This window comes from Coturnix japonica, chromosome Z (genome assembly GCF_054131305.1).
Source record: "Coturnix japonica strain WE chromosome Z, WE-NBRP24, whole genome shotgun sequence".
Lineage (NCBI taxonomy): Eukaryota > Metazoa > Chordata > Aves > Galliformes > Phasianidae > Coturnix > Coturnix japonica.
Window position 1 is genome coordinate 44,364,494 of NC_140702.1, and position 144,179 is coordinate 44,508,672.

Consider the following 144,179-nt stretch of genomic DNA (forward strand, 5'->3'; position numbering starts at 1 on the left):
TGTGAATAATTGTTTATTTCATAAAGGAATTCCTTCTTAAGGCTTTGAAGTTCTTCGTTTGAGACAAGAAAATGAAATACTACCTATATAACAGAAGAGATACCATATGATTTTCCAGTGACTCTTCCCAAAATTTTCAGTGAACATATTTAAAAATTTGATTACATGATTCTGTTAGATTATACCTGGGTTGATTCCAACAAGTTACACACTCCAAGAAAGGTGAAAATCTCCCCAAACTATGGCGAAATTAATGCTGCCAAAACTGAATTGGATACTCTCCAGAAGTATTTCCAAATAAAACTCCTCCATTAGTCAGCTGGGTGCCAATAAACAGGTCAGCTTTAAATCCTGGAACATTAAATACAGTGAAAGCCAAGAGCTCATTTGCCACACTTTAGCAACAAGCAGATATTTTCTCTTTCTTTCTTTCTTTCTTTCTTTCTTTCTTTCTTTCTTTCTTTCTTTCTTTCTTTCTTTCTTTCTTTCTTTCTTATTTATTTTAATTTGAGTTATAAGAGGACACTTTCTATATTAAAAGGAAACAATTTGCCTCTTGTTGCTCTACTTAGGTAAATATTAAACAAAAGTACAGAAAGAAAAGTTCCAAGATGAAATTCATTCCCAATAAAATTGCTGAAATCACCAGGTCATCATTTTTGTATGCAATTGTAACTGGGCAGCTGGTATAGTTTTGGGTTTCTTTTTGGAAATCAGCTGTGTGTTCCTGGCAATCTACCTGTCCTCTTAAATGTATACACATAAGAAAGTTGATCTAATTATAAATTTTTAGTTAACTAACTCATGATTCTGCCTGCAGCCAACCCATCTGCCAGGTAGTGCATGTGTTACAAATACGTAACTGAAGGATCCTACTCAGTAAATGTAGAAACAAAATACAATAGCATAAATACACATTAGATTATTGCAAAAAAGTATCCAGCTATGCATGTGATTATTGTTAGACTTTCAACATTCATTTAACTTTATAAATTGTTTTGTTTTTTTTATGGGTCTTTGATCTCTAACAGAACGTTAAGAATCAAATTTAGCTTTTTTTGTTACTGTAGGGAGTGCCGTATAGATACATCATGAGTGTATGTGGTCCCCTCCATTGTTCTACCTTGTACTTTCCTTTCAAAGATCTTCTAAGATATGTCTTCTATGAGTCATACTAAAAACTGGATTTTGACCAGATATCATATATAGCTTGCTTGGGCTTCCACAGAAATCTACATAACAGAGCACTCCCCCAGGATGAATGATGAGAGCTGCACAGTGTGTAACTATGTCACAGAGTCTTTCTACTGCAATATGATGTTAAAAATCTCAGAGGAAAATCAAGGAAAATTTCTTGCTGCATGGTACCTACTGAAGAAAGGGAATACTGTCCATGTAACCTTTCAGGGATGTGGATACCTGAATTTAGTTTCCCTTCACTATTGTAAATATTTTGGAAGTGAGAAGAGTGATTGACTTCATACAAGCATGTGTATTTGGCAGTCAGATTTTTAGGAATTCAACGCTATGGCACATTATAAAATGGCACATTAATGACGACGTGGTACCTATGGGTGTTTATGGTGTCTGTTGAAAACCAATGCAACCTTACAGGCAGTTCTGCATAGAGGGACTGTTACTTCGAAGACACAACAGAAGATGTCAGAAGAGACAGAACTGATTTTCTTTCAAAAAAAAATAAGGGAACAGAAATGGCAAAAAGCCTTTCACAGAAAAGCAAAAGACAACCCACCCCCCACCCCCACCCCAAATAAATAAATAAATAAATAAATAAATAAATAAATAAAATACAACAAAAAAACACTGTTCTGCTCTCAAAACACTTCTGAGAAAATACTGATGAAAGTCTGAGAAGAAAAATGATTCACTACTATCTGGGAGGAAAAAAATGAACTAGAATCAGACAACAAATATTTGGAACAGAAAAGTAAAATGAAGGAGAATACTGTTAATAAAATTAACTGTAAATACAAATTGGATAAGAATTTCAAATAGCTGAAGATATGAAAATAAATTGAAAGAATTAGCTTATTATGGCATACATATTTGGTCTGCTATTGATTTACAAAATGACCAGAGAGAGAAAGCTCCACTCTTTGTAATCCATAAGCACAACCAACCTGCTGGAGAGATCCAAGAATTGTATCTCATCTAAGATATTAAATACAGCAAGATTTTATACATTTTTGCTTCTACCTATTATTTCATTATCATACCTTCAGACAAAGTGGACTTGTAGAAAATTTCAGTGCAAAGGAGGAGAAAGTCCTTTGCTTTCTTGACTCTTACCTGCAGAAAGCGCTGGTATGGAACTTTGAAGGTCACTGATGATACCATGTGAAAGTGTGTACTGATTCTACAATGCCACAAAAGAGAGCTCTCTTTCTGGAGAAGGAGGAAGAAAAGAAAGTGGGAATGAATGCACTTCCTGCAGTGCTGTGCAAGAGAAGCTTTGAGGGTCCTAAGCAGTGTCAGCAGAAGCTATCCCCAACAATGTCAGCCCCCCATGCAGTCGCCCATACAAACTGCTGCTGTCTTACCTCTACACCCATGTTTGGCTGGACATGCCACCACTCTCCTTTTGGTTTCCCAGGCTTGACCAGTAAACCCCTGACAATAGAAAAGGATCAGTCCTCTCAGTGCTAACACATACTACTAGTCCTCCCTGCAGCATGTGGGAATCTGCCCCATGCAGCTCAAATAGGTGATACCAAATGGACAGCAAACTCCCAACCTGCTGTAAAAATTCTGATGCCAGCAATGCTATTAAACACTCATGAATGCATCTGGAATATTAAGGAGTATGGTTGTATGAAAATAAGGTAGGAGTCTGTGTAAATGTGGGGCAGGCAATGTGGTCAGCCATAAGAGGTGGGCCAGACACAGGAACGTTATATGCCAAGTGTACCTTGCCTCACTAAGTGTACTGCCTTCATTTGCCAGATAAGTTTTTATGTATGTTTCTTGCAACAGTCTTCTCCCACATTTACATGTACATTTTTTATTACGATGAGTTAAACATACACCAGCATGGTAAGGGCCCTCTTGCCACCCAGTCTCTGATTATAGCTGATTAAGATTCGCTAGCATTTGAAATAAATTTTATTTAATATCTTAAAAGTCCTCTCCAAATAACTGATGTGTTTACTTCAAAAGAGTAACTTGCTATTCATGTAAATACAGTTCTGACTTTCCTTCCATTGTTTGGGTATATCTAAACTTCCTGCATAAAAAGTGTTGTATATAACTCATGCCTATGGAATACCGTGGAATATGGAAGTAAGTTTCTCAGCTCTCTATCTTCTTCATTGCCTCCAGAATTTTTCTTCATGGCCCCAGCCCAAAAAAGAGGAAAAAATATATTTGTTCACTGCACTGTTCATGGAAAAAATTCTGAAGTAAAGCAATTAATTTGAAACAAAATTATTTTTATTGCAACTGCTCTCATAGACAAGTTATAACTATAGCACAGCTTTAATGGACATATTATTCAGCTACAACCCAAATTTTCACAAACAGGCAAGCACTATAAATGGAAAGCCAAGTTTATAACTAATTACATAAATAAACAGAGTTATCCTTGCAACCCCTTTGTGTTGGTCTAGCATCTGTCCTTGGTATATCAGCCAGCAGAGACCTCTAGAGGCTGCTCGTGGCTTCAACCTCCTGCACATTGGCATCCATCATACCCTAGATGCATCTAATACTCCACCATCTGTGGGACAGCCATTTGTTCCCATGGTGTGTACATGAAAGCCCCACAGCTTTCCCATTTCTGGACCATATGCCGCTCTCATTTATATCCCATGGATTTGGAACTGAAGCATAATGTAAATGGGAAAGCCTAGTTATCAGGATCTGCTGTTTAATTTATGCAAAACTGGGGCACTGTCATTCTGCAGATCATATGCTGCACATTTTAGGAATTCATCATTTACATAAAGATGGGGGTGTCCTAAATATGATTGGGAACATATGGAGGCACACATCTCAATCACAGAATTCATACTCAGTTTTTTATTACTACCTCATCTAACGACTGTGATATTCTGATTCTAGCATTTAGGTCAGATCTTTGCAAATACAAACATGAAATCTGCATTCCCTCCCTCCCTCCCTCCCTCCCTTCCTCCCTTCCCTCCCTTCCCTTCCCTTATCTCCCTCTCTTCCCCCCTCTCTTCCTTCCTTCCTTCCTTCCTTCCTTCCTTCCTTCCTTCCTTCCTTCCTTCCTTCCTTCCTTCCTTCCTTCCTTCCTTCCTTCCTTCCTTCCTTCCTTCCTTCCTTCCTTCCTTCCTTCCTTCCTTCCTTCCTTCCTTCCTTCCTTCCTTCCTTCCTCCCTCCCTCCCTCCCTCCCTCCCTCCCACCCTTCTTCCCTTCTTCCCTCCCTCCCTTCCTCCCTCCCCCCCTTCCTCTCTTCCCTCCCTTCCCTCCCCCCCTTCCTCTCTTCCCTCCCTTCCCTCCCCCCCTTCCTCTCTTCCCTCCCTTCCCTTCCCTTCTCTCCCTCTCTTCCCCCCTCTCTTCCTTCCTTCCTTCCTTCCTTCCTTCCTTCCTTCCTTCCTTCCTTCCTTCCTTCCTTCCTTCCTTCCTTCCTTCCTTCCTTCCTTCCTTCCTTCCTTCCTTCCTTCCTTCCTTCCTTCCTTCCTTCCTTCCTTCCTTCCTTCCTTCCTTCCTTCCTTCCTTCCTTCCTTCCTTCCTTCCTTCCTTCCTTCCTTCCTTCCTTCCTTCCTCCCTTCCTTCCTCCCTCCCTCCCTCCCTCCCTCCCTCCCTTCCTCCCTTCCCTCCCTTCCCTTCCCTTCCCTCCCTCTCTTCCCCCCTCTCTTCCTTCCTTCCTTCCTTCCTTCCTTCCTTCCTTCCTTCCTTCCTTCCTTCCTTCCTTCCTTCCTTCCTTCCTTCCTTCCTTCCTTCCTTCCTTCCTTCCTTCCTTCCTTCCTTCCTTCCTTCCTTCCTTCCTTCCTTCCTTCCTTCCTTCCTTCCTTCCTTCCTTCCTTCCTTCCTTCCTTCCTTCCTTCCTCCCTCCCTCCCTCCCTCCCTCCCTCCCTTCTTCCCTCCCTCCCTTCCTCCCTCCCTCCCTTCCTCTCTTCCCTCCCTCCCTCCCTTCCTCCCTCCCTCCTTCTCTTCTCTTCTCTTCTCTTCTCTTCTCTTCTCTTCTCTTCTCTTCTCTTCTCTTCTCTTCTCTTCTCTTCTCTTCTCTTCTCTTCTCTTCTCTTCTCTTCTCTTCTCTTCTCTTCTCTTCTCTTTCTTTTCCTTTCTTTTCCTTTCTCGTCTCTTCTTTTTTCTTTCTTCCTTTCTTTTAAGGGTCCATTAAGCATCTGCAGATAAACTCATTAAACTGATTTCTTCAATATAGAGTCAAAATTTCCTGGTGCATATTAAGTTATGTTTGATACCAAATGTTACAAATTTGAGCCTTTTCTTGATGCCAAGCTGTTGGGGCCACAGAAAACAGTGCTGTGAACATCATCAAGCAGTGCTCCAGCAAACTACACTTTGACTCCCACAGTTGTGGAAGCTAATCTTGATTAGCCTGGCACCTGGTGCTGTCTAGGAAAAGGAGTGGAGGAGGCTCCAGCAGGCAGACTTCTCACTGTGTTTTTTACTCTTTTGTTTCTCTTGGATGTTATTTTACAGTTAACCTGTCTGAAGGATGGGTATAATTATCCAGTGATTTGCTGGATTGGAGTTAAGCACTTAAATGCTTTGTGGATTTGTTCTTCGGTGCTTTCCTCTTGGCACCATGAAGCTATTACCTCTGCTGCAAGCCACTATACCACTAAGACAAATCAGTGAACAACTGCTGATGCCATAGGTGGACTTGTGTCTGTTACTGTGAAGAGCTTTACTAAGACAGGCTGCTTTTTATATTCCATTTGTGAGTACTACCCTTCAATTAGGACTAGCACACTTCGAAGGGAATCAAACCAAACCAAACCAAAGAGTGAAGAGCTGGTGCCTTCACTATACTACTCTGTTAATCTTTTCTATACTTTTTATTTGCTTAAGGAAACACATGGTTGCTCAGTCCAACTTGAGCTTAGCAATGCTGCGTATCTCATAAAGCTCCATTTTTTGCTTCACTGTAGAAACTTGGAGACCAACAGCATGTTGCAGTCTAATGACAGTGCAGAATTTAGTGTTTTGGGGCACAACTGGTGCTTGCTGAGTTTCTGGAAAGTAAGCAGAATGAAGGATGGCCTAGGCAAGTTTCATTTGTTGTTAAGTGATGCCACCATCTGGTGAGCTATCATTTTTCACAGCAGATTGTCATAAGATCTTCCAATAGCTAAGCAGCTATTTCAGTGACTCTGTCTGCAGCACGGCTCACCCATGCCCCTCTAGAATTCGGACAGATGTTGCAGGGTCTGCAGAGGTGTGTGAAGTAAAGTAGTTACTTCAGTGGCAAGCAGAGGAGCTGCATGGCAGCTAGGCTCTGTCTAGGAGTATTCTATGTTTCTTTTGGGTTTTATCTTATCCCTGATGGGGTCAATCTTTTGATTAGCAGAAAAGTTGAACCACTTAGGAGTTAATAATGTCCTGAAAGTTCTTGCACAGTATGAAGATCTTACTTATATGGAAAAGGGAGCACAAAGGGAATACTCAGCCAAATATTAGTCTGAATGATTATACAACCTGGCAATTCAAGATGCTCTTTCTAAAATACAAATAAAATTCAATGGCACTTAATGAAATACAACTCCCTATCCAGGGAAGCCTGTACTTGGTATGTTACATTGCATGAAATGAATCTTCTGTACTGTGGTTATATATCTTTATCTCTCCCTCTAACAAAAGTTTGGGACAAAGTTTTCCCTTGTATTTTGTTAAAATACCAACGACAAATTTTTAAACAATTTGATCTTCAGAGAGGAACAAACAGAAAGATTCTCCTTTTTTTTTTCTTTTTTTTTTTTTCTTTTTAAAAAAAAAAATAGACAAGACCAGTCTCCTGTAGTACCTATTGCTGTATGACAGTTCAAAGAACTAGAGAAATGGTACAAAGCATTTCCAGTGATAAATATCATAGCCAACTTGCTTCTTGGGTTCTGTTGATTTTAAGAGGTGAGCTCTTCCTTTAGTTCCAAGTATCTGTCCTTCTCCATTTTTTATCCTAATCACATTTCCCAGGCCGTTTGTTATGCAAGGTCTCCTAACTGTCTGATTTCTACACTCTTCTTTGTTCACTTTGTCAGAGAACTTAATGTCACTGGGCATACTCATTCCAAGCTCTGTAATCATCCACCTGTACTGTGTGTTATGAAATTTGTATGCCTAAATGCCAGCTGTCAGGTAATGATCAACAATGTGGGACTGATCATTGACTTTCATGAGAATTGTGAAGACTGTAAATGATAAAGTCTGCTAAATTTTATGGAGAATGTTAGTCGAGAAATGACTTGAATCTGATAACAGTTGCCTTTTTGGAATAGAATGAAATGTTTAGAGTAAAATGAAGCTCATTCATTAAACATTACATGAGTACACAAAAAAGATACAGATAGCAGGAATAAATAGAAGGAGGCAAGACCTTATGCCTCGGTGAAACTCTTTAGTATCCATGTGTTCCTATTCATATTCCACCTTGAGAATTCTCGTATGAGTTTCTAAATCCCAAGAAAGTAATTTGCCAATAATGGCTTTCCTTTGATAGCAATATATTTGAGTTTCTTAAAATGATGTTGCTTAATAGTCATCTTTTCTTCTATTTGCTTTTGTTTTGATGGCTTCGGTTGCTGACTTTAATTGCTTTCATAAAGTCATAGAATTACAGGGCTGGAAAAGACCTACAAGATCATCTACTCCAACTGTCCTCCCATGACAATTGCTACCACAGGTCACCAAACCATATCCCATAGCTTCTCATCCAGATGCCTCAGACAGCAACTCCACCAGCTCCCTGGGCAGCCATTCCAGTTCCTGACCACTCTCTGAGAGAAAAAGGTTTTCCTCATGTCTGATCTTAACCTCCTCTGGCACAACTTGTGGCTGTTTCCTCAGGTCCTGTTTGTAGCCTGGGAGAAGACAAATGAATATTGAGTGATTGTGGACTTTATTTCTTGGAGTGAGTTTTGTGGTTCTCTGTCAATAGTTAGTAACATCACTAACACCTAAATCATCATAAATAACCTAACCTTGCTCTCTGCTTTAGACATTAGGACTAACAGCAGCTATTGTAGGAAATAGTAAAGAATTACAGTCTTGGCATCTGAAAATGTAAAATTAGGAAGAACAGTATCATCAGCTATTTAACTCTTTAATGTGCTTATACTTGCTAATGTGATTATATACTATTTAACTGTTCAACGTATCAGCTTCTGGCAACGTAACTGACTATATACAGTTTTTCTTGTTGTTTCTGATGTTGTTTTGTTTTTAAGTGTTGTGTGTGTGCGTGTGTGTGTATGCGTATGTGAAAAAAAAATGAGTGAGAGAGGCGCATAGAAGTATAACAGGAATGTGAAGAATGTAGGGGGTCAAACTAAAGCAAATTCTTTCTGCTTAGCTTGGACCTCGTCATTAACATGAATTCCTCCCTGAGAGAAAAAAAAGGGCTCAGACAGGCCTCCTGCAGCATTTGTTGTTTTTAACTCCAGTTTGTAAAATGCTGGTATTCACATGTGACAAAGTATCATGAGAGTAGATAGCTGTCAGAAACAGTTCAGGTCCAGAGACAGAAGCCAGGTATTTGTGTTTTCAATGTCACACCTCGAGGATTCATTTCACACCTGTGTGAGGAGGGCTGAAAAGTCAAAGTGTATTTGCAGAACTTGGTGGAATACAGTGAGAAACCAGTCTCTGCCATACTTTAAGTCTAAGTGCTCTTTTCAACAGCTGTTTCAAAATGTCACAAGGCAAGCTGACATCTTAATGATGAAGAAGTCCTGAAGCAGGGCAGTTAAAAGCACATAAATCAAAAAAGGCAGACCAGCATGAGAAGTCTGTTATAATGATGCTTTCTTGGTTTTCTTGCCTCATTCTAGCCAGTGGGCTGAGGCCTGACTCTGGGCTGGGTGCTGCATGGGAATGAACAGACACACACCATGCTCTCCTGTATCCTCCCTACCTCTCTGCTCCATGCCTTCCATGGAAAAAAAGCACAGACAGCAGCTGGAAGCCAGCTTAACCACAGCTTCCATTTTTTTGAAATTACTTGTGTGTCTCTGTGGAATGTGGTGAGGATAAGTGTGTCAACTGTGATAGGCCAATGCAATGGACATGAATGTAAGCTGCAATGTGATACTGCATAAAGTAAGATCTGGCTGTTTCAGATCAGTAATTGATTTGTCTAGGTATCTCTTGAAGGTTCCAACAAACATACAGAAGAACTTCTTTATGGTAAGGCTGATGGAGTACTGGAACAGGCTGACAGAGAGTTTGTGGAGACTCCTTCTGTGGAGATATTCAAGACCAGTCTGGATGCCTACTGATGTGTCCTCTTGTAGGGAACCTGCCTTGTCAGATGTGTTGGACTCAGCGATGTCCAGAGGTCCCTTCCAACCTCTGCAATTCTGTGATTTCGTGATTAGCAAAGGTTTCATGTCACGGGCCAAGACACTAAAATGGGAATGAAGGGAGATTAAATAATAGAAGAATATGCTGGGAAAATAATCTTCCCAGACCAAAGATGACTACCTCAGGTATGTTTATTCAAACATTCCCATTCCCTTGAAGACAAAAGGAAAATATTGCAATACAGGCTTACTGAAACAGGAGTTATTGTCCTCTCAAGTCTGGCCTTGTGCTGCAAAAATTAATATTTGATAAGGTGTAGCCAAGCCTCTGACTGCACTTCTAGTACCAAGTTTTGGTTAGAAAATGTCTAGGCCCAATACTTATTAGTTTTATGAATTTGTATGGTTTTGGAATGAAAATGTGAAATTACAGTTGCCACTGATCAAGTAAATAAGACGGCTGCAAAATGCCATTGAAATTCTCTACCAGTCATTGAAAATCTCTTCAAACCCTTGTTATTATGAATCAATCTACTTTAAAAACACAGATTTTGGACATTTCAAGAATGTTTCATGACATGCTAACTATCATCGGTATTCCTTCATTTCGCTGCAGCAGTGAATGTGAAGAACATTCTCTACTATCTGTGTAGAGTTTAGTGATTGTACTGACATCTACTGGTATGACAGTATTTGTGACTAATATCTGTCATACATGTGGTAGGAAATGACAAACCTGTTAGTTGACGTATAAATACATTCAGTCTCTGCAAGTCTTTGTTCACCCCCTCCCCTCCGCACTCCCCCTTTTTTCCCCCAACTTTTTTTCATTACAGTAAACAACTGTGCTAATGTACTGACTTCCTGCTTACAGTGAGGTGTGTTTTCTGGAGCTCTTTATTTGTTGTGATGAATTATACTATCATCAAGTTGCATTTGGGTATTTTCATTGTTATTTGGGTTGGTTGAAGAGACAGGATTTTGCAGGATAACTCATTATTTAACAGAAGTGACTGCAATGGCACAAAAAGGATAGACTACAAAATTAAAGATAGACAAAAGTTTTCTGAGTCAGGATTTAAATAACCCTATTATTATATCAGAACTCCTGTGTTATCACTCTGACAGCACAGGCATCCTGAAATCCAACATTTGGACAAGCATAGAAAGACACTCATCTGTCATGTGTAGTCACCTCTGACTAAAGCTATTTTGACATTTCTTGGAGGAACTTTTCATTTATAATGGGCCAAGTACATCATGAAATAAAGTGGAATTCTATTAGAAATGAACATTCTGATGGGCAGGGACTAGTACAAGTGAATTACTGTTCTTTACAAAACATGTCTTTAAAAAAGGAAAAAAAGAAAAAAAAAAGAACAAACAAGACAGAACTTTTAAATGTAATAAAATTTCAAATTAAACATATTCTCAGCAATTTAATACCGGATGGAGACTACATCAGTCTTTTTTGAAACTTTGGGGTGAAAGTTTATCATAGAAGTCTTTTATGTTTTTCCTAAAAACAGGAGGAAGAAAAGATAGGCCAAAGTACCACTTTTAAAGAGCATTTCATCTTTTCAAAGTACTTTGTTGCTAGTTTTCAAGTCACGTTTCACCAAAGATCCTGTGCTGAAAATGTTCTCTTCAAATTTGACTAAGAGGGCACTGATTGCAAAGTAATATTTTTAATATTGACCAAAGAAAAGAAATACAATGGGCATTATGCCAGGACTGGTGAAAACAAAACAAAACAAACAAACAAACAAACAAAAAACAGACTAAGAAATAAGGTCCTCTAAGGTTCAGTATGAAATTTGTGTATTTTCTCCTTCAAGGTGCATTTGAAATGGTTTGTAGCCCATTTAAAAATTGTATTGCAAGGTATGCACAGCAGCTGTTCCTTGATTTTGGGCTACGATCATCATTAAATCTACTTCATTAGTATGTTTTGCAACACTACACATTGTGCTAAGATTGAACTGTGTAAACCTTGAAAATGATTCATTTTTGATTACCTGTAGTCAGACAGGAAACACAGTGTTATGTACTTCTTAAATATGATTGTATTTTTAATCTCAGACTTGGGACTTTTCAAAACTAAAAAAAATTGTGAAGTTTGTGGTGAAGGAGAATCATTCATAATAAGTGATTAGTAATTTAACTTGGCAGGCAATAATACGGATATGTATCTTGATTAGCAGTAGCTTTGGACACAAAGATATCCTTGCAGATCTCTGACTTTTGTAAATTAAACATAAAAATTACATTATATTAACCTTCTATCTGGAAGCCATTATACAGAACTCACCATAGTTTGCTAAGAAAATATACTGAATCTTATTTATGTTAAATGCCTGTGCTTTACTGTTGTGAAATCAGCTTTCTAAAAATACAAAATATCAGAAGCATTTTGGCTCAATCTACCTTGACGTGATATGTCCTCAGTGTAACCTTGCAGCAATGTATTAGAAATATAAACTCATTTTAAATAAATGGTTTTTATTGAAAAATAATAAAAAAGGATAATAAAAATAGTTTGTAAGGGCTATTTCAGTTACTATCCATATTTAGTATGGATAGTAACTCTGAAAAGTAGATATTAGTTGAAGCCCTCCAACCACATACTCCCCATATACTAGTTATAAAATATAGCTACTTTGCTGTATTAATATTTGAGAAATAAATTATAATTGCAACATAAAATAATTTTTGCGTTTCATCCAATAAACACTAAGGTTGTGGTAATGAAAAATCTAAACTGACATTCAGGATTGCAAATAATGACTTTGTTTGAAATAGTAAGGAAATGCAGCTGTAACTAGAAAACCTAAATATCTGAAACAAGTACTTAAAAATAACAGGCTTAAATCTTACCTTTTATTTTCAAACTGTCAGGATACTACAAGAGAGTTTTATATTTGTAAAATGAGACAAAGGTGACGATACTGAAAGTTGTTACAAATGCTCTCAAGAACTTCACATATAATGTGACATTATACTTAAATAACTATGTGTCTGAATTTTCCAGCTTTTCCCTTAGACAGTATAAAATTTTGCCACCTATGATATCTGGTTAAATTTGCTACATACTTCCTGTCAATAAACTTGGCATCTACCTTAGAAAGACTGCCCCTAAACAAATCAAATATTTCAGAATGAACTTGTCGATTCACTAATGTTCTGATCATGAAGAAAAATTTAGGCAAGCCTGCTTGCTTCCTTTGCAATGTGGGGCATCAGGTTTTGCTTGCTCTTATCTTTTGCTAAGCTCACAGATATTGTAATGTTAGTCCACCTTGTAGTTAGATAGTTAAATGCTACACTTCTTCCAGGAAGGCATCCAAATGCTGACTATTCCTAATGAAGATTGTGAGAAAATTATGATTTTTTTTTTTTTTAATGTAATGAATACTTACTTTCTGTCTTACCATTTCTCATGTTTTCCTATTTAAGTCTTGAATAATTTTTTTTCCATACATTTTTACTAATCATCTTTACATGATCCCAAGGAAATTTTTGAACAGATTTTCTTCCATACATTTTTACTAGTATGATCATTTTTACACGATCCCATGCAAACTTCTTTTCTGTAGCAAAGATTTCCACATGTTCTGAAAGATTTATCCCCTTCTGTTCTGATTAGTACATGCCAGTTTAATCTGGGGTCTCTTAGTATTTATGCTAGGAGAAGCAATGAACTATTTTTTTCCACTTGCCTTCCTCTTTACATTTTCTGGTTTATGGTGTCCCACGATCAATGCTGACTTCCTGCAAGCAAACACTGGAGCAGGTATTACTTCATCTGTTGAAAGATAACATTTGATGCTGCACAAGTGAACTAATTTCTGTCTTCTTGTGTAAAACCGTTGAGTTCACTTTGCCATACTGTAAGATAGTGGTGTCATGTTAGCTGTCTGCGTGGACTATATATTGGTTATTCCCTCTAATGTACTTTCAAAGTAATGTCTCCTATTATATTATGTTGATCCATGACATCACAGGTGGGTGTTGATGGCATGGCAGTAGAGGTTGAATCTTCCTGCCATTACTCTGCCATATGTTGTTGCTGTTTGGCAGATGGCAACAGAGAAGCAGTCTAACAAAATGGCATCTGACATGACAGTGTGTATGTAGCAAAGGGATGTCACTGAATTCCTCAGTGTAAGAAAAATTGCCCTAACTGACATTCATCAATGCCTCTTGAACATTTCTGGAGATGAAAGAGTGGATGTGGGTGGTTCATTTCAGCAGTGGCAACAAATACAGCCATCACCTACGCTGGTGCAGATTCTTAAGAGTACAACATGCAGATTCCTGCTCACTGCTGGCAAAAATGCACAACTAGTAGAGGCGACTATGTTGAAAAATAGCATTTTCCAGCTGAGAGTTTGCTCCTTCAGGCAGCATTATTATGCTCTCTGTATCCATTGTAGTTTGCATGGAATAAATTGGAGGCATTTGGAGTGACCTATAATAATTCTGTGTGTCCACATGATGCAGTCACATGGGTTTCAAAAGCAGTATGGTCACACTAACATAGTCCACCTCAGCTAATATGCTCTGCTCCCCTTATAAAAAATCTGGGTCATGCTATTTCATCAGTGTGGACTCTGTTTTTATAGTGTCCAAAACATTTCTGATCTTCTGTGAGGTATGTTGTCAGTCTCTGCACAGCAGTGTATAATGCCTCAGAGGCATATCTGAGGTAGTAACAACATAACTGACAGGAAGTCAAGACTGGATCCACAAGCAGCTGAAGCCACACTGGGGACCAGTTCTGTTGAGAAACTACAAAATACTGGCTGCCTTTCTTGATTTAAGAGCTTATAATAGGTTCAGCAAGTAGCAGTGACGACGTACTGAGTCACACTGTATGCCTCTCCTCATCTAACACCTGGTAAAAATAGTCCTTCAATTTCTTACTTTCTCTAGGGTCTTCACCTGATTTATCTATAATGTTGAAGAGAAATTAGGAAATTCTTTTTGAGCTATATACTAAATTAATTGGAGGTATAAATCTCCTTAGATGATTATCTCCAAGCTTCTACATCAAGTGTCTATCACATTTAGCAGTTCAGTCTTTGGAGAAATACTTCTGGAGTTTTAGCAGATGTTCTAATTCCTTAATTTCTAGTTTGCAATTCTTTTTTGTCTTAATGTCTCCTGTACCTCTGGGTTACAATACATGCATATTCTCATAAAATATTTGATTTCTTAAATCTCACATCAAGGGTGAAGAGTCATTTATCCCCTTCCACACCTGTAGCAAAAATACCCTTGCAAGAAATGTGTGACTGTTACTGCTGTATCTGGTACATGCTTCCTCTCTCTGACTTTTGGTCTATTGGAAATGCGAGGCAGCTGAAAGTTTGAAGGTGAAATTGATGTGTAAATAGATACTTATATATTACTTTTTTCCCTCAAAATCTATTCATAACTGGGTATAAACCTACTGCCGCTCAACCAGATTGCGGAAGCAAAGTAAGTCTTATTACACCATTCTGAAGAGGAATATGCCTACTTTATGTATTTCAAGATTTCCCTTATAATTCATACAAAAAGATTAAAATTAAGATGTTCCCATATTCTAATATGCTAGGTTAACAGGATATCTGTTTGCATCTTTTCTTGTGATAAAAAACATAAGATAATTATTCTACATCTCAGTCCAAAAACTGTGTGATTAGTCCAGCTTGGTATGGGCATGCAAATACATTTTCATGCCCTGTCCCCTTCATCGCTTTCAGGGCCTTGGTGGAAGCACTGAGATATGAGCAGAATGTATTTGGTGTATAACATAAGGATGCCAGGCCAACAGCTACCTTAGCTATGAAGAATATAGACATGAGTATTTAAATTGTTTATCTTCTGGGACTGAGGTACTTTCTATCTTGTAAGATTTACACATCATGAAATATTCTGGTTAGCTGATACCTGAAATAAAAGCTTGCTCAGTTTCACAGAATCCCAGAATCACAGAATTGTAGGGGTTGGAAGGGACCTACAGAGATCATTGAGTCCAACCCCCCTGCCAAAGTAGGTTCCCTACACCAGGTTGCACAGGTAGACATCCAGGCGGACATGTAGCAGGGATGTCATTTATGCATGGGATAATTCAGTGGGCAGACATTTTAACTGTTATATTACAGGCTTTATTCCAGTTTTTATTCCTCCTTGAATCTGGACTGAGCACTTTGTAGAAGAGAAGACCCAGGAAGACCTTATTGTGGCCTGTCAGTACTCAAAGGGAGCATATAAACAGGAGTGGAAACAGTGTTTATATGGGTGGATACAGATAGGACAAGGGGGAATGGTATTAAACTAAGGCCAGGGAGGTTTAGGTTAGATATTAGGAGGGAGTTTTTCACACAGATGGTGGTGACACACTGGAAACATTGCCCAAGGAGGTTGTGGATGCCCCATTCCTGGATGCATTCAAGGCCAGGCTGGATGTGGCTCTGGGCAACCAGGTCTTGTTGGTTGGTTGGCTGGTGACCTTGCCTGCGGCAGGAGGTTTGAAACTAGATGATCATCATGGTTCTTTTCAACCCAGGCCATTCTATGTTTCTATGATGATTCACTTTCTTAATCAAAGTCATTAGTGTGACATTACTGGAGTGAGATATGTTAAAGACTGCTGTCTGGAAATTTAAATAGTACTGTGTATGCAGACTGAAAATCGGAGCAGTTTTAGCATCAAAAGTAGGAACTGTGCCTAACTCAGAATACTAGTAGTTAGTACAGTCTAGGTTACTTCTCTTTTGCATGAAATGTGAGTTTAAATGCTTTCCAAGAGGGTTTTGATCTTGATTGTCTCGACTAACTGCCGGATTCTCATTTTAAAACAGCAAAGGAGAAGCAAGATATCCTTCTGATATACTTCTGATATACTGATTGAAAGTTCCAGATACAGTCCTCAAAGTTGGATAAAAGTATGTTTGGTCTATGAATCCTAGCATGCTTTCCTAAGAATGTACTAGAAAACAGAGCCATCTCTGTAAATGTGATGTCAAAACATAATGGTGATGGATCTCAATGTGTGAAGACTCGGGAAGCAGACTTTGGAGAGATTGTGTTGGGTGTTAAATACAAGTACACTTCTTCACGTATCTGCATATTTCTAGAGAACACTTTTATCTCTCCAACTCCAGTACTTTCTTTAGGTACTGATTCTCTCTAGCTTTTCCTAGGATAGTTTCAACATCTAGTTCATGACAAAGGAATGAACACTGACATTATCAGAAAAAGCATCAACATAAGATTTCTGCAATGAAGGTTGACTTTGTAAGTGAAGCTGTCTGAAGGCACCAACAAGTCTACACCAGTTTCAGGTCCCAGAGAGGAAGAAAAATGTAGTGATTTGGAGGAGGGAAGGGGAAAGGCTTCTTGGAGCCATCTAAACTGGATGAAATGCTCTATGTTGTTTGTTGGGAGGGCTATATGACAGCTAGTGGTCTAAGGAGACCCAGCCGGTTTATGCAGAATGATGCTAAAAACTACATGGGCTATGTTCCTACTGGTTTCCCTCAAGCTTTTCCTGTTGAAAAACATTCAGGGGGAAGAGGGAGATGTAGAAATGTCTTTCTTTTATCTGCAGTTGCTTCTTTCTGCTGTTTGAGTAGGTTTTTATAAGGTAGGTAGATTGGACCTTCAAGAATGTCTGTGTATGTTTAAGTAATATAGGGTTATGAGATATAGCAGATTCAGTACTTCCGCTCCATTTGCCTCTCCATGTTACTGGTGACTTGGAGGTGTTACTCCTGGGCATCTATATTTGAAGCCTGATTTCTCAAATGATATGGGTATGAAAAGAAGGCCGAAGGGAAAGGGTGATTTTTGTTTGGTTGTATTTTGTTTATTTTGTGAAATGATATTGTTATTCTTCATTCTTTCTGCATGCAAATTAGATTCAGAGTTCAAATGTTAGCAACAGCAGCTTTAAAATTCATCACTTTACAGTTGTTAAATCCATTTCCTCTTGGTTTGTCCCCTTGGCAACAAAAATTAAAAGGCAAGCATGTGATGGGGAAAAAAAAAAGGGGGGGGGAGGCAGGGGGGGTAGCCTGTCTTTGCATAATACAGTGTTAGATTCTGACTGATTGTGGGCTTGGTGTTGGCTCAAGCCAGAAAACTGGAGGGTGGGAAGTTTATGAGTGCTTTGAGATCTTGCCCTGTGCTATGCATACTGTATTAATTCTTAAAATCTGGGAATTATAGCTAATGGCAGTGGCAACACCATCTAGTTAGAAAATAAACAATATTCTGTATAGAAAATTGAGAGTTCTGAATTGCATTTTACTGCTGGAAGTGAAGGTTTCAGCTTGCTACAGTTGTGTATTTCCACACTGATCATTCATTCTTACTGTTAATTATGGTGTAAGTTCCTGACACTTACTGAACAGCTAAGGGCATAATTTCACATGCTATGCATCAAAGTTTCTGAGATCTTGTCATAGCCATACCACTGTTGAAAGGAACCCTTATGTATGAGAAGCAGATGACCAAACCACAGAGGTGTACTTTGACAGAAAAAAGGGACCTATGGAGTCAGCTTCACACAGTAACACAGCTTTTTTTTTTATTGCTGGTGAGAGCACAGTTGGGCTAAATTCATATCCGCTTCATTTGCTAAAATGATTTTCTCTTAATACTAAATTCCTATTTAAGAATGATGTAAAATTTACCTTCCAGTTCTCAGATACTTGTACAGATGGGCCTATTCCAGAAACACCAACCTTTTAAAGTCTTTTAGTCTGTTAAAGTATCTTTCTATCTGGTGCTCTTTTTCAGTTTTTCTTAGTATTTTGGCAGTGTGCAGGAACCATAAACTGCTCTGCATTATTGCAGTTTACAGGGAAAGGCAAGTCTGGAAAAAATCAAAGAAAACTACACCAACAAACCTTTCTCAGATCTTGAAAACTCACCCAATATGCTCATTTATATCTGGGCCAAGTCTGCAACAAGTTTCTTTTTCTCATCCCACTCACTGCCTATGAGTCTCCTCTCAACAAGGGAAAGTTTCCCCACCCTGACCGTCTTACAGGTGCTGATCTTGTTAGACAAATCACCACAGGTATGTGATGACAGGGTTAACTGCTTCTGAACCCTTTTTCTGGGGCATATTCTTCAGCAGACTATAACGATTTCCTTTGGAAATGTCAGCTGTCATCCTTAAACAACTGGGTGATGTGAATGAGCAATATGCAGTTTTAAATTTCCAGGCAAGAGGATGTGAACTTAAAGTGTCTGAATTTTAAACTCTCCTAATCTCCATGTCAACACCAACACTGCATTGGTAGTTCCTGGTCTGTACTAGGCAGATAGTCTACCCAACTAGTATTAATAGTATTAGCTGCAGTTATTAACACTAATAAAGATATTTTTGGGCTAAAACCAAAGCACAGCTTCATTGAAAACAAAATGAAAGGACATCAGTGTATCTTTTGGCTTTTTCTCTGCAACTTAAAATGGAGAGATTATGCAGAGATTATGCAGAACCATGTGGAAAAATCCCTCTTAGAAATGCACCCTATGGAAGGTCATGGAAGACAGTTGTTTGCCAAGTTCCTCCAACATGGCAAGTTGCAGAACTACTTGACAAGTCTATACACAAGTTCTATGGTCATTCATTGCCCATCTCATGCAAAGACTACAATTCTGATGCTGGCTCTTGTCTCAGACTGGAAGATCCCTTTTTGACATTCCAGTAGATAGAGAGCTCATTATCCAAAACGAGTCATCATTGTTTCTAAGAACACAAGGTTCATGACTGAGAACGTAGACTTTCCCTGTGCCTTCAATTCTGAAAACCACTGAATTAAATCCAAACAGGAACACCTCCCATGTTCACAGTTTGGGTCAGAAGCAAAGAACTGTAGAAAAGTGCCAGGGCAGAATCTCAGACACTGATTATCTCAGTAAGCCCGTTTACAGGAGGATAAAAGCTGCTTTTACAATCCCTCTGCATGATAACCTGCAAGACCGCATGACAAATCGATCTATAGCAATTGGTCAACTTACATTAGATACATCATTTCACCTTCAAGAGGATTTATTCAAAAAATAAATTAACCACCAAAAGAAGTATTTCTTTTCCTTCCTGTAAAAATTATTCCATCCCAACTAATATGCTGCAGTTTAGCTATCTGCAAAACAGGTTAATTTTGAAGCTTTCTATTTTTTAAAGAAATATATATTGGTGTTCTGATACCCCAGCACTTAGTGAAGATAAGCTACACACTTAGAAAATTATGTTAACATGATTAACTGAATACAAACTTCTAACTAGTTAGATCAGTTTTTCCCATTCTGATTTTAAAGCTCAACATACTCTCATTTAGCACATATCAATTTTTTTCAGACACATTTTTTTCAAACATGTATCATCTTTTGCTTTCAAATACTGCATCAACTGTTGCATCAGTGAGTACTGCTAATGACAAGGTGCCCTGAAATTACACGAATCACAGAATTGTAGGGGCTGGAAGGGACCTCTGGAGATAACTAAGTCCAATCCCCCTGCCAAAGCAAGCTCCATGGACCAGGTTGCACAAGTGGGTGTCCAGGTGGGTCCTGAACGTCTCCAGAGAAGGAGACTCCTCAACCTCTTTGGGCAGCCTGTTCCAGTGCTCCATCGCTCTTTCTTCAAAGAAGTTCTTATGCACATTTGTGTGGAACTTTCTATGCTCTGTGGCCATTTCCCCTTGTCCAATCACCATGCACCACTGAAAAGAGTCTGGTCTCATCCTTTTGCTTCCCACACCTTAGATATTTATAATATTTGACCAGATCCCCTCTCAGTCTTCAGTTCCCAAGGCTGAACAGACCCAGGTTGCTCAGCCTTTCCTCATAAGGGAGGTGCTCAAGGCTCTTTATAATCTTTGTGGCACTCCACTGGATGCTTTCCAGAAGATTCCTGAAGTCTCACCGGGGCAGAGTAGAGGAGGAGAATCACCTCCCTTGACCTGCTGGCTATACTCTTTTTAATGCACTCCAAGATCCCACTGGCCTCCCTGGCCACACTGCTGGCCCATGGCCAACCTGCTGTCCATCAGGACCCCCAGGCCCCTCTCCACAGAACTCCTTTCCAGCAGGTAATCACCCAACCTGCACTGGTGCATACAGTTATTCCTGCTTATGTGTAAGACTCTACACGTGCTCTTGTTAAAACTCATCTGATTCCTCTCTGTGCAACTCTTCAATCTGTCCAGGTCTCACTGAATGGCAGTACAGCCTTCTGGTGTGTCAGCCATTCCTCCCAGCTTCATATCATGAGCACACTTGCAGAGGGTGGACATTATCCTTTCATCAAGGTCACTGACGAAGATGTTGAACCAGACCAGGCCCAGCACCGACCCTTGAGGAACCATCATTAAATACAGGCCTCCAATTGGACTCTGTGTGGCCTACCACAACCCTCTGAGCTCTGCCAGTCAGCCAGTTCTCAACCTACCTCACCATCCACTCAACTATTCCACAATTCTTCAGCATAGTTACAAGAATGTTGTGGCAGACAGTGCTACATGCCTTTCTGAAATCAAGGTGGACTACATTCACTGCTCAAACTGTTCCCTGAAGCATTTCTGAAAAAATAAACTTCTAAGAAGTTCCATTTTCTGCAAATGGGACCTGCCAAATGTGCAGTTGCCACCAGCTGAACACATTTAAAAAAAAAAAAAAAAAAAAAAAAAAAAGCAACAACAACAAAAAAACAGGCAAACAAACAAACAAACAAAAAACCCTAACCAAAAAACTTAATCTGAATAAACCAGACTCTCCTTATAGGTATCAAATGTCTGAAAAATCTATGATAAGGTTAATATGCTTTGTCACTTACTTGGCTTAACGTCTCTGCTACAGGCAAGACCTGTGGTTTTAAACAATCCTGTTTGTGTGTAAATAAATGCTCTTTTAATTTGCCATAATTTCAAGCATTTTGTTTTGTAGTTATAAATAATTAGCATACCTTTTATGATTTTTTTTTTACCCATTTCTACCTTAAGGGGAATACTTTCTCTTCTACGCACATGTGTAACCTCCAATAGCAATAACAGTTATGAAGTATGGCCCTAAGGAAGACAATTTCCCTAAAAACTTTTAAAATGTAAATCTATGCACCATTCTTGCCAGCATGCATGCTCCAGTAAGTGAAACTAATATTCTGTACTTGCCAGCATAATAATCCAAAAATTGAATAAATTCCAAGCACTAAACTTATGAGAAAGTTCCTAATTTTAACTTTGCATAACAGCACTCTCAGTGTTACCTCCAACTGCTACTCATTTCTTGCTGTCTGGCTTTTGGAGCGGAAGTTTTATGTTGAGATGATGGAGGAGAAAAGTGTTATTTTTAGTTTGATTGCGCACTTCAGTTGGTATAATTTCTGGAAAGTGTATTGTATTCAAGTCTGTTCCATGAAAAGTAAGATTTATTTGGACAGATAAAGTTAGAATGCATAACCACACACTTAATATGTTTAGACCAGAAATTATAGCAATTGGGATCACAATTACCTTTGATCTCAGGTTGGTTTTCTACAGTTTAATTCTGCTTAATGCTACGGACTAATCTCGGTGAACATATTTGGGAATAAGATTTGATCTATAATATTCATTAACATTTTCTAACAATAATCATTATGAGTGCTGTTTAACCTAAATTTTGTGTAAGTACTCTGCTCACAAATGTAATATCACGTCTCTGAATGAATAAGTACATGTGCATAACCATTAACAAAATTTTGCTGTTAAGTACTGGAGAGTAAGCATATAAAAACAGTGATGCATTCAACTGTTAATTAGGTTACTGCTTATGAGGAAGATTTGTCAGACTCTTGTTTATGTTTTATGTTCAGAGTTGGGATTTCTCAAGCATAAGCATTATATAAATAAATATAAGAGTTCCCTCTCTCAGGAGAGACGTATAGGTCCCTAAAATATGTATTCTATGAATACTGTATATGAATTCTGTAGTAGGACATCCAATCGAAAATTCTGTACAAAAATGATGTACAGTAAAAAAAATACCCACATGGTATTGATACACAATTCTGTGTGATAAAGCCATACAATTGCTTTTGTGTATACATCTTGTGTGTGTGTGTGTGTGTGCGCGCGCAAGGAAATGGTGCCAAAAGTGTTGTCAAAGAGGTTTTGTAGGAAATATCATTTTCGCAGTCAAGTCAATGTTTACGACTGAGGTAGAACAGGATCAGGATCTTACTCTCATTTCTTTTCTTAAATCCCGTCTCCATTACTCTTTTCAGACTAGATTCCCAATGGTTGCCTAATGAATGGTTTAATGGACACACAAAATGTCTTGGTTTTCTCTAAGGACTTGTCTTCTGAGTTTACTTCTCCTCCATGTCTTCTAACAAACCTAAGCAGAGCCTTATTAATATTAACCGCTGTTGTTTTACCAGAAAGATGTGCTAAGAGAAGTCAGGAGGGTAGACATCTCATACACTATTTGTACTTCTACCATGAGTGTGTTTTAGATTATCCTGAGAAATGAAGCACAGAATTGTAGGGGTTGCAAGGCTCTAGAGATCATCATGTCCAACCTCCTCCCTGATAAAGCTGTTTCCCCACAGCAGGTCACACAGGACAGTGTCCAGAAAGGTTCTGAGTATCTCCAAAGAAGGACACCCCACAACCTCCGTGTTCTAGAACTTCATTCTCTTAAAAAAGAAGTTAATATTACTGGAGATTAATAAGAAAGAAAAGCAAGCACTTGGTGTTGTTGTTGCAGTTTTTAAGGTCCCCTACATCATCTTTTTAGAACGTCTTTTTGAAAGCTGGGCTCGGGTGAACCTAATGAGGTTCAGCACAGCAAAGTGCAAGGTTTTGCACTTGGGCCGGAAGAACCCCAGGCACCTGTACAGGCTGGGAGGAGTTGTCCTTGAGAGCAGCTCGGCTGAGAAAGACCTAGGGGTCCTGGTAGATGAGAAACTTAACATGAGCCAGCAGTGCGCTCTGGCAGCCCGGAAAGCAAATGGGATCCTGGGCTCCATCAGGAGAGGGGTGGTCAGCAGGGATAGGGAGGTGATCGTCCCTCTCTACTCTGCTCTTGTGAGGCCCCATCTGGAGTACTGTGTCCAGGTGTGGAGCCCTCAGTACAAGAAAGACATGGAGATTTTGGAAAGGGTCCAGAGGAGGGCCACGAAGATGATCAGGGGGCTGGAGCACCTCCCCTATGAGGCTGAGGGAGTTGGGTTTGTTCAGCCTAGAGAAGAGAAGGTTGCGGGGTGACCTCATTGCAGCCTTTCAATACCTGAAGGGAACTTACTCCCAGGAGGGAAGTAAACTCTTTGAAAGGGACAACAATAGCAGGACACGGGGAAATGGTTTTAAGTTAAAAGAGGGGAGATTTAGGTTGGATGTTAGGGGGAAGTTCTTCACTAGGAGAGTGGTTAGGCCCTGGAACAGGCTGCCCAGGGAGGTTGTGGATGCCCCGTCCTTGAAGGTGCTCAAGACCAGGTTGGACGGGGCCCTGGGACACCTGATCTAGTAAAGGTGTATGTTTGGTGGCACTGCCAGGCAGGGGGGTTGGAACTACATGATCCTTGAGGTCCCTTCCAACCCGGGTCATTCTGTGATTCTGTGAGTCTGTCTTTCTAACGGATACAACATAATGGATTTTGTTGTAGTAATGGTCTCTTGAGGAAAGCTTGTGTTTTAAAAAGTTATTTGCAGTTTTACTTTTAAGTCACGTGACAAATGTATGTAGATATATGTATGTATGTGTGTATGTATGCATTCATTCATTAGCTCATGAACTCATTTAAGCTTAAATTACAAGAGAGATTCTCTTCCTCCAGGTTTTGAGGACAGAATCCTGCAAAACTGCGAACATTAATGGCTGTTCTACTTATCCTAACACAGCCACAACACAGTTTCAATGTTGTATATTAGGTGCATGACATCAAGCACACATTAGAGAACTGTTAATAGCATAAGACCTCCTCCTTCTGGAAAGGTTCCAGAGAGATAATACAGTTTCCTTATTGTAAAACCAGTAAAATTTACTTCTGGTAAAAACAAGAAACAATTAAGTAATTATCGTTGCAGTCTTTCTAACCCTGTTATCACATATAAGCCCCAGAACAGTAGTGTACTCCAACCCCAAACAGTTTTCTTTGCTGTTTGCTAGATCTGTTACTGCACAACTTGACTTCAATCATTGGTTGTTGTAAGTGGAAACTCATTATTTTGCTGTGATATGTATTAAAGTATAGATGTGTTGTATGCTTACTGAGAAGTCCACCTTTGCAAGTCAAGTATGTGAGTACAACTAAGCCCATGCAAATATTTTCAGTACAGCCTATGGTAATGATCTGGAAGGTATATCCCATACAAACACAGGTTGTTGTAGGACTGTTACTCAGGGGATACTGGGTGTTATGTGTAAAACATACTACACCCAATTTTGACTTTTCAAACTCCAAATAAACTTCCTGACATCACCACATTTTATTTCAGTGAACAACAGTTTAGAAAATGATTATATGATTATATTGTTACGTAAATAACAATTGTTAATATATACATATATAAATAAAAAAGAATAGCTGTCTGATTTTGCATTTAGTGAATTCACTGTAGAATAGTGACACATGCTGATTTTCTACTGAAGACTTTATTCTAGAGCCACTGAAGTCTGATGTAACATGGAATGTGAATGAGAGAGTTCATACAGCGTTCACAGTTCCAGATACATCAAACAGAACCTCAGTATTTGATCTGACGGGCAAGTGCTCATCAGAAGACACTGGATGGAATAGTGCAAACTCTGAGTTAAATACTGAAATTTATTATTATTTTTTAAATTCACAAAGTGGAAGAATGATTTTTAAACACTAAATTACGCACAGGTTTTAAAATGCAGCACAGTAAAAGAATAATTTGGAGTTCTGCTGGCTATGAGGAACACTGCCTGGAGAGCCCCCAAGCCCACCTATCAGACAGTAGTAACAACAAAAACACTAGATGTACAAAGAGGGGTGGTCCTTTAAATTTGCATGAAAAATATTCTGCTTGTGAACGTGCAAGTACCCGGAACATTTTCACCACTTTGCCTCCAGCAGACACAGAATGGGATGAAAGGGACCTCCAACACTCTCCCTCCCACCGCTTTGGGCAGGGCTCTCGCCCCCCCAGTTGCTGCCAGGGCCCCATCCAACGTGGACCTGAGCGCCCGCAGGACAGGGGCACCTACAGCTTCTCTGGGCAGCAGCACCCTCAGTGAAGACTCTCCTCCTCACATCAAATCTAAGTCTCCTCTTCCTCACTTTAAAACCGCTCCCCCTTGTCCTATCGCTGACTCTTCAAACTGTGTTGTTGCTTTTGTCTGAGGAACAGCTCTTACCGAAGGCAGCCGCACAACAGACGAGCAAAGCAGCACGGCTCAGCCCGCCGACCCTTGGGGCGACGCGTTGCCGGGTCAGCCGGCGGGCGGCTCCACTGCCCGGGTACCGCGGAGGGCAGCTCAGCCCACCCCGCCCCCGCCCCCCGGGATGCGCCGGGTGGTGCCGCAGGGCCGGCCCGGGGGGGCTGCGGGCAGGATTAGGTTTCAGGCCGGCGGGGCGTGCCTGAGCGCGCTTCCCCGCGGCGCGGCGCCGTTACTCGGGGGCGGGAAGGGCGAAGGCGGAGAGCGGGGTTCGCGGAGCAGCCGGGTAAGCGGGGCGAGGGGGCTGCGGGGAGAGGGGCTTGGCGCTACTTGGGAAGCGGTGAGCCGGCCGGGCTGAGTTGCGAGTCAGCCCTTTAAGTGTGTTTATTTGCGAAGTTTTGTCGTCATGTTGCTGGCTCGGCGGGCGGGGCGGGCTGGAGGAGGAGAAAGGCCGCGGGGGGCCGAGCCTGTTGCTCCTCGCTCCTGAGGCTGCGGCTCGGCCTGCGGCGAGCGGGCAGCTGCGGGCCTGGCGGGGGCAGCCGTCCGCGCGGCACCGGCGGCCGCGGGAGGGAAGGTCCCTGAGCGCCTCGTTCTCTCGCTGTTCTTCCCCACCTTCCGGTGGGCAGTTCCCATCCCTCGGGGACGTCTCTTCCCCGCGTCCGCTCGCAGCCGCAGGCCCCGAGCAAAGCCTCTGGGTTTCTTTTGGGTGGGTGCTTTCGAGGGGCGCGGTAGGCGCTGATGGGCTCCTTGAGGTCCTGCGCTTCCATTGCGGATACCGCTATCCGCGGGTGCCGGGCGCTTCCTGCAGCGCTGGACCCCTCTGTTGTTGGTCCCCGAGTGTGCATTCGACACAGTCCCTTCAGCAAAGAGGGTGTGAGGCCTTAGTTTTGCCTTCTGATAGGTGGAGCTGTGTGTAGAAAAGCGTTTGTTGTATTCGATGCTTTCTGTCTAGGGTGCTTTTCCCTTCTGCTTTCAGTACATTCCTGTGTTATTGGGAAGAATAATAGGCAGGAAAAGCTCTCGCGGAGCTGACCCTATGAGCTCTGCGTACCACATCTCATAGGATTGATTTGCAGCCTGGCTGAGCAGTGCTGCATTTTTTTCCCTTTTCTTTCAGCTTCTGAAAACAGAGCCTCATCCCTTTTGCTTCTTAGTGCACACAGGAGACTTAGAATAACTTGCTGAAAAGAAAACGTTATTCCTAGCCATGGTACTGGAGGGGATAGGCGGAGTCCTTTGCCCAGCAGAGCAGTACTGGGCAAAAGCAAAAGGGCTTGGTTTCACTTGTTGTGGCAGCCTGTTGTGTAATGCCTTGTGGTTTCCATATCAGCAAGGCATTTTCCAAGATAACAACTTGTTGGGAGGGAAGAGTCTAAACAAATAAAGGGGAAAGTAGTAAAACGTCTCTGAGAAATTCCATTTCTTTGCAAAAGTGGAAAGTAACATAGCATTAAGGGGGCAAGAATGCTGAACAAAAATGCCAAAGGGTGTTCACTAGCAGAGAAGGACGTGGTAGTACTCAACATTGTTACCCATTATTGGGATACAATTATTTAATATTTCCATTTTGAATTAACAGAGCACATGTGTAACGTTTATTGACTACAGCCAGTGTTTCTGCTGGCTTTTTTTGTGCTACCAAGAAGCTTATCTTGGGAACTGGATACATTCTCCCTTTCTTCGTGTAACAGTGCACTGGGAAAGCTAGATTGATTGCAGCACTGGGGAAAAAAAAGAGCTGCACTACTTACATACTAATTGATGTTCTTTATTTACAGTATGGCCCTGTGTGAATTTTGCAGTGCATCCAGTGCACTGGAAACCAAAAATATTTGAAATTATATGGTCTATATTTCATGCAAGAAAATTTTGAATTCTGTAGGTGATATACATTACTCTCTCTAATTGGCTTTCCACTGAAACATCCTACTGAAGCAGTTTCCGCAAATACAATACCAAGCTGATAATTTAGTCTGTCATCATTGGTAAGGACAGCTTTGCTTTGCCATAGGCATTCTCAACAAGTCAGCACATAAGTATGTCATTTTGTTTTCAGTGCCCTCTTTTCACACAGAAATCGGTTTGGAGTACGGTTGGTTGTTGCTTGTGGAATAATTGGCCTATATGGTTGTGGAGTATTTCTTTAACAGGCTTTTCAGACTCAGTTCTTGTATCCAAGCCAGTTTGTATTATATTCTGTTATGTGCTGTAATGACTTCCTGCATAATTATTCCTTTATTTTCACAGTATATGATAGAAAGTTTACAGCATTTTTGGTTTGTAAGGACAGTGTTGACTCTTCATTGGCTTTTACAGAAAAGCTTATTCTTTTTTTTTTTTTTTTTAATATACCATTTATGTATCCTATTTTTACCTCTGTGAAGAAACCTGTATGTGCTAAAAGATGTGACTGCTGTAGAAACTGTTTAATTAAGTTGATTACCAAATTCATTAAATTTAAATCAACTCTTTATACTGGAAAAGTGAATAGGCAGTATGAGCCATGCCCAGGCTTCTTAGAATGGCTTGTGATGTGTAGTGTCACGTATATTTTGTGTATGCTTAGCCCTCACTAATATATCTCATTGGTATTGAACCAGTTCTCTTTTGTACAGAAGTGTGCAGTCTCCCTGCTAATGAAACTGGTGGTTGATGTTAATTCCACCTATTAGTGTCTTGTTGTGGAAGCAGTAGGCTAGCCCTTTTTTGTTGTCTTTATACTTTTCCACTGCTTGTTTCTTTTTCCTCTTATTTTTCCTTTCTTTTTTCCTCACTCCTCTGTGCTCAAGTATGTTTGTCACTGTCACTGTGAATAGTGAAGGCTGTGCTGGTCAGATTACAGTTGTTGAGCCTTCTGGGAGTCCTTGAAAGTGCTGTATGAACAGCTGAATTTCCTTCGTGGAAATAGAAAAATAGGAAGCATGAGATCTTTCAGTTGAGCTTGAATGGTTTCAAATGCCTTTCTATTGACAAGATGTGTTTTCCAGGAGTCCAAGGATCACTGTAATTTTCTTCGCAGGGATGTTAGCCAGGGTGAGAGAGGTAGCTGGGTGAAACAGAAATGCTTGGTTAAATTGCAAGCAATACTGAAGGTTTCCTGGTGATCGCTGTCTACTGTGTCCCATGTGGTTTGGTTTTCATTCTTATGCCAACCAGAGCTAACACAGTATGCCTATTTGAGTGACAGCCAGAAAATGGGGAATGGAAAGACATAGAATAAAAATAAAGGAAGAAAGGATACCCCTTGACCAGCCAAATTCAGACCGGGCGCTAAAATTTTATTAGAATCTTAGAAATACTCTTCTTAGCATCTACAGCTTTGATTACCATGTTGCTTCAGTGAGTCAGATTTGGTTTTAATCTTGTGCAGCTCCTAGCCAAAGTTTGGACATGGAGTTTGCTGTTAAGATAGGCATTTCCTTTGTATCCTGAGGGCATATAAAGTAATGCAAGAGCTACAAGGCAAAGCCTATTACTCTGTTTTCTATCTTTGGCATCACATGTTTGCTAATCCAGTGCTGTAAGCATGAGTTTCCGAGGTATTATCTGAAATGGATTTGTGAAATAGTAGATGGAGCATATGTAAATACAGTAGAGGAAGTTTCCTTGTAGGTATAACATGATCAGGTGTGAAAGTGCAATAATTAGAAGGAGCTCATCTTTTCCTTTTTCTCAAGTCTTCTGGGTGTTCAGCTTAGTAAGGTTCGCACGATTGCAGTCAAAATGAGGTAATGAGCATGCATTTTTGTCTACTTTTAAAATTCTTAAACCTATGGATCTGAGTGCTTTAGGAGTGGGCACTAGGAATCCAGGGCTGCAGCATTTTTCTGGCAGCTATTCTATGGGTAAAGCAGCTGCATTAGTGGAGAGATGCATATGTAACACATTTTTGTTATGTTACTGTGAGAAGAGTCAAATTTTAGAAGTGCAAGTATATTAATGATTATATGGTGTAGGGGATTATCTTTAGCTTGTGCAAGCTTAGCGGAAGATTAAGTTTCTTGTCGTGTACTTAGCTAAAACTACTTGTGCATTTATTTTACTTTTTTACTGTAAAAAAAAAGAGTAAAGGGATAAGGTGCCTGTTTTTAAAAGTCACACCAGTGTCTTTGGAAACACTGAATTAATTTTCTGTTCATTTAATAGTACTCCTTCCAGTAGCTAATAAAAAGCTCTAAGTCGGTCAGTGTTACTATTGTGAAGAGATTAGTCAACTTTAGCACTGGAACAAATAAACAGTTAAATCTACTTTGAGATGAGCTAGTAAGCTCTTTGAATCGTGATTGGTGTTTGTGTCATATATAGAAGGGCAGGTTTTGGCTTTGGACTCTGTCGACACAGACAGCCAAGAATCTGGAAAACAAGGTGATCAAAAACAGATTCTCATTCATTCTTGCTCTAGAATTTGTGATGGTATTATAATAATATTCACTGTAGCAAATGAAAGATTTGCTTATTTCAACAAACAGTTGTCTGTGTCTCCATGCTTCTCACTGGACAAGGTTTGCTTAGTGCATTGTTACTGAAATACCTAGAAGTGTGCTGTATTAAAGGCCAGGAGTTGTTGCTGTGGTGGGTGGGAGTGGTGACTATGGAGATGTCTCTGTAGTGCATCTTGGTCAGATGCATGCTTGCTTCCCTTGTACTTTGGCTAGGCTGATGTGCCACTAAGCTGGTGCTGACAGATCCCAACTGTTAGTATGGATGTGGCACAGCGGGAGCAGAGTTGGGTGGCTTTTCACCATGTCAGAATGTGCACAGAGCAAAGGGTGTCATCTTGAACTGTGATGTATGAATACTGGTGTGCCTTAAGGCATTGCTTCTGCTTCAGTGGAAGTGTCCTGAAGGAAAACATTCTGACAGCAGTTCCTGTCTTGATCCTTCTTTGCGCTGTGGCTGACAAAAGCATTAGGTGGGTCAGCTGAGGAGTCAATCCCTGCCAGTACAGAAACAAAATAAGGAAAATTGAGTAGAAATAAAATAAAATGAGAGTTAAAAACTGATTTGCTAGGACTAAGATGGCTCTGGGGCAGTTTTCCTACCTCTAATGCATGAGGTAAGTGAAAAGTGTATCCTGAGAGTCTTAGCAGTGCTCAGCAGTTTTTTCATTGCAGATTAAATAGGATCATCTCGGTCTCTAGAAGTATACTTAGTGACTTCTGTTAATAAGTATCTGTGTTGAGAAAGCTTCAATTTCAGATCATCAGTGATGATTATTTTAGGGTTGCACCAACACAGTGGTGACCTTATCTATTTTATTGCTTGTAAACTTGCCTTTCACAGCACATTAGAAATAGGCAAGTTGAATCATAATGTATTGCAATATCCACCGGCTCTAAAATATATCCCCTCTTCTTGAGATTCTTACAGATCTGAAGCAGAAGGCCTAATCTACAAGTAATCTATTTTTCTGATTAGTTTTTCAAAATTTGAAAGTTGAAGTTATAATGGCTGTGTGCATGTACATGTGCAGGACTGCGGGACTGAAATGACTGATTAATAGTCTCCATATTTGTTTCATGCAGTTTTCTGACTGGATCTAAAACACAGCTGCATAAACAGATAGAAAAAGGGTGAAACAGGAAAGAACTTATTTAATTAGCATTGCCACTGAGGGAGAGACTTGTGAACACTGCCTGTGAGCAAACGGGGCCTCTGAACTGCCTGTGTAATAATAGTTTTTTTAAATCTGAAAGTAAAAGCTATTGGTATTTAAGGTTAGGGGAAAACCAGATTCTTTTTTTTTTTTTTTTTTAATAACCTCATCCAACCCTTCCTGTTAAATAGATGGTCTTCATTTTGAAGGGTGAACAGGTGAAAATGAAAAATATTATTTGGTTTTGTTTTCAGATCTGGTAGTTGTGTGCTGGGACTTACAGAATCACAGAATGACCTGGGTTGGAATGGACCTTAAGGATCACGTAGTTCCAACCCCCCTGCCTGGCAGGGCCACCAAACTTTACGTTTATTAGATCAGGTTGCTCAGGGCCCCATCCAACCTGGCCTTGAACACCTCCAGGGATCCTGGCCATCCACAACCTCCCTGGGCAGCCTGTTCCAGGGACTCGCCACTCTCCTAGTAAAGAACTTCCCCCTAACATCCAACCTAAATCTTCCCTCTTTCAACTTAAAACAGTTTCCCCTTGTCCTGCTATTATTGTCCCTTTCAAAGAGTTTACTCTCCTCCTGATTATAGGTTCCCTTCAGGTACTGAAAGGCTGCAAGGAGGTCACCTCTCAGCCTTCTTTTCTCCAGGCTGAACAAGCCCAACTCCCTCAGCCTGTCTTCATAGGGGAAGTGATCCAACCCCCTGATCATCTTTGTGGCCTTCCTCTGGACCCTTTCCAACAGCTCTCTGTCTTTCTTGTACTGAGGGCTCTGTACTTGGACACAGTACTCCAGATGGGGTCTCACAAGAGCAGAGAGGGACAATCACCTCCCTATCCCTGCTGGCCACCCCTCTCCTGATGGAGCCCAGGATACAGTTTGCTTTCTGAGCTGCAAGAGCGCACTGCTGGCTCATGTTAAGTTTCTCATCCATCAGGACCCCCAGGTTCTTCTCTTCTGACCTGCTCTCAAGGACTTCTCCTCCCACTCTGTACAGGTGCCTGGAGTTCTTCTGGCCCAAGTGTAAAACCTTGCACTTTGCCGTGTTGAACCTCATTAGGTTTACCCAGGCCCACCTGATTAATAACCTGATTAAGACCCACCTTGTTAAGTAGAAAAACAAATTCTTAAACTCTTATTTTATTTATTATTGATATGCCTGTTTGTGTCACGTGTATCATGGAAAGGGTTAGTTAAATGCATTTAAAGGATTTGAATTTAATGCCTGTTTCTGAGTGATATATTGTCCTAAAACTAAAGATTGGTGTTTCTGTAGCAATGTATTGATAAATCCATATACCATAATATAATTTGGTATTAAGCTTAAGGCGAACTGAAACTAGGGAGGTCTGGCAGTAGAACTTGAAGCCACTTAAAAACCACTTGATTTGGTTTTTCTTTTCAGGCTGCAAATGATACATGGTTGTCAAAATATTTATTCTGGCTTGTGGTCCTTCTAAGTAAATTTATGTTGACAGCTTTTTTTCTCACTTTTATTGCGGGGATTGATTTATGTTTATCCTGCTCAGCTTCTACAGCTAATGGCCCTTTTCAATTTCAGTTACTCTCTTACATGCAGATATCTGTCAACGCTGTCCTTTCTGTATTATCTTTTTAAAGGAAAAAAGTCACTTTTCCTGTGTTCTTAACTCTTCCTGAGTGCTGTTTTCTCTGTTGTACTTTTCTTAGAAGATTCAAGTTGGCATACTATTGTAAGCTGCTTTCCTGTTACCAAGAAAACAAAGGTACTGCTGCAAAAGATAAATAAATAAAAAGCAATATTTGGTTCATGCACCTGCAATGATACTTGGATTTCTCACTTCATTTCCCTACATCAGTCTTCATCATGATTGTGGATGGGCGGACTCTCCCACTCATGCAAAATTACAAATTTCAGAGCAACATTAAAAAAATAAATAAATAAATAAATAAAATAGAAAAACAAAAAAACCACCACCAACAAAAAATACCAAACAAGCAAAAAACTACTCAAACTTCCCAAACTCTCAAAATAGTATTTAGTTTCAGAGTTCTTTGTATGGTAGAGTTTCCTGCCTGTAAATTTGTGTTGGCAAAAATCATTTATCAGCCATGTCTGACACTTAATATTGATATATGTAAGTAGCAGAGGTTGTACTATGGGTTCTGGAGGTTGTAGTGTGACTGTTCTGCTAGTCCGCATAGCAGTAATGCTTTGTGACTCATGAATTTCTTAGGTTCATGCACCTGATATTGTCAACACAGAGCTTAAAAACTGAACCTACAGGGAATGTTTTTGTGAATCACTGGAAAGAAAAACAATGAAATGCTGTGGAGTCTCCGTGACAGCTATGATTCATAGCTCCTGATTAAAGCAATGCAGGGCATGTTGTGCAACAGTATACAGACAGGACCTTTGATATGGTAATACAGGAATAAATTATCCAAGGAGATATAGTTTTAGCGGGCTGTTGTTTGGGGGGCTTGGCAGTTGATTTCAGAAGTGTGTTTTTTTTTTCTTTTTTCTCCTTTCTGAGCTCACTACTTTGTATTCTACATCTGACAGTTTCCCTATGTTTCTTTTTTCAGGAAAAGCAAGGACAGTACTTGTATGTGCTGCCTGTTTCTATATTGGAATAGGAGCTGAGAAGCAGAGGACATGTTGGAAACAATTGGTAATCTCCTTTTTTTTCTTTTCTTTTATTTTCTTAATTATAATTTGCATCACTGTATTTGTCAAATGTATTGTGCATAACAGATATACAGTATTGGTGTATACAAATGAGATGGGTTTTATGACAAGTACTTGGCAGTTTTTTGTTTGCTCTTAGTATTACGAAACACAAGGGTGTACCATCATTTATTTAATGTATCTATTTTTTTTCCTAGTTGTCTTTTTTTTCTAGTCTTTTTAAAAGATCTGTGTGGAAAAGACGTCTTATTCTTTTGAGGGGTATTTATGGTTGTTTTTATTTGCAGTTGCCTCTAGCCACAATTCCTGTACTGAATTGTAATAAAAAGTGTTCACTTTATTCATTTATTTATTTTCAACCCAGTTATTAATGGGGAAAAAACAACAAAACAAAAAAAGCAAAAAAAAACCCCAAACCATCATATTATTTGCCTTCAGCTTTGTACTCTTCCTCTGACTTCATAAATCATTAAGACATGTGTGGTTCAGTTCTGAATAAAAACCCTTCCAAACCTCTGTAGTTTGAAAACAAGAGGTATTTAATAAAATTTGTTACGTACTTTCAGTATGTCTGTTTCTAAACTGCCACTGACTTGAGTGAATGTTGCTGCAGATACACATCGGGCCCTCCAGGCTGTGGAGCGCTTACAGGCAAAGCTTCGGGATCGAGGTGACATCGCAAATGAGGAAAAACTGAACTTATTAAAATCAGTGCTGCAGAGTCCTCTGTTTAATCAAATTCTCAACCTTCAAACTTCCGTTCAACAGCTGAGAGATCAGGTAGGAAAATTAGCCTCCCAGATGCAAGAGAAAAGTTGAAGGTGCAAAACTGTGTGTGTCCTTTTATATGTTGAGTATTGAAATTAAGTAACCTAAATTAAAGATCTGATTCAAAGCTCTGGAGAATGGAGGAGGACACACCTAGTGACATTTTGGGCTTTATGATTGTCCCACCATACGCAGAGTACACAAAGTATGCATACTTTTTTTTTTTTTTTTTTTTTTCCATGTATGTGCTTGGAAGTTGCTGTGTGCACTGGATCGATTTCTGTCACTGTTTCTGAAAAGGAAGTAATGTGTTCTGTCCTTTAATTCTTTCCTGTGGAATGCTGGCTTCGGAAGAACATTAATTTATATTTTTTCTTTTTATAAGAGATCAAAAGGAAACAAGGTGACCTATCTCCTTTCTTCTTGCTCATGAATTTAAGTATCACTTTTCTGCCTTTTTTCAGTGTGGGTGAGAAAAGGGACATCTTATTTTTATTGGCATAATTGTGTATTATTATTACTTAGTTTCTTCACCAACAGAATAATAATTAAAGTATAAAACATAATTCAGTAGCTGAATTAGCTAGCTAGCGTCTGAGCTGTACATCTTGCTGTGCAAATAATTTTTCTGTTGATTGCTGTAACTGGGCAACTACAGAATCGTGGAGACAGTGAGGTTGGAAAGGACCTCTGGGATCATCAAGTCCAACCATCAGCTGATTATTATTTGTTATTGTTATAACCCTATAGCTTGCTAACCTGCTTTTCATGTACAGCCAACACCCACAGAACTCTTACTTGTTTTTTTTAAATGTAGTCCAGCCATGTGACAACTTAGTAAATTTGAAGTGATTAAAAAAGTTGGTGAAAAGCTCTTCTGAGAGGTTCTTTGAGGCTCTGTTATTTGGAAACTGACATCTAAAACCATACAGTTAATTCTGTAATGACTGTGGGTATGTACTGTAAGAAACAAGATGTGCCTGAAACACAAACATGTGTTTGCTGAAAAGACAGATTATCACTTATTGACATTGTTCTTGTAGTTAAAAAATCTTATTTTTCTAAATTCAGCCACCTAAAGTAGTCACAGCCAGTATTCCATAGTTAATTTCAGGTGTGTATATAAAATAAAACAAAAATTATCATTTCACCTATAGCCTTAACCGCTTAGGTTTATTATCTGTGCAGAAAATTCAGTGGCCTGCACACATACCCCATCTAACTGATAGAACTAGTTGTATGTGAATTTCTTGATTTATACTTGTATAAATAGCTGAACATGCACTTACAAGTTTTTGTTCTCAAATTTTAGTCATCTCTTTAGAAAGCATCCTTTTTCTTTCTGGTTCTTTTTCTTTCTTCCACTGTAACGTGAGATTGTCTGTTTCTTCTTTGTTTTATTTAAATGCTTACAAGTAATGTTGAAACAAGACAAAGAATAAAATAATGGTCATTTCAGCAAACTAACTCTGTTGGTGTTTTCAAAGCTGCAGTTTTGTTCAGGGCCACTTTTTGGTTTTCTATTTTGTAGCAGTGTGGAAAGGCATTGTGCTCTTGGAACTCTTAAATTAGTGAAAACAGCAGGGCTTGTGAAATGGTGTTAAGTAGTGCAATGAGTCGTTGTTGCAGTATATACCTGCTGCAGACTGAGATTGCTAAAGTGCTCAGGTGTGCAAACAGCTATCCTAAAAGTTGAACCAGGGTCTGTCTGTTAATGTAAGTTGTAAGTGACAGTTTGTTAAATTGTTAATGTGCTTTTAATTAATGTATGAGTTTTTAAAGACCTCCAAGACTACTGCAAAATTCTCAGGAGAAGACTCTCTGCCAGGAAAGTATAGGTGTGAAAGAGAAGATGGGAGCAGAGAAGACATGATGGCAATTAATTTTCTTAATTGAACTGATTCATTGTGACTGTCCCAGCAGAGATTTGACTACACTGGTAGTCAAGTGAGGCTATACTGCCCACTTTAGTAGTGGCTCATAGTCTCGTAAAATTGGATGTATTTCTGTCTTGAGGCACAACATCTGGAATCAGAATCATGGTTAGAAAAGACTACTAAGATGATCTAGTCCGACCGTCAACTCATCACCACTTTGGCCACAAACCCTAGATGCCACATATAAACTTTTCCTCTAAGAAGAAATTTTTCCTACCATCCAGCCTGGAAGGTGTAAAGATAACTGTGAGTCCACCTTCTGTTTGTGTAGCTCTGGAAAATGACCTGGCAATTTTGTAAACATCTGCCATGTTTTCCTATAGATGTAAGTACAGAGTTCTAGCATTCATATACAATTCTATCCCCCATGTCCCCCCCCTTTTTTTTTTCTATATAAGCGATCATTTAAACATCTAGAGAAGATCTGAGAAATTAGCGTCTCTGTGAAGATATTTCATCAGATTTGCTCTCTCATTTACCCTTAAAGCTTCTGTGTATTAATTGGGAACTGATTCCCTTGTCCCCAAAGTGGTGTTGATTGCCACACAGCAACATCCACCTCTTGTCTCCTAGATGAGTCAGGGTCTTATTGCAAGAAATGCCTCAGAAAGCAAACTTTTAATGAAAAACAAAGAAGGGTTCAGACAGATGGTCAAACTGTTGTCCCCCAGAACCTGCATACCCTTTTCCACAGAGCTCCTCTCCAGCAGGTTGTCCTCTAACTTGTTCTGATGCATGTGGTCTTTCCTGGTTATTCTTCCCCAGCTGCATGACTCTACACTTGTTCTTGCTAAACCTTACCCAGTTCCTTCTTATCCAACTCTCCAGTCTATCCAGGGTCTGAATGACAGCATAGCCTTTTTGGTGTGTCAGCCACTATTCCCAGCTTTGTGTCATCAGCAGACTTGCTGAGGATGCATTCTGTTCTTTCATCCAAGAAAAAGCTTGTTCAGAGTTGTTTACCACTAACGCAGTATTAGTGTACTTCAGCCTGGTGTTTTCATCTTCTTTCATGCTCTAGGTAATAACTTACAACCTGTCATCATCTACAATTTAAAATAATATATATTTATTTTTAAATAATATTTCTAAAGTCAGAAATTGGGATTCATCATATTTTTAAATGCTATTAACTAGCCATGATGTTTCATGATAAGTTGGAAGAACTCTGGTGCATCCATAAATGTGTTGTTACCAATCTTTTTCAGGTAAATATTACTCCTTCTGTGCATTCCACTGCTGAATTCCCCCATCTTCTCCACCATGGTGCGAATGTAGGGTCCTTACCATATAATGAGTCATATTTGTTGGCTCAGCAGAATGGCAACCCAGCAAATGTACTGGAAGCATCAATGAGATCCATTACTCCACAGATTAATGGGAAATCTTCTAGTGATGACTTTGAGCAACTGATCAGAAGTATGTCCCAGGTAACCATGTTTTCTGCTAATACTGAAATGTGGCAAATGATAACATACTTCCTATGAAAAAAAAACCAACTAAAATAAGCTTTTAAGGTGAGAAGGAATTGGTACATGAGAAAGCAGTATTGGATAAGTAGCCTTGACATTGTTTCTGCTGATCCTGTCCTTAGCTAGGCAGTATGACACTGATAGACCTGAATGCTGTTATCTTTCTATGGTCATTGTAGGACCGATGCACATATGCAGGATACACTTTGATAAAGCATGCTTTTGTGTACATAGCTTACTACAGCTAAGTATTCTGTGTCATTGGAAATGAGACAAAAAATTCCTCTTTGTGGTGTTCTATAATCTTACTATGATTCTGTGGTAGTATGTTAATTACCTCAGTGATTGTGGCTGAGAATGGCCATGCATCTGTTTTGGATTTTTTCTAATTAACTTTTGAAAGAGCTGGATATGGGAAGTCTTCTGCTGTTTTCCTAGAAAGCCTTTTACACAGTTCTACTTTTTCTTTGAATTCCATCCTTTTACTTCTTGACCTGCATCAAAATTGTCTTGTACCCTCTGAAATTGTACAGTTCTGAATTTGCTAGTTCTGTCACTCTTGAATCAGAGCTCTATAATGAACTCATTCTTCCTGATTTTTCCTCTTCTGTCTCTCAAATCTTTTATAATAGTTACCACTCTAATATGATAGATAGATTTCAGAATTGAAGAACTGTGTTTCTGTTACTAGCTTTATGAAACCTTGTCCAACTGTAGCAGTCAAATTGAAAATTCATTTAACAAGTTGTTTACCACATTCATTAATTCTGCTTTTTGATGTTTTTAATCTCAGTACCCTTTTATTTCTTCTGCTGGTCAGGGTCGTCCTGTTGAGACAATTGAGCTTATTAAGCCTCTGAGTGGTGGCCTGGGCTTCAGTGTTGTGGGACTCAAGAGTGAGAACAGAGGAGAACTAGGAATATTTGTGCAAGAAATCCAGGAGGGAAGTGTGGCACATAGGTAAGATTATAACTGAAATATTTTATTGTGCAAAGTGTTACTGCCACAATACAATTGAGTTTGTGTATTTGTGGTTCCAAGCATGTGTTTCACTTGGCACTCTGAGCCATGCAGCCTAGCGTTGCTCACTACTGCAGCTCTTATAATACTGATCAGAAAGGTCCTGGTAACAATAAATATTCCAGAGCACTCTGACAAATGGTTCAAGTTTCCAAGTAAAATATTATGTATTAAAGCTGAAAAGCATGCTTTTTTTTTTTGCTTTTTTTTTTTCTTTCTTTTTTTTTTTTTTTTTTTTTTGGTTTGTTTGTTTGTTTTGTGAATGTTTTTGGGTATTTGTAGTATAGAAGCTGGTGTAATATGGATTCTTTTCCTCAATACTGCCCTTTGTTTTGTAAAGCACTACCACTTTAGGACACTGAAGACGTGGCCAGTGTCCCTGCTGATGTGTTGTGAAACAAATAGAAGCAGTGAAAGAGGCAGAGGACAACTTGTCTGTGTAGGCTTTATGCAGTTCATTTGAAGTGGGTCTGGGGAAGGGCTTGGCATGTAGTTTTACAGTAGTGCATCCTTTGTCAGAAAGTGAAGAATTATTCTACAATTTATTCAAGTCTCTTTTTTCTCATTTAAAAGGGATCTATTTCAATATATTTTTTCAGCTTTTCCCTGTGCACCTTCCCCCCCACACTTTTTTTTTTGTTTGTTTGTACAAAACAAAACTAGTTTCCATAACATCTTGATGGAAGCATGTTCCAGTTTATGGTTTGAATATTCAGAATGGATGCACTGAACAGAGTAGAGTGGTTGGTCTGTTAAGCAAAAGGCTCAAATTTGAGAATAAACATAAATTCCCAGGCTATGGTTGGGAGTGACTTGAGATGTAATATGCTTAGTCTCGGATGGAGGTGCAGGGAGAAGAAAGCTAGCTAGGGGGTAGCAGCCAGGGGAGAGTGGCAGAAGGATTAGCTTCAAAGGAAGCAATCACCAGGGTGCTGCATCAGCTCCTTTTAGCAGAACTGCAGGGAAAGATTAAAAAGTAGTTGAAGTAGAGAAAAGGATATTAAAAGTACTGGAAAACTGACAAAATATTATAATTACTGTGGCAACATTTTTTGATTTTTCTTGTTTGGTTGGTTTGTCACCCCCCTTCCCTGTTAATGCATACATGACAGAGATGGAAAGCTGAAGGAAGCAGATCAAATCCTTGCTATTAATGGACAAGCCCTTGATCAGACAATTACACATCAACAGGCTATCAGCATCCTACAGAAAGCAAAAGATAATGTCCAGCTAGTCGTGGCCAGAGGCAGTTTTCCTCAGCTCATCAGTCCTGTAGTTTCCCGGTCTCCATCTGCTGCTAGCACAGTTTCAGCCCATTCCAACCCGGTGAGTATACCCCAGATGTCTGTGTATTCAGTTCTGGGTGTGTATGTACTTAGATAATCTAATATTTTGGGATTTTTTATTGTAGCCTGTATATTTTTTCATCTGCAAGTTTTTCTTCCAAGTATCTTCGTTGCACTTTGTTCTGTGCTAAGAGGTGAAAATACTTAGCCTTACTGTGGGGATCACAATGTTGGCCGTATTCCTTTTTTCCATCTGCCAAACTGTATCTCCATCATTACAAATAGAGCATGTTTACATTCCTGTATAAAGTTCTGTTTTAAGATAACAGTAAACAAGATCTCTCTCTCTTCCCTGCTGTGTGGGCAAAAGAAAATTTCTGTGGAACTGCATTCTGATCTGCACAGTCAGCTCAGTGGATACTTCTCTGCTCCTTTGTTCTGTTATAGCAAAGGAAGCTATCAAAATGCCATAGGTGGGAGCACACTTCAGGGATGCACTGAAATCAGATCTGCTGCTTTTGAAAGCTTTTACACATCTGGACGAAGAGAAGATAGGTCAGAAACATAGTAATGCTGTGCCTCTCCCTCGTATCTTCTTCATGTAATACTGTTACATTTTTGCTTCCCCCAAGAGTTATACCTTTGAATCTCACTGTTCACTTATCTGTGAGTCCTCTTTAGGGCAGTCTGTAATGAGAGGTGTATGGTGTATGTATAACTCTTTCCTGTCAACACACAGGGTAGGCCTGCTTTCTTGCAGTATTTGTATTGCATACTTCTTTCTTTTTGTGATTACCTCAGTGTTTCCCAAACATCTAATGCCTCGTGAAAAAATGCTCCTTTTAAACCTGCCACAGCTTTTTTTTTTTTTTTTTTTTTTTTTTTTTTTTTTTTTTTCTTGAAGCCTTCTTTTTTGTTTGGGATTTGTTTTGTTTTGGTTTATCTGAAGAATGGATACAAAAGAAGTATCATGTGGCTTCATATTTGCAGTATCATGATTAATTCAAAAATAACACTTTATTTTTGAGGTCCTTCCTGATGGAACACCAGATGTGGTTTTAAATTTTAGATGAGTTACTTATGTGATTTTTTTCTTAAACTAAACAATACCATAAACGTTCCAGTCATCTTTTCAGTACTGTACTGTGTGAACTACCACCTCATTTCAGAGCAGTCATACTTCTGCCACAAAATTATGCCTACAGTCAGAGTTAGTTCATTGCAGTGCTGCTGACATCAGACAACTCTGAAATGTTTGTTCACTACACAGGGAGAAATTCTGTTAATACATAACTTGCAATACCTACTGCTGCATTTATTCTTTGTCTTTGAATGGGGTTTATACTTTCTGATGTGTTTTGACTGCCAGTTTGAACGTGCACATATTTGAAGGTTTTATTTTCCAGTTCTTTGGGATTTCCTAAAAGCAGCAGTATTATTTATCTCAGTGACAAGGAGGTGGACAATCATAGATAGATTGTCCATAATTGTTGCATAAATTCTTTCAGCAATCTTGTTCATGAGTAGCTAGACCTTCTTAACTGATGACAACCCACTTAACCAATGACAGGATGTGTGGCCAAGGCACAAAACTGTGCTGTGGGAGGTTCACACTGGACATTACAAAAAATTTGCCATCATGGGAGTGGTCAAACACTGGGACAAATGTCTTAGCAAGATGCTTCATTCCCAGTAATTGTTACTGTTTATGACAGATTTAGATAATGCCCATGTTAATATGTTATAACTTTTACTTATTTCTGAATAGTTCAGGCAGTTGGACTAGATGATCTTTGTAGGTCCCTTCCAACTGAACTCAACCATTCTATTGCCGACCCCTCTTCCTACCTTTCCTTATTTGACGACATACCTGAGGAATAAGAGAAGATATTCGTGTTAATACATAAGTCCTTATTTTTATCATTTGCGAATTTTATGTGCTTTTTTTCTTTGAGGTTCACTGGCAGCATGTGGAGACCATAGAGTTGGTGAACGATGGCTCAGGTTTAGGATTCGGGATAGTTGGTGGAAAGTCAACAGGAGTGATTGTTAAAACCATCCTCCCAGGAGGGGTAGCTGATCAGGTAAATTCAACCAACCTTTGTATTTATCATTCAGTACTGTGTGAAGTTTCTCATTATTTTTATGCTCATACTAAATAATGCTAGCTTTTTACTCTGAAGTGTAGGAAGGAGAGAGTACATGGTGAAACTTATCTTTAGTAAAGGTTTATTTGGTGTAGGGAATCTGTGTGTTTGAATGTAAAAGTTGGATTAGGCTCCAGATCACTTTCTCACACTTCTTGTAGGTTTGGTGCTGATGCACCTAGACCTCTAATTCTTTCTTAGGTGACTGTCTGCGTAAATAAAGAACGTCCTAGATATTTTTGAGAAATTTCTAGTAAAATTAGTATGGCATTAGGTAATACATTTGTCTTCTACCATGCTATGAGGATGTTGACTTGGTATTCAAGTGGTCTCTAGTTCATATGTATTAAAAGTTACTAAAGCTGTATAGTCATTCCCTAATCTTATTATTTATGTGAGAAATTGCAGGGTGGTTACTTCATTATTTATTTTTCTCATCTAGCATGGGAGATTGTGTAGTGGAGACCACATCTTGAAAATTGGTGATACTGACTTGACTGGAATGAGCAGTGAACAGGTGGCACAAGTTCTGAGGCAATGCGGAAATCGAGTGAAACTGGTAATTGCAAGAAGTCCTGTTGAGGAACCACCTCCACCAGCAGTCCCACCAGGTACTCCAGTACCCATCACGACACCAGAGAAACAAGTAAGCAACTATAAATATACTTGTGGAAAACCTATACTTCAAACATAGTTTTATTTTAACTTCTGTTTGAGTGTCTTTCATTCTTATGTTCTCAAAACTCAGCATTTTTATTCTCAGTAGCAGTGTTTTTTATGTTACTGTCTGGGAGGTTTTAAATGTTATCAGTCCATGTTGCAAGGAACTGCATGCTTGAATCTTTCTAGGATGCAGGGTTGGAAAAGATATGACCTGAATAACTTCTGGATTGATTAACCTGTGGACTTGCTTGTGATTTTGCAGTAATACTTTGGAAAGTGTGGAAATTTTTTTTTCTTCAGAACATGCTGGTTCTGTAGCATTTCACTATCAACTAGTTTTTTGTCTCTTCAGAATCATTTTCATTTCCATGTCATCAGTGGACAGGCTGGAGAAGTGGGCCTCTGAGAACCTAATGAGGTTCGATAAGGCCAAGTACAAGGTGCTGCACTTGGGTTGGGACAGTCCCAGGTATTTATATAAACTGGGAGAAGAACTCCTTTGAGAACAGCTGTGTGGAGAAGGACTTGAGGGTTCTGGTGGATAAGGAGCTGAACATGAACCAGCAGTGTGTGCTTGCAGCCTAGAATGTGAACTGTGTTCTGGGCTGCATTAAAGGAGGAGTGGCCAGCAGGAAGAGTGAGGTGATTGTCCTCCTCTGTTCTGCTCTTGTGAGGCCCCATCTGGAGTTCTGTGTCCGGGCCTGGGGCCCCCAGTACAGGAAGGATGCAGAGCTCTTGGAACAGGTCCAGAGGAGGGCCACTAAGATGGTTAGAGAGCTGGAGCACCTCTCCTGTGAGAAAATGTGGAGGGAACTGGGCTTATTTAATCTGGAGAAGAGAAGGTTCTGGAGTGACCTCATTATAGCTTTCTAATATTTGAAAGAAGCATATAAACAGGAGGGAGAATGACTGTTAATGAGTCTGGGTAGTGATAGGACAAGGGGGAATGATGTTAAACTATGCCAGGGGAGGATTAGTTTAGATATTAGGTGGAAGTTTTTCATTCAGGGATTGGTGATGCACTGGAATAGGTTGCCCAAGGAGGTATTGGATGCTTGTGCCACTCCTCATACGTCTTCCCCTCTAGACCTTTCACCAGTTTTGTAGCCCTCCTTTGGAATCTCTCTGATAGTTTTATGTGGTTTTTGTATGGTGGTGCCCATAACTATGTACAGTGCAGTGTAGAGTTGAACAGTCAATTCCCTTGACTGGCTAGGAGTCACATGCTTGGTGCACCTCAGGGTACAGTTGACCTCCCTGGATGCCTGAGTACACTGTTGACTCATATTCATCTTGCTGTCAACCAGGAACCCTGAACCTCTTTTGGCAGGGCTTCTTTTCAGTGTCTCAGTCCCCAGTTTTCATGTGTAGCTAGGGTTGCCCTTTCCCAGGTGTAGAATCTGGCCCGTGCTTTTGTCAAACTAAAGCAGCTGGTGATTGCTCAGATGTCTGATTTGTCTAGATGTCTCTGCAAGGCCCCTTCACCCTCAGTGGAGTCAACAGTTCCTCTCAGTTTAGTATCATTAGCAAATAATAAAAAAACATTCTAGTCCTACCTCAGAGTCATTTATGAAGATGTTGAAGAGAAGTGGCCCTAAGATGGAGCCCTGCTAGTGACTGCCAGCCTGATGTCACTCTGTTTACTATAATCCATTGGGCCCAGCCTCTCAGTCAGTTGCTCACCAGCCACATTAGGTTTTTGACTATCTGCGTGCTGGACATTTTGTTCAGTAGGATACTGTGAGAAACAGTAATTGGGACCTTCCTAAGTACTTCCCCTAGCAATCTGGAATCTGCTCTCCATATGTTCAGGGTTGAGGTTTTAGTGACAGTTTTCCTCCTATCACCAAACAAGTCCTCAATAAGGACAAGGACAGAGATCTTTCTTAGTTTCTTAGAAGTAATTCATCAGTATTATCTTCCTGGCTGGGTGGTCTATAGAGGATTCCCACAGCTGTATTGTCTTTATTTGCTTGTCTCTTAGTCCTTACCCAAAGGCTCTCAACTTTGTGTAATCTTTAGCTGAGAGCTCTATACAGTCCAGCCCTTCTATTACATATGGCAGCACATACTGTCTCCGTTACAAACCCACTGGTTCTCCTCCTCTGCCTATCCCTTTCAGAAAAGCCTGTAATTGTCCATCAGAACACACTAGTTGCAGGACTCTTCCCACTTATAACTGTAACATCATAGCTCTGGACTGAGCCAAAGCTTCTCTCTCAACTGTTCTTCATGCAGCATTCACTGGTGTAGAAGCATTTCAAATGTGCTTCATTGTACCCAGAGCTTTGTGGAGTAGACTGAAGCATCTCACTAGAATGCAGCCCCTCTGATTGTGGTGTGCGATCTGAGAGCTTATCACCAGCATTGTAGGTGGACTTCAGCTGCTCTACTGGTCTCACACACAGCCCCAGCCCATAGGCTCATCTCTTGCCAGCTGGGTTTTATCCTCTTCCCCCTTCAAATCTATCTCAAAGTCCTTTGTAGTGTTTCATTTTGTGTAGTTATAATCAGATACAATTAAATGTGAATATGTGGATTATGAGACAAAAAGGTGCTTCTGTGCCTATGAATAGATAAAATTTATGCTTTGGAAAGAATTTTTCATTGTACTTTTTCCTGTTGTTTTTCTAGATATATTCTTGTTAGATAGAAATTGCTTTTCAGATATATCAAAATTAAAAAGAAGCTGTCTTTAACAATTCCTTGCATGACTGACATTGTTTTACTTTTGTTCACTGTAATGGGATCTATGGAGAAGAAACAGTCTGAATGAGTATAAGGTTAACTAAGAAAGTTAATTTTAACATGCACACTTTCAGTCATGCTGGGTTCTCCTGAGAGTTGAGAGTGGTGTCTCTCCTGCTGTCTTTGCAGCACTGAGGCATTAGACCATGGCTTTCCTGCAGATAAAATGAATAACATATGATTTTTTAGTTACCTGTAAAGTGACTATTTGAGAAAGGCAGCTGAATTTTAGAATTTATCTGTATATATTTCTTCAACATTTGCTTTTATGTGGTTACAGAATGAGGCCAGTTGCAGGATATGTAGAATTTGTAGTATTTAGAAAAAAAAAAAAAAAAAAAAGCCTCCAAGGGGCCTGATTTGTTTGCCACCTTCCTCTCCATTTCATTTGCTTTTAATACCTTATCCCTAGTACACGATTCCTGGCAGGAGAAGACTGTTTTAAAACTGCTTTTGTCTGCACAAAGTATTCTTGAAGGAGGGAGCACTCACTTAATGTTGCTGCAAGCTTCATCAATTTCGATCTGGGCATTAAACATCAGTGAAGTGAAGATGATGATGAAACACCTTGCTTTGACTGCTTCTTCCTTATAAAAACATAGTGACTGAAATCTGTGTGATGCTGTTGTGGCTAATAGTGACAGCATAATGTTCTCCCAAAATTGTAAAGAGGTCGTTGGAGCAGTAGAATGTTATTTTTCCTCTGACTGTGTTTTTAGATGGAGTTTTTGGAAAACTGAAATCAGAAGTCAGATTAGCAATCTGCAAATAGCATCATAGCTCTCCTGAATTATCATTTTTTTGGGGGAAGGAGGAGTGTGAAAGAAGGAGGAAGCGGGGCAGCCCATCTATCATGCAGAAGAGACAACATGAGATAGGAATATAGCAGGTTCATTATAGATTTTTACAGTATTTATGAATAGCCATTTCAAATATATGTGTAAGTACTGATGTCTGTATAAACACGTAGCCATACACTGACATTTGTTAGCTATGGAAGTGGATAGTGAGTACACAGTTTAGACAGCTGAAAGACAAAAATTTTATGGGGAAAAAAAGTGTTGAGAGTAAGATTTTTAAATTGTATTTTGTTTCCTTTCATTACTAAAGCATTACCACTGAAATATGAATTTAATATGCATTGTCCTGTAATAGATACTTTCATTAACAAAAAATAAATGAATTCTTTGCCATGTTATTCTTCATTGTGGACGTTCAGAGGGATGCAGTAGGTGTTAGTGGAAGTTGTCATTATTTCGCTAAGTGGAACTTTAATTGCTACTGTCTAAAAAAGAAATTTAAAGTCTTTCAAAGAATAAGAAAAATAATTGCCTCAGTTAAATAGCTTTAATTCTGTTTTAAACTTGTGTGCATATCGGTAGTTATTGGGAATTTGTAAAAATAGGAAAAGAGTTTATTTTTAAGAAGATAACAGTCTAAGATTGGTTTTTAGAAGGCCCAGAGAAGCTGTAAGTTACATTATATGGCATGTAAAAATGGTTTCTGTAACTTAGTGTAGAAGATGCTTATTCAGTTCTTTTTATTTTTAGTCATCAAATGATTTTATAGTCTGAAGAGTAATATCCCAGGGGCACTGAGTTGGAGAACGCATGATATGTGTTGCTTTAAGATTAAACATGTTACCTATACTTCTCTGTAAAGAGCAAAAATAAATTTTGTACCTGTTTTGTTTTGTTTTCCCCTGTCCATGTCTAACACTAAAGACTTTCTGTTTTTCTTATCAGAAAGATGCTTCTGTTGATAGTTGTGAAGAAGGAGAGAAATTTAACGTGGAACTCACTAAAAACATCCAGGGATTAGGAATAACTATTGCTGGTTACATTGGAGACAAAACATCAGGTAACAGTAGATTCCTACAGTCATACTATAGTAAAATGTAGCTGCATTAAATTTTGATGCAAGTATCTTTACTTTTTGGATAATATTTCTTAAAAATCCTTAATTGTCTAATATCTTTTTAAAGAAAATGGAATTATTTGCCTTTTGAAAGAGATTCAGTTTAGAAGTAATCAGTTTTTGCTAGAAAAACCCAAGTTGTTTTTTGTTTTTGTTTGTTTGTTTTTTCTTTTTAATTAGGTATTAACTTCACTTTTGTCTTAAGCTTGTGCTGATTTTGTCTTCAAAAAATATTACTAATATGGATTGTGGCACTTTTATGAACTTTTATATTTGAATAATATAATATAATATAATATAATGTATATACTATATAATAATATATTATAATAATTATATATATTATATATTGTATAGAATATATTATAATGTAATATATATATTATATATATATTTATATATATAATAATATAACATATATTTAAAGTAACATGTGTAGTATTAACTAGCAGATCTAAAATTCCTTTCAGTGACCTCTGATTGTATTCAGTGTTTGTTGATCTCTTGGGTTGTTACAGGTTTATGTTAACTTATTAATTGGCTCCCAAATTCACACTATGAATAAATAAGTGCATCCGTGTTCATGTACAGTTGTGTATTTTTTCTTTGTAATTTCAACTGCAATTTTCAGAATAATGATTCAGAACTCTCTGGTGCCTCCCTACAATAATATGGCAAATAGAACACAGTTAAGAAGGGACAGTTTTCAAATATGCCATACACATTCTCAGTGTACTGTGGTTATGATTCTTATCCGTATAAATATTGTTAGGAAAATTTATGGGTAGATATATTGCATATTACTGGCGTAATTAGCTGCCTTTTAGGAGCTGAGGCAATTTAAACTAACTATTCTGTGAGTTAGAATGGTCACGGTTGATTTAAGTATGCTTTTTAGTATCTTCCAGTAAAACCTTTAAGAGGCAAATAAAATCACAGAATGTGTGATAGATATCAGCATATTTTAGATGAATAGATTTTACTTTATTACACTGTATGTGACTGTATTACAGTACCTTCACACCTTAGGTGCTAATTGAGCACCCTTAATTTTATGATATAACAGGTAAATAACAGTTTTATCTGAATCAGTGATAAAACTGCTGGACAATGAAGAGTGTAGTTAAATCTTTAACTTGAAAAATAACAGCTTGTCGTGTTACTATGCAGCTCTTACAGGATATAAAAATGCTTGGAAACTAGGAATATGAGCCATTTAATTATTCACAAAACCTAGGAAAACAAACTAATAAAAACCAGAAACCAATTGTCATTCTCAAAATTTAAACATACTTGTCTTACTCTTCATAAGCTGAGTATGGTAATTAGAGCAAACCAGAAATCTGACCCTTCTCATTGCTAAATTTTGTTATACTGAGGCTAAATAAGGTAAGTCTTTTGGTCTTTGAAGGCACTGGTATATCTTGACAGCTGATAAAACCCATTTAGAGGGCTGTGACCATAAGACCTGCTTTCATACCAGTTCATGCTAATATTGATTTTGTATGTAATACCGCAGTCATCTATGTAGGATGTCCAGATATTTTCTCTTTACTGAGATGAAGTTCTTTCAAATTTTTCCATGATTTTTTTTTTTCTTTTTTTTTTCTGAAACTGATTCTTCTTTCAAAATTGCTTTTGGGATTTTTTTAAATTAAACTTTCCATAGTTGATTTAGATATCTTTTTCTTCTGATTCAAAATCAGTAATTGTCTAAACTGGATTTATTTTGAGAGTTGGATTTTTTTTCTGCTTTTCTCTCTTTTTTTTTTTTTTTTAGTTGGATCAAGTAGTGATTTACAGCTGTGATGAAAAGTTGGTTTGAGCAAACATTTTAGTCCTCCTTATTTTAGAATATTCTGCATTTACTGACCCAAGCACATAGATTCTTCAGCATACTAAGTATACAGAAAATACAGAATTCACCAGATTAGTGTTTTCAAACATAATTTTCTGCCTTTCAATTTTAGATCTAACCAAGAAAAAGAGATTTTATTTATTTATTTATTTGTTTGTTTTTTGTCAGTGTTGGTTTTGGCATTTTGATTAAATTAAACTAGAATTTTTATGTTATTTTTATAGAAACTAGTGGGAATTTGGAGTTGTGAGATTTTGATTCAGGTCCAATGCAAGCTAGCATTAATGAGAGTCATCTTTTAGGAAAATAATAATATATATGTTTTACTTAAAGCATGTACTTTCTTGATTTTTTTTTTCCTTATCTCACCTGTAGATTGTAATTTCTTTCTTTCTTTGCTGATATTAGTAGTAAATTAATTGTATTATTTAAACTTTTTCTTAATGTATTAGTTAATGTAAATTGCTCTGTTTTTTCATACCAGAACCTTCTGGAATCTTTGTGAAAAGCATTACAAAAGGCAGCGCTGTTGAACAGGATGGTCGAATCCATGTGGGAGATCAAATTATAGTTGTAAGTAAGCAAGGAAATGAAAATGCTTGAAAAGCTCTGTACATACACAAGTTGTTAAAAAAATGCTTAATAATACTTAAAACATTTAAGCCTGTCACTGAAATGGCCAGTCCTGTTTTAAATGAGTATTCAATTATATTAGCTTACCGATTTTGCTACATGTAACTCACATTATTGAAGGAAACCTGCTCATATGCACTTATCAGTAGGACCATTTAAACTGGTTAGTGAAGGCAGAGTTTCAAAGTTTGTTACAGATTATGCAACTATTTTCAAAATGATTTTTGACATGTGTTATTCAAATGTTAATAAGAATTTAAACCTTCAGAAGAAATATTTTCATACCTTAAATCTGGACTTGCAGATAGTAAAGGCAAGACAAACAACAGATTACAGTCTCTCTCCAAGTAGGAATGTGCTTTCGTGTTTGTCAGTATATACGACATCTATAATTATTTAAATGTTGAGCTCAAATAGCTGAAACATATCAACACTAAGCTTAAATTTTTCTGCTGCTGCAGATGTAAAAGGGGAAAAGTTTGGTTTATTTAGATGTAGAGGGAACATTAAATAGTCCTAGATTATTTTTCATTACTTTATGTTTAGAAGGATGCCAGAGTTGGAAGAAAGGCAAGAAGGGCAAGAAAATGATTAAAGGTGAAAGGGGAGATATTTTTTTTTTTAGGAGGAGTTACAATAATGGAGTATGTATGCCATGTAGATAGTCCCAGTTACTGGGGCAAGGGGCTGTAATGTGGCTTAAAGGTATTTCAGAAATTACTGGTTTGGAAGAGTGAAATGGAGAAAAAGTAAAATAATACAGAGCTTGCAGAAAGAAGAATAAAAAAAGTTGTGTGGGGCCAGTGGGATGAAACTGAGCCACTCCAGAGTGCTCAGAAAACAAAGATGAGTTAATGAGGTAAAATATCCAAAACTATATTCATTAAAATACTGGACTATAAATAACAACTGGGCAGCTGGTACAGTGCTTGATAGAGAAATTAAACTTAATTGTGTTCAGTAAAAGACTTCCCTGTGCCTGAGTTTATTTGAGCCTAGAGCTTGTTCCTGTTACAGTGAATGAATGTGTTCCTCCTCACCCGACTCTAGCTAATTGTCCTGACTATGGCTGTATTTATTTGGTTTATGTATTATTTATTTGGCTAATTTATAAAACGTTTTCCCCAAGTAGTTCCTACTTGAAGGTGGGGGTGTTAGAGCAGTCAGGCGGGCTGTATGGGTTGCCTGTTTCTTTTCAACTCACAGAGCATGTCTGCATGGCCTCCTTGTGACAGATACCCAGAGTACTTCTCTCCACTTTGCTGTGGTGTTGGTTGGTAGCTAGCTAATGAATGTTCAAGTGAAAGTAGTTAGTGTATTGAACATTTGTACGTCTTCCAGGTTTTTGTTCTTGTTGTTTTACTTGCTTTGTGTTCTGACAGATGGTGAGCACCAACACTGTTGCTTTACTCTGGACATTTTATACCTTTCTGCTAATAAGCTACTTAACCCTGCAGGTGGATGGAACAAATCTTCAGGGTTTTACTAACCAACAAGCAGTTGACGTTTTGCGACACACCGGACAAACAGTTCGGCTCACTTTGATCAGAAGAGGGCGTAAGCAGGAAAATTATATTCAGCCCCAGGAGGACTTCAGTGCTGCTGTTGAAAGGGACTTAACGTTACAAACAATGGACAGTACCACAACCAAAGGTAATTATAAACAGTCTTAGCTTAAATTTGGCTTGAAATATTTTCCTTCTTAATTACAAACTGGAAATAAAGTTCACTAAATTCATTTTCAGTTGCTGTTACTTGTACTGCACGAGTGGAAAATTTGATCTGTTGCAGATTCATTATTCTTTTAGAAACAGTGGTATTATTTGCTACATTTTCAAAGTTAATATTGAAAGCTCTGCACTTTGTGATGAGCTGAAGTCCTTCAACACATAAATCCTGTAGATCTTTGAATAGTAAGTAGGCAGGTAGTGTTTTATTCGTGTCAAAGAGTGATAGCAGCATTGGAAAGAAAGCAGAGATACTCTCCACACTGGGAAAACCTACTCTTGATTCCTCTTACTGCATCACAGTCTTGAGGTATAACAGGAGAGGCTTATATGTACAATGTAGTTAGATATAGTCGGATTATTTTTAATAATCTGATAGGTCATTAATTATGTTTGTGTTCAGAAGGCAGAAGTTCAGAAGGCATAGCAAATATCATTTTTGCTCATGACTCAATGTAATTTGTGAAGTTCGATCTTACACTGTGCATACCTTGAGGTAAGGTGCCAGATCATGGAAGTCCATGTGTTTGAATAGAATATCCATGTGGAGGCTGGATGATAAATGGATTCTTTTCAGCTACTTACACTGTGGGCTGATATCAGTAGATATATACTGCACTCATAGTGTGAAGCGTAACACCCAACTTGATTGAGGTTTTGAAAGATCTAGTAATGTATTCTCTGTATGGCATCCTCTCATTCCTGCCTTTAGTAGAAATTACAGGGGAAACACTTAGTGCTGTTTCTCCAGTCCAGAGGTGTTCAAGACAGCTGACAGACAGCAACATACCTAACAGAATTCTGAAGCAGGAGAGATTTTCTACGAGAGGGAATGTTGTCAACTGTGTAGTATTACATTCCTCGAGTCTGTACCATTTTCTTTTTTTTCAGTGTCAGCTTTCTGTATTACATGAGAGAAAGAAGGAGAGAAACAAAGACAAAACAATATAAGGTGATATGGAGGTGGTAGAAAGGGACACAGGGAGAAGACAAAACATGAACAAAAGATAAAATACCTTTAAAAATATAGTGTACCTTCTGGGTCTTTATGCTCTTCTGTTTGCAAAATGTGGATTCTATGGTCCAGAGTCATTGCTCTGGGACATGTCCATGAACATGATGAATGCATAAAATAGCTCAAAATTCTTTTTCTTCTTGTTCCAGATAACAGTGAAACAGAACAGGGATCTCCATCACAGACGTGCACTGCAGTAAACATCAGAGAGGATGTAAAACAGCAGGAAACAGGTTCCCAGTGTTTGATATTTTATTCTATGAAAATGCACTTGTCTGTGCTTGTGTTAAGGCCCAGTGTTTTGTGTGTCTTTCTGTCATGTGTGCTATGGAACTGAGGATGTATACATAGAAATTAATCATACATGAAAACACGTACTGCTTGTGTACTCTTGAGTGCTGTAAGTTGAATACTTTGACAACAACTACTATACATGTCTGAAAATAATTACATTTATCAAAAGATGTCTCATCTCTGCTTTTGCTAGAATTTATCTCTTGTTTTATTCCACTTATACATTTCTACTTGAACTTCTTCATCTTTTTTACTTCCTTATTCCCTAATGTGCCTTTTGGAGACTTTAACGTCTTGCGATAAGTTTCCATCTCACAGAGCCCCAAGCTTGTATTTATTTCAGTCTGTGTTCAATGATAGCATTTGAAGTTTAGTCAGTTCTGATGTACTGATAAGCTTTTTTCCATACTTTTTGTGGAAGTTCTTATTTTGTAGTGGGTATTTTCTTTTCATATTTAAGGTACTGTGCTGCTTTTCAATTGTGGGCATGCGTTTTCCAGATGGAGACAACTATGATGTACTTTCTAACATTTTCCTCTATCCAGAGCTTCAAGAGAAGCTGAAAAACATCCACCCATATGAGTTTTTAGTAGATATTTTTCTGTGTATCCTCCTAGAACTTCTCCTTCCCATTTTGCTAGGTAGTTGAAGAATTTGTTTTTAAGGCCTTTTCTTCACATACTTCAGGGTCTCTGCTTTGGAATAAGTACTGTCATATTTAAGTGCTACAAAGCGCCTATGCAGCTGGCTTTATTTTTATTAATATTTCTGGGCTCTGTTTAGATGCTATGACACTGAGGCTGTTAATCACTTTAAATTCTTACGGAAAGTCCTTGTGACTTCAGAACTTAATCTTTTAATGAAGACTCTAGTCTTTGTTTCCGGTGATCATTCAGACCTAAAGAGTTTGTTTGATTGCTTGCCTGTATGCACATTGTGGGCTGAGAACCTTGAATGTATAGAGTTCCATTGAATTTGCTGTACTATTTAATCTAAGTACTGCCTCTTGTTTGTCTGTTTCTTTGTTTACGTCCTGCCTTAGAATCTAAACATTTTGCATGAGGAAGAAATAAGCAGGAGAAAATAATTCCCATTTTTTCAGCTTGGAGATAAACATTCAGTCAGTTTAAGAGCTGCTGCATTGTTCTGTCTTTTTCTTAGCATCAAGATTATTTTCTCCTCCTTTCATTCCAGTAGTGATTTCATTGTTGCTCTTTATTATTACTTTTTACTAATTAATTAATCTTTGTTAATTTAGCTAGTTACTTCTCTTTATCTGGGTGGTCCTAAGTGAATGTAATGAAAAAAAAAAGAAGCTGCCACATGTTCTTTCACTGCCTTCTAGGGCCTGCTCATTTAAAAGATCTTCAAAAGTCATGCTTATAGGCCCAGATTTTGTTTGAAAACTTCTTCCTTGGTTACTCTCTATAAAATGTAGGGTCTGTCCAAAAGGAACTGGATTCAGTATTGTGTTTGTAAACATTTTAGCCATTCCACTGAATCAATCTGATTAGCCGACATAAAGTCTGACTTAACAAATGTTTGAGGCATGTAAATAACTTTCATTTACTTTGTGCCTGCTTATCTTTCTGAACACTGAGGTTAATTTAAATGTTTCCTTTCTTCCCAGCCATTTAAGCCAAATGTTTTTGTTGAACTTCATCTTTCAAACTACAGTTAGTTTTGGTGCAAGTTGTGCAAGTTGCAAGTAATTTGCATCTGTTCTGTAAGCTTTCTGTTAGGCAAGCCCAAAGTCAGTGAGACAAAACCTGTCAAGTGTTCAGTCATATTTAGGAGTGTGCTGGCATCATGGATTGATTGTGCAGTCTTGCATTGTATATCATACCAGTGACAGAAATAAACAGAAGATTTTAGTTTTTGTCGTAGTAATCTCAGACATAACTTCTAGATTTCCAGCTGAGTGCTACAGAAGAAGCAGTTATGAAGGCAAAATGGCAGAGGATAATGGGGTCAAATTATGAAATAGTGGTAAGTAAACTGCAATTGTTATTAACTGTCCTTGAATCTGTGCACCTGTTATGTTTGCATACAAATATGTGTATAATCTATTCCTTTATAAAAAAGTTACACGTGTCCCTTAATCTGTAGTGATGTTTCTTTTGTTTTGGGGGTAAATTTTATATGTATATGTAGATAGATAGATAGATAGATAGATAGATAGATAGATAGATAGATAGATAGATAGATAGATATAGTGATGTTGGCAGAATACTGCTTTTGTTTAACCTGACGGGAGACTGAATACCACGCTGTAGTTGACCTGTACCCATCTGCCTCCTTCCCAGTAGAATGCGGGAGAGAACTGAAAAAACAATGTAGAACTCATGGATTGAGGGGGGATAAAACAAACAAAATAAACCCCAAAAAACTATTTAGCAAGATAGAGAAAAGAATAATAATTATGACAGTTATGTAAATGTATATAACAAGGGTTGTGCAAGCAATTGCTCACCACCAATGCCCATCTAGCCCCCAAGCAACAGAAGAGTTATGAACTCCCACTCCCTTCAAAACTCCTTCTGCATGAAACCATGCAGTATGAAATACTGCTTTGGCCAGTTTAAGTCAGCTATCCTAATTCTATTCTGAAAGATAGCTTCATACCAGACACTGAAGAAAACAGTTTCGTCTCAGCTGAAACTAAGACAAATAATCTTAGGTTATGATGGATATTGTTTCACACATTTTCTCCTTCATGAGAGTAAGGTGTGTTAGGCAAAAAACAGTGTTCAAGGTGAACTTCACTGCTCTGTTGAGAGGCCAAAATTCAAACTAGATCTTCAGCTCTCCTATCCAGTTCTATATACTGAATGAATTGTTCAGTGTAATGATAGAAATAATGCCTAGGACATTTGTTGCACATGCAGGTGGAATGCAGTGTTTGAGTTCAGAATTTTACCAGTTTGGTGTATAATTTTGAAGTAGTTTCTTCAGAGATATGTACAATTAGATACATTGTTGTTGTATACATTTCCCACTTGCATGTGCTGAAGATTACTTCAGCATAAGATTACTTCAACATAAAGCTGCAGTTTCTACTGCAAGACTCTCAATTGATGCAAGCATTTTTTCCTCTTATTATACAAATGTAAATTTGAGTATGCAGAGCCTCTTCCTGTTTTGCATGAATCACACTGAATTGGATTGTGTTTCAATTTGTATTCTCTTTTGTTTTTTTCTTCTTAGTTTTGCCTCAGAGTCTGATTCACTGCATAAAGGCAGGTTAAAGAATGGGTCTGTGGTGCTCACTTCTTATCCATGCAAGGCAATATAGTAATTTTATGCCAAATAGCTTTTTTTCTTTCAAGGTTCCTGGATTTACACTCTGTGAATCCATCATGATTGTTTGATTTTTACAGTAGTATAGTAGCTTGTGATTACATAAACTTCACTGAATGTGGTCTATAGATTTTAATTTCAAACTCGTGGACTTTCTTTTACCCTCCCAGTGCCTTCGTTGTATTGGAAAGCTTAAGTTGGATTCTTTCTTTTAATCTGTTGCTGCTGTTTTTCAACATTGTTGTTGGAAGACCCGAACTGAGATGTATACATGTTTTTGCAGTCTAAAAATCTACATTAAAAATTGCAATATTTCTAGGTTCTCTTTTCTGAAGTAATGATTTCCCTGTATGTGAACTGCATCTGAAGGTTATGGATATGGTTACAAATGTGTCCAAAGCACCCTTTTCGTTTTTTAATCTCTTAGGTTGCTGTGGTTAGCAAATTCAGTGAAAGCAGTGGGCTAGGAATAAGCCTTGAAGCTACAGTGGGACATCATTTCATCAGATCAATCTTACCAGAGGGGCCAGTTGGACGAAGTGGCAAGCTGTTCAGTGGTGATGAGCTTCTGGAAGTAAGAACAACATGTATTTTTTCTTGGTCTTCTTCTAGTAGGATTTTTGAGAAGTGATTTGCTTCTCAGTGGTTACAGTTTTGGGAATGTAGCATATCTAAACCTCATACCATCCATAACCGGAATTGTTTCAGCAGTCACTTCATAGGTTCTTAGGCATTTTTATGTGACTACATGTGCTTAGTTGCATATCTCAGCTCATAGCTGATTTTTCCAGATAAAATTGAAGACCATGAAAGAAGAATATCTAGCAAAAGCATTGAAGTTTACTAGAAATATCCCTTACAGTAAAGGGAGTAAAACAGTGGTTTGTTTCCTTTTCTAAATTACTTTCTTAGAATGAAGATGTGCGTTTGCTTTGCACGGCTCAGAGAAATCAACATAATCCATATGTTTTCATGGTTAATGTACCTGTTTCCATGAAAGTCAGCTAGTATTGTTTGTTTTCATATTTGTGTATTCCATGCTTTAGTCAGGGATTCTATGAAGTGACAGACTATGCAGTATTTGTAAGATGGCACAATCCCACAATTTATGAGCCTCTTCAGCTCAAAACTTATCTTGGTGGCTTGTTCTGAGCTCCAGATTGAGTAGAGGTGGAGGGATGAAAATCTTCAAGCTTTTTGTAAAAAATAAATAAATAATAATAATGATTAGATAATTAATTTATTTTCTGGGTTTTTTTTTCTTTTTTTTTTTTCCCCCTCATGTTTGTTCATTGTACTTCTACTAAAAAACTGTCCATTCTTCATTTCTTCAGGTAAATGAGATCTCTTTGCTTGGAGAAAATCACAAGGATGTGGTCAATATCTTGAAAGAACTGCCAATTAAAGTGACAATGGTGTGCTGCCGTCCAGTGGCTCCCTCTGTCAGTCACACTGAAGTACTGGAGAGTTTAAGTCTATCTGAGGTCCAGCTCACAGAAAAGGTATTTAAAAAAAGAAAAAGTCTACAGGTAGGCTTTTTTAGAGTGACTATATTTCAGCTGGTTTTGAACTTAACACAACTTCTGGGTTGTGCTGAGTAGAAATGAATGTGCACTTTATGGCTGGCCAGCTTCTGTTGCTCATAAGTTAAAAGCTCCAGATAACCTCATGTGGTAAAAATGTAGAAGTGGTGTTGGATATAACAAAACAACAGTATTTATACGAAAGAAAGACACAATTCTAACTTCTGGATAAGTCAAAACATTCAGCTGATTTCTCCAAATCTTAGTTGTGAAATCAAATATTCTCACTCAGTGCAGCTGTGTTTTGGTCGGAGCATATTTATAGGCATACCATTTGATAACATATATTTTCTTTGTATTTGAGCACATAGATACTAACAAGATTTTCTGAAGTATTTTTTCTGACAGAAATTCCAATTTGTAAATAATTTGACCAAGGAGTCCTGTCATACATTTGCAGCATCGAGAATTTGCTTCAAAAGCATTAATTCTGTGCTAGACTTAGTCAGACTTGTTTTCTCACTCTGTGGAATGTTTGCGCTTTCACATTGTTTTGAGAAACGTTATTTTGTCTTTCTCTGTGAATGTTTTCAGCAATTTCTGATGTTTAATGTTCACCATGTTTTCAGGAGCATATAAATCTTGGATTCCTTGGCTCTTCGAACACAGAAGCTTCGGAAATTTCTACAGCTCAGACTATGGATGAGGTGCAGAGCTCTTCTTTCACAATGTGGGAAGCAGAAGTACAACATGTTGAACTGGAGAAAGGAAGTACGGGACTTGGATTTAGCATACTGGACTACCAGGTAATTTTAATTCCTTTTTGTTTGAGTAGGAAACGAAATACTTGGTATCATTTGGGTCTCAAAGTATGATATAAATAAGTATTTTAATGGTAAATGTTAATGGAAACCAATACAGTAGAGCTAAATTGATGTCACTGCTGGCAAGCATCTTAACAGCTAGACAACTTATTTTTTTTGCTGTATTACAACTAATGATGGAATTCATCTTACTAAGTCTGGGAAAAGAATCTTTTCCAACAAGCTGGTCAAAATAACAAGAGCTTTTAATTTGAAAAATAATTACAGCTTTGAATAACAGGGAGTTGCCAGGGCCTGCTGAGGAATTAGGAATCAGCAAGGTAATGTGTAAAGTGCCTGAAATGAGTTGGGATGCGTACATCTAAAGAGGAAACAGTCAGTAGTCCAGCTGAAGTGCCTCTATATCAATGCATGTGGCATGGGTGAAGAATGGGAGGAATTTGAAATTGCTCTGTAGTTAGAACGCTGTGATCTAATCATGATCACTGGAAGTTGGTGAAGTGGATCACATGACAGGAGCACTGTTTTCAATGGCTATAAACAGTTCAGGATAGGCAAGGAAGGAAAGGTGGGGGTTTTTACTCTCTGTGTTAAAAATTGATTGACTACACAGAGCTGACTTCAAAAAACAGATGTGAGCATGTGGAGAAGCTATGGGGTAAATATCAGGGCCAAATCCAAACAAGGAAACCTCATAGCTGGTGTTGCAAGCTGCCTTGTCAAGGGGAACCTGTTGATGAAATGTACTTACTCACTTGCAGGAGGCATTGTGTTTGCAGGTTCTGATCCTGCTGTGGTACCTCAGTCACCCTGATAGCTGGTTGTGCTGCTTTTTCAGCAGATGTTAAGAAGTCCAGGAGACTCTTGGATAGCTTCTTAAGCCTAGCAATATATAGCCCAATCAGGAGAGTAGCACTACTAAATCTGATTCTTACCAATGCAGATGAAATAGAGAGGTTGAGATAGGTAGCTATTTGGGCTGCAGCAATCATGATGTTGTGGAATTCATGATCTGGAGGGATATGGGCCAGGCGAAGAGTAAAATAAGACCTTGAATTTTAGGACCGAATTTCCATCTGCCTAAAAAGTCAGTTGATAGGACTCCCTGGGAAATGAACTGCTCTCAGGGATAAAGGAGAACAGGACAGGCAGCTCCCTATGAAAAGGAGGTCTTAATCCTCATGTGTAGGAAATGCATAGGAGAACAAACTAAGTCTTCCTGGCCTTCTTCACAGTCTCTTTTGAAACGTTATTGTGGCTTTTCTCAGTGTAAAGGGAATTTGTAAGAAAAATAGAGAAAGACTATTTACCAGGACATACACTGAAAGGGGCTACAGTTCCAGTGTGAAAACTGGAAGAAGGTGGAACTAGATTGACTGTGAGGGAAGAAATTTTTCATAAGAGTGCAAAGACTCTGGAACAAGCTGCCCAAAGAAGTTGTGGATACCTCATAATTGCGAGTGTGAAAAGTCAGGTTTGATGGGGCTTTGGCCAACTTGTTCCAATGGAAAAAGTCCCTGCTAGGGAGTAGAATTAGGTGGTTTTTAAAAGTCCTTTCCAACCCAAACCATTGTATGATATTATGATTTTACAGGTTCTAATGGTAATGATTTATCCTAAAAAATAAATGAGTAAATTACTAGCATCTTGAGAAAGCTGATCCTCTGATATGCCTCAGTTGTGGTGATTTACACATTTTTGAATATTCAGGCATCTTGCTTTGAATTTTGCATCTGCAGTGAGGGTGCCCTTGCTTAGAGCAAGATCCAATAAAGGACTTAAATGCTTAAAGCAGGATTTACTAAAATACAGGACAGTAATTCTGAAATCCCATACTTAGCTGCTGTCTATCTAGGATGTGCCTAGATGTCCTCATTAATTTTGTGTTTGACTTCAAAATTCCAAGTCATCTCAAGCTGTGATTTTTGTTGTGTCCCTCTATCAGAACACCTGTGTGCCTGTCTCCTGTTTGCATTTGGTCAGGTTCCAACAAATGCCTTGCCTCTGCTTCCAGTTGTCACAGTGAATATTTTTTAATTTCTCAGCAAAGTTAAGTAACTTTTCTTTGGGTCAGTGTAGGCTTTTGCCAGAGTATTTGATGGTCTAACAGGTCTCTGAGGAATTCTGTCCTTAAGGAAAAGGACAACATGAGATCACTTGTAGGTTGAAGTTACTTGTACAGTGCACTGCTTAGAAATAATCTATGCCTCATAAATATTTTGTATTTGCATGCAGGTAAACGTGAAGAACAGAGGAATTTTGTTAATTTGAAATATATAGGAATTTTTGAATATCTATGTATACGGAGGTTATGGTTTAGTGTGTTACTTTTTATGCTCTGCAGCGAGGCTCCGTAGCTGAGCTTGAGTATGTGGAATCCATATCAGCATAAAGTAAAACATGCTTTTGCTTCAGCCTCTTCTGCAGTACAGGCACAAGCTGCGATTGTCAGTGTGGTTATTTAAAGCACTGAGTTTTTTAAAGACTGTTGGAAATACCTTAATTTGTATGTATTTTGTGTGTATGAGTTGTATTATATCATGCAGGACTACATAGCTTTCTGAATCTTGCTTACCTTTGTTTTTGTCAATTTTACAATAGCTGTGATTTATCCTGTGTTCTCACCTGTGAGATGAGGTTAAAACACTTCAGTTTGTCAGTGAAGGTTCTGTTTCCACCTGATAGTGTGATCAACAAACTAAATTTGCAGTGAGGTTTCTGCTTATATTTTGCTTTCTCCATTAAATTTTTTTAAAGTAAAAATTCAATGAACGTTGACTTTAATCAGGGCTGTGTTTGTACTAATATATTTATCATGTTTTATATACTGGCAGGCTTTTGAGAAAGCTTACATCATTCTTTACCCCAGGAAGTACTTGAGGGATGTAAGAATAACATACAATGGGACATTTTCTTGTTTGATTTTCATGAAATATGACGTGCAGTGTCATCCCAAATGGCATTATAGATGGTCTTTAAAATGTAGGCAAATCTGTCAGTGTTCAAGTCCAAACATAATATCTACCGTATATCATCTTGTGAAGTATTTAATTACCACACAATATTTTACTTACTGCATTAATTGCCCCAAGTTATCAAGGGTGGTCTTAGCTTCCTTCCCTCCAGGCCATCCCCACCTCCACCCTTCATTTTTCTCTCTCACCTTTGCTTTCATCACGTTCTAAATCCTGCAGTTTTGGATGCTGCTTTTATGGTGTGCATCCTTTTTGGCCTGGGCATTTTGGCATGGAAAATTACTGCAGTTGCTTGCCAGTTTGCAGGTATTTTCTTTTCTCTTTACTATCAGTAAAGCTTGTACAATCTTACATTTCTCATATTTTTCTGTGCCTGCAAGTGAATTGTTTTGGAAACAGTGGATGTTGTCTACATAGCAGTGCAAGCCATTCACCTTGACTGCAGTGAGGCTTTTGATACTGTCTTCCACAACATTCTGGTATCAAAGCTAAGAAAGCGTGGGATAGATGAGTGTGGGTTGAGAAATGAACTCTTTGATCTCTAGGTGTCTAGACGTCCCTTCCAACCCCTACAATTCTGTGATTCTACCAAGTTTTAACAGCTACTTGTGATCCTTGTCAATATAGCTGATGCATATTTCTGCACCTGTTTTAGATGTTATAACAGAATCATACTTTCCCATTCTTAGAGTTTGATGTTAGTTTATTTGTAGAACACCAGTGTGCTGGAGGATGGGATTTTTAATGAAGTCTGTGGGGCTTTTAATGTTTTTTTGTTTTGTTTTGTTTTTTGTTTTTTATTTTTTGGAAAGAGAACTTCACTTTGTTTTAGGCATGCACCAGCACTTTACTCTTTAGAAATGCTTTCTCAGCTGTGTGATCTGGTGCAATGAAATACAGGGTGGCTATTGAAATGAGCCCTTTGTTCTACTAAGGAGCATAAGTGAACATTTTCCCAGTTGGCTCTATATGGCTGTATTCAGAAACAGCAAAGTATAAGAGAGGACAGAGTCTGCACAGTGTTATTGCAGTAGGAATCATTTGCATTTTTAGGTTTGATTACTTACTGCAGTGCAGGCTGTACTTTGTAATGGAGATTTGTGATGAAATGGCACCTAGAAAAGAGTAATAGTTTTCATAATTAAGAATGGAAAGTAGTAGGAAGCATAAGTAAGTGGGGAGGGTGGACAGGGGTCTGTGCCTCTGCAGGAGGTTCATCTGGAGCAGAGCTGTGTTGGGGGTCATGAAAAGAAAGTGCATAAGAATTGTCTTACCAATACAGAAAGGATTAAATAAAATGAAATGTCTTTCTTCTTTCTTACTTAAATAGGATCCTGCCGACCCTTCAAAAACTATAATTCTAATTCGCTCGTTAGTTCCTGGTGGTGTGGCTGAGCAAGATGGCAGACTTTCTCCTGGAGATCGGCTTATGTTTGTCAATGATACCTGCTTGGAAAATGGCAGCCTGGAAGAAGCAGTACAAGCACTGAAAGGAGCCCCAGCAGGAACAGTTAAAATAGGGGTTGCCAAACCTCTGCCTGTAAGAATTTGGAAATTTTATGGGTTACTTTTCCTGTCATTTAAGCTGGTACATGATGATCCTGATTTCAGTATGTGCTTTGTGTGCTTTGGGATGCATCCAGGTGACACACAAAAAAAGATGGAGATTCCTGTTACTTCCTGCATTTAGGACTGGCCTGTGTAGTTTATGGCTGGTATGATGATGCAGAACCTAATATGTGGGTCTCCTAGCTGAGAAAACAGTGATGCATCTTGTGACCAGCACAGTCTTTTTGGGCTGCTGTTTTCTAAACATAATTTTTAGTTACTAGGTTTTCTAAATGTGTGATGACTCAATGTCACTTTATGTTGTTTTCTGGAATTTGGCTACTGTACTTCTTCACAAGTTTTGGTCTACTACAGGTATAGTCTTTGTATAGAGGCAGTGTGCTTTGTATAAAGAAAGATGAATACTTTTCAGATGCTTTAGAGCCTACTGGATATTTTGGTACAAGTATAAATAATCCTGCTATTGATTTTGAAAAGTGGTCCCTAGGAGTTTGAAGAGTGAGATTTAATAATTGCCTTTAGCCATTCTGAGGCAAAAATACCTAATGAGTTTTTAGAGGAGATGATTAACCTTAAGATTTAGATTGTGTTATCTTTTTCAGTGGTAAAAAGGATTATATGTAGGAGACCTAGGTTTATGAAGGCAGCATGTCAGTAAGAATGCTGTGCAATTATACATCCATACATTTACTTTTTGTCCAGTTGTAGACCTAATTTTTCCTCCATATGTAAGTCTTCATATCCTTTGAGATCTGAGGTGTCACATTTTACATATGAAGGACAAACTGGAGGACTGCCGGGACAGTAAACATCTAGTTCTGGGTTATGTAAGGATAACAAAAGCCTGGTACTTCCTAAACTCTGTTGACAGTGGCATCTCAGGTCATTAAATTAAAAAACTACTGTATCTTCCTGAATTATCTATAGTAAACTCATCTAATGTGGACAAGTGTCTTTGATGTGTTGAATTCAAATCAGAAGAATGGCACTGATTTTATGCCGCTGTATTTGTAAGTGTAAGTGCAGTCTTTGTGGTTATTTCTTACTTTTTACATAATAATAATATTGTAATCTCTGTGGCTGCAGATACCAAATTCTCATCTACCTGACACTATAATTGTGGTCGAAATGAACTCTTTGATGCACGTGGTATTCATTTGCATCTCTAAACTCCCTTTCATAATCCACTCTGCACACTTTGTTTCCTGGCCACTCATCCAACTCAGAGCTTCGTTCTTTCTGCAGCTTTCACCAGAAGAAGGCTGTGTCTCTGCTAAGGAAGACTGCTTTTTCTACTCTACCCAGTCACTTGAGGAGGAGGGGCCAGCTGATGCAGCCCTCTTCCATGCTGAGCTGGCTTTGGTTAGTGGCCCAACTTTCCAAAGATTTCTAAAGCCTTTGCATTTTGTAATGGAAAGGATTGTTTTATCACTGTTTATGCTTACCTTTTAGTGTTTACTATCACCACATTATTCATCCGCAATAGTTGGGATAGATGTCCATATGGTAGAAATGGGTGTCTGGAGATTTTGTTTGTTTTCTTTAGTTGTGAGTCTAGCTAGTGATCTCTCAGTAGCAGGAAAAAAGTGGAAGAATTTTACTGATACTTTCATAAAAGTATAGCTACACGTTTGTCCTTATGTCCACTGAGCATTCCTTTTAAAAATCTTAGCTTGTGTCAAGAAATGTTCATGTGCTTGTTTTGTAAATAAATTTCTGGGGAACGCTCTTTTTACAAGTAAGTCAGACGTACAAGGAGGAATGCTCGTATTTCAAAGTTATCAATATTTTCTCTTAACAGTATTCTTAAGACTTCAGGATCAATCAGTGATTATGAGATTTGCAAGATCAAAAGATATTGTACGAAGAACGCAGCCCACTTGAGCATTTGGTTATTTACATAGTCCAGAAGTTACTAGAAAGAACTCAGATATAAAGGTTAAAAGAAATAAGTCTCTGTAACAATCCCTCACTGTGGCCTCAGAGAGTCCCCTTCCCCCTCCCCCACCATACCCCCCTGAAAAAAACAAACCCAAACAGTACAACCATTTGATTCATATTAAAATAATAAAAATAGAGCTGAAGAATAATGAAACATGACAAATATATCAACTGACTGTCAAATATGCAAAGTTGAAAATTAAACATACAGCACCAGGTATGAGGATGTTTGCGGAGTTCAGTCAGAAGGATTTGTTTTTCATAGCTACATCTATATAACTATCTAGTCTTTCAGTTTATTGCACAATCCTTATTTTGGACTTAACTTCAGCATGACTAACGTGTGTTCTTCAGAAGATGCACTGAGAGTAAATTACATTGAAGAGCTAGTTTGACCTATATGTTACTATGAGACAAAAAGAGACAAAAACCAAATTGTTTATACCCAAAAAAAGAATTAATCTGTTGAAATCACAGCAGATTTTTGCTATTGTTGTTGCTTATCTGAGAATTAATTAGTGGCATGATTAATCACAGCAGCTGAAAAGCAACACTTAGGTTCCATCTCTGCAGATTATGCCCTTAACTGCTTCATATAAGTTGACAGTATGGCTGTAGTTCTGAACTCACTAAACATTTTTGTTGCCATACTGTGTTTACTTGGACCTTTTAATAAGCAAAAAACTGTTTGTGAAGCGCCATGGTTAGAGTTGTTTAAGACACAGTTTTATTCTTGTATTTGAAAATCTGAGTCTCTAAATGTGTTGCATTTAAGAAAGAAATGTGTTTCAAGGTGAAAAGGAGTAGAGTACCCTTGTTTGGAACTCTTAAAATCTTCTTTCATATTTAAGATGGGAGAAATGTCCGTGTTCACCTTCTTGTGGAATGTGAAAGAAATAAATATTTTGGAGAAAAAAAAAAAAAAAGAAAAAAAAAAAGTTATTTAAGTTGGATTTAAGAAATGTTTTTGGAAAGCATTGCAGCTTCCAGAGGATTACTTATGTGCCCTTTTATAAGCAACCAAGCCTGTAAAATAAGATGGGGGAAGCATTACTTATGTGGCTGTAAGTAAAGATGGTTATTTTTATAGTGCTACTTCTTGTAAAACAAAGTAACAATTAAAAACAAAACAAAAAAAGGAAGTCCCAAATAAATCCAAATATTTACACCAACATACAGCAGTTCTAACACCTCATGTTTCTTTTCGGAGGCAGTGTTCAGTTTCAGTCCTGCAATTTATTCCAGTTTAGACTCTAGTTCTAGATCAGGTATTCCTTATAATCTCTGAAGATGGGTTGATGTCTGTTGTTACTAGAAGTAGAAATTTTTCTTACTGTGATGTGCAAATGTAACTTCATTGTAAATCAGAGAGGGGAAAAAAGGGGCTAACAGTCAGTAAGTAGTGACCAACGTGCATGTGTTTGGGGCTTATGTGGTGCGAAGGTTACAGATTGCCTGGCTGATTAAATTGCTTCTGTTGTTAGGTGAACTCCAGCGGAGCTGGTCTAGCTGTTGAGCCCATCTTTGAATCTCAGTTTGCTACAGAGAATTTGATATTCCCGACTTCGACTTCACTTTTACCTGCAACCTTCTGTAGTGAGGATTTCAACATCAGCTTCCCTTTTTTATCATCAACTCCCAAGGTAAAAAGGAGAATGGTTTTTTCTTGCTTACAAGTGTGGAAAGCCTCTGTGTTACTAAACGTGAATGCTTCGTGTTGTTCCAGTTCCACTTGCACCAACATTTGTTATAAGTCTTAAGTGTGGCTTTTTTCAAGATAGTGTTTGAGTCTGTTGGTGTAAACTGTATGGGAGAGAAGCAGCTGGAAGGTTGAAAACTTGGGCTGTGCTTTGTATAACCAGATAAAGTACTGTGAGATGTTTTTAATGTTAAAGCTGCAGTCATCAGTCTTCTGCAGAAATCTAATCGGTATTTTTTCAGTACATATTAAAGAGGGATAATATAAAATATTTGGATAATTCTACAGTACTTTAGGTATGGAAAGATTAAATTTTTGTCCTACGCTTTGCTTTTTCACTGCCTAATAGTTAGATATTTACTAATTAACTCACAGTGTTCGCGAATGAATTATTTTACTGCATTTAAATCTGTAGCATAACAAATCTCTAACTGCTAATCATTTATATTTTAACTTAATAAATGAAGTTAAATTTCTTAAGACTATTACTATCTTTATTCCTGTTGGTCACGTACCCATGTGGTTGTATCACAATCTGCTTTATTTCTCTTAGTTGCGTTTTGTTCTTCCTTTTCTTTTCAATCTGTAGTTTTATTTCTGGAATCCAGAGGCTTTTGAGTATTTTCTCTTAGAAATGATGGTCTTTGAAAGCAGTGTTGTAGGAATTTCTTCCAGGTTTTGCGGTCAGTGGTCTTGGGCAGAGTAGCTTCTGCTTTTACCTTCATGCCACAGCTAAAGTATCTTCCTTTATCCCGTATCCCTGAGTATATTCATTCTTTACAACACTCTGATTGAAAAGCTAAATTCATCTTCTAATGGCTTCTCCCCGTCTACAGAAAAGCACATCTCTGCTGTGCCACTGAGGCAGATTGCGTTGTTAACCCTGTAATTGTTACTTAAATGGCTTATGCATTTTTCGTGCTGAGAAGCATTTAATGAGATAGGCATTGGGTTTACATAATATATCATATTGAGAGTTTACCAAGTCTGAATTAATTTTTGGTCCATTTCTTTTATTTTTTTTTCTTCTTTTTTTCTTTTTTTAAGATTATAGTCCTGAGTTTCCACTCTTCTCTTTGCACTGGTATGAAAAGTTTGACCTCTTCGAGTAACCTTTAATAGTGTTCAGTTATGAAGTACTTCAGAAAGTGAACACAGCAAGGAAATCAATTTATAAAAGAAAAGTTTGGAAGCAGTAAAATCAGTTTAAACAAAAAAAAAGTGTCATTGGATACTATGATGAATACTGAGATATTTCAGCTATTTATAACTGCAGAGGCAGCTGAAGTTCAGATTATGAATGCCTTTGCCATCAATTTAAAGATAGCTGACAAAAAATAATTTTAGGTCAAAGTAATTTTCTAGTGAATTCACGTGCAGCTGTTACTGTGAATTCTTGAAATTTTGTTTGTCTTCAAAAATGAAAGCATTGGCTTTTCTTTAAGTGAAATAAATGTTAATGGGTCATATATTGCTGCTTTAATGCACTTATGACTTAAGGAAAAGATGCTGAGGTACCGTCTGAGTCTTTGCAATGAATATACCCCCACTGGTCTAAAAACAGATATGAAACAGAGTTAAAGGTGTATGTGCTTCAGCTGTCTTTTAAGCCTTCTGATTTCATTTAGATAGATTATAGTTCTGGAGTTGTGGTCATCAAAACTAGGAAATTTCATTGATTACATCATGCAGATTAGTAATACTTAGGTGTTGCTCGGTTACCTTCTCAGATGTTACTTAAACCAGTTGCTTACAGATGATCCATTTTTTATCTGGTCTAGGGATAGAAACAAGCATGTTGGCATTCTGTCAAAGACAAAAATTCCAGGGCTGTGGGGAGAAAAACAATATAAAATATACCCAAATCCTGTGAGTCTTGATTTAACACATTCTGGAAAACAAACTGGAGAACATCAGAGGGACCTTGACAGGCTGGAAAGCTGGGCTTGGGTGAACCTAATGAGGTTCAACACAGCAAAGTGCAAGGTTTTGCACTTGGGCCAGAAGAACCCCAAGCACCTGTACTGGCTGGGAGGAGTGGTCCTTGAGAGCAGCTCGGCTGAGAAGGACCTGGGGGTCCTGATGGATGAAAGACTCAGCATGAGCCAGCAGTGCGCTCTGGCAGCCCGGAAAGCAAATGGGATCCTGGGCTCCATCAGGAGAGGGGTGGTCAGCAGGGATAGGGAGGTGATTGTCCCTCTCTACTCGGCTCTTGTGAGGCCCCATCTGTTGTACTGTGTCCAGGTGTGGAGCCCTCAGTACAAAAAAGATATGGAGATTTTGGAAAGGGTCCAGAGGAGGGCCACAAAGATGATCAGGGGGCTGGAGCACCTCCCCTATGAGGACAGGCTGAGGGAGTTGGGTTTGTTCAGCCTGGAGAAGAGAAGGTTGCGGGGTGACCTAATTGCAGCCTTTCAGTACCTGAAGGGAACTTACACCCAGGAGGGGAGTAAACTCTTCAAAAGGGCTGACAATAGCAGGACTAGTGGAAATGGTTTTAAGTTGAAAGATGGAAGATTTAGGTTGGATGTTAGGGGGAAGTTCTTTAGTAGGAGAGTAGTTAGGCCCTGGAACAGGCTGCCCAGGGAGGTTGTGGATGCTTCGTCCTTGGAGGTGTTCAAGGCCAGGTTGGACGGGGCCCTGGGCAACCTGATCTAGTAAAGGTGTATGTTTGGTGGCCCTGCCAGGCAGAGGGGTTTGGAACTACATGATCCTTGAGGTCCCTTCCAACCCGGGTCATTCTGTGATTCTGTAACATGTTTTTCTCACTTCATGGAAATGTAGTAAAAGAAGAGGGATCAGTGAATAAAATCTTACATAAAGGTAGAAATTCATGTGACTACATTTGCTGTGTTTTTGAGAAGAATATATAACAATGATATAGATCCTTTGCATATAATCTCTTAGTCCTTGATTCATCTTCCTAATATGTAATAGCCTATGTGTTTTTAAAATTAATTACTTTGGAAGCCAGGAATTTGGAATTTGAGTATTTTTTTCAGAAGCCTGTGATTATTTAAATCCTTTAAAAATACTTGAAATGGGAGATCAAATAATTGAGAGTCAGCGAGTTTTGTATTGAGAACTTAGTCTTGGTGTGGCTGTTTTGGATAATGATGCTAGCAGCAAGTACTGGCTGTTAAACATTTGTAACTGAAGCATTGCATTTCAGAGCTGTCACACTTCAAAATGTTCACTTATTTGCTGACATTTGACTGAGTTTTTTTTCTTTTACTATTCCCTCCTTGTATAGAAGGGATATTAAAACAACAACAACAAAACAGTTTTTCTCAGTTACATGGATAATCAGACTATATGATTGTGCTATACCTGTTCAAAGTTACTTTTAATCGGGTAGTGATTTGAGAATAAAAACCTTGGTCTTGCAGTTTTTTTCTACCTGAAAAAGACAGTTGCATGCACTAATTTTAGTACATCGCTGAAGCTTGTTGAGTCTTATTTGAGAATGTGTGAGTGGACATTTCGTTGAGTTAGTAAAGATTTACTGACTGACACAACATTAGGATTTAGCTTTCAGCAGTAACTTTATCTTCACTGATTTGTGCTATTATAAAATGGAATAATTTGTCTCAGAAATCAGATAAATCTGTAGTAAAATGCCTTTAGAAATCCACTGAGAATACTCATGTTAGAACTAACATGTTTAAATTCTGTGAGATTAGATTCTGTGAGATTAGTTTCTGTTTAAGATTTACATTTTATTGTACTTCAAAACAATGTTGGTTGTTTATTGCCTCCTGTTTTGAGCAGGTTGCTGGAAACGAATCTTCAGATTATGCAGATGATAATCGTATATCTACCGAGAGGTCGTACAGTATGGATCTGAGTGAGAGAGGGGCAGAACAAAGTACAGCAGAGGACAGAAGCCTGGAAACTGCCTCTGTTCTTACTGATGTGTCATGTCAGTCTGAGGATTTTACGATTCCCACGGCTGTGAGTGTTCACTTACATAACCTAAATGAAAACATAATAGTTTGAACTGAATCTCAGACAGCAGCAGAATTTGCAAAAATGCTAACACACAGCTTGATGCCACTGGAAAAGTAAAGATTTCTTTTTTTAAAAAAAAAAAAAACAAAATACTGTGCAAAGTCACTATTAAACTGTTAGATTTCCGGAAATTGGCATTGGTCAGCAACAACTTGTGGCTCTTTGATTGTGAACGTCAAGAGTCAAATGTGGAAGCTCGCTCCTCGTTCTTAGGAATTTAGTCAGCCTAGCCAAAAACAGGAGATGATTTATGGTTTCAGAAAAGTAATCTCCCAGACACAGGAGATAATGTATGTATTTAAGTCTGCTCGTACATTGCAGCACTAGTCAGTGCTGGAGCATAGAGCATTTGTTGGGTAGATTGGGGGTCCAGAGCAAAGCTTTTCTGTTAATTTCTGCTGAGAAGTGGGCATATAGAGGAGGTCCACAGCTGAATACCGGGTGTGGGAAACCAGTGAGAAGTGATGTGAAAATCTTACATCCAGGTGCTCATGCGTAGTTGCACAGTTCATCTCACATAATAAGACTGTGCAAGGAGTGGTTCCTTATAAGACAGTCACTGTGACCTGTTTTGATTCCTTCCCTTCAGTGTTTAAGGCAGTCTTTAAAAAGTCATAGTTTTGTATTAACTTTGTTGCTTTAGCATAGGTAGATTGTCAGGCATCTCACGTGTATGAGTCAGCAAGCCTCTGAATTCATCACAGTAATTTAAGAGAGTAAATAGTGTCCCGAAATTTACAATGTACTTTGCAATACACTTCTTGTATCACATAGTGAAAACACATACATCAGTTTGATCTTTAATGGACTGACCATATAGGGAATCTGTATTAGTTACACTCATAGGTTTGGTAAGATGAAGTCTCTGTCCATGCATATTTTTATATCTGTATTATGAACTGATGTTATTTTCCTTTGCATTAGGATGCAGGAATGTTAATGGAATCTACCACCTTACCATCTGTGGAAGAAGCTTCAGCAAGTGCAAATGGGATGAAAAAGACATTTGAGGAAACCATCACTATTGCAAAAGGCAATTCAAGTCTAGGTAAAATAACTGTCTTTTGTTTATTTATTTTTTAAACCTGTTCAGAAACATGGCTTTCTGGTTTTCTCTTGTATTTCCCATTCTAGTAGTGAAGACTAAACATTTTCATTTTAAACGGTAAAGCGTTTAGACAGTATGTGTCAGTATGTGTTGCTTTTGTTCTATTTTGCTAAGATGGCAGTGAATCCACTTGCTGTCACCTTTCACAGCAAATATATATATATATTTTCCATTAAGAAATGTGGTTGATCCTGAATATTAACGGTACAGTTTTAATATGTTCTCTTTGTGTCTGTATTTGACAGAGTGGAAAGACACAAGATGGGGCCAGTAAGTTCTGTATTTTGAGATGGAAAAGCTTTGGTCTCAGAGTGTTGTATTTAAATGTATGTAAACATGAAATCATCTTCTTTTCTTCAAAACTAAGCAAGATGTTCAGTTCCTTTCCACCGATTTCCACTGCTTCTTAAGTTTCAGTATTTCTAAAAAATCAGATAATTAATACATTTATCGTTTTTAATTCAAAAATATCATTTTGTAGAGAATCTGCCATTTTTGATGATCTGCAGTCTGCATCTCCCTGAACATACTGATCAGAGGTGTATTATGGTATTAATAGGCACAATAGGTTGAAGCAGTTTTTCTTGTCCTCTTCAGGTTCCAGTAATGGCTGTGGAGGTAGCGAGGCTGGGATGAGCATAGGCAAAGGAATCTCACAGCCAGTCCATGGAAAGTTTGGGGCAGGAGACAGTGCTGCTCCACTCCTGACATAGGCCAGCATTTTTCTTTGTTTTGATTTAGAGTACAGGTGCTTTTCTGTCTTGGAAGAAATTCTGGCATTATCAGAGTGGAACTTAGTTTAAATATTGGCTGTTTGCATTGATTTTAAATGTAGAGATGTACTGTCCACTGGAAGCACTCTGACAGAAATCCTTGAGCCTTTTTCCATAAAATGCCATAGTTCAGAACATCCTTACTGTGCTGAGGTGGATGGTGTGTCATGATACTGTAATATTGTGAGCACTTTTATATAGAATGTGTTACAGTTGACAGTCCCTGGTAAATCATAAATAATCATAAATATAAAACTCCAGTCATTTGAAACACCATGTTCTTTCATCTGTTTAATAATGTCCCATCCTGAAAGTGCTTTTACAGTTTTTCCAAAAGATAAAATGTGATTCCTACATACCATGCTTATAGGGTAGTTTTTTGATAACACGGCCGCCTTCTTAGAGCTTGGGTAACAATGTTGATCTCAATTCTAAGTGAACATGAGGAACCGGAACTATACAGAGGTTTTATATTTCTGGAAATCAAAAAAGCACAAGTGTATTTTGTTCTTGAAATGCTAGCAGTATTTCTGTTATTTTTTCTCCTCTGAGACAATTGTGTTTGCTTGGTTTGCTGAGTCTGGATAGTCTGTAGGTTCCAGTTGCTTTCTAAACTTCTCAGCCAGTTCCTGTTCTTGTTCAGTAGTCTGTCTCCCAAGGTCTACATTCCTAGAGTCAAGTGGTCAGAATTCTATAGCCATATTTGTATATAAATGATCAAGATCAGATCATCTTCTTTCCAGTCAATCTGGACAAGATAGTAAGACATTGTGAAGATAGAACTGTGCTCCCAGAATTTGCTAACTTGTGGTTTACATCAAAATCCAGTAGAAGCCAAGAGGAGTGCTCACTGCGTCTTCAGTAAATTCTGCTCTAAAAGGCACTCTTCCTTCAGTTACTTTTTCTTGTAAGGAAAAGCTTTCACATTCATCAGTGCACAGGAAGGAATATGAAAAGCTTGTTAGTATTAAGACAGTGATACATCTACACTAATATCAATGGAGAGAAGTCTGTTTTGGGTCTTAAGGTACCTTTTGTCTTTGTGAAGATCAGTTTATCCTAGAAATGTCATCATGAGTACCAGCTGCCCTGTAGGCAGTTTCTGTCTTATTTCTCCTTAGTGAAAAGAATGCCAAGTTTAATGATGCATGTAAAATGAGAGACATAGCATCTTGCTGCACCACAGGCAGGGCTGTCATGTACACTGATTAAAGAACTGTATCTTTCAATAGTACACAGGCTATTGCAGAAGTCAGGATGCTCTTCTGAGCCTAAGCAATTGGCTGCCTTAATTTTTGCAGAAAATTAAAAATTGTGCAGTATTACCCCATGCTTATAGTTAATAATGTTCTTTCAATTTCTTTTTTTTTCTTTTTTTTCTTTTCTTTTTTTTTTTTTTTTTCTCTGAAAAGAATCATCATAAAATTAAGATGTGTCAAATGAACTTGATGAACCACCCAGAGGGGTTACAAAATAATGGTTTTATGTGTGATTTTATTGCTTTTGATAGATCTATTTGATTTCTGGTTTATTTTCTTCTTAAATATTCCGCTGTTTTTCACTTTTTTATATTCAACCTGATATGTGAAATGACATAAGGTAAAGTGAAGATGCTGTAATTGTGTTTTTTAACTCCTGGCTCCCTTTGGAAAGACAGAAACACAAGGAGAAGGACAGTATTTGGCTTGTTGACGTTGGCAGGTCATGTGGCTGTCTTTTGCCCTCCCAGTCTGCTACAGCTTTACTTTTCCTTGTCACCCAGAGTGAGGGCTCAAAGAAGATATATATTAACTTTTAGCTATTTCATGCCTTTCTTACTCTAGGGATGACAGTAAGTTCTGATAAAGATGGCACAGGAATGATAGTTCGTAGTGTCATCCATGGAGGATCAATAAGTCGTGATGGAAGGATTAACGTGGGAGACTGCATCCTGTCCATTAATGAAGAATCGAGTGCTAACTTAACCAATGCACAAGCCCGGGCTATGCTAAGGAGACATTCACTTATTGGACCAGAAATAAAGTAAGTATAGACAGAAATATTGACTCTAGTAGGAAAAGGAAAATTTATTCATATTCATGTATATTTTCTAAATCACTTTTTTGTTTTGTTTTTACAGGATGTATTTATCTTTAAATTTAAAATCACTGGTGTAGGAGGCTTTGGATATTCTTAGAATTTAATTCTGTGATTAATTAACGATATTCATTACCTTTGCCTGGCTTTATTGAAGTAGTAGGGTTTGTCAGAGTTTTGCATTTACAATATGACACTGCTAAACAAATTAAGAATTTCCTCAGAGATACTTTTGCTTCTGAAATGTTGACTATTCTGGCCATTGCACAGGTGTCTTCATCTGATGGAAATGACGTTTGTGATGGATTTTGGTTTTGGCTGCCAGACAGAAAGTGTAAAAACCCAGTGTTAATGCAGAAAAACAATGTTTAAAAAAAACCACCATTAGTACTTCTGTGATTTAACAATGTGTTTTGTATAGTCTCTTCCAGGTTTTCATTAGTATGTATGAAATGCATTAATTATTATTTTTTTTCTCTGTAGTGCTGCTTAAAATTTGAACTATTTAATAGTCTCAAAAATCCACTTGCTTAATATGGAAGTTTTTCTAGAGTTCAATTTTTTTACTGGAAAGTTGAGTATAGTTCTTTATAGATGTCATGGTTGCCCACATTTGCAACATCTAAAAATTAAGTGTTCTTGAGCTTATGGACAGTGCTTCAGACCAGAGAGTGCTGGGTTTACAGCTCAAATTAACTAATAGTTATTTTTTCTAAAATCCATGATAACATGGACTGGGCTCACAGAATTCTTGGAACTCTGTATAATAGAAGTATCTAATTATTTGAGGGGGCGGCTTTGAAAATGGTCGGTACAGTCCCAGTGTGGTGTCAGGTAACTAGTTTTTGTCAGTTCAGAACAGGGTGCAGGGCTTTTCTTTCTTCCCTGGAAGTATGCTGGCTTTAAAGAGTCGTAGCATTTTGAGAGCAAGTATGCTAAGCATCTTGACTATAAGTGGTATGTTTAATTGTCTGTATACAGTATTAGGATTTTATACTAGCTTGCTTAAATACTAGATTGTGCTTATTTAATTCATTACCTTTACTGACAGTACTGTTGTGAATATGAGGGAATCTGCATTGATAAAACATGGTATTGATTATTCTTGTAAGATTTCAAACTCCTATAATTCCAGCTTCCATGACTGAAATCAATTAGTATGTATGTGTTTGTATGTCTGCTTAAATATCCAAATGCTACAGCATGATTTTTTTTTCTGTGAGGAATCTTTTTTCAATGCCATAGTTACATGAAACAAAGATGTGTTGATGCTTTGTGTTTATCCTTTTAAAGTTCCTTCATTCTTGCTTTGTGATTTTAAGTTTTGCTTTATAGTCTTAGTAGTTTTCCAGATACATTTGTAATATCAGATCTCATACTAGATGTAAACGTTCAGATGTCACAGAGAAAAGAGCTTCACCTCCTTCTATAAGAACTTCTGAGCCATTCACATTCTGACTTAACGTTTTTGGCTTTCATTTTATGCTTGTGTTCTTCAGTGCATTCCTATGATAAGAGTTTAAAGTGAAGCCAGTGTTTTCACTTCAAGCAAGTTAAAAACCAAGTGCTTTTGTGGCTTCCAAGAAGGACAGGGCTATATAATTATGATACAGATCTACTCTGTAAGCATAATTGAACTTTTCAGTAATTTTCTCTTAAGGGAGAAGAAAAAGATGGGTGAAAAAATGGGTGAAAATGCCCTGAATCAGGAATTTGGACTTTTGGATAGCGCTGTATCGTGGTAATTCTTCCTGTTTGCTTAGACAAATTCAGAGCTAAATAAACAATGTTTCAGAGCTGATGTGGTACACCATCATGCAGGTTTTGTGATCTAAGAGCCAGACTTTCAAGTAAGCAAGCATTGAATCTTTTTTATCAGCTTTGGAAAAGAAAGACGTACAGCCCATCAGTTTTGCTTATAAAATCTTTTTCCACAAAGGACTTCAAAGTTAGTACCTAAACTATTAAACAAAACTATTTTTGAGCACTAGAGTGTCCCCCAAAGGCGATTTCTGCAGGAATGTTTTCATTTCAAAGCTATGTTTCAATGACAAAAAGTATTTGTCCCTCTGTCCTGTGCTGTTGAGAACTTACCAGTGAGTTCTGCATCTGGATGTGAAGTCCTTAATACAGGGGAGACATGAACCTTTTCGAGCATGTCCAGAGGGAAGGCCAGACAAATGATCCAAGAGATGAAACACCTCTCCTGTGAGGACAGGCTGAGAGAGCTGGGGCTGTTCTGTCTCGTAAAGGCTCCAGGGAGACCTGATATTGGCCTTTCCATATCTAAGGGGGAACTATAAGAAAGAAGGGGACAGAACATTCATCAGGGTGTGTTGTGACAGGACAAGGGCAAATGGTTTCACACTAAAAGGTAAATTCAAACTGGATATAAGGAAAAAGTTTTTTTACCGTAAAGGTAACAGAGCACTGGAACAGGCTGCCCAGAGACATGGTGGGTGCACCACCCCTGGAGATATTCAAGGTCAGGCTTGACCAGGCACTGAACAGCCTGATCTAGGTGTGCATATCCTGTTCATTGCCTGGAACTTGGACTACGTGATCTTTAAGGGTCCTTTCCAATTCTAACAATGCTGTACTTTCTGTGATAACACATCAAGTCATTTTTATGTGCTATGTAAAGGCTTTGTTTTATCTCATTCTAGAATGTTTTTCATAGACCTATGAATGGTTTTCATAGTTCAGGAATAAGCAATCTGAGTTCCGTATTGAGATATTCTTTTTCCTTTTGTTTGTGAATAAACAGATGTGTGGCATTACCATGATACATTCTTTTTCACTTCTTACTGCACCTTGCTCGGAGATCTTATATTTCTGGATTAATAGTGTTTTTTTTTTCAGCAGGAGCTGCTTGTCACATCTGTCCGATGATTCAGATAATGACTAATCTGAATCACAGTTTGTCTGTCTTAACCTAAAGCATGGGGATGAATTCCTGATCAAGAAATAGAATATAGATTACATTTCCATTTTCCATGTTTGTTAGTAATCACTGCTATAGATAATAATAAAGATGAAATGGTTTCTGAGGCAAGTACAAATGATGTGGCGGTCTAATAAATAATAATAAAGAAAATGGGGGAGGCAAAAAAGAAAGGAGAAAAAAAAAAAACAGCTCATACCTTTAACTACTTAAGTATACCTCTCACATTCAGCATGAGACATTGACATTTGTTAACACCCTTGTAAAACAATGCTGCATCATATGCTTCGCATTCTAGATCTTCTCCAGCACCTTCTGATGATCAGGCCCTCTTTTATGTGTGAGTATTGGCGATTCAGAAAATCATCATAATTCTGTGTTGCAACTTGTCTGTAAAATCATTCCATGCTTTTATTACATCCATAGTAATGTCAGGGATATATCCAGATATAGGTACATATTCTGTCTCTTTGTGTGTGCATGTGCACTCGTGCCTGCATGTGTGGATGTATATATATATATATATATATAAGTATGTGTGTGCTTCTATTTTTATATGTATCTATATCCAAAACTTGAAGATTGGAGCAAACTTCCTAAGACTAGAATGAAAATGCCTGTATTCTAAAAGATGACTGCTGATGACAGCCACATGTGTGGTTTGTGTATCTGTGTGCTTGTACAGGGCCCACTGCTAGAGTACAGTGTACTGATATCTGGATTAATCTCAGTATCATATTTTCTGTAGCACTTACATTTTTCTTACTTCGTGTGTAAAAAGGTTGAAACTAGACCTTAATTCTTAATACCAATAATTTGTTATGAATCTTGTCCGTATTTTTGTTATTTGGCTTGTTGGTGTTTCAAGGTTTTGTGAGGTTGTTCAGTCAAGCATGTGATACCTGTTCCTCTGTTCTGCATGCTTTGTTGTGTTGACACATTTTCATTTGTACACCATTTGGTGTTTCCATTGTCACTGCTGTCACTGCCAGTGCATATCTTGGTGATGGGGGTGGTATCTCAAAGAAGGGAAGCCAGAACACTTTATCCTTAAGCTATACATTTTATCTTGTAATGCTATGAAAGTAAGCAAACTAATAGCCCCCACATATACTTTTTCTTGAAATTGTTGAACCTCAGCTTGTCTTGCAGAGGAGAAATAGAACAGTAAAGCATTTAATCATTTCTCATCTTCCGTATTTTCATACCTCTTTCATAGCACTTGTTTCTCTTACTCTCTTCCCTGTGACATATTAACGCATTTGTAGGTCTCTTCTGGGTATGAACCACTTAGATTCTGGGTGGATTTTTATTTCCACTGTCAAGTATGAGTCAACATAGTTGACCAAAGGAGCCCAGCACCCTTGTTGTGGCCATGGTACATGATGAGCTGTGCGGGATGGTGCAGGATATCTTCAGACATTACTGTGTCCTCTAAGAAGACAGCTGCAGTAGAGTTCCAGTGAGTGATGGATTTGATTCATTATGGGATTTCTGACCATAAGTATTAAACAGGGAACAGATTATTGGCAGGTGTGAAGTCCAAGGCCACTAGTACTAGCTGACCTTGCTATATCTTGTGGGGTGTAGAAAGAGGAAAGACAGACACTTAATAGAGGTGAACTTATAACGTATGGCTCTCTAAAGTTGTTTAATCTGTAATATAGATTGATTTATTAAAGCAGTTAATGAAGCCTTTGCAGTTCACTGAATTTTAGCAAGAAGCAAAATGAACTCCTACACAGAGTGTACTTTTTTTAAAAACTTTTTCTTTATTGCAAAACACAAGTAAATGCTCTGGCTTGTATTTATGAAATAGCTCAAGCATTATTGGTGTTTAATTGTAGATGAGAACAAAGAGCAAACTTAGTTATTGAATGTTCCTTTGAGGGTTTATAATTAGGCAGTTAGAATTGTAGCTAAGCACTAGAATAAAAATGATGTAATTTTTCCAATGAACTACAAGAACTGGCAATGATGCTTACAAAATTTGACTCCATCAGTTAAGTAAAAGTTACACTATGTAGGTGCACAGTTTTGAAATGTTGGACCAAACCCCTTTTATTTTCAATTTCTGTGCAGTATGAAGAAGTAGAAGCTTACCTACCTAAGACATTTTTGAGGTGACATTTGTAAGTAGTGTGTAAGGATATTTGAGAGCATTCTTTAAGCTTCACCTTCAGAATGACCCAGGACACGTTAGTTACTTATTAAAGTAGTTAAGATCTAGAAGGTATCCTGGAAGTTGTAGCGCATCTGGTTTGCCTACCCTGTTAGCTGACCTGTAATGCTGATGTTGCACCAGAATATAAGGTGGAGACCTTTATTACCCTTGAACTTCAGGATCCTGCACAGTTTTGCTTCATGTTCCCTGTACAAAAGGACTGGACAAGAGATGTGAAATTTTGGACCCTCTGTAACTGATGGTGACTCTCTGCTGTCTGCATTGGACTCAGTCTGAACATCTGTATTTCCTTTTTAGAAACTCTCCGTTCTCCTATCTGTACTGTGAACAACAGCTTCTTACAGAATTTTAGTGGAAAAAAGATTGCCCAGATGTTCTAACCAATAGAAATATTGCTTGCAAATCTAGTTTCTTTAATGCAGCTGCCTTTCAAGGGAAAGTACATTATTTCCTACTTATTTTTGTAGAGTAAAATGTAACTGGATAAGCGATGCTTTTTCTTTCACTGAAACACAGCTTGTACACGTTTTGGCTTTTACAGTGGCAGCGGATCCTTGTGGACTTACTAAGGTAGAGCTTCCACAGCAGCATTTGCTGTGTGGGAGTTTTGTGACTAGTATTTTTACTTTGCTGTAAGTTACCACATTTAGAGTTGGAGATGGCTGAGAAATAGTTGTAATTATTTGCAAAAATCAAAGAACTTCTGATACAATCATGCTGTTCTTTTCCCTCTTTTTGTCTCACTGCTGGGCTTCAAGGAAGAACTGTTCTACATCTTGCTTCTTTCTTGGTGCTCAGGGAAAACAGATAAATCAGTGATCTTCCACTGAGTGCTTGTTCCCCACTGAACATTAACTCCACAGCATTTCAGAATGAAAACACACTTTTTGTTAAGCGCATATCACGTGAAAAAAAATGCCAAGGCAGACAAATTAATAGATTACTAGGAGAAAAGGAGCAAGTGATGGTACAGATAATTTAGAAATTTCTGTCAGAAGAACTAGAGTTCTTCCTTTTCAGCTCCCATATGGTGGATAGCTGGACTCCATCAGACTTAGTTTTTGACAGAATTTGATCTGATAGCTAAGCTGCTTGTGGGACAGCAGCTTAGTGGGGCATGACGAAGCCTGGTTATACTAGGCCTGTTTAGATCATAGTGTCCCTTTGCCTGCAGAGGAAATTTTTTCAGAAAGACTTTTCATGCCTTAATCTTTTTCTTTGTTTCCGCCTCAACAGTCTCTTGTGCCATTTCTCTTTCTGGCATTCAAACCTGACTGAGTTATAGCAGGGCTTCAGGAGTCTGCATGTCATTTGGCTGCTGGAACGTGACTATCTCGAACTGACTGGACATGCATGGTGACATGGAGGAAAGAGTTAGGCAGAGGATTACTCCCTGAAGATTACCAGACGTACTATAACACATTTATGTCCAAACCCATGCACTATTTTTAACTAAAAGTATGGAAACCTAAAACACCCAGAAATCTTCTGTTGAAAACACAAAACCTTCTGCAAACTAGCTTCCAGAAGCATATTCAACCAGCTTTTATGATGGTAATGATACTTCATACTTCACATGTATTTTATTATTTATCTTTGCACAAGGAATCTGTTTTGGCTGAAACAGAATTATCCCTGTTATATACTTGTTGCTCTTAAAACACCTTTTACTTAAATGCAGTAACTCTCAGTAGAATCAAGAGCAGTTCATCTGTCTAATTTGATCACAAATGCTTATTTTTCACAAGCCACAACAACTACTTAATAATTTATTTTCAACATAGCAGATTTGGTGATTTTGAAGTCAGTGCCTATATGAAGTAATTTCATATCCATTCTTCACACCCACCAAAGATATGACTAGAAGTCCTCATACTACTTTAATCATGTCCATTTTATTGCAGTATTACGTATGTGGCAGCAGAAAATTTACCGAAGTACAGAGCCAGTTTGGAACAACAGTCAGAGGAAAATGTGGCAGTAATTTCTTCCTCACAGTCTGCCTCGTGAGTCAAAAGACCTTTTGTTTTCTCCTGTATAAATCGGAGATCTAACTCTTTGTATATACACTTTGCATAATTCTGGATGCTACATTTTATTTTGTAATTTATATTTTATTTTATATTTAGAGCTGAAAGGTAGTGATTTTCTTTCAGACTAGCCACCATTTAAATAAGAAGTTGCTCAAAACAGAGTATGTTGGCTTTAGCTAGCAAATTTTTATAAGATTATTTTACAGGTATTTATTTTTTCCAGTAAAAAGACTCTGTGCTGTCCAGTCCTAAATTTCTTTTTAAATACAACACGATTTTGATTTATGTATTGCCACAAATAATCAGTGCTTCTGATATGAGAATTTGGCATTGATATTCTATCCAAAATATGTATGGCAGAGAATTAATTTTACTGTTCTTTGTGTTGCTTTTAAAGACTCAGTTGCTACAGGCCAAAATAAGCAATAACAGTTTTTTTAAAATTTGAATCTTATTGTTTTGCACTAAGTAATTAATAAGTAATAATAATTACTTATTATTAATGGTGCAGTATTAACTATTAGTACTTACCTTCAGCTTTGATTTAGTTCTAGTTTCTGCATACAGGGTCTTTTAACCTGTAGTTGTTGGTTAGTAGAACTTAGTAATAGAGAGAAATCCTTTAGGAATCGCTGTGTATGATATGTGTTCCAACAGGTTTCTGATATGGAAATTCTATGTACTGATAAAAATTGTAGTAAAATTGTATTTCTGGTAGAAATACAATGCTGACACTATCCAGTACCTGATTTTTTTTCATGGGAATACAGTAATTTTATGGAATTTTTCAAAATGAATTCCATGTTCCTGTTTAGCACCAGGGAAATTCCAGAGCTCCCAGAACGTGAAGAGGGGGAAGGAGAAGAAAGTGAACTTCAAAATGCAGCTTTCAGTAACTGGAACCAACCCAGAAAGTAAGTATAGATCTTGTACAATAAATAATCTAATCTGAAATCCAAAAATTTTGAAACCTGATGCAGTTTAAGAAGAATAAGAAAACAGAACTAGTGCAGTTTATGTGTGTTGTTTGTTACAGACATAATTCACTGCTGATTTTTACTGCCTTTGGGCTGAATCTCTGCAATCCAGTGTTTAATTGCTTTGGTAAATTTTTCTTTATTGGCTTACTGTTTGCAACCCAGTAAGAGGAGTTGAAGATAAATTTTTTATTAGAAGCCAAAGTAAATGGAGCCAATAGTAGTTACAACTTTCTGAGCAATCTAATAGATAATTCACAATGAAGGAAAAACAGTAAATTGCCAAAGTTATTCCTGAATGTTTTTAAATGATTATGCCAATCTAGGGGTCTTCAGTGGTTGGCATTGTTGCATTTTAGACTTCATTTATTTTGCTCCTTGTTTTATCACAACAGAGTTGAACTATGGAGAGAGCCTGGCAAGTCGTTGGGGATCAGCATTGTTGGAGGACGAGGGATGGGCAGCCGCCTGAGTAGTGGGGAAGTGATGAGAGGGATCTTTATCAAACACATCCTGGAAGACAGCCCAGCTGGCAAGAATGGAACGCTGAAAACTGGAGATCGGATTGTCGAGGTACCAACCAAGTGCCTTTCAGTTGCAGTACCCCCGGCATCTCAGGAGTCCCAGAAGTAGCTGTTTGCTCCTGGTCTGACCACACTGCAATTGATCCAGCTAGGACTTCTTGAGCTGTACAGTGTATTGCTGTGTTACAAACGCAGCAGCGCCATCTACTGATGTTTTTGTGCCGGCAGTTTTTTTTTTGTTTTGGTTTTTTTTTTCAGGTTGTATTTATAGCCTGAAGCATAAATGGCTGGCTGTGTGTGCAGAGGCCTACAAAGCTAGTAGTTCAACCTGCATTTCATAGAACGTGTAAGCTAGAAAGTTTTACCTTTGCATACTTGTGCATTTTAGGAGTTGAGGAAGACGCTGTTTTCTTCCTGTTGAGATGTAGGAAAATGAATCTGATGCAGAGGTGTTGTAGGGAAGTTGAGAGTATTGTGTTCATATGGTGTTGCAGAGAAGAGTTCATCTAGATTCATCTCCTGCTTACATAATTCTTACGCAATGATTTCTGCATTCTTGCTCAATAATTTTGAAACAAAGATCTTTTGGTGATGGTTATAAGTAGACACTAACACATGTATCCAGTGTCATGCCTCTGGGAGCTACACTCCTTTTCAGCATGATGGATTTTAGCTGACTGCCTGTCATAAAGAACAAGAGCAACAGAGACCTTAACATTTCACCTGGACTGGACTTCATGTGCTTACCCACTCATATTAAGACTAGTGATATATGGCTTCTACTAGATCCAGATAAAAAGCATTGAAATAATACAGTAACATAGGGCAAGATGGAAGATTTTTTTTTTTTTTTAGTATAAAACAAGTTAGGAAGTGCTTTTTTTTTTTTTTTTTTTTTCTTTTTTCTTTTAACTTGGTGGCCACAAAATTAATCATTATTCAGTGCAACTAAATATCTGAGTTTTTATGAATGCAACAATTGTCTCTGAAAATGATGCTTTTAGAAGTTGATGTGGGTGAGCAAAATTAGTATGAAGTGCATTCATGAAACTGCTTGTGGATGGATGGTTTCATTTTTTTGAGTTGGGGCATTTTTAGGCTTCTCTTTCTGCCAGTGCATTTGCTATTTCAGATGTGGAAAGTTGCAGTTCTGTAGTAATACTGCTGATTTCTAATAGGTTTAGAGTATTTTCTCTCTGTCTCTCTTTTTTTTTTCTTTATGATTTTATGATGGTATTAGTTAAAGAGGCAGGGATAATTCTAGTTATGTAACTTTTTTGTCCAAGAATTGCTACTTACAAATAACCTATCTGCATTAGCTTCTAGCTCTTATTGTGGTCATTGTGAGAATGCTTTACTGATGCTAACTTCACCGTAATGTATTCTTAGCTGGATTACAGGACAAACTGCTATACACAATGACATCTCTGAAAGCAAGAGAAGGAGCAACCAAACAATTTTTTTTCCTTAGTCGTGTTTTCTCCTAGAAGAGAAATGGCTCTGCAGCTCTTACCTAAAAATTTAGCTTCCAGGGAAATGTCTTACAGCTCAATGCATCTTTACATTAATGGTGGTATTGATGGTTATTAAAAAAAAAAAAAAAAAAAAAGGCTGAAAAAAGAGAAAAAAATACACTGTACTGACATAATATCCCCAAAATGAAAGTTTCTGCCACTTAAAAGTTGCAGTGTGTAAATCTTACTAGATACTGGGAAAATGGGTTACTGTCAGTCAAATTTTATGGAAAGTGGTATTTAACAAATACTGCCACTCTGTTCATAATATTGTATTTCTTTTTTTACGTTGCCTGTGGGAAAACATAACGAGCCTGAACCATTATTGCTGAAATCCTTCCCTTCTCCTAGTAACAGAGGTTTGGGCTTAAGTTTTACTTGCAGCCCTCTGATCAGAGCCCAGAGCTCATTCATGATTCTTGTAGCTTTTTGTAATGTTGAGGCCTTCCAATTACAGGTGGATGGAATTGACCTCAGAGATGCCAGCCACGAACAAGCTGTGGAAGCCATACGGAAGGCAGGCAATCCTGTAGTCTTTATGGTACAGAGCATTATAAGCAGACCAAGGGTAAGCATAAAGAATATGAAAAGAGATATGATGTGTAGTAATAGATGAATTGAATGTTCATGGTGGTGGTGTTTGGGAGTGGGATATTTAATCCTGAAAGTTCCATCTTAGCTATTTCAGGAACAGAGATTTGATTTAAATATTATTTCCATTTAGAATGAAATCGATTTGGATTTGGAATAACCCTCCAGCACGCCGTCCTCAAACTATTTTGAAAAGCCTCAAGAATGATAAATTGTTGGGGGGCAGAGTAGGAGTCTTAACTAAAATCAACTCTTAGAGATTGACAGCATGTCAGAGGAGCGCATGCAGAAATACAGCATCTGTTAAAATATTCATTGGACATTAATAAAAGGACATAGAAGTACACAGAAGGTTTCTGTCACTAAGCTGCATGGACATTGCAGACAAAAGCTAATAAGCTTTAATATAGTTGATTTCATCGCTAGAAACTAAAATTCCTCTTTGTAGAGAGTCTGTGTAAGTTGCATGTTTATTTACTAGTTGTCTCATAACTCTTGTTCCCCAGCCAGAGTCTCTTTATAGCCCTTCATCAGCTTCTGCTCTCTGTGAGCAGAAAACTACTAACCCATTTTATCGTCAGTCATCTAAGGTAAAGTTGCATGAAAAAAATCTGTTGAATGTTGGCTGTTGATACTCAAGATACTAAATTAAGGCTTTTGCATTTGCTGTGATGTGAACAAAATGGTCACCATTGAATGTTTAGGCCATTGTTTGGGCTGGAAGTTATTCCATTACTTGATCACCACTTTTCATATTTAGAGAATGCTCTGTTTTTTATTGCAGTTCTTTGTTTGTTTGTTTCTTCTTTGTTTGTTGGTTGTTTCTTGAATGTTTATTAACAAACCTTTGTTTCTCTGTGAGCAGAAGCATTGCAAATGCTCTTTGCTGTACACAAGCTTTGCATTGTGACCTTCTGTAAATGGCATTATATTTATTGTCTTAATCAATGAAACATGCATTTGTACTTCATAAGATCTTAAAGAGCATTTCCTGCCTTCGTTCATGTGCAGTTACCCAGACAGCTAACTGTTTGCACAGTTAGATTTAATATAGCGCTGTAAGGCTGTCGTTTTCAAGTGATGTTGGTAGAAAGTCATATTTGTCCCTTTCGGTTTCTTCTTATGTCATTTAGGCTACTGTAGAAGTTAAGGAGGTCTGAAGCATACTTTAGAATATCTCAGATAGTGCAAGTGGATTGTGAGAAGCTAATTCAGTCATTTTGCTTGCAAGAAATCTCTCATATTTATTCTACAGTGCGTACTTCTGAGTAAGAATTAATCTGTCACCTTGATTATGACACCACCCATTTGGTTATGTTACAGCATTATGCTTTACAGTATGCATGTCTGATATCTCTGCATCCTGGGTATAATAATAAGCAAAGTAAAAAAAAAAAAATAAAAAAATTAGTGGATGTTTTACTTGCTGTAGAATGTGAAAGAAGACATGCTTCATGTGCATTAAAATATAACTGTGTAGACAAACTCATGTGCTCCAAATTTTATCCTCGTGAGCAGTCCCACTTAATACAAGGTAGTTGCACAGATTAGAATTAGAACTAGCATAGGATGTATTTTAGGTGCTTTGCCACTATGAAAAAAATATAAAAGGCATAATTTTGAATTACCGTGGCTGATCTTCTGTTTTCTCCTTTACTAAGTCTGGTGTCTATAAGCAAACTTTTCACGATACTTACTTTAGCTGCATAAAATTAAGACACAGTTGATAATTCTTGGTAGTGGCTGATGTACTGTTGAAACTGTTATAGAACCATTACGCTGACAAATTATTCTTCCCAAACTTCTCTTTACAAAATATGGCATCAGGTGGGAATTATATGTGTAAATAGAAAATCATTTACTGTAGGGCATCATTTACTGTGAGTGGCCTGCCAATGAAGAGAGCTTGTTCATACAGATCTGTACCTTCTTGTGCTGAAGACATTGTAGAACCAAGATGTATTGTCTTATCAAATGACATTACCTTTTGCTTTGCAAAATAATATTTGGGGATAAATGCTTAGTATTTTCAGAAATGGCGAACAGAACTATGTACTTTAAGAAAATCCTGTAACTGCAACGTATATCTGGATTAAACTACCGTGATGTAAATATGTTAGTTGTTGCCGCAAGCCTTTTCCATTTAGCATGTTTCGTTTTTCCAGCAACTTGAAACTTACAGCAACCAGATATTTAGACCACAAACAGATGGATGCACCTATTATAGAAATTATTTTCAAGTACACATTTGACCGTTTTCTCTTTCTTTTCTTGAAGTAGAATGCAGTACTAGAACTGCGTAGGGAGTATAAGTGATGAAATTATATCCTTTGATTTTATTTACATACGAAATAATTTCATTTGTTAAATAACAAGGAACTACCTTACCATATATTGCTTAACAAGAAGACCAGTTTGTTAAAGTACAAATCAGATGCAGAGTGAGGTGTAAAGTCAGAGATGTCTAAGATTATCAGACCTTATATTTTGCAAAGGGCACTGTGAATGCATTACCTTGATATGTAAATCAAATAGTGAGAACTTGTCTGATTTGCAAAATGCAAAGAGCCAAGATATGTACTATGTTATCACTAAGAACTGCTTTTATTCTCATCAAAAAATCTACAATTTCATGATTAAATAACTGAAGGTAAAGCGTATCCCATATAATGAGATACTTGGGCAAAATTGTACAAATACCACAGCAAGTAAATATTACATTGCTTATGCTACTAAAGACTACACTTAATGAATTTTGTGGGCTAGAACATATTGGAGGATCAGTATTTTCCTCTAATCTCTGCTAAGTGCAGCTGGTCAACTTGAGGATACAAATTAAAAATACAGAGCAAATGCAGTTTATCTACCTTTTTGCGTACACACAGAAGTACATTAATTAGATCTTGCATGGTTAGCACAAACTACAAAATAAATAAATTTTGTTTAATGAATCGCAAAGGGTTCACTTAAAATGTTTTTGTTCAGTTTCTGTTATGTTTTTCTTTTAGAACTCTTCCCTGCCTTTCCTGCAGAACTATCTTTTCTGTAGGCCAGCTATCTTCAGCAGCACTAACCCATTTGCTGATTCTTCTCAGTTCAACGCTAACAAGGTTGGATGATGATTAACTGTCTGCTTTTGACTCACCAAACATATGTGTGCTTTTTTTGCCATTAGTATGTCTCTGAATTTAAATTCCTCTGTACTGTATTTGTATAAAATACTGTGCTGATGAAGATGGAAATTCTGTGTAGTGAAATAAAAAGGCACAGACACATACACACAGGTACATACAAGCAGAGAAAATTTGTTTGATAAGTTGAGAGAAACGAGGTCCATTAACTGTAACTACAAAACCTGAATTAAACAGAGCCATCAAAGGAGCAGTTTCTCAATTAGCAAATCAGTCCCTGTGATGTTTGTTAAAATCTCTACCAGAGTGAAAATCTGTCATCAGTGTGCAGTGTTTTGCTGCTCTGTACTTTTGCTATGACATCTTTGCTGTCCCTTTTTTTTTTTTCACTCCCTGCCAGTGAAAGCCCAAGAAATATTGGCTGTGTTGTTTAATGGTGCTGAAAGTACTTTCACTTTTCTTGTTAAAAATTCTTTTAATGTTCCATGGACAGGATACTCATATCTTTGAAAATCTGAAAAAAGTTGGATTTTTTTTTTTTTTTTTTTTTTGTGATTAGTGCTTACAGCGTGTTATTCATGTTCAAGACAGCATTAACCTAACACAGTAATAAATGAAGGCTTAATTCATTTGTGCATGCATTTCTGATTTAAAACAGTAATTGACTGGGAGTGGCTGTATCCTCTATTTTCCCATGTTGCAGTCTGTTGGCTCTCTCAAATGTAAAATGGATTTCTGTGATATGTGGTATATAATTGCATGTACATTTCTGAAATCAATTTGTTCCAGGTATGAGGAAGTGGACGTGTGACATAGCGATGGCTTGTGTTTTATGTATTTTCAAAAAACAATTCTGCAAAAGGTGTATGTTTTTAGAGAAAAAACTGTTTTTGCAGTTTATGCACTGAGATAAGAATGGTCTTTTGTCATCTCTATTAGCTGCTTACAGGTTCGTGTTCAGTAAGAAAGCTTGTAAAGCAAGGTCCTTAATACCTCCTTAAATATTTTTTTTTTTTCATTGACTTTATACATTTGCTGCAGTTAGTAAAATGAAATTGAGTTGTTCGTTATTAACACTTAAGTATTGCCAAAGGTACTGTAACATATGGGTTGCTGTTTTCTGTTGCTGTAGGAGGTATCGAATCCAATTAGGGTTACCTTCCGTTGTTCCCCAACTAACCCTTTTGCTCCCACACCATTCAAGGTTTGTCTTGTTTCTAGTGAGTGGGCGATACTGTATGTGTGTGCTGTGCTTTTGTACATAGCCTGTGTTACCTTCCAGAATCCTGCTTACTCCTCCACTGTGTCTCCTCTGTTGAAAGTGATACTGCTTCAGCTGCCATTTTTAATATTTGTTTGGCTGTGATCAGTGACCCTGATAGCCAAATGGGTTCATGTACTGTATGATGCTTTGCATTTTAAATAATGCAATATGAAATACTGTGCCATGGCACATGACAAGTATTTCATGAGTTAAAGCATTTTACATTTTTTGTATATGGCCTGATTCAGAGAGCCAAAGTCTTATGTGTACATAAACTGAGGGGCCAGCTCCAGTTGCTAGAGACGTGTGACAGGCTGAATTCAGAAGGCAGAAGGTGATCCCCTGTGTCTAAATTGCATAGTGACACCCTTCTTAGCCTTCATCTCCTTCATCTCTTCACAATGAAAAATTTACAGTGCATCTGGAACTCCTCTCTTTTTCATCCCTGCTTTTCACCCCTGGTAAGGCAGAAGTGTGTCACCAACTTTTCTCCTTGTGGGTTACATGCTATTTTGATAGGAAAAGAAAAAACAAAAAACACTTTTGATGTTAATTACTGGTGTTTTCACCCTTCTCTGATTCTGATGGATAAAAATTTCTGTGTTGTAGTTTTGCTGCATCAACTGAGGCTTATGTTTTAGAGTACAATTTGCAGAAATTGTAGTTATTTCTGTAATGCATTGCCTTAGATTGCTTTGGATTTCAAGCACAGGCATGGCATTTTTTTAATGAAATACAAATCTAAACTGTTGGCTTGTGTGCCTTTTTACCATTCTTAAATCTTTCTTAAATCTCAGTATTACAAAGTTGTTAACTTTCCAGTCTTAAGTTGAAAGTGGATTAAAGTTGTCCCAGGTTTATGTTGTTATTCTGTGCCCATTGAACTCTGATAAAGCATTTCAGTGCTCCTGGCTTCTACAGACATTATCTGAGGTGTTATTTTCAAGCTTTGTAATGGAGGATAGTGAAAACTGAAATTACAAGAATAGAGCTATGAAGTACTGCCAACGATTTATGGGCTGGTTCAGATTGGTTCTGTGACTAGTGGGGCAGAGGGATTTCGCAAAAACCTGCAGCTCCAGAAAAGGGAAACAGGGGACCCCAATATAATTAAAAACAGCAGCAACGATCTGAGGAGAAACAAACTAATTTTACTAAATATGGTATCGGAATGCAAGATAACACTCTATAGTACAACATAATTAGAATTGAAGCTAATAAATGTAATGAAAGAGTATCTGAAAGCTGTAGGCCTTACAGTAATACTGAAGTGCTGTGCACAGGTGGTACAGGCAGCAGCCAGGAGAGGCAAAGGAGAAAAGCAAAGCACAGAGAGAAGAGCCCAATCAGGTGACCTTGCCAGGTCTCCTTTTTGACCTGAAAGACCCCCTGGGGAATGCAGTTCTTCTCTTCCAGACAGGTATCTGGAACTGGAGCATTAACACTCGAACTCCCAGTGCACTACATGATGATATGATGTGGAAAACCAATATCCAAAAATCATAATGCCATGACATTCCACCCCTTATTCTGTATCACCACACCTTGTACAAAAAAACCCATAATTAACAAGGATTAAACACACACACATGCAAACATGTGTGTGTATATGAACATATATATATGTATGTGTATTTATGTATATATGTATATATATATATATGTGTGTGTGTGTCTATATCCATATATACATAAATATATATATATGTGTATATATGTGGAATTCCCTTGTGGTACACACTGAACATCCTCATTTTTCTGCATCACCCACCAGGTACACCCAGGTCCCTGAGCATAAACGGTTCCACAAAGAGGCTTACCCTTCCCAGAAGCTGGAAAGACCCAAACTGCTTTTCCCAACATGTTCTTCACATGTACTATAGGGACCTTATTTTCCTTGACAATATCTATGGAGCTGGAAGGGGCATCACGATTAATAGATCCTCAGGTGTTGATCAACCAAGTGGCTTCTGCCAAATGCTTATCCTCATGCTTAAATGTTTCACCACCCATTGCTTTCAACATAGTTTTTAACAACCCGTTGTATCGTTCCGTTTTACTGGAAGCTGGTGGATGATAGTGCAAATAAAAAATCCACTTCATGCCATGATCTTTGGCCCATGTAGAGAATTTTTGAAATGAGTGCCGTTGTCTGACACAGTTCTTTCTGGAGTGCCATTTCACTACAGGACTTGTTTCCCTAAGACCCAATATGGTGTTTCAGGTGGTAGCATGGGGTACTGCGAATGTTTTAAGTCACCCAGTGGTTGCCTCTACCATGGTAATCACACAACACTTACCACTGCGAGACTGTAGCAAGGTATTGTAATCAACCTGCCACTCTTGCCCATGTTTATATTTTTGACATTGCCCTTCCTCCCCCAAGGAGGTTTCCACCACTTGGTTTGTTTACCTGTGTCACATGTTTAGGAAACATTTCAGAAAGGGTAGTTAAACACTGGAATAGGCTTCCTAGGGAGGTGGTTGAATTGCCATCCCTGGATGTGTTTAAGAGCTGTTTGGATGTGGTGTTCAGAGGTATGATTTAGCAGAGGGTTGTTAGAGTTAGGATACTATGGTTAGGCTGTGGTTGGACTTGATCTTTGAGTTCTTTTCCAGCGTGAGTAATACTGTGATTCTGTGTGTCACAGTCATGAATAACCTGTGCAATAGCATCCATAGTTAAGTCCAGCCCTCGGTCTCTAGCCCATTTGTATGTTGCATCCCTTACTTGGTGGCCAGAGGTCTCATGGGCCACCAAGCTAGAAATAACTCACCTCTGTGCTGACAGTCCAAATCTAAATGAGCCACGTTAATTCTGGCAGCTCAATCTACCTGATGGTTGTTTTGTTGTTTCTCAGTAGCCCAACTCTTGGGCACAGGAGGATCTACATAGCGCACCCTTACAGCCATATTCTTTATTCAGGCAGCAATGTCTTTCCACAGTTCAGCAGCCCAAATAGGTTTACCCTTTCTTTGCCAGTTATTTTGTTCCCACTGCTGTAACTACCCCCATAAAGCAATTGCCACCATCTGTGAATCAGTATAAAGCATTGCCCACCTCTCCCATTCAGCAAAATCTAAGGCCAGATGGACCCTTTACCTCTGTGAACTGACTTGATTCTCCTTTAACTTCAGTGGCCTCTGCAACCTGTTGTGTGGGGCTCCACACAGCAGCTTTCCATATCCAGGGCTTCCTCACAATACAACACAATCCATCTGTGAGTGATGCAAATTTATTTTCTTTTTCTGGCAGTTTGTTGTACAACAGGGCCTTTTTAGCAGACAGTACCTCTTCTGCAGGTGATGTTCCAAACTTTTTACCTTCAGGCCTGTCTATGATCAGTAGGTGACATCTAGGATCCTTGGATGGCCGAGGTTCCCTGTCTGAACTCGCTGTGTAATCACTACAATCTACCTAATCCTATTGGCATTGGTAGCATTCCTTTGAACATCCAGTTCAGCACTGGCAGTTGAGGTTTTTTTCTGTAAGGGTAGTAAAACACTGAAACAGATTCCTCAGAGATACAGTGTAGGTCTCATTCCTGGAGACATTCAAGGTCAGATTGTACAGGGCTCTGAGCAGCCTGATCTAACTGCAGGTGCTCCTGTTCATTTTAGAGTAGTTGGATGAGTTGGTCCCTTCCAACTCAAACCATTCTATGATTCTGTGAATTTTAGGCATGAATTCCTTACTTGTTTACTCATGGATTTCTTCATTTTGGTTTTAAATCGTGTTGCATTTTTGATAGCATTGTTCTTTGTTGCAGCTCCCCTTTCTCCTATTTTACTTCCAAAAGGTATTATGGAAAAAAAAAAAAAAAAAAGGACATGGCAGATTTTAGAAATAAAATACAGTATGAGTCTTTTACAAATATGGCATTAAAATGTACGTCTTTAGAAGATACTTCTTTTTCTGACCCTTAAAGCGGCACATAAAACTTTACTGAATTGGGCTTTAATTGTCCTGTTTGCTTCTGAATTCATTCTGGAGTGAAGTTGCCTCGCACCTTGCCTAGTGTTTGTTTCCGTCTTTGATCTCTTGCAGCTTTTCTGTGCTGTGTTACATATTTAGACTTCCAGCTGCTTGGTATTTAAACTTCAAAGCCATAGTCATTGCCTTTTTGATGTTTTTGTATTGCTGTCTTGCTGTACACATAAGTCTGCATTTGCTTAGCCATTACATTTTTCTTATTCTCCACAGGCTTTTGTTCAGTCTGATTCAGAGCCAGAAAAGACTTCGTTTTGTAACTTGCCTCTGCCTCCTCCATCCACATTTTCAGGAATAAGCTGTGATGTTGCACAGTCATCGTCCAGCCAAATTGCAGAGGATATAGAGAAGGAGGATGAGTTTGGTTACAGCTGGAGTAAGCTTATCCTTTGTGATATTTTTTCAAATATGTATTTCTGAAATTGTATTGTTAACAGATGATATGAGGTATCCAGTTTGAACTACTTCATTCTCATGAGTTTTTTTGAGTCTTAAATGTTGCTGTCAGCTTTCACTTGTGGTTGTCAGATGCACAGAGCGAAACACAAAAATGATCCGTTCTTCTAAATTACATATCAATCTCCATGTTTCTCTGTGGTCCAGATTCACAATTTCATATTCAGGACTTCTTCCAGAACTTCGGTTAACGTAGGTAACTGATGGCTGTGATATGTAACATCATGATTCCTGCTAACTGAAAGTGTTCTGGGAGTAAAGACTATCGCTTTTATGTGTGTTTAGTCTTTTTTCTTTAAGTTTTAATGTTATCCGAAGTTAGAAAGAAAAAAGGAGTTAGAGATCATCTAAGACTTATCTGAAGTAAAAATGTGGTGTACAGTTACGACTTTCTCATGCAGTTTGCATTCTGCTGTCGGATACTGTCCATTGGACAATAATTTAAACTCTCCGACTGGATTGTCAGCCTCTAATGCAAATCCAACCTCTGTTTCCCATACCTTTAATTTAGAAAAGATCACACAGCGCTATGGAAGTCTACCAGGAGAACTACACATGATTGAGCTAGAAAAAGGAAGGACTGGTCTGGGACTTAGTCTTGCTGGTAACAAAGACCGATCCAGGATGAGTGTCTTTATAGTGGGCATTGATCCAAATGGTGCAGCTGGCAAAGATGGCAGGTTACAGATTGCAGATGAGTTACTAGAGGTGAGTTCTTGCAATTTTTGTTGAAACTAAAACATATTGACTTAAAATGCACTGACTATTAGATTTTTGGTGGTGTTCTTCAGTGGACCTTGGAATAGGGGACATAAGGCCTTTGCTCTAGACCCTTCATCAGCTTTACTGCCCCCTGGACACACTCAAGGGCCTTAATGTCTTTCTCACAGTGAGGGGCCAACAACTGAACACAGTCTTTGAGGTGCAGCCTCATCAGTGCTGACTGAACTGAATTTAATTGAAATTAAATTGCAAGGAATTTTTTAAGCAAAAAGGAAGTGAAAGCAGGACACAACATACTGCATAACTGTGGTAAAACTGCTGCTTTAGCCATTGATGTGGGAAAACAAATTTTTTATTTGAAAAATAATTACTGCTTTCTTCTTTGTAGATAAATGGGCAAATACTCTATGGAAGGACTCACCAGAATGCTTCATCCATAATCAAATGTGCTCCATCTAAAGTGAAAATAATCTTTATTAGGTAAGTTCCTATTTAAAAAATAAAAAATAAAAAATAAAGTATTTGAATATACTCAGGTTCCTGCACCAATAGTGCTTTTGTTTTATTTTTAATTTTGGGGAGATTGGTATGCTTTTGAGCCCAGTCCATAGGAACTGTTAAAAATATCTTGTGTTTCTGTTTTGATATTTGCATCGTTAATACCAAAAATAATGCAGAAGAAAGAGCCAGACTTAAACATGCTCTAAGTAATATGGTGTTATTTTACTATATTCTATAACTGAATCTCTTGTAGAAATAAAGATGCAGTAAATCAGATGGCTGTTTGCCCTGCAAAGTCAGTAGAGGCTTTACCCTGTTCTTCAGAGACACTTCTGAGCCAAGAGGTTAAGTAAATTTTGTTTTTTTTTATCATCTGACTGACATTCTGACATTGTTCTAGATAGACATGTGCCCTGTATACCCAGCAAATATTGCACATGGTGTAGAAATTCAATGGAAAAATAGAAGAGTTTTAGTACAGGTGCTACATTTACTATACCTTGATCTGTTCTACTTTGTGTTCATCTGAATTACAAAGTAAATGTAGTATTCCTGTGAAGGGAGTCACAGCAGTTTAAATGGATTCATAAAATGATCAGATCCACTTCTTCTGTTGAAAATGTTAATGATGAAAATAGCTGCTCACATTTATATTTTCATTATTAGATTGATACTTCTACATGCTCTGGTGTTTCTCCTGACTTCAGTTCATACAAAAATATTCAGCATGTGGAACTCCCTAAGGTATGTGCTGAGAATTAAATTGACACCAGCCATATTTGTATTTACCAGCTTGCTTTTTTATAATGGAATCCCTCAAGGTGAACAAACTTTGTCCCTTATGTACTGGAAGTCAGACTGGGGATTTCTAGAGTCCTTTTATTCTTCCTTTCTTTTGAGTGAACAAAAAACTTCCCAGATGTTATACCTTCCTTGAAAACATGAGGCGGTTTTCTAACATCGTGTATATTTGCCAAATGCTGTGTGTTGAAGAAGTCATCTCCTGACCTAGTTTTAAAATTTTCAGTAACTAGCTGCTTTGGTTGAACACAGAGAGAGAGGTTTTATGATGCTCTATCTGTTAAATCATTGCCTGAGTTGTTGAAAGTAAATTAATAATCAGCAGATCATGAGCACTAAATTTCACTCCCCAACAATATATATTTGCTGAAACTGTGCAGCTAGAAGAAAATGGCCAAGTGTTTTCTACCTGTGAAACTGCCAAGTGAAGGGTGGAAAACTCTCCTGCTTACTGGCATGGAAAAGACTGCTACATTTAGTCCTTATGTGTCTATAAGGATAGAGTTTGTCTCCATGGTAGGTACCTAGACTTTCCTTGTTAATCAGTACAGTATCTTGTGGATTAAGGTATCCAGATTATTCACTTTTTTCTAAAAACACTGGGGAAATTTCACTCTGTCACATTTACTAATTTAAAAGGAAGAGCATACCTTTTTCCCATCTCTGTATTTTCCATTTCTATATTTTTGTTTTTGTTTTTCTGTGTGAATTTAAGTTTTGTTTGGCTCATTCAGTAGTTTCCAAATGTTTTGTGTTGCTGCTAAAAAGGCTAATGGTATTTCAGGCTACATTAGGCAAATTAGGTCAAAAGAGGCAATCGTTCCCCTCTAGCTGGTGTTGGTATGGCTGCACATGGAATGATATGTCAAATTTTGGATCCTTTGGTATGACAGAAACATTGATCCACTGGAAAGAATCCAACAGAGGGACCACCAAAATGATCAAGGAACAGAATCACTTCTCCCTTGAAGAGAGGTGCAGAGAGGTGACACTGCTCCTCCTGGAAGGAGTCCCAGAGGGAACTTATCATTGTATAAATACCTGTAGGGAGAGTGAAAAGAGCCAGGCCCTTTCGTTGGTTCCCAGTTCCAGGACAAGACTCAGTGCATGCAAACAGGAACCCAGGTGGTTCAATTCGAACATCAGGAAGCACTTTTGTACTGTACAGGTGAACAAGCACTAGAACAGGTTAGGTTGTTCAGAGTGGTAGTGGAGTCTCTTTTCAGGGGTATCTCTGACAGCTACCTAGACATGTTCCTGGGCAGTCTGCTCTAGTTAGCCATACTTCAGCAAAAGTTAGGACTGGAGCCTCCAGAGGTCCCTTCCAATCTCAACTATTCTCTGATTCTATAATTCTTCCAGTTTTTGAATTCAACAACTGTGAAGGTGTTTGACCTTCAGAGTTTCAGAAGAAAGGGGTTTGAATTTAGAATTGCTTCAGATTTATCTTGGTAAGCAATATGCTATTAATAGAGTGGGAAAATCTGCTATTTCAGGAGTAGTTAAAAGAAAACATTGATGCATTGGGAGGACCCAAACTTCTGTTGTTTCTGCAATCTTCACTAGTCTTTTGTGAATGTATTGTAACATTCTGATAAGTGCAGTACCTAACCAATTGCTCATTTCTTTTTATCCCAGGATGAAGGAGGTTTGGGAATTGCCATTAGTGAAGAAGACACAGACAGCGGAGTAGTTATTAAGAGCTTAACAGATCATGGTGCAGCAGCAAAGGTGTGAAAATATTTTAGATCCATATGAAAATCTATATGTACATATTTACTAGCACACAGAGTTTATATTTCTTTTTCTATTTTATTTCCAGGATGGAAGAATCAAAGTTGGGGATCAGATCCTGGCAGTGGATGATGAAATTGTTGTGGGCTATCCAGTAGAAAAGGTGCTTCTGAATTGTAGAATATTGTAGAAATCACACCACTAAATTTAGGCAATGATTATGTCTCAAACAAACTTGTGAGGTTTTGGTGACTCTAACTACATTTTAAAAGTTGGCTAAAGGACCAAAGATCCACAGTTTTTTCCTGGATAAACTACTGCAGTTATAGAGTAAGCTAAAGCCTACATAGGTAAATAGTCTTTGTCTTTACTATGGATGTGATTTTTTTCCTTGTTTTGCATCTAATGAGTAAGAAGCACCTAGTGCTGGAATAAGAGGTATGAACTTTAACTGAATCTTGTCTTTTCACAACTACTCCACTTTAAAAGTATTAGAAACAGTGAAATCAATATGTCTGTAATTCAAACAAGAGAGTTGCTTCAGTGCTGAATCAGGTCATGAACTGAGCTTATATATGTGAAGTGCCTGTAACAAACATGTTGTTATATTCCAAGCCTGATATTTCAACACTATGGCAAAAGCTATTTCCATTCATAAGTACTGATATTTATAATTGATAGATAGATTTTACTAACGTCCAGCTCACTGAACACAGATTAGGCTCTTTAATGAATTAAGGAGGGCGTTTTTCTACTATCTGCCTTGTCACCCAGAAAAGTGATTCTTTTGGCACAAGAAGATTACTTTCCGTTCAGTAAGAAGCAATTAGCAGAGTATCCATCTTATTCTCTGAGAGCACTGCTGTGTCGCAAGCAGTAGATATCTAAGCAGTACTGAAATTATTTGCAGGGAAATGGAAAAAGTTTGAGAGAAAGGAGGAACAGACTGAGTAAGGTTTCATTTCTAAAAAAAAAAAAAAATAATAATAATAATTGGAATGTTTAGAAGGATTTGATGCCTGTGAGACAGTAGTGAACATTGAATTTGTTCACCATCTCCTGAAATTAGAGTATGAGTTTGATCCCATTCTGTTTTACATCTCAGTATTATCCTTTTCCTTCTGTAGTTCAGATAATATTTTCAGTTTTTCCTTCCACCTGCGTTTCTGACTAAGAAGCTTGTATGGCACTACTGTGCTTTGATAAAAAGCTCTTGATTTTCTGATATTGATTTTTATGGGATGTTAGTTGGGTTCCACCCAAGCATTAAAAGACAACACTACTTTTCTGATCTTCTTGCTAATTGCTAGAAACGTAGTACCTGTCCAGAGAAACTGTCCGTAGGTAACCATGTTGTCATGTGGTATATTTCATCAGAGTTCTATAGAAGGTAATTGAATAACTTCATCAGGCGCACAAACATCAATATTTATCAATACTAATTGAGAAGAAAATTTGCAGAACAGTGGCTTCTAGCAGTTTGGAGGAAGTTCTTTTCCCATGTTTTTCTTTTACAGTAGGAAGTCCAACTACATTCTTTACCATTTTTTATTTATATCATTCAGTTCATCAATCTCCTGAAGTCATCCAAAAATACGGTGAAACTTACAATCAATGCAGCAGAGGCTGATAGCCAAACTGTAGCACCAGTCCTCTCCAGCACTGCACCAGCAGAGAGGAGGAATATCCAGCCACCAACAGCTGTTTGCTCTTCCAACTCACCAGAACCAGAAGCAATTAAAAGTAAGATTCTTGTGTGTCTTATTTCACAACAACTACGAGATAAGAATGACGACCCCGCTAGTAAACAAGTTTTGGGTTTTTTTGTATGCATGTGACTGTCGGCTGAGCTTCACTTTCTAGTACTTCCAGGTTAAAGAGCAATCTAAATAATGCAATGAGAATCCACAATGAAGACTTACCTCTTGCCTTCCCATGTACCTACTTGTAGAAGTGGATGGATGGAGGGATTTCCTCTTTTGTCTCAAAGCCTGTGCAGCAAATGCTCGGGTCATGGTTGCCTGCAATGAAGTGGGAGTAATTTCCTTTAAATCAGAGAAATTCACATAATCTTTCCAGGAGCAGAGCAATGAGTTATGTTTTTCCAGTGTTTAATGCTAGCCAGATTTGACTAGAGCCTCTTGGCTAGAGATGCCACTGATGGATGATGTTTACTGATTGAGCAACACAGCACTAAGAAGCTACTAAAAGTTTAATTGAATGATGAACGTATTGAAGGCAATTTATATGTACATCACAAAAAGTGTTACTGAGTCACATTTCTGTTCTTTGTTATTAGCAGTAATTTTGGTACACAGTTACATCACTGATAAGGAAACAATACACAGCTGAAATCTTTCACTCTGTATAGATCTAGTCCCTCTTTCTCTAATCTTCCATACCATAATTTATGGACAAAAAAATGATGGAGGTGTTGTCAGTGTCCCCTCTAGCATTCCCGGGTTGTGATTGAAACTTGATTTCACCACTGTTTGTAGGGATGTACAGTACAGTTCTTGAAAGATCTTTTCTGTCTTCATCCTCGAGTTGATTGTATAACCTAGTCTCCAGTTTTCTTCTACCAAATCTATCCTTTCCCTGCAGATGAGGGAGCACTGGCACAGATTGCCTAAAGAATTTGTGGTGTCTCCCTCCTTGAAGATCTTCAAAAGCCACCTGAACATAGTACTGGGTAGCCTTCTCTGAGTGTTCCTTCTTCAACAGAGGTGTTGGACTAGATGACCTCTGGAGGTCCCTTCCAATCTCAACCTGTTCTTCACTTCTGTAACAGTTTCTTATCATACAACAAACAGCTTGCATATCAGAAGGCTTTAACCTTCAATAGTCTTGAGTGCTCTTCTGCTTCCCTTCAGAGGCCAGACCTACTTGTTTTGAAGCTTACTGTTCCTACTGAACTAATTTCTCACACAATACAAAAATGTTTGTGTATTAGAAATGCTTATCTCTGAACGATCAAACCCTCTTTTAGTTTCAGTGGTACTTGTTTCAATTATTTACCCTTTAAAATGTCTAAAAAAGGACTTACATGCTTGATTTTAATTTCTGGAAAACTCTTTTTTTGATAGCTCTTTAAAGCCCATGAGACATCAGCGATAGAGATGATGTTAACATCCCAGACATTCTGATTGCTGGTTCTTTCCTTTAATTATTACATGATATATCCTCCTAGCATTTTTAGGTTTTTAGGTTCTTTCTCATGGTGCAGGTCTGAGTCTGAGGTAGAATACTTATATGGACCTTGACTTAGCCCCTTATAGAAGGATTTGGTTGACATCCTTGTATCCATGTGTGTAGTATATAGTATGCACTCTATCTGTGATCTGCATTGCAGACTTGCTGGTATAAGTGTTTAAATTGAATTATCTCCTTTAACTCTCTGAACTGTGAGAATGAAGTAGTACAAATACAGTACATTTTACATAATACTGTCTCCATTAATTCAAAGCTATGGTCCACTTACTTAACGCCATAGAAACTGGACAACCACTGTTAAAACCATTGGACAGTACTTGTTGGAGAGGGAGAACGGCATTATGTGGGCATTTTGAAATAAGGATGTTATCAGTAGATTGACTGTTGGGTCGTTACTGTTAAGTTGTTGGTCAACTCTCATAATGATATTGTAAAATCACTCTTCTAATACCAAGCCATCTTGCTGTAACTAGGATGTTATACTGTTGTTTTAGATACGAGCAGGTCTTCAACTCCAGCCACCCTAGCTTCTGACCCAGCTACTTGTCCCATTATTCCTGGATGTGAAACAACCATTGATATCTCCAAAGGACAAACTGGTCTTGGTCTGAGCATTGTTGGAGGAACAGACACTTTGTTGGTGGGTTGAAAAAATATATGTAATTCACATGAATTAATAATAATTGAATTTAAATGTCTGTTAGATTTTATCTTCCTTTCTTTCTGTAGCATTTATAAAAAGATACTAAAAAAAAGAAGGAAGGAAAAATTATGTTTGAAATTGGAAGTATAAGTGAACTTCTTGAATATTTTGGTAATTTTTTTATCATTTTTCTGGCTGTTTATTACTGCTGAATTTTAGAAGAAATTTTCTATAGCTCTTGCTTCTTGGTTAGGGGAATTTTCTTCCAGCATGCAACTTATTTTTGTTACAGGGAGCAATCATTATCCATGAAGTGTATGAAGAAGGAGCAGCTTCAAAAGATGGGAGACTCTGGGCTGGGGATCAGATATTAGAGGTACAGTGGTTGATTTTATCACTTTATTGTCATTTGCTATCTAGACATTTGTCTGTTGGATAGTCCTGCATAGTCTACCATTTCATTATAGGTGAATGGAATTGACCTCAGGAGTGCCACACATGATGAAGCAATAAATGTTCTCCGACAGACTCCCCAAAAAGTTCGTCTGACTGTGTACAGAGATGAGGCTCAGTACAAGGAGGAAGACATGTATGATGTACTCATGATAGAGCTCCAGAAGAAGCCTGGCAAAGGCCTTGGGCTGAGTATAGTTGGGAAAAGGTATGAATATACAAAGACAGTCAATATCTGGAACTTGTTGGGCAGGCTTGTTTTTCTTTGGTGTGCAGTGCTCAGTCTCTGTGGCCTTTATTGACAGCACATTTTGTTTTTATGCCATTCCTAGAGGAACCAGCCCAGAAAAACCAAGATGATGCTCAATGCATTCCCAATTACAAACCATTAAAATAACACTTAAACAATATAGTAATAGAGAATGCATGTGTTTTTGCAGAAATGATACAGGGGTGTTCGTGTCAGACATCGTCAAAGGTGGAATAGCAGATACAGATGGGAGACTGATGCAAGGAGATCAGATATTAACTGTGAATGGAGAAGATGTTCGAAACGCTAACCAGGAGGCCGTTGCAGCTTTGCTAAAGGTATCAAGAAAACAGGAGATGATTAAAAGTGAAGAGCTGAAATCCAGATTTTTTGAAAGTTCGAGTTTTATTCAGACTGTATTCAGATTCTTCCTGCAGTGTCAGTGGGGATGAACTTTGGATCTGAATTTAATTTCCTGAAATGGTCAGATTTTCATAGTTTCTCTGATGAAAATAGGAATAGTGGGAGTACAGGCCCCTATACATTTAGAAGGGAATAAAAGGCCATTAGTTAGATACAGCATTAAGTTTTAGGTTGCTCTGTTTTCTTAAAAAAAAAAAAAAAAAAAAAAAAAAAAAAAAGATTTGTTTAGCTGTCTCACATTTTAAAAAAGCTATTAAGAATAGAGAAGTTATTGGAGTAGTTTTACCAAAAAGTGATTACTTACAAAGTTCATGTTACCTTTTTTTTCCCTGCTTATGTCTGTTGTCACCTTACATCAACTAAATGCTATAATGCCTTTCTCACTGATCTGTGAGATTGTGAATGTATTCCACTATTACAGTTCTTTGAAAAATGTCATCTTGAAAGTATGTGTTGACATTACTACTTAGAAATGAAAACTACTTATTGAGAAAAGGTAACAAATAGGGTTTCTTATATAATCCTTGTGTCTGTACTGGAATGCTATACAACCCTGCAAATAATATCATTCAATCACAACTGGTATGATTCTGATTCTCCCATGGTCTTTGTCTGTACAGTTTTCATTATATACAGTTGTTAACATTATATTTTACCCTCTGTCCCTATATTTTCTTCTACAAAGTAAATACTGTCATAAACTTTAATTTTTTGGGTACTAGAGATATATCATGACTTTTTCTTTAGTGTTCATTAGGTACGGTACGACTGGAGGTTGGAAGAATAAAAGCTGGTCCATTCCACTCTGAGAGGAGAACATCGCAGAGCAGCCAGGTTTGTAACTATGAAAACACTTAGTTTGGAAGAAATAAAATGGGATGGAATAATGAAAGCAAATAAAAAGAACTGATTTTATGATGACAGTGATTTTCCAGACACCTGATCCAAGATGAACAAAAGTAGTAAATTTGGGATTCGATTAGATGTTTTGGGAAAATTTTTCTTTCAGAGGGTGGTGAGGTGCTGAAGCAGGTTGACCAGAAAAGTTGTGGATCTCACATCCCTGGAGGCATTCAAGGCTAGGCTGGATGGGGCTCTGGGAAGCCTGTTCTCATGAATAATTTAGAGGTTGGCAACTGCGCCCATACCAGAGGGTTGGAAGTAGTTGATCTTTAAGGTCCTTTCCAACCCATTTTATGGTTCTGCATCATTTGCAGATTTTTGTTAGCTCTTTTTTGTATTCATTTTAGTTTGTTATCTGTTAAATACACAGTCCAGCCTAGAGTTTACTCCAAAAATAGCTCTTCTGTATTGTCTAGAGTGACTTTTAGGATTCCTGTTTGTGGAGCTGGGTCAACTGTTAGTGTCATCAATACTAGAACAAATTTGAGTGGACACTGAATCTCTTTGATACCTTAGCAATGGAATGGAGCGTTGTCCCAGTAAATCTGGTGAATTTCTCCATTCCTTTCATATCGTTATCATAATCTTGGTCAACAAAAGCAGGAAATCTGCACTCTTTTCATTAGACTTGTCCTAAGTTTATTTGTTTTGTCACTGGTTAACTGTAGAGTATTACAGCTCACATCAGTTTCTGCATCTGAATGCATGTTAATGGGATAGCAGCTCTCACTATGTTTTTTTGCAGGTCTTTCTGTCAAGATTTCCAGTAGGAACAATTTCTGAAAACTCACTAGTTACCTTAGTACTTTTTGTAGTTATAAATTGAATATGCAGATGAATGTAGTTAAACAGGGACTTTTTCTTAAGTTTGTAGTGAGTTGGTTAAGACTGGATAAGGACTGAAATGTCTCTTCAAAAAGGGATAATGCCAATCCAGTTGATAACATGCAAGTTCTGCATGGCCTTAATTTAAGCTGTTGGTCAAGGGGAGGCTTACCACATTAATGCTTTTAAAGAGTCTGTACGAGTGAGCTATGTTGTTCCCTTATATTGTCCTGCAGGTGTGGTGAAAATTTTTCAGGAAATGTGTAGGTGAACTTGAGTGGAGAACCTAGTTTATCTGATGGAGTATCTGAAAGAATGTGAGATACACATGGGGATGCATAAAGTTCTGTCTTATGTTATTTCCCTATCATGGTAATAGTGTCTGTCTTTTTTTGCCAGATGGTCTCCATGAACTGATAGAATGTGTGGGAATAGGAGTACAGTCCGGTCCTCGAAAGCATAACATTTCATGGGGCTTTAGTCACCCAATCTCTATTGTTGTAATGGTGTTTCAAACAAGGAGCTGTATGTAGTGTCCAAGAGGTATATGGAGGTTCAGTGTGTCAGCTTTAACTGTGCACAGAAAAAGTAGCAGTAAAATGCAGCAATATGCACTGAATACAGTGGCATGTAATTTTACTTCTATCAAGCTGGGAGTCTGAAGCAGCTCAGTAATCCCAGTTTAACATTATATTTAGGTCAGTGAAGGAAGTGGCAGTCTCTCATCCTTCAGTATTGGAGCTTCAGCTTCCAGCCCACCTGAGGTCTTTGAAAGTAGTCTGAAGAAGAATACTGGTAAGATTTCTTTGGTCATTCCTCTGGTTTATATCTGTGAATTGATAAACGAGATATTCTCTAATACTTTGTTCCTATATACTATAGAATTGACAGTGTCATTGAAGTGCCAAAGGAGCAGTTATTATCCTGTATGTTGTGTATCCCTTCAAATTACTTGTAAAAATCTAAGGCTGTTACACCAACAGTCTAGATGATGAGGGTCTAAATTTACCCAGAATTTTTTATTTAATCTGAGAATATGGAATAATTATGCTCTATCTCATTTTTGGGAAATACATGGTCTGTTCTGGACACTGTGTAGTTTAATTATTTAGATCCCTCCAAAATAATGCTTCCTGTTTTGTTTTTTGTTTTTTCCATGAAAACTAGAACAGATACAAAGAACACAGTAAAACTGTTTGGTAGAGCAAATTCTGATCTACAGAACATTATTTTTCAACATAGTCACCTACATTAATAGTCTACTAATGTACAAATCTGCACCACTGAAAGTGACCCGTTATGTCACAGCAGCTATGATTGTGTTATCATTAGAAAAAATGTTGCTCATACAGTCCATCTTCACTGGCCCAAACAGATAGAAATCAGAGGGCACCAAATCTGGACTATATGATGGGCATGGTACAACAGTCCAGCCAAGACTGGGGATGTGCTCCATAGTCTTCAAATTGGTGTCAGGCCTGGCATTGTCATGTTGCAAGAGAAAAATTGTCTTCTCTGGCCTGACTCTGGAAGCTTAAGCCTTCAGCTTAATCAGCTTGGTGAAGGAACTGTTAGTGTTGATGGTTTGTCTGTGTTGTTGGAAATCAGAAGGATCACCCATTTTCTATTACAAAAGACAGTCCACATTACCTTACCCACTGAAGACTGTGTCTTGAATATTCTTATTCTTCAGTTGAGAATTTTTGTGTTACCATTCCATGGACTGACTCATTTGTCACCTGTAATGTTGTGATCCAGGAAACTGTCACCTTCATCCTTGTATGTCCTGACATATTTGCTTATTATGTTCTTTCTATTCCTGTAAGCATTTATGGGACCCATCTAGTGAAATTCCAATGCTGTCACCATCCTTTCCAACAAAGTGCAACTGATAATCAGCTCTGTACACAGTTCCCTGGTTATAATTGGCCAGTGTGTGTAGATAAGCTGATCAGTGTTTTCTAATGTGAAATTTGTGCATGGCTACCCAGAACATGGCTTGACTTTCACATTGCAGACATGAGCTGCCTCACTGTGCTCACATCCACTGTTTGGTCTCCATAAACATTCAGCAAACATTGATGAAAGTCAATAGGTGCCTTTTTTCCTGCATTAGTTCCTTATGTTCTCTTGTGCACTTTCATACCATTTTGTCAGACTGCCCCTTTGCTGCCATCTGTCACAGGGCAAGAGAATGTAATGGAATACTGACTCCCAGTTCAACCTCTATTACCGTGCCATCAACATCTGTCTCTGATATCATGGGCCAACATAATAAAATATTAGCAGCTTTTGTAGAATAGATGTGGACTAGATCTCCAGTGGTCAGATTTACAATAATGTGACTTCTGAGCTGAGTATTGCAGTCAAATAATAGGGGTTTTTTGGTTATATTTGGGTATTACCTACTGATATTAATCCAGGCATCTTTGGAATTGAGAGAATGATTGGCTTTCTCTGCTGTTCTAGAAGTATTTCAATCTTATTGTTATTAATAGTATTTAAATCCTATTAACAACTAATTTCAAAAACTTTAAAAAACATATAATAGCAGAAAGTTTGAATCACTGTCATGTTTTGGACAACTTAAATAGAAAAATTTTCTTAAGATGATAGTTCACCTTTTCTTTTTAATCTGTTTTACAGCAACTTCTGAAATACAGGGACTAAGAACAGTTGAAATAAAAAAGGTAAGTTATAGGAGTTTGTGTGGTAACAGTTAATTTTTTTACAGTGTGATTTCCAATGCTTTTATGTAAAGTAAGTGTGATTTACGCCATCAAATTTTAAGCAAAGGGGAAGAGAATTATAGTATATTATAGTATGATCTAGTTCTACTTTTATCAGATGGAGTTAAATCTAGACTGAGTTTTAGTGAAGACATGGGAATTGTACTAAATGTTCAAGTCAGTTGTTTTGGATTTTGTATCTATTTTGACATGTATTGTTATGGCTTTTACATGACAACTTCTAGCTTTTCAACTGGAATTCCGTTGACTGCTGTTATTTGTAGGAGCATGAGAGCTAAGCTGCAGACTATTTCTGATTGTCTAAAACATGTGTGGTTTTTTATTTGATTGTGCCTGGTATCTCATTTTCTTGATTGCAGGATTGTGTTTAGCAATTCTCTTTATACAGTAGAATCTGTTAATATCAATTTATGATAGTGGTTTTGGTGATTACATAGTTGAGTGTTTTACAGCAGTGAATAGCTAGTTTTGTTCTGATGTTTAGGAGGCTAATACTAGGAGATTAATGCTAAAGGATGACCAGTCTCGTGTGTACAGTTTTCTTTGCCCAGACATGCTGATTTCTGTAAGTAGTCGGTTTGGCAAAAAAAAACTACAGATGAGACAGCAAATCATCACCTGCTGCTACATACAGCGTTCTTTGTGCTTTCCTCAAATGGATTAACTTTAAAAGTTGGCTTGAAGCAAAGTCGTTTTGATTTTCATAAAATAGGATTTGTAAGATAAGCCTGCAATTCTGTATGTATTTTTCCTTCCAGAAAAATTTAATCTTTTTTTCTTACGACAATAACAGGGCCCAGCAGATTCACTAGGAGTGAGCATTGCTGGAGGTGTAGGAAGTCCTCTTGGAGATATTCCTATATTTATTGCCATGATGCATCCCAATGGAGTTGCGGCTCAGACTCAGAAACTCAGGGTAAGTTAATCATTAATGTTGTAGTTTCAGTGCAGAAGAGATGATTCACAGTGTTGGATTACTACATGCTGCAGCTAGTTCTGGCTCCATCAAAATTCATTCTCCTTTAAGTGTTTCCTATTGTAATACTCTTGATACAGTATATAACAGCCATAGTAATTATTACATGCAGTATTATGTAGCTGTTAGCATCATACAACTCAAATTATTGGCTGTTCTCACCCAGCATCAAATCACCTTGAGATACACAATGAATATCCCCATCCTCCTACATTACCCACCAAGTGCACCCAAGTCCTTGTGCAATTGCAGTCCCACAAATGGACATACACTGCTTTCAGCATAGTCTTTAACAGTCCATTCTATGATTGGATTTTAGCAGGGCTGGTGCATGAAAAGGGATGTGATATATCCACTCAAAGCCATGCTCTTCGCCTCAAATGTTAACAAGGTTGTTTCAGAATGAGTCCCATTTTCTGACTCAGTTCTTTCTGAGATGCTGCGTCTCCACAAGACTTTCTTTTTAAGGTCCAGATTAGTATTTCAGGTGGTGGTATGGGAGATAGGATTTTTCCAGCCATCCTGTAGTTGCTTCCATTGTAAGTGCGTGGCATTTGCTGTTGTGAGTTTATGAGGGCGTGATGCAGTCCACCTACCAGGCCTCCCTCTATTTATATTTCAGCCATTATTCTCCATACTAGAGAGACTTTATCTGCTTGGCTTCCTTAATAGCAGCACGTTTCACATTCATGGATAACCTGTTCAGTAGTGTCCACTGTCAAGTCTACCTCTTGATCCTAAGCCTGTCTGTAGGTTGCCTCTCTTTCTTGATGGCTTGAAATGTCAGTGGCCCACTGAAGTCCAAATTATTCACCCGTATGTTGCCTCTCCAGATTTAATTGAGCCTCTTCAATTCTAATAGCCTTATCCTCCTGTTTTTCAGTAGCCTGGCTTTTGGGTACACAGGCATCTACCTGACAAACTTACAAACATGTTGTCTACCCAGGCAACAAAATCTTTCCCTGATGCAGCAGCCCAGATGGGTTTGCCTCTATGCTGCCAGTTTTTATGCTTTTCTTGCTGTAACTATCCTCTGGGCATTTTCCCCCTCCCAGGACTCACTATGGAGGTAGAGCACTGCAATTTCTCTTGTTCAGCAATATCTAAAGCCAGCTGAATAGCCTTCACTTCTGCAAATTAACTCAATTCACCTTCTCCTTTTGTAGCTTCTGCAACTCATTGAGTAGGGCTCCAAAGGGTAGCCTTCCACCTCTGACACTTTTCCGCATTATGACAGGATTCATAAGTGAACAAGTCATGTTTTTTCTCATTTTCTGGCAGTTTATTGTATTGTGGAACTTCTTCAGCATGCATCATCTTCTCCTCTGGTGATATTCTGAAATCTTTGCCTTCAGCCTGGTCCAATATCACTTCTAAGATTCCTAGAATTCCTTGTTTGAGCCTATTGTGTGGCCAGTGTCAGATGTAGCAATTGTTCAGTTGGTCACATCCATGCAGCCTGATGACATCCATCCTGCCCTTTTATTGCTAAGAACTGGATCTCCCCTTCAGGCCTCTTAACTTTTGCTTCATGGCATAACTGTTCTAGCATGTCTGGCACTGCAGCACATTTCAGTGATGTGACTTCATTCAGGCCACAATAGCCCATTGTGAAATTCTAATAGAGGGTGGAGGCTATCACTGTCCATATAGGACTATTGATAGGTGACTGAATCTTGCTGATTACTTCTTGGTTTCCCAGTTGATATATCAGCTGATGAATGGAAATCTGGTTGATGCAGTATTGATGCTGGTGCGCTGTTGTGGTAGCAGTCAGCACCTGCTGTTCTGGATCCCACAACAAGAGGGTCCTTTCTGAGGTCAGGCTAGGTAGACAGCTGCTTGACGTCCTTCACCTCTATTACATTTATGCCAGAAGCTCACTGATATATTTTGGGATCCTTGAAGTACCTTCTCCTGAGGTAGTCTGTGCCAAGTATGTACGGAGCCTCTGGGCTGGTTGTAGTGGGATGCTTTTGCACTCATTTCCAGTTAGGCTCACTTTGATCTCCAATCCAGTTTGCTCTTGGGATCTCCGCATCATTCCAGAAATACAGATGGGTTCAGTTCTTTTATAACTTGATGGGTTCACTTCTTTTATAACTTGATGGTGTTAGGGTACACTATGCACCTGTGTCCACTAGAGCCTTATATTCCTGTGTTTCGAATATGTCAGTATGTGAGGCCATTGAATCCACAGAGTCCAGTAAACCCAGTTGTCCAGGCTATTGTCCCGACTGTCGCAGCACCAGAGCGGCTGTATAGTATCTGCCTTGCTGATGGCCGTGGTCTCTTCATGTATCTTGAAGCTCACTCAGTGTTAGAGGTCAGGTGTTTGCTATCTCTTTTTTATCTTCCCCTTTTTGAGAAGGTCCCAGTTCATCTTCACCTTCTGTTTCTACTTAGTAGGACGTTTTCTGCTTTCTAATGCTGGATGTAGCTCTGGGCAGTCTGGTCTAGTGGTTGGCAACCCTGCTTACAGCAAGGGGATTGAAACTGGATGATTTTTGAGGTCCTTTTCAACTCAGGTTATTTTATGATTCTAAAGGATCAGACTTTCATTAACATTTTTTCATCTTTTTCATAGGGGCAAGTGATATTAACACTGGTTAAACTGTGGAGCTTGAATTTACCACAGTGCTGGTTGAGAGGGTCTTTGACAACTTGAGGGCCTGCCAAAAGGGCTAGGGTAACTGCAAGGTCTGTCAGGTTAGAGCTAAGGTGGGGTCCGTCACAGAGGTTGGAGCTGCCACAGTGTCCTCAGTGTTTGGAACAGCCACAAGACATGCTGCAGGGATTGGAACTGTCTCAGGATCTGTCACAGGTGTTGCAGCAGTTGCTCCAGACGCAGAGGTACTCTTTTCCCCTTGTGGATACTGAATAGTGTTGAACAGAACTCAGTAGGCATGGGCCTGGCCGCAGCATTCTGCAGTGATCTGTACCTCTTTAAAGATGACTCACTGACTGCAGGTCTTTTCCAAATATACTGCTGTTTTTTCGGGATTCTGCAGTTGTTGAGGGCTGAACTTGCAAAACACTGGGGGTGCCTGCTGCTCTAGATACCTGCCCATACCATCCTATACTCCCTGCCACTCATAACTATCCAGCCTTGCAGAAAAGCAGATCTCCAGGTGATATTCTTTAAAAGTTATTTAATCTTAAACAAAACCTGAAACACATTCACGACACATAGCAATAGGAGCATGCAAGTTTGAATATCCCAGGCATATTCAAAATCCTCAAGAGCTATTGTAACTAGTCTAGGGGAAGGAGAGATGAAAGAGAAAGGGAGGCTTAAAAACTGCTGGAAAATATCCTTCTCATTCTCCTCTGTAGCCAGGCTCCCCAGGGAGACAAAACGAAGAGTGTAATTACTAATAGCCTTCACGTTGTAGTTCCCAAAGCCCAGAGGTGACTGCAGTGCCAAGTGCAAACATCGTATTATTTTCCTGACCAGCAGTTTCATCATAAAATAGTCAAGGCCTTATAGCATAACAAAATAAAAACCTTAATTCAACCCTCAGAGATGGCAAACAGTGCAACAGGGCAAATAAGCAGCAAGCAAGATGCTAAAAAACGTAGTTCCATGAGAAGAGTCTCAAGTAGCTCCCCAAATAATGATAATTAAAAAATAAACATAATCACTAGCAATTATTGAACTACTTCAGAATACAGGGGCAGGATTACTTCCCTAGTCCTGTTCACCACACCATTCCTGATACAAGTCAGATATCATATGGTATGGATTATCCCTTTGGTTCGCTTAGATTGACTCTCCTCATTCTGTCCCCTCCCAGCTGCTTATAGCCCTAGCCCCCTTACTGGCAGGATGATAGGAGAAGCTGAGAAAACTGAAATGTCCTTGGCTCTGTGGGACGCTGCTAGGCAACAACTAGAGACACTGGTGTTTTATCAACATTGTTTTTCTCCAAAAACCAAAACATAGCATAGTATTAGGCACTCTGAAGAAAAACAACACTGTCCGACCTGAAACTAAGACAGTTATGATGGTTGTAAAGGTTGCGTGGGCACATTGGCAATGCTAGGCAGGTAATTCTCATTCTGACTGATAACAATTTTCACTGTTTCAAGTGACAGTGAAGTAAGTCATATTGGTAGCATGGTAAAAGGTAACTGGTGAAAGATGTTAACTTCAGAAACGAGTCTTAAGGCAATCTTGGATCGTAGAAGTGGTGAGCTTTTAAAAATTCATAATATCTGATGGAGAATTCTGCAAGTGAGCTACAGAGATGAGTTATTTGTGTAACTGCATGTATGCAGTTCGCTTCACACCTGTTTATCTATCCTAAAATAAGAGCAGATCTTTTGTTTGATTCTGAGTTAAATCAGGTGGTCTCAACTCACACAGCACGTACACATATAGTGCATCAGAAATTGTGAAATTAAACTAACACTGTTTAGAGAGTGTACAGTGTTGGTTCAGGATGAATTTAAACATACATTCTCTTACAATTATTTACTACTTCAACCTATCAATATTCAGATGATGTGCTATATTATTTTAGAGAATTAAGATCCATTCTTTAAATTACTTTTTACTCTGAACACACTACAACTAAGCAGTAATTAGCAAGGTTTTATGTCAAATTTTCTACCTTTGTGTCACTTCATTATATAACTCAGTGATGTTATGTCCTTGAGAGAAAATATACCAAAAAGAGTTGCTGATTTCTTTCTGCTATGTGTCACTGGATATAGTGATAGTATCTATCTAAGTCCAGATACTTATATCTGCTATTATCAGAAGAAAATGCTTAATATATCCGTGCAACTTAACCTCTTATTGTTAGTTATATTATCAACGTTTTATTCTGCAGGTTGGGGACAGGATTGTTAGCATCTGTGGAACATCTACTGAAGGCATGACTCACTCCCAAGCTGTTAGCATCTTAAAAAATGCTTCAGGCACTATTGAGTTGCAGGTAAAAAAAAAAAAAAAAAAAAACCTTTAGTGTTATCTGGAATATTTTCTAAATGTTATTTTGACAGTTGTTATAGTGAATTATTTAAGTATCAGCATTCTCATTTTACAGACTTTTTTTTTTTTTTTTTTTTAACTCATTTTACTGAACTCTCTCCTTAGGTGGTAGCTGGAGGCGATGTGAGTGTTATAACTGGTCAGCAGCAGGATCCACCTACTTCCAGTCTTTCACTTGCAGGACTCACTCCAACAGGCATTTTTCAGGATGATTTAGGGTCAGTAACTATATAATATACAACCTCTGTAGCCTTCTACTTCAAGTGAAACTTGGCATAAAATGTGTACTAATTCTAGCAGATAACCAATGAATTGTTTGACTTAATTACCTTTGGTATGTGTGGCACCTTCTAGGTCCCATTCTGCATTTTTCCATGGTGCAATTCACTGCTGCTTTTCTTCTTGTCTACTTTGGAATTAAAATATGACTTGATTTTTTTCTCTTTAAATAAATTATTTATTGAGCCTTGGCAGCTCAGATTAGCTTATATGCCCTAAGTGATTGTACGCAGGCATAAATAGCAAAATCCTTTCTACAGTGGTACTTCTGTTTCTTTAAAGTGCTTTCTAGCACTAGAATATTAAGAGACATTGTGCTTTACATGTGTACGTAGTATACCATTTCTGGCAGACTACAGAAGACAGCAATGTAAACCAGAGTTGCCTCAATGTAGGTTATCAGTTTGAGACATTTTTCTTCTAGGAGCACAGGAAGGGAGAATGAGATTCTTTAGCTCCATGAAAGCATTAGCGCTGCCATAAAAGTAATGCCTCCTATTTTATTATTTTGACCCACAACATTAGAGACAGATTTTGGAGGTATGGCAGCAGAATATGAATGTTCCTGCCAATATCATTTACATTTCATTGCCATGTGACTTATGGCAGCACTGGGTAATCTGGCAAAATGGTGTCTGATATGGAAGTCAGTATGAAGGAAAGGTGTCCTTGAATTCCTCCATATGGAATAAATGGCACTCACTGACATTCAGTGATGCTGTATGTTTATGGAAACCGAAGAGTTGGATATAAGCACAGTGAGACAGTGGGTGGTGCATTTCATTAGTTGTGACAGTGGGTCACCTCCACTAGTGTAGATTTTTACCAGTGCAGCATGCAGGCTCTTGTTCACGGCTGGCATAAATGCATAGTTAATGGTAGTGACCATGTGGAAAAATAGTGTTTTGTAACTGAGAATTTGCTCTGTCAAATAGTGTTATTGGGCTCTTTGCTGTAGTTTCCACAGAAATAAATAGAATGCATTACTTTTGAAGTAATGTACACTCTTCAAAAGATATAACTTCAAATGTTTATGTAGTCAAAGTACATGCATGGAGATGTACCTATAAATTGTCTGTATGAACACATATACAAATGCACAATCATATATCAGAGAAGGAGAGAAGCCATTAAACCTGGCAACATAACTATGAGTCAGATTTTGAGTTACAGGCTTTTTAAAGTATGAGATCATTAGAAACATTTGAGATAATGGTATTGGATCTCTGTATATCCATTAAGCACCATTAGTGCAAAATTGCATCAGTAACCATCTTCTGAGCTGGGTGGAAACAGTATGAAGGAAGTACTTGAAATGCTTGCTTAACTGGGGGCATTAGAAAGAATAAGTGTTCTGCATTAAAAGAAATAGTCATAAAGGTGTTCATATTTACAGTGGAAAAGAAGCAAAAAGAGGATGCATTGCTTAGCTAGAAGGGTGAAATGCTTTCTGTTGACAGCATTCTAATGTAAGTAATTTACTTAGATAAAATACTGTTCTCTATTTCATTAGACCTCCTCAGTACAAGACCATTACTCTGGAGAGAGGACCAGATGGCCTAGGCTTTAGTATTGTGGGGGGATATGGCAGTCCCCATGGAGACTTACCCATTTATGTGAAGACCGTATTTGCAAAGGTAAGCGTATATTTGTTCATTTGATCCATTTATTAGTTCACAGTGGGTAGTTTCTTTCTTTAAGTATGACCTGAGTTTGAGACCAAGGGATTGCGAACAGTTTTTCTTCACAGCTTTTCTTGCCAAGTGCAAGTTCTGGTTCTTGCAGCTTTTGAAGTAATGGGAAGATTCAAAATTTCCAAATGCATGTGACAGCATATGGCAGAATCTTCTTCAGTTCAAAAAATAGGAAATGTTCAGATACTTTTTCTTCAAGTAATAGAAGGGACCAATGTATTTATTTTCATTGAGAGTCTGAAAACTAGACAAACATATAATAACTGATCTCATTCAGGACTTTAGGAGAAGTTCAGGTACTGACTCAGCTTAGGAGTGTGGCCTTCTATTGGGAAGAGCCCCAAGCCATTAAAAACTGTAGTCAAGAATCCCAAACATTTGTGGTTAGTCAAAGAACAGAACTGGGGTTTGATTATGGGATTTCTAATAGCAGTTGTGTTGGAGTTTTAAAAGCTATGTTAGCTAGACTGTGAGGGTTAAAGACATAAAAAACCACATTGGTCCAGCTTCTATGTGTCATGACAACTAGAGAATGCAGGACGTACTGCAACACTAGTAGGTTAATCTAGGATTGATTATAGTTGAATCATTCAAAACTGAAAAAAAGTTTAAGGGTATTTGTATACTGAACTCATCTTTTCAGGCCATAATGAATGTGTAGGAGGGAGAAAAATAAATGGATGATTATGCAATTATGTGTTGTATCGTTTCAGGGTGCAGCAGCAGAAGATGGACGCCTGAAGAGGGGGGATCAGATTATTGCTGTGAATGGGCAGAGTTTAGAAGGGGTGACCCATGAGGAAGCAGTCGCTATTCTGAAAAGAACAAAAGGAACAGTCACTTTGACTGTTCTGTCATGATCTGGCTCCCCAAAGGTGTAGTGTCAACAAGATTATATTATGGCTATCTTATTTACATTCCACATAGCTAAGAAAATGGAAAATTTTATATAACCTTACTGCTCTTCCAGCTTGTCAGAACTGTGTTACATCACTGAAGAAAAATAACATTTAATGGTATTTTTGTATGCAGTAGAAGTATTACTCATGCTGTCAAACCACTGGGGTGGAGTTAAGTCAACTGTGGCAAAGACATGGATATTTTGCCTAGTAGCAGTATAATGAAAGCTTGTGAGCAAAACTGGAAGGTGCTTTGAACATTTGAAATAATGTAAGAAAAATTACAAAGTCACTGAGTCAAAATGGGGATGAGATGAGCAGGAGTAATTAGAAAGCAATAACGTTGGAGAAAGAAAACATTAACAAAATTCAGAATTTGCAGAAAAGAATGAGAAGTGAGTAATGCAGAGGTAGACAGTTAGTGGACTTAGGTGGTTATTTGTGCTACTAATACAAAAGGAGTTGACAATGGGGATTGTTCTTCTGTTGTTTGTTCTTTCTATTTCCTAATTTCCTATTTCCTAAACTTTGCAGTATCCATTAAGAAAAAACAGAAACAAAAATCATTTTTGTCTGACTTGATGCTGAGAGTTGATTGTTCTTCTGTCTTAGTTTCTGTTTGTCTGATTGATTGTTTTTGAGGAGGGGGAAGAGTTTAACTTGAATAGAGGGCACTTCTGTGCATGTCTGGAAAATCCACTGGCTAAGTAAAAACTTACCCTCTTCAAGCTGAGTGCCCAGAAACTGTAGTTATTAGAAGGATTAGACTTCTCTTTTCTAGCAATAGTTTTTCAAGCCTGTGTGAGTATGAAATAAATTTTCACAATATAAAATGTCTCATGTCTTCATTCATTGTGCAAGATACAGTCTCAGTGCAGAATTTCCTGTGAGCTGCTGGAATCAAAGCTATGAACAAACCACTCAGGACAGATTTACTTAGCAGCATGTAGAACTGTGTGGATATAGGTTAATCCATGGGTGTATGTGATTTACAGGCTAGTTTGGCCCGATTCCTTGACTAGTGGGGCAGGGAGACCCACTAACTCATGCTCCAGGAAAGGGAAAAGGGTGGGGAGATGAGCCTAAAAGCAAAACAGTGGCAACAATAAGAGGAAAAACAAACTAATTTACTAAATAAGATATCAGAATGAAAGATAATACAATATAATGCAATATAATTGGAACTGAAGATGATAAATACAAGAGTGTCCAGAGACTGAAGGCCTTACTCTAATTCTGAGATAGACATCAAGTTGGGCTGAAAAGAGGGGAAGGTCAAGTGATCTACAAAAGGTTTTTATCTTTTCCTCTTAGTGGAAACAGTAACAGAGCAGCAAACAGAACTCTGGGAATATGGTTCTTCTTCTCTTCTGGGACAGGTACCAGAGCAGCAATAACTCTTTAACTCCCAGTGCACTTCATGAAGTTATGATATGGAACGCCAGTAACCAAAAATCATAAAACCATGACATTCCACCCCTTATTCTACATCACTAAATGATGCTTAATCTATACAAACAAACAATAATTAACAAGCATTGAACACATGCACACACTATTTAAATATGCATGGAATTACTGATTGCACTCTGACAGCACCACATTTCCCTGTGATACACACTGAACATCCCCATTTTTTCTGCATCATCCACCCAGTGATCCCAGGTCCCTGGGCAAAAACAGTTCCACAGAGAGGTTTGCTTTTTCCAGAAGCTGGAAGGACCCAAACTGCTTTTCGCAACATGCTCTTAACATGTTCTACAGGGATCTTATCTCCCTCTACAGTATGCAAGGAGCTGGATTGGGCAGGATTATCACTATTGATAGATCCTTGAGTATTCACCAACCAGGTGGCTCCTGACTAATGCTTCTCCCAGTGCTTTGATTTTCCACCACCCATTGCTTTCAACATAGTTTCCAACAACCCATTGTGTCATTCAATTTTACTGGAAGTTGGTGCATGGTAGGGGAAATAATAAATCCTCTCAATGCCATAATTTTTGGCCCAAATATTTACAAGAGAATTTTTTAAATGAGTCCCATTATCAGACTCAGTTATTTCTGGAGTGCCATGTTGCCACAGGATTTGCTTCTTCGCAGCTAATATTGTGTTTTGGGTGCTAGCATGGGGTTACTGCAAATGTTTCAAGGCACCCAGTGGTGGCTTCCACCATGGTAATCACATAACACCCTCAGAAGTTTATGGCACGGTGATGCAATCAACCTGCCACTCCTCCCCATGATTATATTTTTGCGATAGACCTTCCTCCCAGAGAAGTTTCATCCTCTTGACTTGTTTAATTATGGCACATGTGTAATAGACATGAATAACCTGTCCAATAGCATCCATAGTTAAGTCCACCCCTTGGTCTCTAGCCCATTTGTATGCTGCATCCCTTACTTGGTGGCCTGAGGTCTCATGGGCCACCGAGTTAGAAATAACTCACCTCTGTGCTGCCAGTCCAAATCTAAATGAGCCACCTCAGTTCTGGCTGCTCAATCTACCTGATGTTTTGTTATTACTCAGTTGCCCAGCTTCTGGGCACAGGAGCATCCACATGGCGCACCCTTACAGCCATATTCTTTATTCAGGCAGCAATGTCTTTCCACAGTTCAGCAGCCCAAATAGGTTTACCCTTTCTTTGCCAGTTATTTTGTTCCCACTGCTGTAACCTCTCCCATAAAGCAACTGCCACCGTCCGTGAATCAGTATAAAGCATTGGCCACCTCTCCTGTTCAACAGCATCTAAGGCCAGCTGGACAGCCTTTACCTCTGTGAACTGACTTGACTCTCCTTTACCTTCAGTGGCCTCTGCAACCTGTCATGTAGGGCTCCACGCAGCAGCTTTCCAATGTCCAATGCTTCCCCACAGTACACCGTCATCCGTATGTGAACAAGGCCAATTTCTTTCCATTTCCTGGCAGTTTGTTGTACAGCGGGGCCTCTTTAGCACACAGTACCTCTTCTGCTGGTGATGTTTCAAACTTTTCACCTTCAGGACAGTCTATGGTCACCTCTAGGATCCCTGGATGGCCGAGGTTCCCCATCTGAACTCGTTGTGTAATCACCACAATCCACTTACTCCAAATGTCATCTGTATGATTGGAGGGAACCTTTCCTTTGAACATCCAGTTCAGCACTGGCAGTCAAGGTGCCAGAAGGAGCATTGTTTTAGTGCTGATTACTTCAGAAGCACCTCATATATGCCTAAGATTTCCTTCTCAGTTGGAGTGTACCACTCTTCCAAACCTTTGTATGCTTGACTCCAAAATCCCAGAGGTCGGCCTTGGGGTTTCTCTGGAGACCCTTACCACAAACTCCAAGTGGGACCTCTCCCTCCAGCAGCAGTGTAGAGGATGTTCTCTACATCCTGTCCTATCCATACTGGCACATTTCCTGGGCAGGTCCTTTCACTTTGCTTTGTTTAACAGGGAAACTAGCACGCAGAAAGATCTGGATTATTTGCTCTCCTTTCTCAAAAACTTCCCCTGCTATATTGCCCCACATAGTAGTGTCGTCAGGGTACTGTAAGTGCTCAGGAGCACCGCTCTGTTGCAGTGCAGCTTGGATCAACCTGTGGCAAATTGTTGGACTGTGTTTTCATCCCTGGGCAAATGATTCCAGGTGTACTGAATGCCCTTCCAGGTGAAAGCAAACTGTGGCCTTCATTCTGTGGCCAAAGGAATGGAAAAGAAGGTATTGTCAACGTCAGTGGTGGCATAGCACTTGGCTGCTTTTGACTCCAGTTCGTACTGGCATTCTAACATGTCTGTCACAGCAGCACTCAGTGGGGGGGTGTGACTTTATTCAGGCTATGGTGGTCTGTTGCCAGCCACCAATTCAAATTCAATTCAAAGTGATTCTGTGGAGAATCACTGGCTTTACACACCAGTCATATGGTGAGTGAGTTTTGCTGAGCACTCCCTGATTCTCTAGTTGACAGATCAACTCATGAATGGGGTGCAGGGAATTCCTGTTGGTGCGGTACTGCCGTCTGTGCACTGTCTTTGTAGCAATTGGTACCTGCTGCTCTTTTACTTGCAGCAACCCCACAGCAGTCTGATTTTCTGTCAGGCCAGGCAAAACAGACAGCTGCTTAACACCTTCTGTGCTTACAGCATCTATGCCAAAGGCCCATTGATACCACTTTGGATCCTTGAAATAGCCCATTCTAAGGTAATCAATACCAAGTATACCAAGTATAAAATATTACATGTATTCTATACAATCACACATGGACATGCCTGCTCCACCATCTCCCTTCACCCCTCCAAGAAAAAGGGGAGAAATGGGTAAAAATTGCTCTTTTCTTTTGGAGTGGTGTAAATAGACTTTATAGTACTAACTTGCATATGATGTGCAAAAGCTTACTGTTTTTAAAGTTGTTTTCTGAAGTATATCTTATCTCAAACTGACAGCAACGTTGGGAAGAGTTTGACTGTGGTCTCTCCCTCCCCATATATCTCTTCTTTCATTTGAAAAGCAAATCTTTTGAAGCATCTGAAATATTCACATGTAGGGAGGGCTTCTGTCTTAAACACCATTTGAAACTGCTAAGAATAGACAATTTTATTTTTTTTTTTAATTTCCCTACAGATGCTATTGAAACTGTAAACACTGCTGTACTCAGCGTGTTCAGCACCTGCAGTGCAGTATGCATATAAATGGTTTTATTTCTTTCCAAATTGGGGACTGCATCGTCCTCTTCAGTTGCATAGGTCTTGTCTTTAATGTGTTTTAGTTGACAGGGTTATGTTTAGCTTGTGAAGTTGCACAACAGGAAATGCAGAAAAATGCTGACAGTGGCAGGGTAGCCTGATACATTTCTAATACTTGAGAGCAGTAAACCTGATGCCTATGTAGATTGAGCTTCTTAACTTTTTTGCCATATATTTTCTTTTTCTTACAGTTGTAATCTGTTGTTTGCATTCTTTTGTTTGTTTGTTTCTGTGATTTTGAGATCTCACCTTCAGTGTCTTGGCTGTACTTAAAAGACTCTGCAGGGAATCTGCCTTTGTTCCAACTTTACAGTCGTAGATTTGTAGGGGCTAGAAGTAACCTCTAGAGACCTTCAAGGTCAACCCCTTTGTTAAAGCAGGCTCCCTACAGCAGGCCACACAGTTGGGTATCCAGGCAAGTCTGGAATATCTCCAAAGAAGAAGATTCCACAGCCTCTTCCTTATGTTTGTATGGAACTTCCTATATTCTGCTTGTTGCCTCTTGTTCAGTTGATGAATGCCACCTAAAAGAGTTCACACTCACCGACTTGACTCCTGCACTTCAGATATTTATAAATAGTTATGAGATCCCCCCTCAGTTTTCTCCAGGCTGAACTGTTCCAATTCTCTCATCCTTTGCTTAGAAGGGAGGTGTTCCAGGCCCTTATCATTTTCCTCGTCCTCTGCTGGACTCTCTCTAGAAGATACCTGTCTTTTTGAACTGGGGGGACCAGAACTGGACACAGTATTCCATATATGGTCTCAGCAGGGCAGAGGAGATGGGGAGCATCACCTCCCTTGGTTAGTTGGCCACATTCTTTTTAATGCACCCTAGGATATTGTTGGCCTTCTTGGCCACCAGGGCATACTGCTGGCTCATGGCCAACCAGTTGTCCACCAGGACCACCATGTCCACAGAGCTCATCCTTCTCCAGAGTTCATCCCCTAATCTGTACTAATGCATGCAGGTATTCCTCCCCAGGTACAGGACAATAAACTTGCCCTCCTGCACTGATCTGTACTTCCTATTAAGACTAAGCATGTTCCCATTTTCACTATGTGCCTTATCTCCTGAGGGACAACTTGACTTTTGTTTCTGTCAAACTACAGCTGACCATAATTTCCCTTTGAGAAAAGACCATTTGCTTAACGTAGATGCTAGAGATGGAAGAAGAAAAAAACCTGAGAGGAAGTTAGCTTTGTGCATGCTTATGTATGCATTTGTATACATAAGTATACACATATGTGTAGATCTGTACTGCTATGTTTGGACAATAGTACTGCATAAGTACTATTAGACTGTATATATTTTTTCAGGACTTTCTTTTCCAATGGAAAAGCATATGATAGGCCCAACTCTAACAATATATATATAGTACATATTTCAATCCATATTTCTCAGAGTATTTCAAAAACAAAGTAAATATTTGCTGCAATTTATATGTCAGGGAGAACTGTAGGGATTTTCTGTTTCTTAGCAATTAAATTATCATTGTGTCCAGAGTACTGCTTTATAATGTCAGTGTGCATCTTTTCTGTTAGGTTGCTGTGGATCAGTTTGCACTTTGAAGGCAGTGAAATCCCATCTGAATTTAAGAAATGTTTAGGTCTGTGGATACTGATGAAGTGCTTGCGGGAATAAGATCACCCCATGAAGTATGAAAACAGCCCAGGCTTCCTCACTGGTAAAAGCTTTTTATTGAGGCACATGCCAAAGGTCTTTTAGTGAGACTGATCCTTTTATGTGAAGGAACTGAATTCAACTTTACTCATTTGATAGTTTGAACACACATAACTGTGTATATACAGACGTTCAGATTTGAGCTTAAGCCTTCAGTCTGTTGGGCAGAATAGAAAAGCTCTTTAACAAAGCCCTAGAGTTGCAACTATTCTGGATTTGATTGGTTTCCTTCTCAGTGCCAGGAGATGAACCAAGACAAATCTCAGACAACAAGGATCAAGGAGACTAAGATACTTGCTGGTACCTGGCAGCCTGTTTACTTTTCTGTGGAGAGAAAGCAGTCTCCAGCAACCCTAGACTGAATTTCCAGTTCAGAAGTGAGTGGGAATTGGGGAGAGGAAGCATTCACTCATTTAGCACAAATAGGTCTGGGGGTAGCCACCAGCAATAGAGATAGCGCTGTCTGCCTGAGCATTTCTTTGGCTTTTCAAGAGTAAAATAAAAAGCATTTATACAGTCAGCGTCTGGTTTCAACTGAGCACACTTTGGTGCGCTTAGTCTTTGTGAGAGACTGTTTATCTTCAGTACTCAGTCCCACATGTACACCTTGTAGTCAGAAAAAGGACCTAGATTTGTCCTCAGATTTGTGGTGCTGCATTGGTAAGCATTAATCATTTTCAGTACTAGCCACTAGATAGCACTAGTGAATCAAGTCTCAGGCAGTGTGGGATGCATAGATCTAAACAAATACATGCAGCACCAAACAAACAGCTGCTGGAGTCTGTGATTGTTGTTCAGCAGCCTAATATAAATTGTTCCATCAGGAGAGAGTTGCTTTAACTTCTAGTTTATTTAAAATGTCTACAGTGATGTATTCCCAGGCAAAATCATAGAGGTAGTGGAAACAGTTGCGCTACTCCAGCCCTCTTAACTAATGTTTCGTATTGACCCTCATAAAGTGTATGCTATAACACTGAAGTAAAAATAGAACTCCAAACCCATAGTCATAGCAATATACTCCTCCAAAAATTATGCCTCCAAAGAATATCTTCAATTGAATGTTTATTCAGAGAGGGTAAAAGGTCATCTATGCCTGTCACATTCTAAAAGTTTGTTGTAGCCTTTGTAAAATTATTCAGCATTTTTAGCTTTCCAGAAAGTATTTGAGATATTACTGACTATCCCTGTGAGAAGACAAGAACTAGTGTTTTTAATATTTGCTATGAAAACCAATGAAGTTACAACTGCTTACTTATTGATTGCCTTTCAATCAGCCACATATAAAGATATGAGGTTGTTGTTGTTGTTTTACTCAGAGTAAGAAACATAAAAATGCCATGAAAAAAAGTTATGGTTTATTGACTTGTGCTGTGCAGTTTAGAGGAATTTGCACTCCTGAAAACTGTGTTTAAGCATGTAAGTAAAATTGGTCTGCACGTTCAACGGTCAGGGTTTCTGGCAGTCCTGAAGAGTATACATGGCTAAGCATGGTGCCATGCAAAGTGAAAAACTCTAATTATCTGGGGGGGAAAAAAAAAAAAAAAAAAAAAAAAAAAAATCATTTCTAGCTTTAGCTTCAGAATATTCCTCTGTGGGTGACAGCAAATTTTTCTGTTATTTATTAACAGGGTCTGTGCACTCAAATGCCACGTCCTACTTTGATAACATGTCTCAAGAGTTTGTGGATCTCAGGGACCTAAAATATGCAAGTTTGAGCTCCTGTATGTAGTAGTATATCCTAAATACTTGTCTTGAAAGTCAGATTTGTAATCAGCTCAAGGCACCTGGCTTTTATGAGTTGCTTCTGAAGCTAAACAGGGTGATATTAAAATATGCAACTATACTAAGGCTTTTTTGATATAGGCATGCTTCATTTTAGGTGTATGGGTTTTACGGACAACAGCGATGCCTGTTCCTCACTGGAGCTCTCAGAAACTTCCAGAAGACTCAGAAGACGATGCATGTATGAACTCTTTTGGCCAGTAAGCTATTCCTTGCAGAAATGGTAGCCTTTTTTCAAAAGATGCTATCTTTGAGGCTTGATTACACACACAGCACTTCCAGCTATTATAGAAATTCAATTTTTCCCAGCAGTGCAGGAGAGAAGTGTATGTTTAAGTGTGTATGTAGTGTAACAGAGCTAAAGGCTAACGTTTCTCCTCAATTTAAATGAAGATTCTAAAGTCTTTATTTTTCCTGCCACGCCAATCCCCCAGCTGTAGATTGGAGAACCAGACTTTCTTGGTGATAAAAGGCAGTTATGCCAACATGGAGCTGAGTAAGGATTGTCAGTCCCACTTCCATCCCTGCTCCTGACAAGGCACTTGTCACTAGTGGACAGCTATGCATAGCTGAAAGGCAGGGGCAGAGTAGTTTACCAACAAAGCAGCAAGATGGGCTAGCATTAAAGTGCAAGTAAAGCAAAATGAGTAACTGACATTCTACCACATATCCTTCCAACCTCCTTTTAGCCCTTTTTAAAATATGTATACATACATATATTGCACATATAGAAATATATTAAGCATGCCCAGATTTCTTCTATATTTCATTCTCAAATGCAACTGAATTTGCAGTTTGTTCTGTGATTTCATTTTGTTCCATGTGCCAGTGGTGGGGAAGCTGCTTTTGTAAGTACTTTGAAAACAAGTTTCAGCAAAACTGATCTTTATCAGATCCTGTTGAAAGGGCTGCACATACTGAATAGTGAAGCAGGCTGGTTACATTTTAATCTGGGTTACATAAAACATTGTTCTCAAAATGGCACATTGTTCTCACACACACTAATTTGCACCCAGGAAGCGGAAAGACCAAGAGATACATAAAGCCCGTGTGCATGTGTCTGTGCATGTCTATGCATAAACAACTTATGGGTGGATTCTGACAGAAACATAAATGCCTTCCTGCAGCATCTTTGCTGTTTTGGTGCTTTCTCATACAGTGCGATGAGGAGTGGGGATCATGCCTTGCAAAGTTTGAGTTGTGTCATTCAGTGGCTTCTTATGGGGAAAATCCTTATTTTGAGAACCCACTGTAAATGTACTGAGAATCTTGAATAAGAGGTTAGAAGAGTCGTTGGCTTGTGCACAGAAGTGTGGACATTGCCTGTGCTGGGAAGATTCCTTAGGAAACCCAAAGGGATAACATATACACTCAGCTAAAAGGCAGCATACATTTAGCTTTACATTATGGACTGAAAAATTTATCTGAGTTTCCCATGAATTATTCCAAACAGTTGTTTTCAAAATATGTTGTTGCATGCTTTTCCTTATGAAGGGCCTATAGTAACTGTGAGAAGCAAGATATAACACACGAGCCTAGACAAACAAGGCTACTTACCACTCTAACTAGGTGTAGAACCATACCATGGTAGTCTAGAAGAAATGACAGTCACAGAGGTCACTAGGTTTGACTCACCAACTAAAGCAGGTACTCTACAATAGGCTTCACAAGCAGGTGTCCATAGAAGGAAACTTCTCAATTTCTCTGGGCAACCTTTTCTGGTGCTCTGTCACCCTTACCATAAAGAAGTTCTTCTGCATGTTTGTACGGAACTTCCTATGCTCTTCTCTGTGAATATCAGGTCTAGAGGGGCAACTCCCCTGGTAGGCTCTCTTACCAGTTGCATCAGGAAGTTATCAAGCACACACAGGTACATACATACAAGGGATCATATGCCACCTTTAGTGTCCAAACAAGACCTTCCTCTGCCCATATTACTACTCCTGCAACCTGGATATCAAACAGCCACTCTGCTGGGACTCACACAAACTGTGGTGGGACTCCAACCCTCACCCTTTACACCAACAGACTCTAGTGGGACTCAGATCTCTTATGTAAGTTGGGAACTCAAAGCCATCCACCATGTTGATGGGGGGATTTTTACCAAACCTATGCTATCCAGACTTTCATCTGAGATGACTGTTCCAACAATACTCAAACCCCCAAGATACCTTCATATCCCAAACCTGCATGGATTTCTCCTATGATTTACTACCAGCCAGTTCCTGTGGGTCTTGAACTCACAATTCAGGTCACAGTACTAAAAAAAGAATGCCTTTACTTTCCCAGAGGTCTTACTTCAGTCTCTTCAGTCCAGGGATCAGAAGTTTTCCCTGAAAACCCATTGGTGCTGGCTAGAGTTTCTGTGCTTTAGGGATCCATCAAGGTTCAGAAGATGTGTCCCATCTTGGTCAACAAAACTGTTGCTGGAAAAGCCCCAGCCCAAATAAAATTCCATAAGACCAATGTGGTATCAAGAAGCAGGCATTCTTTAATACAGCACCGGATGCACAAAGGGATTCATCTACCTGACTGTGCACCCATCAGACCAAAGGCATGTCCCTTATATGCATTTGGGTTAACTATGTTTACATACTGGGAGAAAGGGATTCAGTGGTCATGAACCCTCAAGCTCACCTCATCCGCTTACAGAGAGGGCTAGAGTTATTGTGAGACCTCGATCCACCTCTCCCATTCATATATGCTTTGTTAGCTAACGATGGGGTTAATCTCCCTTTTAGCAGGCTAGATAGATAGATGTGCTAATTTTCAAGATGCTCCTAAAAAGCAAGATTAGCATATGGACAACACTATCAGCACCTGAGTCAGCTTTATGAAAACTGTATACTGTCATTTAAGAATCAGAGGAGTGATCTGTAAGGCAATTTCTTTTCTGATTTTCTTGAGCCACAGACTCCTCCTTCCATGCACCAGAGCCAAATTTATGCATTTAGATCCCTAAAGCCCAATTAAAATCAGAAAATGACACCACCAAAATAGACAAAAGGAGGTGTCGTTTGCAAAATGTAGTTACTTGGAGACAGGTTGTTTCTGATTTTGTTTTTGTTTTCATTGTTTGTGAGTCTGCTGTGGTGCTCAGATGGGATGGAGCTTGTGCAAAATGAGCAGCAAAGAATCTCTTCGTTGGGGAATGTTTAAAGCCAAGCTCAGTTATAGAGACAAGTAGTGTATGTAATGTATTCTTTATTGATAGGCTTCTAAGACAGGTGATGTTGGAAAAGAAATCTATGTTTCAACACAAGTGTCTTCTTTATCCATCAGTGTAATTATTGTTTCACTCTTTGCCTTTTTCCAAAGAAGTATAATTACTGCTTTAGCAGATAAAACCTGTGACTAGTACTAAGGCAACTATAATAAATAGCTGCCTATTCATTACTGATTAAATCAGGCAGAACAGATCTACTTGTGAAGCATAAGTTTACCTTTGCAGCCAAAACAACTAAAAATAACACACCCCTTAGCATCTGCTCAGTAACAATGTCTGAGAATTGTTCTACACGCATCCCCTGGAACCACTGTTATGGACAAGTTATTGACAGTGTGTCCAAATGTTTTAAGGAACTATCAGTCCAGTGGATGTCTAAGAATTGTTGTGATTGAGGTCCAGCTATGTAATTGTATTAAAAATGCAATTTCATGAACTTTATGAACAGGGAAACCTGTTCAAATATCCGGTGACAATAAAATTAATAAAGGAAAATTTTACTAAATACTTTTAATTATCAGGGACAAAGAGGATGTAAATTGCCATGAATTTTTTTCTGTCGCTCAAGCTATTGGGATGGAATTCAGTATTGTATTTAAGCTTTGGCAAGAGATACCTTACTGAGGATGTCAAGCATTTAGTGTAGGCTGTTGCAGTTTCTGGTTATTCCCAAGGGACTGACTTTGTGGAGATCTAACTGGCATAATGCTGTCTGGTCTGTTCTTTATTATTTCAGGAGATCCAGGGAGACTCATCAACCACAATTAAACTGGAGATTGCCTTTATAAGTTAGGTGCTTCAAAATGTATACAGTTTAGGCGATCCACCACATGAGATGAGTTAGTATGGTCAAAGTATACTTCAAGAGCAAACTCCTGTTCCAGACAGAAGTGTTGCCACAAGGAAATCCAGACAAATATATATACATATATATAATTGAAATAAAATGCTAATCATACAGTACTGTTGCTAGCAATCAAAACTGCTGATGATTTTCAGAAACTGTTAACCATCAGATTTGTTATTATGATATCTGTGCCTTAAATAAAGAGAAAGCACATTCAATTGAGGACCAATTCTAATGTGTTTCATAGGAAATGTGTTTGCATATGATGATCTGCCTGCAAATAGGGAGGAACTGCACTGTGGCTTTAGTAAATCTCATGGTTTCCCACACAGATCCTTGTCTGAGAGATGAGAAATAAGTATGTGTTTTGGTCTTGTCCTCAGCATGAAGGCTTCTGTGATTTGTAACCGTAAAAAAAATGAATCCCTTTTCTATACATGATTTTTAGGAAGGAAATACTAAATGGTGTTTAGGAAATGTAATTGAAACATAGATCTCCAGACCATGAGTCTGGCTGTCCAAATCACTCTCTGGCCACTGCAGTTTCACAAACTAATTCTCTGTTTAATGTTGGAAATTGTGAAGAAAGGAGCAAGAGGGCAGCAACAGAAGAAGTGAGGGTATTCTGTGCAGAGTGTACTGAGGTGATATAGACAGCACAGCTGCTGAAGCCCAAAACACTGAATTTCCTCGGGCAGGAAGGGCTCTGTTCTGCTCTTAGGTGAGTGGATGCTCCCAGCATGGTGCTTGGGTTTAACCCTGCCATGTGCTGGACTTACTTCCTGCTTGGACATTAAGTTCTGTAAACTGATGCATGTCTGTATTTCATAGATCGTAACGGCAGACATGTGGTGATAGCCAGTAATATAAACTACTACTCCCACTTCTGAATCATTTTGTCTTCCTAATCAGAATTAGCAGAGCTATTTCAGGTAGCCATTATGTGTTGTTGTGGATGCTCTTACCATCACATATCGCCAGCAGCCTGTTGAACTGCATTCTGCTCTGCTAGCTCAATATACATTTTGGCTGTCTTCCTTCACTTTTCAAGCCTTGTTAGCACCAGGTGTCCCTTTACTCTGATTAGCTGTGAATGTATGACTGGGACACCACTAAGATCAGTTTGTTTAGAGAAGATCAAGAGAACTACAAGAACCTTCACAAGATGGTTGCCTTTGTGATCAGTAGCTTGTGATATTGTATCTCAATACTTCACTTATTTGATGGAGACATAACAAAACTGTAGGCTTACTTCTGCTTTCAATTCAGTCTTTCTAACATGCTCAGAACCAGGTCTTTGTGCCAGAAGTGTGAGATGTGGCCACACTGCTTTAAGTGTATTTCCCTTATTTTGGATTCTCTTGGTTATAAACTTAAAATACAGAGCTGTATAATGCAAATTGCAACGTCTCATCATTAATTCACTTGAGTTGGTTAGCTCTCAAAATACTCGGCAGTCAAATGGCTCTCACAGATTCACTTGTTACAAACTTGAAAAAAAAATTTCCAGGCTCCAAGTACCTTCAAAGTGTTTGCTTTCATGAGCTGTGCAAATACTTCCTTTCTCACCACCCTCAGCATATATTTCCATATTACTAAAGATACTCTCCACCTTTTCTTCTGACAAAATTATTATTATTTACTCTACCATGTAAAAAATGGAATTCCAATGCACTAAGACAACTCAAAAAATTTAATGACAGGTTACTAATATCTATATTGCTTGTACTGTTTTCTTTAAGGAGACAGAAAACATGGAATAATGACTTCTGCTTTTCAAGTACAATACTCGAGCTGACTCTGTTCATCCAGTGCTACAGCTCAGCAGGGAGAAACAAGACTGTGCTAGTCCATAAGCTGTGTATTGCTTGCCATCTGCAGTGCTGTTCACCATCCTGTTCTGCCCTGCCCGCTTGGCACCAGGAGCGAAGGCGTGTCAGACATCAGTGCATTGCTGGGCTAGGAGGGACTGGAGCAGATTCCAAACAGCACGTACTGAGTTGTGATGTATGCAGCTTTCTAGGGAGCTGTTTCAGAAGGAAGAACCAGGAGCAGAAGCAACAACTTGAACATCATACTGTTACTTGAAAGTGTGGAAATGGCCAATGACTTGTGAGGCAAGTAGAGCTAACAAGAAAATTGAGGTTGGTTACAGTCTTAACTGCTACCCCTCAATCCCACAGTAACAAAACACATACATTATTCCTTGCCCATGTTACTTATCATTTGTTGTACCTGATGTGCATGAGGATGTTAGCATAAGCTCATCCTTACAAAATGGCAGTGACAATCAGAGACAATAACATTCATTCAGCCAAAGTCACCAGAAATACTCCAAAATGATTTAAAAGAAATGATCATGGTATAGTGTGTTCCCTTCAGAGATTTCTTGATATTATTATTATTTTAAATTACCATGCTTGAAATGAGGTATTTTATTCAAAAGGATGCAACTTAGAAGCTTGGAGTTTGTACAGTCAGGATCCCAGAAGAGCTGTGGCCTGCAAGAATCTAATTATTTGTTTATCTACATGTCCACAGGAGTACTGAAATATCTCCATACAAAAAAAAAAAAAAAAAAAAAAAAAAGCTAGGAAAAATTATAAATTGCATGTACAACAATTACAAATTTTTCCCAGATTCATTTTCTACCTAAGCTAGACAGCTGAATTACTGCTCCATCATACCTTTTACCTCTTGCTTCACCCTGTTTAGACCACAATCCTTATTCTTTACAGCATCCAGAATCTGGATGTTTTGCTTTGCTTTTGTCAAAGTACTCGTGTAATCCTTTTTATTCTCAAAAATACAACTTCCCTGTCCAGTGGGGAGAAGAGGTGATCTTACTTTGTTTACCAATTAGTACAACTGGAGCAAACCATATCCAACTTAACGACAAAGCAATACTTGCAAAGCAAGTGCCTTCTGAAGGACCAAAAAAACCCCATTTCCTATTCCCTTCAGCTGTGTGATATGCAACACAGACCATTACTCTGCACTCACATGGGTGGGAAATCCCACACTACCAGAATGAATCTGGACTACAATAAGCCTGATTTCAACAGTCCTGCTGGCATGAAGAAAGGCAGTTTTTCACCTTTGTTTCATGTGATGATGACTTTATTAATTCAGTATCTGTGACTCATTAATATCTGGAATGCAAAGCTACTTTTTCAAAGACATGCTGTTCATCATATTATTTATATCTAGATCTTTGGTTGGTAACTGGATCTTAAACAGTGGATTTCGTTTACCATGCCCTGGTATATTTTTCTAAAGTGAGGTAATTACATGTTCCAGGGAAGAGTGAAAAGAAAAATGTCAGTGAAACAGACTGGAATTTAGTTTCAAATAAAGAACAAAAAGCAGCTCTTTTAAATCAGCTCTTGAAGTAAAGATGCAATTTATTTGTTCAGGATGGAGTTATGGATATGTGTGTTACAGATAAATAAAAATAACCAGTGGGATTCAATAATGAATTTCCCTATTAGACTCTGCATGGAGGAATCTTAATTAGTGCTAAAATAACAGGTCATTTGTTTCCAGCCCTCTGAAGATGATAAGTTTTTTGTCTGTCTGAGAAGTTACTTTATGCAGGAGGGAATATTACAGACTAGAAATAAAAATATCTTGATCTCTGATCTTGTTTGTTAGAGGTTATGTAACTTCTTCCAGATAATTATTTTGCTGCATTGATGAAATCCTATTGAGCTGTTACTTAGTGCTTTGCGCTGTGCTTTGAAGAAGAGGTCATAAAAGAACTTTCTCTGTCTTTCTCTCACTCTCATAAAATTCAGTACAACCTTTTATTCTGAACTCTATTATCCTTTTCTCAACTGAAGGTTTTAAGTGTTTCCTTGAAAATTTTAACTTGACTCTAAATTAGAGGCTGCCTCCTTCTGAATCACATAAAAAAGCACTTACTTACAGAAAATCTCTTGTCTAACCAAGATACATGGGGAACTGATCTGCTTTAAACACACCCAAGTCATTTAAAGTGCTTTGTCTGAGAAATATACAAATATCCATTGAAGTATAAAAAAAAAATTCTGCCCAAGAAATTTCACTTTGTGTACTCTTTTTTTTTTCTTCTTTTTTAAATTCTTTTTAAATTTTAAATTCTTCTTTTCATATGCTTTCTTGGTTATTTTTGACCTAAGTGTCAATATTTCAGTGAAATAGTCTTGGCAGAGGAGGGAAATTGTACCTCTGATTTCACATGCAGTCTACTAATGCAGTCAGGCTAATGGTTTCTGTGCATAGGATTTTAATCTATGTCTATGCAAGTGTTCCTACTTAATACTAAAACAGCTCAGGGACCACTAGGTGTACTGATCTAGGATCATACTGAATACTGGAGACATTTTCTAAAACATAATGCCTGTTTTAGATCACACTCAGTGCCCAGCTTGCTCACTTAATATGAATCTAGGGCTGAAGCAGTTTCTACGTCCTGGTTTCCCATTAGTCTCGAGGGTAAAATGGTGCCTAAATAAACTCCTGCAGTTATTTGCCTATAATTCATGGAAGCACTTAAACTTCTCTGAAGTCTCTTGACACATCCAAGTTCTTACCAGTAATCCTTTCTGGTTGCTCTTCAGTAGGTCACTGATTTACTTCTGAAAATCATTTCTTATGAGTCTTCCCACAGAACAGAACAAAAAACCCATGGAGATGGAGAGTGTGGGTATTAAAAAAGGAAAAAGGAGAACCAGAAAACAGGAAGTTAAAAGGCTCAAACAAGTCAGTAGAATAAAATCACAGCCACTTCTACCCCTAGTCACTTTGAGTGTGCATTGTGACTACAGATTCAAACTCTTTCAACACTGATTGCTCACTTTATTATAATCTTAGTTGTCAGGCTATGTAAGTAACACTGTTGTATTAAGATTATTATTATTATTATTATTTAACATTTTTTGTGTGACCTTCATTTTGCAATTCTAGAAACCAGAATTCAAAAGTTGTCTTATCTTCCTGTTTCAGTAAGAACATCATGTAATACTGATTGATTTCTACCACTTCATACTGTCTTACCAGGGACTCTCCTGTTGCTCCTAAATCTTTGATTTCCCCTGAACTGTTGAACAAAATCTCAAATGCAATTTCTGCAAGCAAGTGTCAAGAAAACACTGAAAACCTAACAGCTTAGGTTGGAAATAATCTTGAAGATCATCTAGTTCCAAACCCCCTGCTGCGGGTAGGCTGCCCAGGGCCCCATCCAACCTGCCGTTGAATGCATCGACGGATAGGGCATCCGCAGCTTCTGTTATAACAACCTGTTCCAGTACCTCACCACGCTCTGAGTAAAGAATTTCCTCCTAACAAGCAATCTAAATCTCCCTTCTCTCAGTTTAAAACTATTTCCCCTTGTCCAATCACTATCAAGCTGTGTAAAAGACCTCTTTATAGGCTTTGTCTAAGTACTAGAAGACAACAGTGAGGTCTCTCTGGAGCTTTCTCTTCTCCAAGGTAACCAAACTCAATTCTTTGTTCATAGGGAGGTTCTCTCTGGACACCTTACCTTTCTCAGTTGTTAATACAAGCTGAACAGTAAGAAGGAAAACATTGCTATTGCTAACAAGTGATTGGTTTTGGGTTTAGATTTGGAAAACTGAAGAGCAATTCAACAATACAGCATTTACTTTGGACCCATAGTCTTTATGTGCAAATGTTCAGCTACAGATCTTTCAGGACTGAATGGGCTGGCCATTACAGCCAGTGTGAAGCTGTTACCCATCACTGCATGAAAGCAAAATACTGAATAGCATTAAGGTCCACTCACATGATGGCTGTGACTCAATTTGTACCATGTGCAGAAATACATACACACGTCTATGTATGTTTCTCTCTCTGTTTCTATCTGCCTTACTCTCTAGCAATTATTCCTTTTCTGTTTCCTTCATAAAGACAAATAACATGTGAAAGAAGTGACATGCGTCTTTGCTTTTTTTAAAAATTTATTTTTTTTTCCCCAAGAAAATATTTTTTCCTTCAAAATTTCTGGAAAACTGTATCAATTAAGACATTGCACCTTCCTTCCTTGGCTTACTCACATACCAGAGGTTAAAGCTAGAAAAGATTTTCTTCTTCTCCCAAAGAACTGGCCAACAAATCCTTTGCTGGGATCTGCCAGACAGCAGGTATTCAGAAATAAATAGGTTTAATTTTTTACTTTTAGACTTACTTTTAGACTTACTTTTCTATCATATGATTCAGTGACTTGTATATCACAACACCCATATGTGAATGTACACATGCAATACAAGGACAGAACTGTTCTTCTAGGATTGGAATTCATTTCCTGCAGGTACTGCACATGATGGATTTCGAAAGGAAGATTTGCTAAATGACAAAACCAGAAAAAAAAATCAGAGTCCACGTGAAACAAGTGCTATTATTGGCGGCTGGTTTACTTTAGCTTAAGGCCATCACATAAATTAAATTATATTTGACAAATTAATTATGGAGGGTTATGCACACCTGTTTGCGTCTATTCTATGAAATATTAATTTCAACGTAGCTTCTGTTTAACTGGATATATTAATCCCTTCTCAAAGTTGTTTTAGGATCTCCCTTGTGATGAGGCATACTAATATAGTCACGTTATCTTGGTTTGTAACTAATTGAAGGAAATGTAATGTATCGTGTTATTTCTTCTATTCAAACGAGTGTAAAGATCCCCGCTGAAATCTTCAGTTAAACTTTAAAAAAATTCAGCAGGCACTGATTTGTTATTCTGCACCAAGGTGCCTTCCATGCTTAGGCTGCAGATAGAAAAAACATTGATTTTGCTTATGCAAAATGTGGTGCAAAACGTATTTCCATTCATTTGGGAATCTTTCTGTGTGGGATATTTAAAGCTAAATTCTCTACACTGAAATGCCATTTTTGTTTTGTTTTTATTCTCTTGGAGATAAAAACAGCAGTGATCACATTTTGCATTGAAATACAATACCTCTAGGGAAAAATAGAAAGGAAAAAAAAAAAAAAAGCTGGTACTGTATTTTACAGCATAGACATAAACAAATCAATCTTCCTTAAAATAAATTACTGTTCTTGTAGTGACTAGACAATCTGCCCTAGCATGTCCCAGGAATATTTCTTTCTTTTTTCTTTCTTTCTTTTTTTTTTTTCTTTTTTTTTTCTGGTAGGTATTTATGCTCCTACAAGAATGTTTAAAATCTGGAGTAGTAAATGCAGTAATAAATCAGAAACAAGCAAGGATTTATTGCAAATCCATAGAAAAAGCTGCCACTGCAGATACAGCCAGTACAGTTGTGAACTATGTCACTCTCCACTTTTCTATCTGATGGACATTTATGTACATACCATTTTGCTTGGCAAGTGCAGCACAATACCTGCACAGTGAAAGAAGCATCCCCTCACTGCAGCCATGGATTCCTCAAGACAAAAAGATATTACAATGGAAGCATTAAGGTAGACAAGATATGAAGGAGTGTGTGATTTAATGCATGACCCCAAATATGTTTTTAGGTTGTGCTGTTGAGAACTCTTGAGGCTCTGGATTCACATTGAATTTTTTTCTTATTAGATCAAACACAGCAGCAGCTCAGAATATGCAGTGTGTCTAGATGGAGGTTTTGTGCTGTGGCAGAAAAGTGTATCCATCATAGTCAGAACTGTTTGGAACATCTCTTCTCAAACTGCACTTGACAGCACAGGTTTGAGTCTCTGTTTCGCTGACTGCATTTAGGAAAGAGACTCTGAGCTGAGAGCACAACAGGAATTCAGCTCAAACTGCTTTTTCCTACTAACCTTGGCTGCATCCGGCTGATGTGTGCTCTTAATGTCTGGCCATTCAGTGATTTGAAACACAGATGATAAAGAGCCTGCTATTATTTTTCCTCTTTCACTGTAATAATTTAAGTAAATGTGATACCAGAATTCAGGAATTGCATAGGGGGAAAAAAAGGTGAACTTAATTTCTTCCTGATATTGATACAGAGCATATATTTTCTTTGCTCTTCCATGCTGTTTGGATTGCTGCTGATCTTGTACTTGAAGGATGTTTTTATGTTCCTCTCACCAGGCATGGATTTAGAGACATGTTTTCCAGCCTTTCTTGTTTCTTGGGACAATCTTCACATATGGCACACTGCAGTGCTGCCTTCCTGACTCTGCAGCTGACTTGGAAAACCGTTAGCAGAAAACAGTGCACATGCTTAATTTTGGATACTTCCATTAAAAAACAGATGACGTTAGTTCTGGCAAACTACAAATATTTGCTTTTACTACTGAGAGGACACTTCTTCATGGAAGCTGTGAAACTCCTGAACCTTCCTGCCTTGAGCAGGAATAGTATTTTAAAGTTTTATTCAAGGTCATGGACCTGCTCATTATTATTGAATAAAATTGTCTAAGAATTACCTTTTCGCACCATGACACAAATGATGGCATTGGTGATTAATTTTACATGGTAGTCCAAGTAAACATTCTTCTCCAGAACTGGCTTTAGCAATTAGATGACACTGAGGACACTGATGAAGCTCATGGTTTATCACTGCTCCCCGGTGAACAAATGGAGGTTGGCTGGAGAACTGCAGACATCTCCAAGGTATAGCAGATTTCAGAAGATGCTCACTTGGAGTGAGAAACACAATGATTAGGATGAGAAATAAAACATGTCTTGCATTTGGGCTCTATCTGGAGATATTACCTTGAAAGACTCTGTATATTACATAGAATCATAGAATGGTGTGGGTTGGAAGGGACCTTTAAGATCATTTATTTCCAACCCCCTGGTGTAGGCAGGGACACCTCCCACTAGACCGGGTTGTTCAAAGCCCCATCCAGACTGGTCTTGAATGCTTCCAAAGAGTGAGCATACACAGCCCCTCTGAGCAACCTTTTCCAGTGTCTCACCACACTCATAGTAAAGATATTATTCCTAGTATCTAGTCTAAATCTACCCTTTTACAGTTTAAAACCATTTTCCTTCATCTTGCCTCTACCTGCCCTCACAAAATATAGTATTATAATATTTCTGATGGAATGCTGATTAAATGTGTTCATATTATTGATATAGGTTGGTTTGCTTAGCAAAGGAGATTAGTACATTAAAGAACCAAAAGTTTAGCAAAAGGAATCCATAAGTGATAGTTCTAAAACTTTCCATTTCAGCTGCAGTCTTGCTTTTCCTCAATAATTTTGCATTGGGGACATAATAAAGTACTTTTATCTTCTGCCTCAATGATTTTGCTTTGCAAGAAGCACTGGTGTCACAATAGAATACTTTAATCTTTTGCCTCAAAACATGCAAGGACATTTTCCTCGGGTTCCACACACACTGTTTTTAAAAAGTGACTCACTGTGGTCTAAAAAGCAATGGAAATCTTCTGAACTGGGGAAAAGTGAATGGAAGTTACTTAAAGGTGTCAGTGATTAAGCCGATGGTTATAAAAGGGGGAGAAGTGGGTGGGCATTTGACCACCCTAAATACCACTGAGCATGCCCAATGGGACATTACCACTACCTATGAGACTCTGGGAAAGAATGAATGTGTACTGCTTATGTATGTCTTTACTGCAACAAAAACAAAAGCTGAGAATAATGTCAGTCACAAGGGTCTGCATCCCTCAGCACATTGAGAGACACCATAAGGGTACACCCCAGTGGATTCTCCATTTTAATAAAGAGAGCTAAATCTCCTCTGCCTCTTTTTGGGATAAAAATGATTGAGCAAGCTTATTGAAGTAGAAATTTTCCTGACATCCTGCTGTTGTCATGAAAGGACCCAATCCAGTATATCTTGCATACCTCAGTAATGTTTATCTGCATTAATGGCTGACAACAGTAACAGTACTCATCTAAACAAATGTAGAAAGAAAAGATTCAGCCTTATTCTGGTAAAACTGGAAGTTCAGGTTAAAACTCGCCATGGGACAACATTTGCCACCCAATATAGAGTATGAGCTGTTGGGAGGAAGCAGAAAAGTTTTGAGTGCTGTGTCTGGCTTTCCTTAAAAGTAGTTGTGACTATCTCTCATCTGTTATCCTGAAGATAAGTATCCTTTTGTTTTAAAACATTTGGCTGGAAAAGAGTGAAGAAATGTTACTAAACAACTCTGTGATAAGAGAAATAATATGGTACTGAAATTTCTCCAGAGGAAATCTCTATTTTGGCTGTACCAGAACACCTTCTTAGCCAGAGCTTGGCAGTATTTGGCCTCTTTTTTGTTTGTATTGCCAGCATCAGTTCATCTGGTCTAGATTTCAAGTCTTATCTGAAGCAGATGGACAGATTCCCCTTTGCTGAGAAGGCAAGGGAGAAGAGGTCTAACCTGTCCATATTATTCTACTTATTCCCATGATTTCCTCCATTTGCTAGTCTATGGGATTGCTGGCTGGTAGAGAGCATGCAAAGAAGGCCTTTATGATGAACCTGCTTGACTAGTTCTTGGTTGCTGGGGCAGCTTGTTAGAAAACTCACTGTGGCGTTTGTGGCTCATGGGGATATACTCCCTGGAGCCTTCCAGTAGAGCTGTGACACAGCTTTGCACACCACCTGGGACATCAGCCCTGCTGCAGGCAACTGGCTTTCTCTAGCCCAGCCTTCAGAGACAATGACATGGTCCCTAGGGCATCTGTTTTTAAAAAAGGCTTTGTGTACAGTTATGAAAGCATGAAGAAACATTTGAGCCAAGAGCTGAGATCATCAAGTATGTTCAAAATAACAACAGAAAATCCCCATCTCTAGAGGCAGTGGTAACTTGAAAATACATTGAAGTAGTATAGTGTAGGACTTTTGGCATGAATCAGTTTTTGGCTGCAAGAGTGCAATAGCTAGAGGTGTCTTAATGCACTATTCTATTACTACTGATCTTTGGCAGTTGCTAATTAGTAATACACACAGGATTAATGTAGATGAGGTGCAAAAAATGATCTCAGTTTAAGAGAATATCTTCCAGAATTTTTAATCTGCTTGAGGCTGAATGGATATTATATATAAATAAGAAAATGCATTTTTGAGTATGTAAATTTTATTTATCTATTGTATTTATTTATGTATATTGTATATATACACATCATATATATATGTGTATATATATAAATATATGTATCTATATATATATATATATATATGTATATATAAAAATAAATAAATATATATATATAATATATTTATGTATATATGTATGTATTTATTGATTTTTTAAAAATTATTTTTATTTATCGATTTCTTAACATGGTTTCATAACAATAGGACAAGAAGAATGGTTTTAAACTAAGATAGGGGACACATACATTAGATGTTAGGGGGAAATTCTTTACTCAGAGAGTGATGATGCACTGGCATAGACTGCACAGAGGGGTTGTGCATGTCCCATCTCTGCAGGTGTTCAGAGTCAGGTTGGATGGAGTCCTGGGCAGCCTTACCATCTACCGGGTGGTAACCAAGCCCTCGGAAGGGGACTGATCTTTACGATCCCTTCCAACCCAAACTATTGTATGATTCTAAGTAAAATAAGCTTTAGAATAAGCATTACTTTAGTTCATGACATATGAACTTAACTCTTCACTTGCTTCTGTAACACTCTCTTCTGTCTTAAACTCTTGCAATGTGAAAAAGAAGGAATTATCTTTTTAGACTTCTAAAAATTCTGTGAGCGAGCAAAAGTCAGGACATCAAGTACCGCCTTCAAGAGCAGTAAGTAGAGAAACCGATGCAAACACTTTAACTAAAGTGGTTGTACTTGTTCCCATTATTCAGAGAAATATGCTCTTTCAAATGTACAAATGAAATAAGAAAACAAATTTCCCAGTAAGCTAAAGTGTTTTTCTTTCTTTTCTCTCTCTCACATGTTCTTGTTCAGAAAAGCACATAAATAATCAGAAAAGGTAGCTTGTTGGTATAGAAATACTTTTGTGAAGAGAAAAGTAGAGGTTTCTTGCTGCCTGTAATCAAATAGATGGTGGGCTTGTGTTTAATACATTGGGCCTGCGCTCTGAAAGACCTGATCTGAGTTTTTAATGAGTTTAGGCTTCCTGAGTATCTTTTCATACACAGCTGTTGAATTTTATTTCACCACCATTTTATTCTAGTCCTTATGTTAAGATGAAGACTACTTCTAGATTTCATCAATGTGAAGACAGCACATCAATATTTATGAGTGTTGAGCAAATGTATTCATCTGGGAGAATACAACTCCTGTGTTCCTCTTCTCCTGAGTTCTCCCTCATATAGGTATGGTAGCCATCTTGTAGATGTTGTAAGAGCATATCTGAAAGAATTAAAAAGATTGGGAATAACCTCACACAAAATCCTTTATGGACTAGATATAATGATTTCTGAGATTCTCTGAAATAAACCTTTTATAGTTATACCATTCCTGCTCTTCATAACAAATGGGTTGAAGAGAGAGAATGTTCCTAAATTGACAAGGTGCAGTGCTGTACTGCCTTATTAGATGGAAATGTACTTTGCTTGAGTGCTTAAATCTCCCTTCTCTATTATTCATGTGTACAGCTTTTAAAAACACTTTTGAGTTTTTTAGATCAAAATCTGAGAGAGAAATCTCACTCTGATTTTCACTTTCAGGAATGTGACTAATGGTAAATATCTTCACGCTGAGTACAGCAGTGCAGACACTTCCACCCCATCCCTCTACACAGAATAGAACAATACAAGAAGCACTACTGCCTGATAGAGATGAGCCTAGGGGAGCAGGATTAGGGGTGAGGCATGGGTCTCAGCTGAAGTGCATCTACATCAATACAAGCAGCATGCTCCTTCAAACAGAAGGAGCTGCAGGCAGACTATGGCTTAGTTGCCATTACAGAAACATGGTGGAAATGCTCCCAGGACTGGAGTGCTGCAATAGATGGCTAAAAGCTCTTCAGAAAGGATAGACTAGGAAGGATGGATGGTGGCATTTTTCTCTATGTTAGAGAGTGTTTTGATGTTATTGAGATTGCGGCTGGGGATGGTAAAGTTGGATCTCTGTGGGTATGGATCAGTGGAAGCGCCACAAGGCAGGCACTATGGTGGGTGTCTGTTATAGACCATCCAACTAGGATGAAGAGACAGATGAGGCATTCTATGAACAGCTGGCAGAAGTTGCATGATTGCTGGTGCTTGTCCTTATGCAGGACTTCAATTTCCCTAGTATATACTGAGAATACAACACAGCACAGATGAAGCAGTCAAGGAGGTTTCTAGAGTGTGTGGAAGACAACTTCCTTCTGTAGCTGGTAAGAGAACCTAGCAGGGGAGGTGCCCTGCTAAACCTGCTTTTTGCAGAGAAGGACTGGTGGGAAATGTGTAGGTCAGGGTCTGTCTTGCACATTGACTGTGAAATTCTTCATGGAGCCAGGAGAGGGGACAGCAAAACTGCTGCCTTAGACTTCTGAAGGGCAGATTTTGAATTGTTCAGGAGACTAGTGTGGAGGCTCCCTTGGGATTCAGTCTTGGAGGATAAGGAGGTCCAGGAAGGTTGGTTTCTCCATGAGAAGGAAGTCTTAAAGGTACAGGAGCAGGCTGTCTCCATGAGCCACAAAATGAGCTGGTGGAGAAAAAGCCTGGTGAGGATGAACAGGGAGTTTTTCCTGAGGTTCCAGGAGAATAAGAGAATCTATCTCCTGTGGAAGATGGGATGGGTAACTCAGTGAGTGTACAAAGGAGTCGCTAGGATGTGCAGGGAGAAAATCAGAAAGGCAAAAGCCCAGCTTGGACTCAACTTGTCTGCTGGTCTAAAAGGGAACAAGAAACTCTTTTCAGATATATTAACAGTAAGAGGAGGACCATGGAGAACCTCCATTCTTTACTGGATGTGGCTGGGAATGTAACCACAGTCATTCAGGAAAAGGCTGAGGTTCTCTATGCCTTCTTTTAGTCTGTCTTTAAAAGTCTCTGACCTGGAAGACTCAGATGGGGAGCAGAATAAGCCCTCCACAATACAAGTGGAAACAGTCAGAGACCTACTATTCCACCTGGACTGCCACAGGACTGTGGGTCCAGATAAGATCTGTCTGAAAGTGCTGAGGGAACTGATGGAGGTGATAGCCAAGCCACTTTCTATCATCTGTCAGCATTTGTGTTCAACCGGAGAGGTCCCAGAGGACTAGAGACTTGCCAGTGTAACTCCCATCTGTAATACCTTTTATAAGTGGTGTCCCCCTCAGCAGTTGGTAATGGGGCTGATCTTGTTTAATATCTGATTCTGTGATTCTACGATACTGATCCTTAGGTGCTTGCCAGTGCTAGTGTCAGCAGGTAATCTCAGTGGGAGAATGCACTGGAAGAGGTGCAAATGTAACTGTAGCACAGTATGCTGAACTCAAATGAATCAAGATGACAGTGGCTAGAATAAGCATGAGAAAAGATTTTGATGTGAGGAATGAAAGGAGGACAAATATGCCCACAGGTTTTAATACTAAAATCAGAAGTGAAATCTTGAGACGAATCTGCAAATAAGAGGGAATACTTTTTCTTAAGAAGAAAATACATCAGAAGGCAGCACTGTCTATGTTGTCATGACTTTGGACAAGGATAGTTATTTATTATTCCTTTAGACTATATATACCAAATAAGAAACATGAAAGATTCTGTGTGTTGCTGGTATCTTCTTAATTTAGACTGTATACTGAAGAGACAAGTTTGTGCGTGAAACATGCACACAGGACCTGCAAGTATGCCTGCTTGGTGTTGCAAATGCAATTTTTAATTGGAAACTCATCTTTTTTTTTTTTTTTTAATTACAGCTAAATTTCAACTTACATCTTAAAATGGGCACAATAGCTTGACCATCAAACTTGATGGGCTCTTTACTCCTCTAAGCTGTTTTATTCTTCTCAGAGACAGCTATGA

The 144,179-nt window shown here is 38.4% G+C and overlaps 1 protein-coding gene across 27 annotated transcripts; it reads left to right on the forward strand.

Moving 5' to 3' along the window:
- The first annotated feature begins 26,094 nt into the window (after nt 1-26,094).
- MPDZ (multiple PDZ domain crumbs cell polarity complex component) lies at nt 26,095-117,927 on the forward strand. Of its 27 annotated transcripts, none has more exons than XM_085528882.1 (50): nt 26,095-26,196; nt 34,032-34,117; nt 34,748-34,914; nt 38,048-38,269; nt 39,132-39,271; nt 40,444-40,657; nt 42,573-42,701; nt 43,207-43,410; nt 47,921-48,035; nt 50,435-50,523; nt 52,041-52,236; nt 53,475-53,558; nt 55,529-55,608; nt 57,347-57,493; nt 58,254-58,421; nt 59,072-59,248; nt 63,572-63,781; nt 65,056-65,172; nt 67,236-67,394; nt 71,222-71,404; nt 72,386-72,509; nt 75,166-75,364; nt 78,661-78,702; nt 82,452-82,553; nt 83,396-83,494; nt 83,953-84,130; nt 86,053-86,163; nt 86,693-86,776; nt 89,195-89,296; nt 90,450-90,521; nt 94,786-94,948; nt 95,540-95,736; nt 96,140-96,231; nt 96,506-96,596; nt 96,919-96,996; nt 98,692-98,784; nt 98,876-98,950; nt 100,353-100,530; nt 102,495-102,640; nt 102,936-103,019; nt 103,111-103,304; nt 103,537-103,684; nt 104,517-104,603; nt 106,196-106,292; nt 108,144-108,187; nt 109,041-109,163; nt 114,062-114,166; nt 114,328-114,440; nt 116,015-116,138; nt 116,909-117,927. In XM_085528882.1, exons 2-50 carry the CDS (start codon nt 34,102-34,104, stop codon nt 117,053-117,055), a joined length of 6,309 nt encoding a protein of 2,102 aa, XP_085385008.1. In that variant the 5' UTR covers nt 26,095-26,196; nt 34,032-34,101; the 3' UTR covers nt 117,056-117,927. The 27 variants fall into 27 exon arrangements, with proteins under 27 accessions (XP_085385008.1, XP_085385014.1, XP_032297147.2 ...); XM_085528888.1 differs by having other exon boundaries at nt 38,159-38,269; XM_032441256.2 differs by having other exon boundaries at nt 26,095-26,142.
- Nucleotides 117,928-144,179: the final 26,252 nt, after the last annotated feature.

Excerpts from the sequence above, each read along its gene's own strand:
- MPDZ (XM_085528882.1), top strand. Across the intron at positions 95,737-96,139 it reads TTGCAGATGAGTTACTAGAG|ATAAATGGGCAAATACTCTA; the intron begins GTGAGTTCTTGC and ends TCTTCTTTGTAG. Across the intron at positions 103,305-103,536 it reads CTGAGTATAGTTGGGAAAAG|AAATGATACAGGGGTGTTCG; the intron begins GTATGAATATAC and ends GTGTTTTTGCAG.